At 37.0% G+C, this 144,179-nt stretch overlaps 2 long non-coding RNA genes across 4 annotated transcripts; one reads left to right on the top strand and one right to left on the bottom strand.

The window, feature by feature from the left end:
- Positions 1-44,028: 44,028 nt before the first annotated feature.
- Positions 44,029-110,331, top strand: LOC140511692 (uncharacterized). The gene is made up of 3 exons (XR_011969637.1): positions 44,029-44,118; positions 106,150-106,270; positions 110,151-110,331. It is a non-coding gene; the product is annotated as an uncharacterized lncRNA (long non-coding RNA).
- LOC140511693 (uncharacterized) lies at positions 84,380-135,964 on the bottom strand. Of its 3 annotated transcripts, none has more exons than XR_011969638.1 (3): positions 135,899-135,964; positions 125,638-125,727; positions 84,380-84,810 (listed from the first exon to the last, which is right to left on the bottom strand). It is a non-coding gene; the product is annotated as an uncharacterized lncRNA (long non-coding RNA). The 3 variants fall into 3 exon arrangements; XR_011969639.1 differs by lacking the exon at positions 135,899-135,964 and adding an exon at positions 129,028-129,114; XR_011969640.1 differs by lacking the exon at positions 135,899-135,964 and adding an exon at positions 126,846-127,011.
- Between the last annotated feature and the right edge of the window lie 8,215 nt (positions 135,965-144,179).

Raw genomic sequence — 144,179 nt, 5'->3', positions numbered from 1 at the left:
AAATAGCTATTTTCCTACATTCTTTGGTTATGTTTAGACAATGCAGGTGAACTACTACGCCAATAAAGTTTTTCTCAAAAGGTGCCATTGTGCGTTTCATTTTACATTCTCAATTGTTTGTCTTTTCTATAGCTAAACAAATCTATTGCTTGTATTTGCAGATCCCCTCCCCACTTTTTTACTTTGTACAGTACCAGTCATATGCTTTTAGCTGCCTCATGAAAATTAGAATGCACATCCCTGAAAGTAGTACCTTTTATCCTTTAAACTCTGATAATAAAAGCAAAATATCAACCAAATCAAGCCAATCACATTACATGTTAGACAAAAGGCAATACAGTTATCCTTATGCACTGTGAAGATTTCATATAAAGCCAGGAAATGAATGGAGGACAGCAGATTACAAAAATAAGGAAATAGGAAAAACAGAAAGTTTCAAGCATTTTTCTATATCCCTCTATAAATTACATAGTTACTGATCTCATGAGGATTTGTTCAAATCGCATCCAATCTTTTTTCCCTTAACACATTATGTACAATACAGAGATAAAGGAACAGAAATATATAAAGATAATTCTAAGATTGAAAAACAAGAATTCCAAATATATGAAAAAAATACTGCTACAAAATAGCAATTATGTAGTTAATCCAATGTATCTTTCAGGAAATAAACTCAGCTACATATCTTAATGAATTTAAAGCAACAGAATTCATTTATGAATCCATGGAGCATACATAGCATACCAGGCCTTTCTGTCTTCCGCTATTTCCTGAAGTCTGTCCAAGCTCATGTCTGTTGCTTCCATGACACTGTCTATCCATGTCATCCTCTGACACGATCCATTCTCCTTCTAACTTCAGGCTTTCCCATCATCAGAGTCTTTGCCAACGAGTCCCATCTTCTCAATACATGGCCAAACTATTCAAGTTTCAGCTTCAGTAATTGTCCTTCCAGTGAATAATATGAATTAATTACTTTAAATGTTGACTGATTTGATCTCTGCTGTCCAATGGACTGTCAAAAGTCTTCTCCAGCACCGCAATTCAAAATCATCAATTCTGCAGTACTCAACTTTCCTTATAGTTTAGCCCTCACAGCCATGACAAATATAGACCATCCTAAAAGTCATCTTGCAGTTTTAAGACACTAAGGCTTAAAACTGCAGGATGGCTTTGGTGTATTCTTTATTGGACTTTTCAGAACACGCGCACACACACACACACACACGCACTGTATTCCAGATTTCAGTTACTCATCGTGATGTCTATGGTATTCCTTGTATCCCTCCGTATTTACATTATTTGGAGATCAAGAAGATGAAAACCATGAGAGAAGGCTTGCTAGGAAAGAGACAATGATTTCTCATTCACTCTGACTGTGACTACATCTACATAGTATGTATTTGAACTGTGTATGTATGTGTTGTGTGTGTGTGCGCATGTGTGTTTACACTGAACATCTGAATGTGAAAGGGAGAAGGGGTGAGAAATAGGGCCAAGTGATAGGGGAAGGTTGCTATACAATGCTGTATGAGCAGTTAGCACCTTTCAGCCAGTAGCTCAGTTAGTTTGGCATTACATTACCTGGCCTTCATTGTGAATAATATCCCATTGATGTTATGTGGTTATAGCCAATTATGTTATTTATTTGTTTAATTAAAGAGTCTCAGTGGCTGAGTGGCTATACAGCCCAAATCTGAAAAAAAAGTGTTACATACGTGACAATTCAAACTTTGTTCAAGGACTTCAAGGGAGGAAAGATGCATCATCTTCTAAGGCGGACAACTTAAAGCCATCAGTTAACTAATTAATCCAACATTTCATAAGTGTTTACTATGTGTCAGACTGTATAATCCTTGGGGCAGCTAGGTGGCACAGTAGACAGAGTTCTGGACCTGAAGGTAGGGAGACCTGATTTTAAATCCAATCTTGGACATTTACTTGCGGTAGGACCCTGGTCAAGTTCCTATCTATGTGACCCTGGGCAATTCACTTAGTCTCTATTTGTCTCCATTTTCTTATCTGTAAAATGGGGATAGAAATGGCCCCTACCTCTCAGGAGAGTTGCAAAAATAAAGAGTTGATATTTGTAAAGTGCTTTACCAATTTTGAAGTATTACATAAATGCCATTATTATTTTCAATAATAATACTTTATTATTTTTATACTACATTTTTACAATAATTTATACTACACTGTTGACTTATATTTTTATAAAATAAGCTAAAAACAACAAAACTCCTGGTAAGTTTTTGTTGCTCTTACCTAACCACACATCCCTCTAGTATTAGTGAAACTAAATTTTTTGAGCCAAAGAAAAGGAAATCTGATTGAACTGAAAATTAATTGATAGATCAAGTAAACAGCTTGACATATTCTGAAGGAAATAGGAATGCAGTGACACCCCATTTTAGCATAGTATCCCTTTCCTTGGAATAGAGCCTAGATCTGTGATTTTTTTTTTTTTTGATATAGGGATCTCCTAGATGAGACAACTCCCAGATGCCACTTTGTACCTTCTCTACAACTCGGAGTTTTAGAGTGAATTACAAAAATTAAAGGCCATATAGCCACTATATAGCAGAAACAGGTTTTGAACTCAGGTCTTTCTTATTTTGAGGTCCAGCACTACAAAACTATGTTACCCTTTCTTCGACTACAACAGCCTATGTGAACACAATGCCAAGTGCCCAGTGCCTTAGTCACTGTTATGTACAAGGCTTCTCTATTCACCTTCCCTGTACAGAAATTTTCTAGCCTCACTGCATACTCCTCACCCTGGAAAGTTCAAGGGTATGAGAAGAATGGATTGCATATCAGGTTCATTTTAGTGGTGCTTTAAGGAGAATTATCTGGGGATTTGAAAATGTAAGCACTTGAACAAATCTTCAAATGACCATGAACCTTTCTTCTTAAAATATTTTAGAACTAAACATCAACAATGTGCCAGTAGTTCACTTATAGAAAAAAATGCGTGAAATTCTCTTTTAGGTGCCTTTAGGTGTATAGGGAAATGTGTTGAGGGACATTCCTACATAGAAAAGTAGTCACATGCTCTTTCACAAAGGAAAGTCTAGAGAATGAAAAAGAGATGAGACAGACACATTGCTCAAGATTTTGGTATATTGTGGCCATGTTGTGACTGTGCAGTAACTTCCCCAGATAAAAATGTGTTTTGAATGGCATCAGAGTGGAGCAGAATAAAAAATGAGGGTGAATATTTTGGAAGGAAAAAGAATTGGGGGGGGGGGGTATGGAGAACTATGTAGGGTCTGATTGTGCAGAATTAACAAAATGAAGTTTAAAAACTGCTCTTGGTAATCATCACTTATAGCTCTTAGGGATAATTCAAGTAAATCAAAATTCTTTAAAAGGAAAGAAACAAATATTCATTTGGTGTAGAGATTTTGGTTGTTATTTGGAAGAATATAATTCAACTTTTTTAAAAAAGAGAGAAACTATTTTTCACATAAAAAAAAAAAGATTCTATTCAAATAATGTCCATAATATCCAATGAATTTCTGCCCTGGAAACAGGCAGTGTGTGGGTCTTAACCAATTTATTTTAAATTTTGGGATGATATGCTTCTTAGAGAAATTCACACTTAACAGAGAGCAAAAGATATTCAACACTTGAGGGAATAAAAGGGAGCTTCCTGCATCAGTGTCTAAGTGTGCAAAATAGATTGACTGCAGCAGAGAGTTGCATAGGCAGCATAAATAGGCAGGCATTGAGAACAGGGACTTATTTATACTTCATAGGGCAGGACTGGTTGTCTATAAGCCCTCAGATAAACAGAGAGATGAAGGCAATCACAGTAAATACATTTGCACACAGCCAATTATGCAAGGTCTAATGGCCTTAATATTTTCATTGACCTCAGATATCTACAAAATTAACTTCTTTCCATGAGGTCAGCAATTCAGCTGCACTCAGCTGTCAGCCCCCTGCCTTAACACCATACTCTTTCTATACTGGAACCAAAGATGAGCATTTATAACTTTAAGAATTTGTTCCCCAAAGGCTTAGGATCATATAACCTCTGGCTTTTTTAGCTGGAAAGAAACTCAGTGGGGAAGAAGCCCTGGTCTCAGACTCTAGAAATCATGTAGTCCAACCACATCATTTTATACTTGCAGAAATTGAAGCCCCAGGAAGTTAAATGTGATTAATCCATGGCTCTATGGCTATTCAGTCAGATAGAGATAGGGAGACAATCTGTGATTTCAGAAGTAGATGGAACCTGTGAATGAGAGAACTCCTTTCTGTCAGGCAGTCAACAAGCATTTATTACATACCTACTATGTGCCAGGCATTCCAAGTAGGTGCTGGAATGTACCAATGTGAGTGGTAACTTTCTCTTAGAGAAATGCCTGGAGCTCTGAAAAGTTAAGTGAGTTGTCCAAGGTCATACAGCTAATGTGTGTTAGAGGCAAAATTTGGACACACAGGTCTTGGTTTCTAGTTCACCATCTATTACTCTACCCTGCCTCTCTAAACAGAATTATTCCCTTTTTTTTAATTTATGTCTCTCCTTATAAGTTGGTCAATATCTTTACCAGAAATAAAATAACATTTTCTCCAGCTCCCTATGAAGGAAGTCATGTAGTTTTCCAGGTTTATTTAATGCGTTTATCCCAAATATCTTGTGTACTGCTCTTCAAGCTATTTCACAGATACAAAAATATTTACATTTCTTTTGAATGATAAACACTGCAGCTCAATTCAATTTCAGAAACATATATTAAGGGTCTAATCTGTGTACTAGGTGGTGGGGCTACAAAGATGACAGAATGTTGCTTCAGGGTCAAGACTGTCGCTATGATGGTTGTGTAAAGAAATTAAAACTGTCTGGTACTTAGCAAAAGAGCTGCACTGAGTCTTCACACCTGCTAAAAGGAATTCATTGGAACAAGCCGAATTGAAGGGATTGGCCCTTTTATTAAAAGGAACTTAATGCTACTTGTCACCACCTGTTGCCATACTGTCTAATCCATCTTTGGGCACTGAATTTATACCAGATGTTTAGTCCCATTCAGTCTCCTATGGATTCCAAGTTCTCTGAGAGGTCACCATACATGAGAATGCAGCTTTTTGCCTACTTTGGCAATTATGCAGAAACAATTATTTTAGACAATGCTGGTCACTTTATATTCTGGCACAGACATAGATTAGAAAATTCTCAAGTCTGTGTTTTTAGAGTTGATAGGCATCTCTCACAGTGGTCCTGAGGGCAGCCAGTGACAAATAGAATTTCTGACTGCAGCAATCAAAACAATGGGAACTCATTGATGTAAACAGACTGTATTAAACTGAACTTAGGGGTTCCCCATGGGCCCTTTTGAAGTATCTTATTATGATCATCCCTTTTGGTGAATTGCTTACCATCTGTATGCAAGGGTAGCTTGGTGCAATTTTAAGTTAATTGCTCCATTATCCATAAGCCTAAGATAAATAATACTGCTGATTTTGTCTATTACTTGACAGTGAATACACAATTCAGCACATAAACTCTTTTCCACAAAGTAATCTATTGCATGACTAGGCACAGGATTAGAGAGCCAGTGTATTTTCTGGAGGATTTAGACTAGATAAGCAACAAGTTGAGACTAATTAATCTTGAATTAGATTCTTTCTTTTGTATGCATGCATATATGATAGGTATAGGGAGACCTTCTGGTCACATTAGAAAGTCAAGATTCCTTATGTTATCAGTGTTTCCATGGCCACAGTTTAAAAAAAAAATAGTCCTCTCTCTGAAAAAGAAAATTACTAACAGTTATGAGGCTGACATTCAAAGTTGATATCATAAATGCACACAATTTATTTCCCATTTCCTAGAGAATCAATTCTGCTGTTTCTGAACATCAAGGTAGACCACAAGCCTTGACTATGACCTTTCTGATGCCTATATAGAGCATCCCATTTTTCTAGATGTGCATGGGAGGACAGGAGAGTGATATGCTTTCCTTAAGTATTCAAATAAACCTTAAAGAGAGCCAATATTTCATAAAGCACTAGATCTAGGCTCATAGACAGGTCATTTACCATCTAATTATAGAATTTCAGAGTTAGAAGGGACCTAAATCGTCACCTTGTCTAAACCACACCAGAACAAGAATCTGCTGTTACTATAAAATTTATGAATGGCTAAATCAATTCTTTGCTTGAAGACTGCCAATGAGAGAGTACTCTGAGGGAGTTGATTTGATTTTTATATAGCTGCAATTTCTAGAGAGACTAGAGTCAACTTTTACATGGTTTCAATTACTAGAAAAAACTAGGAAGTTTTACTTGGCATTATCAAAACTTGTCTTTTTTCTTTCTAACAACTTCAACTCTTTGTTCATATTTTTTACCTTACCGTATAGCCTGACACTGCACCTTAAGAGACCTGGGCTTTTCTAGCCTCCTTGAAGCTGAAACCTTCTACGTACATTACCAGCTCCTAAAAAAATGTGAGTTTCTTGAGAGCAGGTCTGTTTTCAATTTGTAGCCCTCAGCATTTAGCACAGGGTTTGATCATGGTAACCACTTCAGAAATATCCTTCCTTCTTCCCTTCCTCCCTATCTCTAACTATATGATTTTAGAAATAGAGATGTTTGGTTACTTTTTTCATGATAAGGTTAGGAATTCCTTTAATTATTCCAGTAAAAATCCACCCTGTACTGTTTTTGTAGTAGCAATGTTTGGTTGTGAAAGTTGGACTATAAGGAAACCTGAGTATCAGAGGGTTGACACTCTTGAATTGCAATGCTGGAGAATACTTTTGAGAGTCTCTTGGATAGAAAGATTAAATCGGTCAATACTTAAAGAAATCAATTCAGACTACTCATTGGAAGGACTGTATACTGACTACAGAAACTGAAGTTCAAAGACTTTGGCCACATAATAAGAAAACAGGACTCATTGCAGACAAAAACAACACCTTGGTATTAGGAAAAATAGAAGGCAAGAAGAGAACGGAATATGGCAGAAGATGAGAAATGAATAAAATGCATCTATTATGATTTATATGCAAAATTCTGTGCTAAGTACTGGGGATACAAATAAAAAAGAAAGATAGTTCATGCTCTTGAGGAATTGATGCTTTACCATGGGATGACATTGCATAATGGAAGTTTTAACTCCAAGTCAAAGGGAAAGGTCCCTTGTTCCCTAACATGCACCAGTAAGGTAGATAGTAATGTATCTTTTTAATTGAAATCTCTACTGATAAAATCATCAGTTTTTAATATTGAACCATTTCACTATGCTAAAGATTTTGGGGGCAAGAACTTTCTTTTCTAGGTCTTCAGAAGAGGGGTAAAAATTATTGGAGGTAGGGAACTGGAAAAAAAATGCATTCTACTCTCTTTTGCCATCCAAGTGAAAAAGATTTTCTTTTGATTTAATATACTCAATTGAATGCAGAATTTCATTCATTCCCTTCCTCCTTTGTTAGTTGAATGGAAGGGTAAGGACAGAGAACAACTTATTAAGGGGAAAAAATTAATATGGGCTGATTTTAATCAAGCTTATTTTAATAGAAAACTATACCTAAAACAAAAATTTCATGAGTATTCCTCCCTTTGTTGGGATTTCTGTTATAGTCAACTCTTAATTATCTATGGTGATGCCTGGGAGTCTAAGTCAGCAACACAGTGATAGACACGAAGGCCTGCCATTAATTCTAAAATAGGAATGCCATTTTCAGATAATACAGGGTTGACATGGCAGTTGATTTAAGCTAAGAATTTCACAATTGCTGATGATATACAAGTCAGTACTAACCAATGCCAGATGATAAACAAAATGAGTTATATGGTCAAAAGCAGGAGCCCCAATTCAGAAACTCTGAATTGTAGGCAAAACTACTATTTTAAGATAGAATATGAAGATTAAAAACATGAGATTGTTTTATAATTTGTATGTTTTTCTAACAGAAAGAGGAGCTATTTTTCAGTGATCAATTTTAAGATTAGGGAAAATTATATTATTGTGACTTCTCACTCACCCCAGAAGTGTTCCCCCAATTTTGGAAGAATATTTTGAGATTTTTTTTTTTTTTTGCTGTATCTATATTTCCTGACCCATCCCTGAAGTCTCATAACCTGCTCCAGCTTCTCTCTCTCTGTCTCATGCCTTTATTTTCCCCCTTTTACTTCCCTTCCCTCTTCCTTCTTTCTTATATTCTACCCAGCCTCATTAACTTCAAAGAGTAAGGTCCAATAGCTAGTCAGTCACAAAGAAAAAGAAAAGAAAATGTCAACCCATTAGTATATCTTTCTCATTATACAGTAGATTAGATATTACTGTTTTGACTTCTTGGTCTCATGAGAAAGACTCCGCAAAGAAAGAGTACAACAAAACATTCATTAGTATGACATATGGCAAAAATAATGGGAGTGGGACCCAACAAACCCATTCAGGTTAAAATCTTGAAACTGTAATTGTAACGTAATTGCGTAGTCTTATTGTCAAGCAGTTACAGCATGAGACTAATAGGATGCCAAGGGAAATGCTGAGCAGTACTTGAGAGCCTTCATTTTCCCCCAAATTTTATTCACCAACTTATTCAGTGAACAGGGCTCTGTTCTAAAGTTGCTATTCATGCACAAGTTACTGAGTAACGCGGGTCTGAAAGACAGTCATCAAACAGAGCTTGCTGAGAGGACTTGGAGTGGGTACTCAGAAGAGAAAAACCAAAAGTGCCAAGTTTCTTTGATGTTTCTCTCAAAACAGAGTGAGTTCCACTCCTTATCTCTATGCTCCACTCCAGGTTTTGCCACTGAAGTTACCCATTATTTGGACACAAAAATATATCACTTAATCAACCAGAATTTGAGTATGATACCTTTACAGAGTATTCTTTGGAGTTCACATGAATCCTTCAGGATTGTTCAAGTTAATGGTGAAGATATTTTCTTTAAGATTTACTCTATTAGCATGCATTTTATTATTCTATTGCGACTTCATTTATATGGGAAGTTTCTGGTGTGAAAATTGCATTCACTGACAAAGATTCACAGTTTATCCATCACTTATACTGTTAAGGAGTTGTCTTGTGCAACAAAAGAGTTATGTGGTATCTCCTTAGTCACACATACACAAAGATACATATTGCAAAAGTAAGACAAACTCAGGTCTTGTTATGGACCATGTTGCCTCTCAAACGTATATCATTAAATATATATTTTCCATATACTATTATATATTAGTAATATATCAGCATACTATGTATTAGTAACATATCAATATATCAGAAAATTTATATCAGAATCAGTATCAGAATACGATAATTAGCATGCTTGAATAAAAAATAACACAAGTAAATAAAATGATTGTAATTTTAAGTGATATGATTATACTTGAGTAGGGTTCCTTCTTTCTACTACTCATGACCTTATGAAGTTTTGAGGTTATCTTTTCATATTGGCACAGATATAAAATAAAACAGAATAAAAGAGACATAGAATTGGGGTTAAGAAAATATATTCATTAAAAGCACTCAGTCATTCAATCATCCAGTATTTATTAAGCACCTACTATTAGTGAAGCATTATGCAAATCATTAGGGAGTATGGCAAATGACAAAAACACAGCCTTTTCTTCAGGAGCTCCCAGTCTAATGGGGAAGACAATATGTAAACAACTACACACAAACAAGAAATATACAGGATAGATGGGGGACTTCTTCGGAAGGAAGGCACTAAGATAAAGGAGGGCTAGAGAAGAAGAAGATCGTGTAGTATATTTCACAACAGTCCACTGGACTTGGAATCAGATGAAATTTAGGTTCAGATCTTGGCTCAGCATTTTGTAGTTATACGACCAAGGACAATTCATTCACTTAATCTCTCTAATTATTAATTCCCTCAATCACAAAAATAAAGATAGTAATACCTATAGTAATTACTTCAGAGATTATTTTGATAAAATAAGAATGCATGGAAAATATTTAGAAAACTTTAAAGACATATACATTTTAATTGCTATTTTAGAAAAGCATTATCACCATGGAAACTCGAAAACTGGGGTTCAAATCCTATTTCTGATACTTCCTGACTGTGAGCCAGGGCAATTCTCAAAGATTATAAATTATGGAAAGATGTTAATCTGCATTGGTAGGGGAAATTCTTCCCTATGAACTGTCTACACAGATGAAATCACAGGTCTAGTTTTATTTTAATTACACAATATTTAATAAGGACAATTATTCTTGCTTGAGATAGAGTAAGGCAGATTAAATTTCTCTTCATTTTAGTAAAAAAAAATTCTAGAACATGTTTCATTTCCTACATGTAGTTTATTTTATATATAAACTTACTATTAATAAAAGCTGCCAAATACAGCTTGATAACAATTGCCTTTTTCCTCACACCTACCTAGTCTAGCAAGGTCGACAAGTCTCTCAGTAAAGGAAAATAGTGGAATTCTTCCTGGATCAGTTCTTTGTTCTAGAAATCCTTTGGCAGGGTGATTGACTTCTTAATCTCCTCACTCTAAAAGTGCATAATAAAAATTATTTTTTTCAATATTAGGTTAGGTGCTCATTACTTAATATTTTAGTTATGATATATGATCTCCACTAATTGTTATATGATTTCCTGTACTTTCATTCCTCCAAGTATTTGTTCATGTCATTACCTATATGTCCTTGTTGATTTCATTCTCATCCTACTAGATCCAACTCAAATGACTTTTTCTTAATGGTCTTCCTTGATCCCTGAGTCCCTTGCCCAGATGAGAAGAGTAAATTACCCTCTCTTCCTTATATACTTCCTTTATGCACTTATATTGTGAAGTAAGAGCATCACACTACTTTAAAATACATTTATTTGCACACGTCATAGCTTTCTTTTCTAGACTGTAACTTTCTCAAGAATAGGGACTAGATCTTGTATCCTCAACTAGGTGTTCAAGTGACTGGAGCACTGGACATGGAATCAGGAACACCTGAGTTTGAATCCTGCCTCACACACTTAAAAGCCATGTGACTCTGGGCAAGTCACTTCAATTCCAATTCCTCATCTGCAAAACAAGGAAAATACTAGTACAGAGTTATTGTGAGGATCAAATGAGAGGATATATATAAATCACAATATGTCAAGGTTAATTATTGTTGCTATTACTGTTAGTAATTATTGTTTTTCTTTGTGACTCCCCTAGTACATAACACAATCCTCTCTACATAGCTAATAATTAATAAATATTTTTGAATGAATAAATAAAAGAGAAAAATAACAATGCCTTACATTTCATACAGAATTTTATTCTACAAAGCATCTTTTCATTTAATCTTCACACTCAAAAAATCCAATTTTGTTTTCGATAAGAAAGACCTTATCATAACCATTTTATAAAGTACAATATTGAGGACCAGAGAGTTTCTAAGAGTTGTCTAAAGTTATATGGTTAATCAGTGGCAATGTTGGGAGTAGAGTTGAGGGTTTCTGAATTGAAGGGCAGGGACATTGAATCATGATGCTTTGGTCTTACCACGTACATTGGAAAAAAATGCTAGAGAATACTGTCTCAGAATCAAAGCCTCCTGTTTCTTTCATAATCAGAGAAAAGAAAAAAATCATTGAAGCTGTGATATGGGAAATAGAGCTCACATAGGGCTTTATAGGCCAAGTTTGAATTGCACCCTTAAGTGAATTACTAGATTGAGTAGAACCATTTAGAACTTTTATAATATGCTTCCTACCCCCAATTTTGCTCCATTAGTTAGTCACTCTAGTCTACTGAAGGCATTGAAGCTTCTAAGTAGTCTCCAAGGGTCATTCCCTTTAGAGAGCTGTATAATCATTTCATTAGCATCAGCATGAACTGCTAAACTTTTGCCAGAGAGAGATCATGAGCCACTAAGAGAGCAGAAGCCTAAAATTAGGATGAAAATTGTTAAATAAAGGATTTTTTTTAATCATAAAATGATGGAATACTTTCAGAGACATTGCTTTATAAAAGTCTCAGTAACCCTTCCATAGAAAGCAAAAGCCTAGAAGAGTCATGAACTCAATTATAAATCTAAAAAGAATGATTGAGAAAATATTTTTTCATCATTTCGGTCATTGAGAACCTAATGGCTGAGGAAGTACTTTCTTTGGGTCTAGTGGGACTCTAGCTCTTGTTCCTTCAGTCAATGGCTTTTATTAGTCCTGAGGAATACAATTCTATCTTCTATAGACCAGCTGGAATTAAATATCTTTTCAAAGAAAACAAGATACTTAGGGTGCCTCATTTTTTTTTCCTTTCCATGAAGGCAAACAGTCTAATCCAAATTTTAGCCATTCATATTGTATAAAATATTGTCAAAAAGAAAAAAACACAGATGTAGGCAAGATAGATTGGAGTCCAAATCTACATTGTTTAAAAGTCTGAAATCTGATCATACATGGAGATACTGTCCTTACTTCTCAAGCTATCATTTAGCTCTTATTAAAAATAGTATTTTGAAACAACAGTATATCCATTTCAAAGAAAGAGAAATTTCTTCTGCCTCCGCTAAGAAATTGTACTCTTAAAGAAAGCCAATGAAGTATGGGATCTTTGTAATTCATGTCTCTGAAAATTCTCATTACCCAAGGTTCAGTTACAGATGTTTAGAGTAAACCTAGTTCCACAAAAATGACTTAAGTCCTTATCCTAGGCATTCTCTTCCAACAGGTACAGTGATAGGTACATTATAATAATAGTATTATTTTTAATTAAGAAAGAATAGTAAAGATTATAATATTGGCAACCAATTATTAGAATCCTTCTTTTTCCTCCTCCCCTGACAGAGAAAGGGGCATAGTATTCCACAGAATCTGATGTTAGTGTATTTCTGTATTGAGGTATATGAATATACAATTGACTAAGAGATCAATTGAAAAGAAATTGATTTGCTAATCAAATTTGCCCCATTAAAGAAATTAAGCAAGATTATGGTATACCCTCCACCCTCCTGGGAGGGAAGGTTGAATCTGGTTCCTAAATGTACATTGACTACTGAGACATTTTGAGAAAAGTTGTTTTTCTGCTTTTGCAGTCTCTTACAAGAAGCATAATCACTCTGACACTTTGGAAGGTGGGTATGAAATTGTATGGCTTTGGAATAGTTCATCAATAGGTTCCTTTTTCTCGTTTTCTAGGAGGACACAGGACCTCACTCCATCATTTTTCATTGTCTCATACTATAGGGTTGTGTCATGGCTAAGATAACTATTGTTTTCTACATCTCTGTTAATCTGGACCTGTCATCTACTAGAGTTGAGATTTGTTTCTGGGACTTTTTCATCAAAAGAAGTGCTGGCACGCATTTGAGAGACTACCCCTGCCAACATGCCTGGGGGCTAATCAACACAGTTTCAGGTGTTTATTAGTAAGATCTATAGACTTTCCCAGTTGTACACAAAAGACAATTCAGGCAGCTGTCAGGACATTTTTTTTTCTACTTCACTATGTCCAGCCCCAAAGGGAAAGTTGCCCTCCATAGCCACATAGTTTATTTAGGGGAAACGAATATCTTTTGATTCTTGCCATGCCTTCTCATTTCTAAGACAATGTGGATTACCTGGAAGTCTGAATAAGCTTTGAGGAGGCTCATAGAAACCTTGGAGGATATGGGCAAAGCATAACTCCTGACTTTTGTTCCACATTGCTTATTGCTGTAGCAAAGCCTCTTTGGTTTTTTTTGTTTTTTTTTAATTAACTTTCCCGAGTGGGAGGAGAGGTAGAATATCCTTTCCAAATGCCCTCTGGGCATCTAGGATCAATCTGAGAAGCACAGGGAATTTAAGTTTAAATCTTGACTGATACTAGCTCTGTGGCTCTCAGTAACTCGATTGATACCTTTTCTATTGTATGTAAAGTAGTAGTAATACTGTGTGTGCTACGCCTGGGCCAAATTCATGGACTGACATGTGGAGTGGTCAGGGAAGTTTAATAGAGAAAGTCACAGTTAGCTGGGTCTTGGAGGAAGAAAAGGATCTCAAGGGACAGAGATGTGGAGAGTGCATGCTCCAGGCAAAAGGATGACCGATGAGAATGTAAGGAGGTCTGAAGTCAGTTTGTGCGAAGCAATGTTGCTAGCACTATGGAGAATTTAAAGAAATGCACTCTGATCTCTTAGAATTTATAAGCCAAAAAGAATTTACAAGCTAGTTGACAACATCACCTGTATATGTATAACAATGCCATATGCCTCAGTTGTGAATTTAGCCCAAGGTTCTGACCAAGGCCCACTTCTCTCTATGTACTATTTCATTTGATAACCTCATCAGCTTCTATGAGTTTAATTAATATCTCTATGAAGGTGGCATGAACAAAGACTTGGAACGAGAAAAGTTCAGGGTATATTTAGTAAAGAGTAAGTATTCCAGTATACTGGAATATATACTAGACTATACTAGACATTGTGCTAGGCACTGGGGACAAAAAGGCAAAATGAAACCATAATACCTCTAGGAATTTTTTTTTTCTATTGGGGAAATAATAGGTAAAGACATAAACAAATACAAATTATATCGATGACAAATTCAAATTAATTTTTGAAGGATGTAACACTAACTTTTTGAAAAGGTCTTTGAGCAGTTGAGCTGAGCCATGAAGGAAGATAGGAATTTTCAGATGGGGAGCAGGAAATTCATTGCAAACCTAGGAGCCAAACTTTTCAAAGGCGGAGATGGAAGTGGAATGTCATGTGCTAATTTGCACTGAGTATGTAAATGGCTACTTCAGCTGAAACTTAGGGATCCTGAAGGAGAATTAACGTGCCTATAAATCATATGTGGTAAGATGTAGCAAAGAGGCCATGTATCAGAGTGGCCAGGGAATTGGCCTCAAAATTGGAAAGAGCTGTGTTCAAGTCTCTCTACTGTATACTGGCTGTGTGACCCTGAGCAAGCCATTTAACTTTTCAGTGCTCTAGCCAACATTCTGAGATTATAAATTGCAGAGATGGTGACAATGGGCCTTGATGACGGAAGTTTCCTCACTAGAAATTGCCCATAGCCATGAATTTAAGCATCTAGCCTTTATTCTTCTCTCTCCAATATATAGAAGTCTCCTTATACCCAGAATGCACCTCTTTTCATCACCCTTATCCTTTAAGGATACAGTATTTCATACTTTGCAACCCAGACACATAACATTATTCTAAGAAATTTAATAATAGTTAACATTTCTTACACTATGTTTCAGATACTATGCTTTATAACTATTACCTCATTTAATCTTCCCAACAACCTTGGGAGGTGGGTGCTATTCTTATCCTCATTTTACAGATGAGGAAACAGGCAAAAAGAGATTAAGTGACTTCCCTAAGGTTACATGGCTACTAAGTGTGTGAGGCTCAATTAGAACTCTGGTCTTCTTGACTTCCAGGTCCATAGCTATATCCATTGCACCACTTTGCTGTACTTCCAAACTTTAATTAGTCTCTGATGTCATTGTTGGGGAAGTTTACAAATCACAACATGCTCATTCTTTCTCTTCATGTGGTATTGAAATGTCCATGATCACCAATAGACGAATTAGCCCAGAAGCTGAGCTTGTATCATTGAGAATTGAAAATTCAAATACCTCATTCATCATGCATTTATTAACCAAAAGACTCCAGGATTCAACCATCTCCTGCTCTGACAGTCAGACAGGAGGAGGGACTTACCATGTTTTCCTGTGCTGACCACTTCCCATGCTTCTTCTTTCTTCCCGTTCAATAGAATACATACTCTTTGAAGGCAGAGACTTTTTAAGTTTGTGTGTTTGGGTGCCCAACACAGAGCCTGGCATATAATAGGTGTTTAATAATAATTACCACATGGGGGATAATCACCATACTTGCTCTATGTCTTTTGCACTTCTTGGATTCGAGCACGACAGTTTTATTTGAACATCCATCATCTCTTACTGTCTCTTAATGGGTCCACCTCTCTTCGTGATTATACATTTCCACTGTAATACACCTTACGCCACTTCTTGCAAGTAGGTTAGAATTGATAATATGCTGCAGTTTCCTTGCAACTGTCATAATCTCTAATATTTCTACTGCTATTGATGCTTTGGTAGCTGTGGTGTTCCAAGATTTGCAGCCATATCACATTACTGTAAATGTATGCATTTAAAATGTGCATTTTATGAAAAGTACTACCTGATTCTAGATTGAATCCATTGTCCCCCTATAGTGCTGCAGACTAACTTATGGAAGTGGCATGAACTAGTCTGAATCATTGGATCCAGCACTGGAATTAACCAGAGCACAGGTGTCAAACACATGATCCACTATTCTCTCAAGGATAGCCCTAATTAGGTTAAAAGGGAAATATTTAACCAAATAAATAAAAATATAGTAGACCATAGATAATGTTAAAATGTGATTTTGATATCTAGTCCAAACCTCTTATCTTAAAAATGAAAAGGCAGCAAGTTGAAAAACTAACCAAATTACCCAAAGTCATATAGATAGTCAGTGGCAGAGCAAAAATTTCACCCCAGGCTCTCTGACTCCAAACTCTGTTTTCTTTCACTGTAATCTATAAAAATGCATTTTCCCACACAGGCTATTATATAATTCTCTCACAGATGTCTGTATCCTCAGCATCTTGAACAGGGCCTAGAATGTAGTAAATGCTCAACAAATACTTTTTGAGTGAATAACCAGGTGCATTAGGTGATGCAATTATTAGAATTCTCATTTTTATTCTTTAGTAGACAGTAAGGGGTAAGGTCAGGCACTATGGGTTTAGCCTTATATCACCAGCATCTGTGTGTGTGTTCATCCTTCATTGCCGAAGAAGACCGTGCCATCAGAGAAATATTGACATGACTTGTGCTTGACTTTGTTTTTTTTTTTTTTTTTTTGAATGAGGGAGAGCTGTGTAGGTAACCAGCCTCACTTCTCCTCCAGAGCCATCTGAATCCAGTGACCAGATATTCATCAGGATGACTGGAGATGACCCAGGATGAGGCAATTGGGGTTAGCCCAAGATCTAGCTAGTGAGTGTCAAGTATCTGAGGTGAGATTTGAACTCAGGTCCTCCTGACTCCTGCACTGGTACTCTATCCACTGCACCACCAAACTGCCTCTCACCAGCATCTAGATACTAATAGATATTTCTCGCATTGGTAACTCTTCACAAGTGACATCCTGCCAAAGAGATTTCGCACAATCATTCCTCTATTGCAGAAATGCTCTCCCTTCTCATCTCTGCCTCTTGGAATCCCCAGCTTCCTTGAAATTTCACTTCAAATTCTACTTTCAATTATTTCCTTCCTCCCCCCAAAAAATTACCACACACTTAATTTGTCCATATTTTGTTATGCCTAAATGTGCATATGTTGTTTCCCCAATAAAATATAAACATCTTGAGGGCAGGGAAAATTTTATTTCTGTCCTTTAGTCTCAGTGCCTGGCACTATGCCTGGCATATACTAACTTCTTAACAAATGCTTGTGGTTGATTGATCTGCTGATGAATTTAATTTTACAACTGAGGGCTGACATTTTCCAGAGCACAGATTTATGGATTTTAGTTAGTTTTTAAATCATAAAATTATTTCCCCTAAATGTATGACTTGCAAAGATTTTCAACCATTATCAAATAATATTTTTCATTTATTCAAGGACAAAGTTGCTTCCTGTGGGAATACATTGCTAATTTAATCATGCAAATCAATAGGATAATATAATTTAATTAACAGAAATATGTTTAACAGATGATGTTTCAGGAATACATTCCGTGAAGTCAAGTGTATCTGTAGTTAAAAGGAATGGAGAGGTTGACTTGAGGTTCTGCTGGTGCTTTTAGTTCTAACATTTTGTGATTTGCGTAAGGTAATTTACACGCTATTTAAGAAGGGCATTTTTCTCATTAAAAATGTATAGAGAGCTTATAACCCCTGGTAGAACAGTGTGTCTGGAAAGAGTAGGTGTATTAAATTATATATGGTCACTTAGGGAATTGTTCAAGAAAATACTAATCGTGATGCTTTAAGCCCATAGGTATTCTGGTAAGTCCATCCATCATGTTAGAACAGTTGTTGCTAATAAAGTCTTATTCCCAACTACAAAGAGCTTTGAAAGCACTTTCCACTTGGATTACTGTATTATCTTACAGATTTTAAAGATTCCGTTGTTGGTTTAGGGAATTGGAAATGAATGTTAAAGTTAGAGCCATGAAACGCTGCATCGAATCTCTCATTTTGAGTGAGTAGCACTGCAAGAAGAAAAACAATTGTATTACATGCATGTACATGAGCTGGTCTACTGAAGCTCTGTTAGAGTCACTTAAGAAAAAGATGTGTAGAGGGAAAACAGAGGCTGGAATAGGGATTGCCTTGTAGTGCCGGGGATGTTTTCGTGTTGAATGGTTGTGATGTGCATGGTTAAATTTTACATTCCCTTCATCTTGTCTCTTACCAAGATTTTAAGCTCTTTTGTTTTTGGAGGGTGGGGGTACACTGGATACTTCTTGTATACATCCTACAGCTGTCTAGCAAGGTGCCTTTGTATACAATGGGCACTCAACAAATTCTCTGCAAGAATATCTGGAAAGCATTAGCTGCTACTTAGTGTTGAAGTGACTGCTTTGCTCTTGTCATGTTTATATGGATGCTTGCTAACCAAATCTTGAAAAACCAATAGATGCCAGTATTTTCAGCTAGTTAAAACTAAGTGGCAGCAACAACTGCAGTCACATGAGCTCAGGGCCACCTGTTACGGGCAGATGGCTGCAGGTTATTTGGCTACTCTTGGAGGGAAAACCTTCCTTTGCAGAAAAGTGCGCCTCAGCTCCCTTTCTCCTACGAGCAGCTGCAGCAACAGAGTACCGCACTTTCTCTGTGATTCCTCTCAGGAAGAAGCAGAGGTCATTTCCAGAGAAAGCTGGAGGGGGACAAAAAATAGCAATCTTATAGAGGGGTAGAAAAAGTCAAATCAATCGTTTTAATTCAGAGTATTTCAATAGAGTCTCAGTTTCTGGTGAAAGCCTTCCCTAGACTCATTATATCTGAGCTTTTATACACACACATACACACAATGCATATGTGTATATATACACATACAATATACATTCATATGCACATAATACACATATGTGCATATACCTATACACATATGCATATACATATATACATACATATATACACAATATACATATAACTATACATATGTATGCATATACATATATATGCAATGCATATATATACACAATATACATATATATATACATGCCCATGTATATATGTACATATGTCTACCTGTCTCCATCCCTATCAGGGACCCTGTGCCAGGACAATTCGGATGGAGCTTCATTTGTCCTGTTTTGTTCCCATGGTGTAGAATGCCTAGAGAAAAAATAGACTGAGGGTGGTGATATTGGATGCAAAACTTACATGAGCTTTGGGAGGTGGAGAGAAGGAAAGAAGGGGGTAGTCACAATGGTTTTACTATGCCCAGCGCCTCCCCAGGCTCTGGTCGATGTTAGTCTTAAAAACATTAAAGTATGAATTATTGTAAATTTCTCCCTGAAGATGTACTTTCAAAGGCAGGTAGATGTTCGAGTTGCAGAACCTTTGTGGACTGAAATGAACACATTGAAAAGACAAAGTGAATTCACTTTGATCTCAGGAAAGGGAACAGCTAAGAGACCTCAGCAACAGCAAACAGTATCTTTTGGACTTCGAGTTGTCACTTCTCTTCAGAGTTTAAACTATGCTCCCCCCTATCCTACAGCACAGCTAGGGACCAGGACATTTATGAGCAGATATCTATTCCTTCAGTTCCATAATCCAGACTTCAGTCATAGAGGTTTCTGATGGGAGAAACTGATACGATTGATGTTTTCCTTGAGAATTGATAGGAATTAGGTTAGGATGATGGGGAGATGGACTTGAAATTGAATGGGATTTCCTGTGTTTGTTTTATTTCGTTATTATTTTCTCTTTTGTTTTACACTTTACTAAATAAAGAGAATGTTTTAGAATGATGACTTTGAGTGAAGGTGATAGATGAAGCAATTCATTGAGAAAGAAAAGAAGGGGCATTTAAGTAGGGGCATGGACATAGGATAGGGGTCAATTCAGAGAGATTTATTATATTGTATGAGATAGAATTCCAGGAATTTACCAGTGATGTTGGAGCACTTGAGTGACAGCTACATTCTTCCCTGACTGCTGATAGAAGAATATTACTCAAAGCCACTATTCACTATTATAAATAGGTGATGGGAAATAATATTGAATGACAACAATTGCCTTAAAAGTAAACTTTTTGGAATAAAGTTGCTAAGGGGAAATAGGTGGCAAGTTTTCGTGATACAGTAATGTCAACAAAATTAATGAATAAGTCACATACAGAAGGTCTAATGATTGGTAGTTTTAGCTCCTACCTAAAGAGTCAGTCCTTGTTTTATGTCTCAAAAACAATTATATCATCCCTGATTCATATTTTAAATAAGGATTTCCTGCTTCCTTTCATCCTCAAAGAGTTCATAGTTATGAGTCATTATATAAATTCAAATAAGGAGCCATTCTACAAATATCTCAGAGTTCCCTACCTAACTCAAGAGCCCAACTGATTTTTGTTGCTGGAATGGATACATGGAGAAATCTTGTTCCATGGTCCGATGCTCCAAAGTAAGCTTTGAATAGCTATGCTGCTATTCTATAATGATTATTAGAGGTCACAGAAAATTTAATTAAGAGAGTTTAGATCACCTAGTGTAACCCGTCAGCATTTCCACAGAAACCATGAAAGTTCAGGTTGCACTTGGAAAGCATGAGAATAGATCTCCCCTCAGGGAGCAGCCATCCTCACCTTGTCCACTAGTTATATTTCAAAAGAATCATTTTTAAATTATTTGCTTGAAACTCTGAACTCTTTCTTTATAGAAACCATTTCATATATAGTACTTTGATTTCTAAGCCACTTCACAAAAGCATGTTTAACCTAAAATCTAGTGAAATTATGTATCAATAATTAGATAAGTTAGAATTTTGAGTTCTGGGACCACGAATTGTAGGAGGGAGGAAATACAAGAGAAAAGACCACTGTATAGTATAGATAATGATCTAAACCAAATTTTGGTCAAACTTTTTTTCTGGTTTTTCCCAACATTTCTGATAGAATAAGGAGTCCTTCCCAAATAAATTGATGTTTTTGTGTTAATTAATTCTTGGGCTATGGGGTTTAATGATTTTTAAATCTTGGTAAACTAGCCTGTTTCACTGATCTACTTCAAAAAAAAAAAAGGATCAAACATTTTTGATAAATTTAGTTTCAATTTGCTGCCTGGAAGTTCTACTCTCATCTTCATTGTTCTTCACTCCACCCCCCCCCCTTATTTCCCTTGAGATTCCAGACATTTTGTTCCCCAGAATGAAATTTGTTATGATTCTGCTTGACTCTATTAATTTATTCCCTTGATAGTTTTTTGGTTTGGCATTAAATATATCACTAATGAATATAACTGTACTCAGGCAACATTCTGGTGTAGTCATGCTGCCTTTGACATTCTGAAGCCTCCTATTGGCTTTTTCTTGAAATGCTTTGTCACACAGTGTCAATGCAGCCGCCAGTCCAGACCTGTTAAATACTTCATCCTGCCTAATGCTCCATAATGTCCTAGCTTCCCTCATCCTCCATAAAAGGTCCCATTTTCCTATGATGACTGGCTTAGTGAGTCATTAGGGAAGTACAATGATATCTCTCTCCCTTCTGTGAACACACCATGAGTTGCCCTCTTTCCTATGTATGCCTTTCTAATCATGCCACTTTTCAGAATCATTATCAATCTTCAAAGCTCAGATCAGAGACATTTCTTCCCCAGAACTTGGATGCTCCTGATTCTTAGACCTCTCACTGTCTCTCTGTCTCAACCTTTCACTTGCATTATACTTACCTATGTTCAAGTTGTAATATCCAAGTAGAAAGGCAGAACAATTCCATTTCTTGGTAACTTTACCACCTAGTACAGTATCTTGCACACACTAGATACTTCCTACAATGTTTGCATTGTATTGAATTCTGAGAAATGTGGATGCTATATTCTGGAGTAGAATGGCAACAAAATATCAGTTATTTATGTAGACCCAAGATGGCATTGAAGAAATTTTTATAGATTAAAAATGTATTACACATGTATAAATTTAATATATAAAATATATTAAATGTAAATAAAATATAAATATAATATATGAAAATGTGATGCATATTTAATCCTTAAAATGTTTTTTTAATTAACAGATTACATATGTGTATACATACATACATACACATGTGTGTATGGGACAAGTATAATATACCAAAGAGAATGAGGTTGAACATGACAAGAAAAAAAAAGAGGCTTCCCCTCAAATATATAATTAAAAAAAAAACATTCTAAGACCACAGAGTTATCATATCAGAGTTGCCGTATCAACTCCATAGGAAGAATCAGTTTTAAAATTACCTTTTATGAAATTAAAAAAATCATCCTTTATTTCTTCCCTCTCCTATCCTATCCCCCAAGAAAAGAAATACAATTTTTTTCTTCTCGTTTCTTATTGAAATCTGGCTCTTATTTCAGGATCCTTTTCACTGAAGGACTGTTTTGATTTAGTTATTTCAACATCTAAGTTAATAAGCTTAATTGGTCACAACAGGTGTAGCTTCATTGAATGATCTCATCTTTCCTTCTGGAATTATTTAAGTGAAATCCTCATATTTTCCTTAATTCCCTAGACACATTCTAGTGTATCAGGGATTTGAGAACTGACTTGCATTGTGGGATTTGTAGTTCAGAAGAACACGTGTTCATTCTCAGTATCGAGAAGAAATATGGACTATTGTGGCCTTTGAGACAGTAAGCAGATTTGATTCACTTTTGGAAGTTTTGTAAAAGACATACATGGTCTTCAGGAAGGCAAGATGTGGGAAGACAGAACTGGGACAGCAGGAATGGAACAGAAGGAACAATGATGAGGTGATATCTTCAGTCCCTGTCTCCCTATCCTTAGAACATAAGAACTGAATTATAATGCCAACTATGGGGAAAACTATGGGAGAGAGTCAGAGAGAGATGAGACAGAGACAGAGATGAGAGCGAAACAGAGAGACAGAGATGACGGAGAGAGAGAGAGACAGAGAGAGACAGAGAGAGACAGAGAGAGGGAGAGACAGAGATGACAGAGAGAGACAGAGATAGAGACAGAGAGAGACAGAGACAGAGAGACAGAGAGAGACAGAGAGACAGAGAGACTGAGATGACAGAGAGAGAGAGACAGAGAGAGAGAGAGAGACAGAGAGAGAGAGAGAGACAGAGAGAGAGACAGAGAGACAGAGAGACTGAGATGACAGAGAGACAGAGAGAGAGAGAGAGAGAGAGAGAGAGAGAGAGAGAGAGAGAGAGAGAGAGAGAGAGAGAGAGATTGAGATTAACCTGCAACAGAGAAGAGAGTGATCACCATGTATGGTCCTATTGCTTCAGGCATCTAGAAATGAAAATCTTCAGCTGAAACTGCTCATGGCAATTGTTCCCTCCATAATTGAGGTCTACTCTTTCCCTAGCTTCCCACTTCCATGCATGTTTAGTTATAAGTACTGTTATATACTACTTTCATTTCTTTATCTAAGCTGTTCCCTATGTCCTGTCTTTGTTTCACATGTAAAAATACCCAGAATCAATCATGAAACCTTGCAACGTATGCATTGTCCTTGCCAAAGAAAGGGAAGTGGAGGAAATACTACGGGTTAGCGGGAAATACACAAAATTTAAACTAGTGCAGGGAATTAAACCTGTGTCAAAATGTTAGTATTTTTTAAACTATTAATAATTTTTCAAATGACAAAAACTCCATACCTAAGGAACATTATTTTGACCAGTCTTAGTGAGCTAAGTGTTATAGCAGGATGTTGCTAACTGTATCTCCAGTCTCCAATGTGACAGAAGAGGGAATAAGAAAAGGAGAGAGTGATATCAAAGAAGTCATAACCTTAAACACCCCCTTCCTCAAATGAGAGGGTCTAAAAGGATTGAGCTCTGCACCTTCACAAAAAGTAGGAGAGTTATATAAAGGACCAAGCATCAGTTGACCAACTCTACCCTCCTACAGGGATTCCTAGAAGTGTTATAGCAGCTTTTCATGCCCAAAGGCAAATTTAAAACAAAAAAAAAATATTTATCTTTCTGAGAATTTCTAGAGTCCTATGAAGTCTGCTTATATTTCTTTGCATTTTTTCTTGACTATATTAGTAAGAAGTACCAGTTTCAAGGTAGTTTTCCCACTGATAATTCAAAACTTCAACTCCTCCTCCTAAAGGGAACCTAGCATTTATCATTCCTATCTATAGGGAAGATCCCAATGGATTATGAAAGGGAACTGGAATGGACCAATGGAGCACGGAGATTGGAATACAAGGTACAATGTATATGGACCTAATAATTCTATTGTCAAACTCACACAGGGAAACACCAGTCTTGCATAAAATTACTTTATAACTCTTTATATTGTATTCAATTCTGATGTAAGACAGTTTCATAAAATATACTTTTTCCTCTATGGAATGGAAGTTTCTTGGAGGCAGAAAATATTTCATTTTTGTCTTCATATCTTTAGAATTTAGCACCATGCTTAGTACATAAAAAAGTACTTAATAAATGTTCAGTAAATTTATCTGAATTTAAGAAAGCTTAAAATCAGTGATAGTGGGAGATTTTCACATACCCTCCTATTATTATGGAAATGATTAATATGAAAAAGTTAAAATAAGGAATAAATTATGTCTCTCAATGGAATTTTTTAAAGGTAGATTTGGAAGCTGGATAGAAGTAAATGAAATAAGGGGAAAACAGATCTTGTTTTCAGACATGCATACACAAAATTAATAATGTCTGTACTTTCTAAGAAATTCTAGTTAAAGAAAGTAAAGATTTTGCACACTACATTTTGACTCATATTTCAATAACATTGGAAGTAAAATTATCTAATAATTAAAAGATGGCACACAAACCTTCTTCCAAAAAACAAGCCCCAAAGTAAAAACTCACCTGAGAGTATTTATGCATTTTTTTATAGCCAGAGAGCATCACAGCCCTTGAGAACCTGTGCCTCATTAACAAAAGGTGTGGGCCTTCCTACAAATCTTCCCAGGCCCATTAATGGGTGGGGAAGACTTTCTTTAATCACATTATTTAATCAGAGGCACTTGACTATACTAAAACAAAAAACAGTGAAAGATCTTGCCATTACAACAAGTTAGTTCCAATCTCTTTCTGACCACAGTATACATTATTCCCTCTTCTATACTCTTTGTTTCTCTCTCCCCTTTGCCCCCTTCCCCTTCTTTAGCCTCTGTGTCTTTACACTGGTTGTCCTACATGCTTTGAATTGACTCTTTGTTACCTCCATATCATTGAATCCCTTTTGGTTCATTATTCAACTCAACAAGAACTAATTTTAAACTCTTTCCTGATCCTTCTATTCTAGTTACCTCTCTACCTTGTATTTAACTAAAATATACATTTTTCAATATATACACATAATTTATGCAAATCCAGTCCATTCTGATAAACATTTATTAAGCATCTGCTCTGTGTCAGACAATGTGCTAAGTGATGAGGATACTATATATATATAATATTTTCATGCATTTTATATACATCATTCATACACATGCATCTGTACTGACATTTCTTGCTTTACATAAAATTCATGGAACTCCAACTTCACTTAAAGAATTCCTAAAGAAATACACATTCCAAAAAAGAAAATACTTATGTTAAGGTTACTGTACAGTACTGCTATCTGTTGTCTCTTACCCCTTGACTTGGCACTCTTTGGCTTCTCAATCCCCCACCAAAGGGAAAAAAAAAGCTGTAAAAGCTCAGGCCTGTGTGTCTGTCTTCCATTGGTCAGGGCTGTTTTTGGCCCATACATATGCTTGAACTGTGTGCTTTCTGGTCCCTCCATAGGTGCTTCCCCCCTTCCCCTTCCTGCTCCTCTCCCTCTTTTCCTCATCCAAATAAAAATTGGTTTACATAGATGTCTGTGGAATGGTCCACTTATGCAGTTATATCTATGTCTGTGACTATGTCTCTATGTCTCTATCCTTTCACCCATTATTCTGTAAGCTCTATGTTTTGTATCTGTATCCCCAGGGCTTAGAAGAGTGCTAGGCAGACAGCGAGTACTTACTAGATGCTTTTGTTAATTGAGTGATACATAATTATGTATGGGTTGATTGATTAATTGAAGCTCCTATAGTACTTACTGTCTAAGATCCTTATTGGAAATGTAAAATATCTTGCCTTTAATGAAGGAGAAGGAATTGAATGTGCCCAAGGTGTCTCCAGTAAACATAAGTGTGGTCCCAAAAAGGAGTGGTATATCACCAAAATTCTATTTCCTCCTGAATACTTCACTCTTCCCCACACAGTCTCCCTGAAAATCAGTTAGTGGATTCATGTTATATTTTTTTATTTGCAATCTAGCACACATTTACTAAGTGTGTATTATGTGCCAGCCCTACTACGTGTTCTGTGCTGGGGATACAAAAACAAAATAACCTGTCCTTAGTCTTTAAGGACACTCTATTAGATAGACACAACTAGGACACAGGTAAATACAGAATAATACCAAACAATTTTGAATAGAGAGAGCTTCAATGTGTTGGGGTGGGGGAAAATCAGGAAAGAAACCATGCACGATGTAGCATCTGTATTGTTTTGCAGAATGCTAGGGATTGAGAAGATGTACTCTCCTGAAAGGAAGAAAGTTACCTGTGCAAAAGAACAGAGGTGGAAGTATTATTCTTATGATTAATATTAGAATATAAATATATTAATCAAAGTGAGCGATGTCGACTCACTCAAGGCAACTTACATCTCACCTAGCCATCAAATGCAGATTTCATCTGTACTTAATGTTGGAATAGTTAAAAGCTTTCTTCTTAACTTTACATCAAAGTGAAAATTCTACTAATTCTATAATACCCCATTTGTAAATGGATTCTATGGCTCAGTATGTATAAACCCCCTAGATTGGTGCATAATGCTCAGGTTTTGCCAGGACCTCAAATCAATGTTAAGGATGACCTTTATATTATATTCACAGCCACACCAGTGATGCCATACAACCTATCTACTGGGCTACCCAAATAATGCCTGGAGAAAGAATAGTTATACCTAGCTATGTCCTCCTACTGTGCATCAGAATGAAGAACATTAAAGTATAATCTACAAACAGATCCTCCATGAATGGAAAAGAGACTGATTGGCTGGGCAAATATAAATTTCCTCCCATTAAAATATATTTTATATTGGGTGAATAGAAAAGGAATAAAATGTCTGTGATGTGTGCTTCTGACATTCTTACAAAGCATTTCAATTTGCAAAAATTTGACATTTCTGTTCAAGAAAAAAAGTGCTTATATTTAATTACTTCTGATTAAGTGTATATTCTTAGTAAATTTGTTTAACTTGATTCTCCCACTGTGAACCAAACTTTAAAAAAAAGCCATTTTTTCAGGCTAAAAGGCTTGTTTTAATGTGATTTATGGTTACTATTATCATCATCACAATTATTACTCATGCAAATATTTGTATTAAAGGAGAAGAATATGTGCATGTGTTTAAATGTTCCCTAACATTCACATTCTGATAGGTTGGTGGCCTGATGCTGAGCAATTAGTCTTTTCAGTTTGCTTGACCATGGGTGGAGACTGTTACTGCCAGGTCATTGGGCTCCAACCAGCCATGTATTGTACTGGTTGCACTGGGCAGGAAGACTAAAATGGGCAGGCGTGGCAAAAAATCAGATGTTAAGAGCCTGTGTAGTAGCTTATCGGTAGTAGTCAGCCAAACGCTTTCAGAAAGAATTGGATTTTTTTTAATCTTCACTTTGTAGTAGAAATTAGATTTCCAATGTTTCTATTTTCCTGAACTTGGCTTATTTTTTTTATTTACAACCAACAATTTCCCCAGGATGTACACAAGAAAACATTTCTGATGATTGGCAGGATTAACAGGAATATGCAAGGCTCCATCCATGAATAAAAATAATGCGTTGGAGTCATTAGATTGCCCCCTGTAAGTTTGATTAGGCTTCAATGTATAGCAATGATAAATTAGAATGTGCGTTTTCCTCTATGTCACATTTTAATCTCCCTCCTGAACTTTACTAAAATGATAAAGGGATGCTTTTCTCCTCCCTCACCCCGATGAATTGTTTGGGGGTGTAAATAGCTCTACTTTGTTTCCTTGTTGACCAAGATCATTCGGCACCCAGCTTAATTATGGTTTGTTTGGCTAAGCTTCTGGGTAAATGTCAAGTTTTTCTACATGGGTCTAGAAGGCCAAAAGGGGATCTGCTCTTAGTCCTTTCCATAATAACCAAGTCTTGTTCAGAATTTTAACTGCAGTCAAGGGAAAACATTGCCTGTCATAAAAGCACCATATTAATGATTACCATACCTCAACTGGCTGATATTTAGGAAATATGCTCAAGGATTTGCTAGTGCTTTTGCTGCTACTCTAGGGTCATTCATAAGAATGTATTTTTCCTAGAATAGGCATGCCAAAGCAAAAATTAGAGTGAGAACAAAGAAATAAGGGTTTGTTTATTTTATAATTTTTTTTTATAATCTGAATATGATGTTAGTTCTTTTGAGTGATTGGGGAGGGATGCTGCCAATTAAGAGTCTCTGGTCTGCAGAATATTTCTGTCCTTACTTTCCCAAGAGAGCAATGCTACCTATTTTCTTGTCTATGGTGGTAATAAAACCTACTCTAAAAAGAGGATGAAAGGGAGAAAGTACATTACTATTGATTGTTGACTCTGAGATAAAATGTCTAATAAAGGAAAGAGTGCTGATATACTGTCCAAAGAAGAACCTTTTAGTTGCAGCAAATTTAACAGAATGAAGAAAATATTCAGGAATCACTACAAACACCTCTCCCTGCTCTGGTTGTTGTGAAGGATGAAGAAATAGGCTGGTCCAATCTTTGTGGGGAAAATAAGTTGTATCCCTGAGCCCTGAGCAAGGATGGAGCATGGTAAGCACTCCAGATAGCAGGGAATCTTAGGTACCAAGGAAGTTCAGAAGAGGGTCTAGATGATGCTTGTGCAGAGACTCATTGGACTGGTTTGGAGATTTTGTACTAGAGCATAAAGGGGAAGAAGATGGACAAGTGGAAGGGGATCATAAGCTTGGATCATATATAGATAAAGAGCTAGAAGGGACCTTAGATGTCATGTAGTAAATCCTCCCCCCAATTTTACAGATAAGGAAAATGAAGATGAGTGGTTAAGTGATTTACCCAAAGGGAATAATTGGCAGCGAGGATTCAGACTTAAGTCCTATAACTTGTCCAAGTGTAGCAACATAGGCACCAAATTCAGCACTGCATCTCATTGGCTTGCAATTAGTGGTAGGTCTCGAAACACAGCAAAGACGAACCACATGGGACAGCGGGAAGAAAGCTGAAAGTTGGAGTCACATCCAGTTGTGTCTGACTCTTTGTGACCCTGTGAACTATAGCGTGCCAGTGATATCCATAGAGTTTTCCTGGCAGGATATTGGAGTGGTTTGTCATTTCCTTCTCCAGCAGTTTAAGGAAAACAGAGGTTAAGTGACTTGACCAAGATATTACATCTCATCAGTGCCTGAGGCAGAATCTGATCACAGGTCTTCCTGATTCCAGGCCCCACAGTTTATTCATGGAGCTACCTAGCTGCCCGTGAAATGATAAGGACACTTGAGTGCAAATCTTGGCTCTGTTGTTACCTAACTGCTTCATCTCTTTGAGCCTCAGTTTTCTTATCTGTAAAGAGAGATCTTTCTTCCTTTCATCCACTTTTTAAAGGGCAGATTTTATTACCATGACAGAGTATGAAAGAGGTAGCTTTGCTTTCGTGGGAAAATATGGACAGAACAATTCTGCAGACCAGAAACTCTTTTAATTGGCAATATCCCTCCCCAAACACTGAAAAGAACTAAACATCATCATCAGATTATATAAAAATTCTAAAATAAGAAAACTCTCATTTCTTTGTTCTCTAGTTTCTGCTTTGGCATGCTTATTCTAGGGGAAAAAAAAATCATTCCTGTGAAAGACCCCAGAACAGCAGCAAAAGCACTAGAAAATTCTTAAGAATATTTTCTAAATATCAGCCAGTTGAACTATGGCAATCATTTATATGGCACTTTTATGACAGACAGTGTTTTCCCTCAACTGCAGTTGAGACTCTGTACAAGGTCGGATATTATGGAAAAGACTAAGAGCAGATTCCCTTTTGATCTTCTAGACCATTTGGGAAAGTTTAACATTTACAAGTCTAGATATACGATCTTATGGAATCAAGTAATTTCTCAATATCTGTCCTCTTTAAAAAAAAAAATCAATGTAATTACTTTTAAAAGCAATTTTTAAATATTTTAAAGTATTTTCAAAGGCCCCGGTGGTTTCTCTCCTGCTTGGTTGGTCCCTTCTAGAACCTCTACTTCATGGAAAGCTCCCAGGCTAGCTATGTCTTCATTCCTCTCAAGGGTGTGCTCATGACTGCACTTTGTCCATCATACTGGGAGGAGAGGATGCTTTCTCCCTCCCCACCTCTCTCCATCCCTTTATGTATATTTTGTAAACTCCTTGAGGTCAATGACTTCCTTTCTGCTTATATTTGTATTTCTTATATTGTATACTTGTATTTGTATTTCTTGTTTATTTCTATTTGTATTTCCAGAGATTAGCAGAGATTACCATAGATTAGTGCCTGACACATAGAAAGGGTTTATTAAATGCTAGTTGCTGACTTAAAAACAGATGTCTACACCATTGGTCCTCACATTAGTAACCTTTCCCATTCCTAGAACTATTTCTGGAGAAATTGGAGAACTCACTGCCTCATGCCAACCCAGGCAGAGATAAGAGAGATAACTTTGAACACACATGCACATTCAGGTGATGGCTGCATAGGCCTTACAATGTGAATAGCTTTTGTTACACGTGGAGATGGCAAAAAAGTCATGAGAAATTGATTATGGCTGATCAGGCAGGGAGGCTGAGCAAGCTACTAAGGAGGCACTCAAATCTTGCTCACAGTATGCATTCATTAGCATTTGTCCTCATCCCCCCTCATGCACAAAGAGGGAAATTAGGATAATACCCAATCACCCTGGCAAGGAATATTTTATTTTAGTTTAGTTTTGGAGATGTTCTCAACAGCTAATGAACAGCACCATTAATTTGCATTGGACCAGATTTCCATTCTGTCCCCTGGAAAGCTATCGTCAAGTGTCTTTTGCAAAGTCCCTTTCGTGTTGTTTGTGAGAGAAGTGAAAAACAAGACAGAGGTCTCATTGCACACAACACCTGAAAATTCTACCCAGATTTTTCCCATTCACAGTTTGCTTGTCTCACTGTAACTAGGTTCATTCTGTGTGTGTGTGTGTGTGTGTGTGTGTGTGTGTGTGTGTGTGTGTGTACAGGAGATGGGAAGCAGATGATTTTATAACTCCTCAACGACTATATCAGTTATAATTTTTATTAGAGTTAAAGGCAGAATTGATCTTCTGAAAGACCAGATCTTAAAAGGGGAAATTTTATTTATGTTCATATCATGGAATTTGAACTGGAAGGTATTTCAAAAATCATCTAGTCCAAGCTTCCTGGAAGGAAATAGAAGTCTATAACTTATGGTTATAGAGATATTAAGTAGCAGTCAGAATTTGAACTCAAGCCCACTGACTCCAAATTCAGGGTTTTTTTTAACTGAGCCTCTTCAATGCAAGGGACAAATACAAAGGACCCATGAAAGAAAATGCTGTTCCCATCCAGATAAAGAACTATGGGCTCAGGATGTAGACTGAAGCATATTTTTTCACTTTATTCTTTCTCATGATTCCATTTCCTTTTGATCTGTTTCTTTTTCCATAAGTGTGACAAATATGAAAATGTGTTTTACATGACAGCACATGTATAAACTACAAAAGAAATAAAATAATAGAATATTAGCTTCTTGGTAGAAAGGGCAGTATTAACCACCCCCAAAACATACCCAATATATTTTCTTGCCCTAGCTAATAGTAAAACTCCTTTAAAAGCGCTAAAAGAAGAGAGCATTGTATTTGTGTCCCCAGTGCTTTTTTTATCCATTTATCCTTCCATCTATCCATCCATCCATCCATCCATCCATCCATCTATTCATTCATCCATCCTTCCATCCTTCCATCCATTCATTCATCCATCCATCCATCCACTTATTCATTCATCCATCCATCCATCCATCTATCCATTCATTCATTCATTCACTCATTCATTCATTGTTGGATATCTCCAGTAGAATCTAAGTTCCTTGAGGACAGTGATTATTTATCACTCTGGCTTTATATCCTTTATAATGGGCATTTTAATGCCCAGCTCATTGTCTTGGATATATAGAATTTCCCAAAAACCTTAGCATAGTTTTAAGTTATTAAAGTTCAAAATTGTATTAAGATTTTTGGGAAACCATGCATATACATGTAGATATCTAGTATATGCTTATAAGATGCATTTTAGATTGTTTTGGATTGCCAGAAAAATCACATCAAGCCAAAGGAATTAGAAAGGAATAGAGAAAGAGATTCCAGGATAGACCAGGTAAATGACATCTTTTGGAAAAGGTATGAGACAGATATGATAGGAGGGAGTCCCTAGGGGGAAACCAAAGACAATTCTTCACTCACCCAAATGTCTTGTGATAAAGATAAGCTTGCTTTTGGATCACTGCAGCAGGGGTGAGGCCCTGTAGGAAAAGGGGTATATATAAAGGCCAAGAGATTCTTTTTTTATTATTATATTTTTCAGTTAATAAGCAATTATTTTCTCTCCCTTCCCATTACTGGAAATAAAAATGAAAAACATAAACCTCATAATATATATGTGTAATCAATCAAAACCCAATGAAGACCAAAATATTCACATTATAGGATCAAAGATCTAGAGAAGAAAGGGACCTTAGAATAATGACACATTGGTAGGCAGAGCCAAGATGGTGGAGTAGAAAGATGCACCTACTCTAGCTCTTCCCCCAAAACCCATAAAATACCTATAAAGAATGACTCTCAACAAATTCTAGAGCAGCAGAAGCCAAAGAACGATGGAGTGGAGAAGACTTCCAACCCAGGGTGACCTGGAAGGCCAACGGGAAACGTCTGTTGCACTGGATGCAGAGTAGATCACAGCCCAGCTTTGGCCGAGCAGCCAAGCAGAAGTGGCAAGATAAAATACAAGATGACTGATGATGGTCTTGGATGCTGTGGATGTATTTGGTGTCTTTAATGTCTGACCAGACTCTCAGTGATCGCCAGCATTTACTTTAGCCGCCTTCATGGTGCTTGGAACAAATTTTTCTCATCTTCCCATTCTACCATGGGAAATCTTCACATGCTTGAGGCAGACATAGCTTTAACTCACCAAAGGGTTTGAGACCTGTTAATTATCCTCAACCTGGTTGAGTGCCTCTGCCAAGACGGTTTGCCATGTTGTGGCCACTGCATATGCTAGTTTCTTGGAGCCACATATGAGAGTTGCATGCCAGGTAGATACACAAGCTGAATGAGCAGTCCCGAAAAGGGCTCACTCAGCAAGCCCTCACACTGGAAAAGCTAGTTCTCCCTGAACACCTCCTATACACTTCTGAGGACCTACCTGTAAGCAAGAACTGGATGTCAGAAAATAATTACAAGCTGTTTTAGTATTGTTGATTTATCTGCACACTAAATTCTGTATTGTATTGCATTATTATATCTGTGGTTTACATCAATTGCTTAAAATGACCCAAGCTCACCATCTCTGTTGTGATCATTTTTAAAGTTTCAATTAATTATCTTGTCATCACAAATTCAGAGGAAGGAGCTTGTCCTAGTGGTAACCTAAAATCAGACTAATAACTAAAGTCTGTAGTACATTTCTTATTATGGGTGCTCCTGATTTGTTTACTATATAATTTGATTGGTAATTCATTAAACAAGCTAATGATAAAGTTGTTTAGGACTTTTACCCCATTAATAGTCTGTTATATCAGAGGGCCCACATGTGCATCAGTTAAGGACTGAGTTTATTTACTAAATCATATAACACAAATGCTTATCTAATTGTCAGAAAGAATCATAAGCAAAGAACTTTCTCAAAACAATTTAATCACAAAATGAAGCTTAAAACAGAATGGGGTCAATTACGCAAACAACAAAACGAATTCCTATCTATGTTATTTAAAGCAATAAAACTTACCTCCCTACATGGTCCCCCTCCTAATTCTCTTATTTTGTAGAAAAGGAAATTGAAGGGTGAGAGCTGAGATAGCCTTCCATATAATAACAATCGCAATGAAATAAAACTTAGACCACACTTCTTGATGCATGCAACCAAAAATCAACATGTGCAAACAAAACAGACATTAGCTTCTCTAAGAACAAACCACAGCCTTGTTTTGTAGACAGTGCCTGGAACATTGTATAGAGATGCTCATGATAAAATCTCCTCTCTGCACAGCTGGAAGCCGTGTGTCTCCATGCAAAGTGATCATCCAGCAAGTGTCCATCGATCGGCAGTATCCTCAAGTGAACATAGGCTAGTTACTTTCCTTTATAGCTGATTTTGTCTGGATTGAAGGAGACTCATCCTAACATACTCTCTTCTGGTCCACTAAAACATGCTCTCCAAGATCATCAATGATTTTCAAGTAGCCAAGAGTAAAAGAAATCCTTAGAACAGCAGAAGCAGAAAGGAACCTTAGTGATTACAGAGTGCACCTCTTCATTTTGCTAAGGAGAAAACTAGAGACTTGGCCAATGCTTTGCAGGAAATGCAGGAGATAAAACTCAAACCCAGATCCGTGATGTCCCAAAGCAGCCTTCTTTCTACTGTCATCCTGACGCGCTGTTATTTACAAGTAGTAGATTAAACCTATCTGCTTACACTCAGCCTTCGGACTTCATATTTAGCACTGTATCTTTTCTCTCAGACTATTCCTACAAAGACATTCCTAGGTGAGATGTTCTTACATAGACCCCTTTGATGGTCTGGCAAAACACCTATAGACTACTTTTTAAATAATGTTTTGTTGCCTACACTCATAATAAAAGGAAATGATAAATTTTAGTTAGAGGTTAGTGAAAATATATATGTATGTATGTATGTATGTATGTATGTATGTATATATATATATATATGTACATACACATCCTCAATTAAATTGATAGTACCTTGAAATGTATCCAGAGATCCCTTGGAAGTCCATGAACCCTAGATTAAGAAATTGTATTCTAAAATCTCTTAGAGGCAAGGGTGTACTGGTAAATAGTGAATGACCTGCTCTCAGAGGGGAAAAATGTACTCACAATATATTTTTTATATTTAATCTTCATTATTTATTGTTTTCCTTCATTTTCTTAAATCTGGGCAATAAACAACCAATAAATCAAGCCCAGATTTGCCAATTTCCAAGGTGTAAAAACTCACACTGAAAATTTAACACCTAGTTTTGGCTATTTAATCTGGCCCCAGGAAATTCCTGCTTACAGTCCTCACCATTTGCTGGCCTGTTCTCACTATATATCAGGACAATGGGCAATGACCTTCTTACATGGCAGTTAATTAGTGGAATTGTTCTGTGAAAAGTGAACTAAATTAGATGTTATAAGAGCTGAATTTCTTTTCCTTTATATGACACTAACTGGCTGTGTGACCTTGGTTCTATTGCTTAACCACTCTGGGCTTCAGTTTTCATGCCCATAAAATGAGAAACGTTAGAGTGAATGATTTTGAAGGTCCAGGCTTAACTTTCTATAATTCTAGATGCAGACTGCACTGTGTCTCTGAGCCTTGCCCTTGGGCTAATTACATTAATACGCTGTTTTGTTTTGTGTTTTCCCCTGAGGTAGTGATGGCTTTGTTACTCTTGCTATGCACAGTGATAATTTGTATCATTAGCTGTTTACCAGCCTCATACACATGTTACCTATTTAAATGTATACATATGTGTATGTAGGTAGGGTCACTGGTTCTTAGGCTTTAAGAGATTCTGTGACAGTCTCATCCCTTTATAGTAGAGGGAACTAAAACCCCCGATACATTGCTATGAAGGTACAGATGTAGGATTCAAACCCAGACCCTCTGATTTGGAGTCAAGGGCTCTTTACATTAAAATAGATACCTACACATATACTTGGTACTACATTAAGCACAGGGTAGGGAAGGGAATAATTATTTATATGGCACTTTCTATGTACCAGGTACCACATGTGCTGAGTGCTTTTTGCAAATATTAGTGCATCTGATCTTCACAACAACCCTGCGAGGTAGGTGCTATTATTATCCCCATTTTACATTTGGGAAAACTGAACTAAACAGAGGTCAAATGACTTGCCTAGGGTCACACAGCTCGGAAGCATCTGACAGTAGATTTAAATTCAGCCCTGTATCCATTGCACCATTTAATACTTTAGATATTTTAAATTTATGGTGAATAACAGCAAACTCTCAATCCATTTTTCCTACCGTCAGAATAGCTTGATATTAATTTTGCTTACTTTTTTTATCAATAGCACAATTGACATCAACTTAGTGATATTAAAGTGATAACCACGGAGCATTAGCGTTGGTGCCGTGCAACAGCAGTGCTGAACATTCCATTTCCCAGTCCCAGAAAAGGTAGCACATAAGGCCCATGTATAGATCAAACAGTACACTATAAGTTGTTTTTTTTTTTTTTTTTTTTAAAGAGCAGTGGCATTCAGTTTACTCCTGATGCATTGGTAGGAATTTCATCCAAACTGGAAAAGCAAATTTATTTTCCCCCCATTTTTCTCTATCTAAAAAATACCTTCTGCTTAGAGGGAATAAAAAAAAAGTGGTGACTCAGAAAATCCGTCATGAAAAAATAAATGCATCTTTCTCCCAAGCAGGATCTCCCGTATGCATGTGCAGTAATAGACCTTAAAGAGTAAGAGAGAAGAGAATGAATCAAAAGGATGCAGGAGGAATGAAATTCACAACACCTGTTCCTTCCTGGGATGACAGCATCATCTGAAAAATCTGAGCAGTCATCTTGAGTTGGAAGTGACGGGCTAGGTTGTTAAGACCTTGACATGGAATCCTGCTACTTCTTAATCTCACTTGCCTCCATTTTCTCATTTGCAACAACCATAAGAGGAATCTTAGATGGTAGAGGTAATGAATTTGATCCCAGTATTATCGTTGAGTCATTCACTAAATAATAGAAATAATAGATATTTTGATAAAGTAATTGCTAAGACTCTAAGCTTAAACTTTTATAAATGTTTTCTCCTTTTTCCATGAAAATTTATGTACTCATTTTCCCTTTGATAAAATAATCAAGAAAATTCCGTTCTTTTATTTAAGGACAAAATAATTTTTTAAAGCCAAATGTAATTAATTATATAGTTGTTTGATCTGCATGTGTGTACACACACACATACACGTTTATGTGTGAATATATGTACATGCATACACACGCACACATACACACACACACACACACACACACACACACACAGACACTCATTTTTCCCCTAATACCTGCTCCCTTCCTGGCTTCCCTTTTTCTTTCACTGTCACCATCATCTATTCTTGCAGTTCATCGAGACTCAAAACTACCATGTCATCTCTTACTCTTTTCTCTCCTTTTCATCCACATTTAGTGAGTCCTGCCAAATCTGATTCCTCAGTCTCTCTCTTTAGCTACCTCTAAATTTTCATCACAACTACCACTCCTATTTAGTTCCCTATTACTTCTTACCCGCACTAATTCAGTAACCTCCTATCTGGTTTCCTTTCTTCTCTAGTTTAATTCTTTTCTTATGCATCCTCCAGGTTACTTTCCCAGCAATTTGCATAAAACACAGCTCTGATTTATGGAAAATGGAGAAATTTTTGACCAAACAAGAGATAGCAAGCATTACGAAGTCCAAAACGGATAATTTTGATTACATTGAATTGAAAAACTTTTGCACAAACAAACACAAAGCAACCAAGGTTAGGAGGCAAGGAGAAAACTGAGAAAGAATTTTTACATCTAGTGTATGTGATAAAGGCCTCATTTCTAAAATATATAGAGAATTGAGTCAAATGTACAAGAATACAAATCATTCCCCAAATGGTAAATACTCAAAGGATACAAACAGGCAGTTTTCAGAGGAAGAAATTAAAGCTGTCTATAGTCATATGAAAAAATACTCTAAATCACTATTGATTAGAGAGATACAAATCAAAACCACTCTGAGGTACCACATCACACGTACGAGATTGGCGAACATGACAAAACACGAAGATGATAAATGTCGAAAAAGATGTGGGATAGTTGGAACGCTAATTAATTGTTGGTGGAGCTGTGAGATGATCCAACCATTCTGGAGAGCAATTTGCAACTATGCCCAAAGGGCTACAAAAATGTACGTACCCTTTGACCCAGCTGTATCGCTTCTGGGACCATATCTGAAAGAGATCATAGAAAGGGGAAAGGGTCCCGCATGTAAAAAACTATTTATAGCAGCTCTTTTTGTGGTGACCAAAAACTGGAAAAAAGGAGGATATCCATCAATTGGGGAATGGCTGAACAAATTGTGATATATGAGTGTAATGGAATACTATTGTGCTATAAAAATGATGAATAGGAAACTTTCAGAGAGGCTTGCAAACACTTATATGAAGTGATGCTGAGTGAAAGGGTCAGAACCAGGAGAACTTTGTACACAGTAACAACCACAGTGTGCAAGGAATTTTTCTGGTAGACTTAGTACTTCACAGCAATGCAAGGACTTAAAAAATTACCAGTGGATCTTGAGGCAAAATGCCTTCCACATCCAGAGAAAGAACTATGGAATTGGATAGCAGAATGAAGCAGACCATTTTTTTTTTTTTGTATTTTGTTTTGTTTTGTTTCATGGTTTCTCCCGTTCATTTTAGTTTTTCTGTGCAACATGACTAATGTGAAAATGTATTTAATTAGAATATATGTGTAGAGACTAAAAAATGTAAAATACAGATCTGACCATTTCATGATCCTTATCAAAAACATCTCTCAGCTTTCTTCCCTGTTCATACTTAATAAAGTTCAAACTCCTTAGAATGGAGTCCAAGGCCCCTTCCTTAAATCCAATGGTTTTGCACCTTCCTACCCTTCCAATATTATTTCCTACAAACTTCTTTCACAAAGTGACAACCGTGTGTTTGGGAAACTATTCCTTCAAATGTTCTCTACATTTTCCATTTCTTTGACTTTGTTCTTTCTATTTTCTCCACCTGGAATGTCCTTTCTCTTGCTTTCTTCTGCCAAACCTGGCACCTCTATTTCTTCATGTTAAAAAAAAGTAATGATTTTTAAAAGTTTCAGTCACAATGCTATCTCTTCCATTAATCCTCTCCTGATCTCTTCTTTCAGAAGGGATCTACATCTTGTGTTTGAACTTGCAGATCATTGTATATCTCTGATTTTCCTTTCATATCCTGCCTTGTCCTTATCTTTCAAGTGTCGTTGGCTGTCACTTTAGAGGGTAGAATTGACTGGCAAATATTCAATCCTTTCTGCTTCCTCCTCCTTGCTGCTTGGGGGTGGTTCTGAATCCTTGAAGGCCTTTGTCTTTGGGGGATAGTTTAGGATTTGACCTTTTCTTGCCTTACATCCCAGTTCTCTCTACCTATTTTTTCTCTGGAGATTTAATCTTCCATATCCTGATGCAATAATTAACTCTCTATTCTAAGACAGTATGAAGACCCTTATTCACATGAATTCCTCTTCTCTTGTTATATGGCTTTTATATCCAATGAAAAGTTATTAGTACTATACCAGTAGCTCAAAATCACCAGTTGAGAAAATTCGTAAATTTCAAGCAGAGTTTTATACTTTTTTTCTAATTTAAATTTTGGGATAATATCTCCTGCTGATATTTTGCTTCTATGCAAGATCATGGTACCTGAAATATTTGTGCAAAAAGCAAACAGATCATGACATTTATTAAGTGTTTAATACATGATGGTGAACCATGGAAATTCAAAGAACAGCAAATGCTCCCTGGACTCAATAAGCTCCCACTTTAAAGAGATAGGTACATGAAATATATACAGAGGAGATAAAAGATGATCTCAGAGGAGAAAGTATTATCAGCTGGGAGAGCCTGACAAAGGACTCCTGAAAAAAGAAGGATTTGAGCAGCTTAGAAAGGAGAACATTCCAGGTGTTGGAGATGCCCAGCACAAAGGCAAAGAGACAGGAGATGGAGTGTGAGGAAAGAGAAGTAGGTCAGTTTGTCTGTCTCTTAGCATACATGAGGGAAGTGTTTAAAGTATAAGAAGACTGGGAGGATGGAAAAGTACCAGGTCGTGAAAAGCTTTAAATATAAAACAGAGGACTTTATAGTTGATCCTGCAGATCAATCATTCAATATCTATTAAGTACCTACTATGTGCCATATTGATACATCTCAATTATTGATTTGTGTGTGTATATATGTACATAATTTTATGTATACAGTCACATACTAAAAAATATCATGATTCTATTTAGTTATAAAATTCTGATATTTATAAATTATACGCATTTTCCTTACAAACATAGTTGTACTTATCAACTATATTTATCAGACAACTAGGGCACAGTAGAAGTACATGTGTATGTACTTTTTACTCATAAACTTCATGTATGGATCCAATCCAATAAACATTTATTCAGGGCCTAATAAGTGCCAGGCACTAAGAATACAATTAATAAAAGTAATAAAATCCTTGCTCACAAGGAGTTTTTATTCTAAAGGGATAGACAACACAGAGAAGAAGGCAGGAAAGTATTTTTTTGGGGTGGGGAGAAACAGGAAGCATCTTGTTCCATGGAGATCACCTCATAATGCTTTAATTCATGTAACTTTCCCCACGTTTTCTTCATAGCTGTCATTTCTTACCTTACGGTAATGTGCCATTACATTCATGTACTATGGCTACTTCTTTGTTAGGAGAGGAGGACAATATCTGTCAGGTGGTTGAAACCAGGCAGAGTAGCAGATACAAAGTGGAGCAAGTTGCAAAATCCAGTTTCTTTCCTCTATAAAGGAAGGCATTGGGAGGAGCTGCCTCCCAGCCATTCATTTAGAGGAGAGAGGAGGCTGAGGCAGGTGGTGTTAATCAAGACGAGTTAGTGGCATGGTAGTCAGGTTAGAAGTGGTGAGCTTACCTTGGGAGGGCCATCTTCTTCCATGGAGTGGAAAACAAGCAGGGCAGAAGGTATAAAAGAGAGTGTGTGTGTGTGTGTGTGTGTGTGTGTGTGTGTGTGTGTATGCATACACATATCCATATACATCCATATAGATATGCGCACACACGTGCATATACATATGTACACACACATAAACAGACATGCTAATATAGACATACACAAATATGTATGCACATATGCATGTATACAGCAGAAATAGGTTGTCTTTCAAGATTACTTCCATTTCTAGTATAAAATTTTATTCCATTATTGTACATCGTGAAAGAAGATAAGATTCTGATAGTATGTCTTTTGCAAACAATTCCTGAAATGACTAATGATGACATTAGATTGTAGTGCTAACAGTTCTTTGGAAAATTAAGTTTTTTTTTCTCCCCTTTGGATTTTTGCGTGCTACCATTATCTTTTCTAATCTCTGTCACTATAGCATGATCACTGGGAAGCACTTTAAAAGGAGAGTAAAATGAATGACAGGGTAAAAAACAACTCAGAGGTTTAATAATATTTTGTTAAAGGCAACACTTACTATTTAAAAGGAGGTAAAACTATGGAATTTCTATTTTTAAATGAATTTAAATAAATTAATAAATGGCTAAGTGCTCATTAATCACGTTATTTACACCTAGTGTCCTACTGTTACAAGTGACACAGTGTCAGTTTCTTCTTTCCCCCTCCCATTTGCAGTAAGAACAAGACGTGGTTTGGCCTTTGGCAAGGGAATGGGATGGGCTCCATTGGCCTTCTGAGTAGAAGGGACAACATTAAAGAAAAGGAACACAAAAGATGTTTGAGAACTCTGATATCCATGAACTGTGGCAGGCCTCACTGTGCCTCTTCCCAGGCTGTCCCCATTTGAACCAACTTCCTGAGAGCTGCTGGGAGCACTCACTGAAGGACACATATAATGCTGAGAATTCTAGAACTGAAATTCGAAGTCCTCAAAACCAAAGTGAAAAACATCATTCTTGAAGTTTTCCATAGTGGCTTCAGAATCAGAAGAGCAAAGAGGGCAAAACTAAGGGTTATCAGTTGGAAGAGTGGGGGGTGGGAGAGGATCCTCTATAGAGAAAGGTCTAGGGGAGAGCATAGAACAAAAGAGACCGCTAGAAGGAAAATCTGTAAAAGATCTCTCTGAGAAAGGTCATTCCAATTGATGTCAGTTTTTCTGTTCTGAATTCCTTTTTATGTGCTTAGCTGTTAAATGTTAAATCTTTCCATTTTAAAATGGACTTCAGTTTCACCATGGAATCAGGCCACTAACCCCTGTAAATGATGGTGAGGCTCTACATATGTATTTCATTTTGTGTTATGTGCTCTTGGCTCAAGCTCTCTATTTTCCTTATTTGCTACCCTGATATAAGGGCAGTTATCTGACTGAAATGTCATTGTGTGAGCGTGTATTGATATCCCCTTGTCTGTGTGCCTCAGGGACATTCTCTCCTGATGGATATACCAGATGTCAGAGTTTACACCTGTTCTTAACTGTAAAATGTATATGTTAACCAACAAAAATAAAGCTTTAAAAGAATATGATTTTATACTGAAAATCATATGTAAATGGTTATAAGGCAACAGAGAAACATAAGAATCTTCTCATTTCTTTGAAAAAGTATGTGATTTTTTTAAAAAAGAATGGGAATTTGAAATCGAAGGGTAGGATCTAGAGTTGGTATTTGGTTTTTTGTAACTAAATAAGGATTAAATTAAATTAAGAGTAGCTTGTGAATTGTTTCCTGATTCCCACACACAAGTCATTTTTCACTCTGCCTTGTTGAGCAAGGCAAGGTTTTAAGAAAGAGAGTAAGATAAAATACTGAGAATGTTAATGAGAGCTGTCAATCCATGACTGGAAAAGAAATCACGTCACTTTATAAGGTTATTTAATAGATTATTTTTAGTGTTATTTTTGTTTTATGGTTATGTGTCTATATCACCTATCTCTGCTAGATTATAAATTACTTAAAAAGAGGCTTATTATGTCTTATTTAAACCTCTTATTTCCCTTAGTACATAACACTGTTCACGGTAAGAGCTAATTAGATGATTTTTAAAGAATATATGAATATATTTATTAAGTAGGATTAGTAACTGGGTATGTTGAAAGAAGACAAAATTAGAATCATATGATCTGAGATTTGTGAGAGACTTTGGAGGTCATGTTGTCTAGCTCATTCCCAAGTTCTTGAATTCCCTTTCAAAAATCCTCAATTAAACAAGATCCTTTGTTTGAATGCCTCCATTGATAGAAAGATCATCATTTCTTTTACAGTTTCTTCCATTAATGAATAACTCTAATTGTGAAAATGGTCTTACCTGTACAGAGCTAAAATTTACCTCGGTTAACCTTCTCCAGTTATCACGCTCCAAATAATTATCCGTGTGCTCGGACCTTGCGCTCCCTCTCCTCCCATCCCACTTAATAGCTGGTTTAGAGTGATTATCAGTAGCAACAGGATCTATTGATATAGTTATTTTTGTTTGTTTGTTTGTTGTTGTTGTTCGTTAAAAGGGCCATTCCCTGACTACTTCTTAAAGAGGCCAATTCACTCAATGGGTATTACCTCTGAGTCAGTATGTGAAAAGGCCAGCCTAAAAAAGGCCAAGATTCCCCCACTGCATCCTGGGCCATCTTCACTCATCCTGATGAGTATCTGGTCGCTGCACCCAGATGACTCAGGAGGAGAAAGTTTGGCTGGTGACCTTGCACAGCCCTCATTCATTCAAAACAAAGTCAAGTGTTAGTCGTGTCATCATTTCTCTGATGTCATGATGGTCTTTGAAAACAAAGGACAAACACAGACCTATTAGTAGACCAAGCTGCTTGAAATGGGGCCCCTGCTAGCTGGTAACTCAGCTCATCTGCTCCCTTCAGTCCCCCACCCCCATCTTCCTTCTCCTCTCCAAAAGAAGGTAAATTTGGATGGCCATAGAGTGCCCAGTTAGCTTGGGTTTTAAATTCCTTTCTGTCTCCTTTTTCCTTATTTATTTATTTCCTTTTATTACCTTCCTTCCTTCCTTCTTCGTGCTCTCCCTTCCTCTCCCTCTCTCTTTCTTGTCTTTCACAAAACCTTAAACCCAGTGTACTCTGAAGTCCATAGATTGCACACCAATAGGTCCCTGCCCAAACTCCATTTAATGGCTGTTTTCTAGACCCTCCTGGCTTCAGAGTGATTATCAATACTAACTGTCACTCTTTCCTTCCAAGCTTGATTTGCTTTTTTTTTATTTTGCTCATAAAAGGGGCCATTCCCTGATTACTTCTTAGAGAGACTGATTCACTAAATGGCCTTACCTCACTCTAAGTGAGTACCTGAATAGGCCAAGGTCTCCCATTGCATCCTGGGCCTTCTCCAGTCATCCTGATGAATATCTAGTCACTAGATTCAGATGGCTCTGGAGGAGAAGTGAGGCTGGTGACTTTGCACTGCCCTTCCTCACTCAAAACAAAGTCAAGTACAAGTCATGTCATCATTTCTCTGATGTCATGATCTACTTCAAAAATGAAGCGCAAACACAGACATAGAGCACATCTGTAACAGTATCCCTAAGAATTCTCTTCCTCCAACTAAATGTCCTCAGTTTTTTAATTATTCTATAGGTGGCACAGTGGGCAGCACATTGGATGGCTTGGCTGGAAGACTTGAGCTTAAATCCAGATCAAGACATTGAGGAGCTTTATGATCTTGGGCACCTTCACCTCTGTCTGCCTCTGTTTCTTGATCTGTAAAAAAGGGGATAAGAGCACATGCCTCTCAGGCTTGTTAGGTAGATAAGATGAGATGATATTTGTGAAGCATCTTGCAAACCTTGAAGTGCTATATGAATGCTAACTATTATTATGTGAAGCAGATCTGAGTCTCCGTTTCATCTTGGTTTTCTCTTCTATGGAAACTTGTCAGCTGTTTAACCTTCCTCTTAAGCTGAGGTTCCCCAAATGGAATATGATACTCCAGACACACTCTAACTAGTACGAATTGCAGCATAATTATTATTTTCTTAGATCCTTACTAATGCAGCCTATGATCTACTTAATTTGTTTTTATTTATGCATTTATATGGGTAAACATTTATTTATTTATTACAGCCATATGATAGCACAGAGACAGTGTGAAATAGCATCTGTTGGGCTCTACTGGGAGTCTATTCAAGTCTCTTCTCAAATCCTGGCTAGCTCTATTATTCCGGGCTAATCACAATTTTTTTTGAGCCTCAGTTTTCTTATCTGTAACAGGATGATAACACTGCCTTCTAGCTCAGGAGATTTTCCATGAGATCAGAGGAAATAATGTGTATATAAATTATTTTGCAAAACTGAAGATGCTATATGAATGCCAGCTATTATGATTTCATACAATGATTTCAGTCAAAAATCCTGTACTATGAGTGTATGTTTTAATCTGAGTGATCATCTAGTTATTTCTCTTTCATTATGTGGTTGCGTAATTTTTTTTTTTAACTAAAAGGTAGGTCATTGCATTTGTCAGTATTATATTTTATACTGTTTCATTTAGTTCATTGCATTAATCAGTTAAGTTCATTTTGGATTTTGATTTAGACATTCTGCCCAGTAATTTAGATCTCCTAACTAGTTTCCCTTTCATGTTAAAAATATGATTAGTATATCACCAATGTTTTCATTCTCTTCATTTGATTTGTCAATATGCACCCAATTAAGTGATTACTATGTACCAGGCACTATGCTAAACATTGGGGATACAAAGAATGACAAATTCTTTGATAAAAAATGTTGAAAAGAATGGGATGGAAGACAGAGTGCTGCTGCATATTACCAGAGACCTCCATCCAACTTGAGATAACCCTGTCACCTATCACTCTTTCAGTTTGGCTGCGTAATCCACCTAACTGTACTGTTATCTAGTCAACAACATGGTCTCTTCATGGTTGACAACAGGGGAAAACCCTGAGGTACCAGGTAGAAAAGGGCAGAGAGGAAGAAAATAAGTTCATGAGTCCTTAGAAAATCTGTGTCCGTATTGTGAGCATACCTTATGAACAGAACTGACAATAAGGAGAGGCTAAAATAACAGGAGTGTAAAGTATAGATGGTCCGTCAATCTGTCTCTCTCCCTCCAGCCTTCTTCCTCTCTCTCTCTCTCTCTGTCTCTCCCTTTCTCTATCCATCTCTGTCTCTCTCTCTTTGTCTCTTACTCTATCTCCTCCTTTCTCTGTCTGTCTTTCTTTGTCTCTCTCTCTCTTTGTCTCTCTGTCTCTCCCTTTCTCTGTCTCTCTTTGTCTTTCTCCCTTTTCTCTATCCCCCCTCTCTGTCTCTTTCTGTCCTTTCTTTTCCCCAGACCTCTGTCATCAATTACTGATCATAAGCTATGATACCTTACTTATTGCAATGTCTAAAGCATCAGGATATATCTAAAAATAAATACTAAAATTGCCAGGATATAATATAATCTGTCTAAATACAAAACCTCATAGATTACCTTTCTAGTTATTCCCCTATATTTATCATTAATGGAAAACAATAGAGGTAGCCATGGGGGAAAAGACCACACAAAGCACATCTCATGCCAATTTTGTTATTCCACGCACTGTTCTCAAAGCATTAGTTCTGGAAGTAATCCAAATAGAAAGACAATTGAATCTTATTCTGCAATTCAAAGAATTTGGGATTGAAATGGTCAGAATTAATGAAATACCATAGGTAAAATAAATGGAACTCAAGGACAAGGTATTCTAAAAAAAATCCTACAATTTCAGTCTCAAATAAAAGACAGAGTGACTCTAACTCACTGGGGCAATATTTTATTTCATCCAAGGAAATAGATAATTATGAAATCAAGGAACTTGATAACTGCACATAATGATATGATCAATGTAAGACTTCCTTAAGTCATCTTAATTCTTATTACCTGATTTGACTTTAGTTCAGATCTTTTATTTTTTTATCTGCCAATTTTTCTCCCCAACTGTAAGCACAGTGTGACATTATATCTTCCCTTTCTTGTTCAATTTTTTCCCCTTACTGTTTCCATCTGTTGTAAATTGAGTTAAGCAGCATTTTGGCAGATAGGAAACATTTCAGAAGTTATCTATTGTACCCATGATATTCAAGTTTCTTGCACAAGGGACAATTTTACTTGGGGGCAACAAAATCTGTCATTGGTTTTAACTACCCAATCCTCACTATGTCATTTCACATTCCATTTTAAATGACTGGGCGAATAAACAAAGTTCCCCATTTGCAATGCTTTTCTGGCAGGTACATGACCAGTATTCTATTGTGCCGAGGGTCCTCAATGTGGGGGTGTTTCCTCTAGTATAGGGCATGCAGGGGAATTCTTCCATGGTTACAGTACTGCCAGACAGATGTTGCTTTGGTGATATTACTCCACATGCTGGGTACAGCACACCATCCATCTTCATCACCACTGCTGTGAGGATTAAGCACTTTGGTTCTAAAGACAGAAAGTAGGCCCAAGGATAAAGAATGAAAATAAAACTTATAGCAAAAGAATCTGATCCATTATCTCCTTCCCTCTCCCAAACTGTTTAAAAATGTGCTAGTGAAAAGTAGAAAACATTAAGGTATTATCAGTATGATTTGTTTGTAACTTTTGTTATTAGTTCTTAAGAAATGTTGGCATGGCCTAAGATATGTGCGATTTCAGGTGACCTGTCCATAGGGCTGTCATGCGATGTCAATTTTGAGGGAAGAAAAGATCAAGGTAGGATCTTGGGCACAAAATGTGGCCATAAAATCTTTATTTTTGGTCTTCTAGTCTCTCTGCTTTTTGATACATATGCTTTACCAACACCATATTTCTTTTCCCCTAAAAGACTTCTTTTATCATATTGTACCCCTAAAAACCTGCAGTGGTTCCCAACACCAACACAACAAAGTCCAGGTTCCCCAGTCTGATAGTTGCAGCCCACTACTCTATGACCCAGACAACCTTTCCAATCTTTTCTCCTTCTAACCCATTTTAATAGGCTCATGTATTTAATGTCTGCTAAATTTCTGTTTCTGGACCTTTCTGTTCTATCTACCTAGTTGTTATCTATTTTTCAGTACCCAGTTTAAGCCTTACTCACCTAATCTTTTATAATTTTTTTTATTTCAGTCATCCATTACATAATGCCTTGAGTTGTACATTATATTTTTCATGTGTACATCTCTTATCTCCTTAGCTAGACTGTAAGTGCCTTGGGAGAAGAGAGTGCATCTTGTACTTCTTCTTAGACCCCAGGGAATCTAGGAAAATGCTTTGCCACACAGCAGGCATTTGGTAAGCACCTGTTCATCAATTAGAGAGGCAGCATGTTGCAAAGGAAAGGATACTGAAGTTGGATTCTTGGGATTTGAGTTCAGATCCCAAGCCTGACATTTAGTACCTTTGCAACAGGAACAAGTCATTTAATTTCTCTCAATATCAATTTCCTCACCTGTAAAATGGACTCAATAACTTCTAAGATCCCTTAGGGATCTAAATCTAGGATCTTATAACAGCATCCCAAGGATTTCTATAAGGAGTCATAGTCCATGAAAGGAAAAACTCAGAGGAACAGAGACAGAGAGAGACACACACACACAGAGACAGTGTCAAAGAGACACAGAGAAAGAGATAAAGAGAGACAGAGAGACAGAGACAGAGAGAGACGGAGTCAGAGAGACAGAGAGAGAGAGACAGAGTCAGAGAGACAGAGAGAGAGAGACAGAGAGAGAGACAGAGAAAGAGGGAGAGAGAGAGTGAGAGAGAGAGAGACGGAGTCAGAGAGACAGAGAGAGAGAGAGAGAGAGAGAGAGAGAGAGAGAGAGAGAGAGAGAGAGAGTAAGTGAGAAAGAGAGAGAAAGAAAGGAGGGAAGAAAGAAAGAAAGAAAGAAGGAAAGAAAGAAATTGTGAGTGAAGTTGTAAAGGGAATGGGTTCAATGACTTAAACTGAAATTTGGACCCTGTCGCATCTTTACCTATGCCTCCACGCATCCTCCCTCTCCTAACTGGGTACATGAATTCAGCAGGTAAAATAAGAATCACCACAAATGGGGTGATTTTGCTTCCTGCTTCATACCTATTGTGCTTTCTTAGCCAGTTGGTTCAGCTGTTTAGGACATCATTCTAATACAACTTTGAAGTCCAGAATGAAGCAATCGCTGAAGATTAAATAGTATAGGTTATCAAAAGGGTGATTAAGTTATGTGTGGTGGATGTAAACTGGTTGAAGCACATCATCAATCATTAATTGTGGGCAAGAAATCATATTAAAAGTATCATTAAAGAAATACTTGATTGGAAAAGGATACAGTTCAGTCATGGGCAGTGGTGAGAATGAGTGATCTGTTGGGAAACTGTAATAGCAAGGACCCTGGTACACATAGGAGGGCCTGCTGTACAGCTTCTTAGATCTGCTTTTCTAAAAGGAAAGCAACTTTTAAGGGGTCAAAAACCTACCTTAATCAAGTACACATATCATTCACTTAGTTCAGGGGAAAAAGTCAGCATACTTACCTTCAGAGAAAATACAGAGAAATAAAGACCAACAGAGAGGGTTTCCAACTGTCTGACCATAAACAGTACATACATATACCAAAAAGAGAAGCACCAGATTTGGGTTTTCAAAGCCAGGGGCTGCTTAGTGGCTACCCGGAGTCTCTTCTGGCCAAAGAACACTTCCAATGAGCAGACCCTCACTTCAAAGTAAAACCTCACTTCAGAGTATTTATACACTTTTCAGAGCCAGAGGGCATCACAGCCCTGGATAATCAATGCCTCATTAGAAATTAACAAAAGGTGTGGGTCTTCCTACAAAACAAATCTCTCCTAATCAAAATTCCCTTAATGGACAGGCCCATTAATGGGTGGGGAAGATCTTTAACTCTCATAATTACCATTACAGAAACCAATGGGCTGTACTGGTGCTCATGCAAGCTAAGAGATGCAAAGGAAGGTCTCTTAGTGGATCTCAGTAGGAGAAATTGGGGCAGAGTATACAGGATGATTCAGGATGTTTGCGAGAGTATGTGTGGGAAGTGGGGAGCAAGAATACCTTTGTTTTACAAATAAGGAAACTGAGGCTTAGAAAAGTGAAATGACTTACCTGCAGTCAAACATTTAGTAAGTAGAAGATCTAGGATTTAAGGTGTCCCAAATCAAATACTTTTATCTACTAATCAGTGTCTATCAGTGATAAAGAGAAAAATGACTTCTTGCATGGGTCCTCATAATGGTAAGTTAGTGTCATCATTTTCATGAAGGAACAACAGTTTTTAGGCTAGATCCTGAGTTAAGGCATATTTGATGGGAGAAGAATGTGACTCCCTCCTTTGTTCCCAGAAATAGTCCTGAAAAACTGGCCTGTATATAACGTTCCGGCTCCCAGTTTGATGACTTTGGATAGCCCATCTTTTGTGACTGGCGTTGTTTTTCTTCGCCTCAGCCTTTTGTAATCTCCAGGTCCCTTCAAGATCAAGACACAGACTCAGTCATCTCCTGGCCGTCTCACCTCACCCAGTTCTCATTAACTACCCGCAACCCCCCCCCCCCCCCACCCATCCCCAGCCATAATATCTTCTAATATATTTTGTTTTTACTCGTCTGTACATGTTTCTCTTCGGTAGAATATATTCTGCATGAGAACAAGAAATTCTTGCTTTTGGTAACTGTATTTCCAGTTCCCAAATGCTTATTAAAGTAAATTGGATTGAATTAGATTTTAGAAAATCTGGTCCTGTTATCACTCTGCAGACGATTCTTGTGGGGTATTTCTTCCAATTATAATGTATTCTGGAAAATGGCATTTATATCCACTAAACCTTGCCAGAATTGGACTGGTCAAACTGTACTGTCTATACCCGTCATCACCAAGTACTGACCCTTATTTGGCACATAAGATTCCCATCATCTGTGCAGCTACGACTTCCCTGGAGAAAGAGACTAAAACAATTGAGCTATGCCACTGAAATTCCTAAGCTCTCCAGTGTATGTCAAGTATTTAGACATGAATTACCCTCTCAAATATCCTTCAAGTCACTACAGAAGAAACTAGCAAACTAGAAAATAACAGGAAACAAAAAGGTGATCAAAATATCCCCAGACTAGGAGAATAACAAACAAAGACAGAAAAGGTTATATTGGGGACACAAAGACATAATTGGATTCCTCTGCCAACCCTAGTAATTAAAATGGAGACACTCAGTACCTTAGTTGCTCTGCAATCCCATAATATGTTCGAGATTAACAACCCTTGAATCTGGGTTTTACTACTATATTATCTGGAAATACAGTATGCATCTCTTGCCAATTTAAGCATCCACAAATAGAGGGCTTTGCCAGGCTGTCAGGATTTAGAAGCAGTCAGTGAAACACACAAAGAGGGTGCAATCATACTTCTTTTGCCCTTCATAAATATTTTGGTCAAAATCAAGGAGGGGGGGAGGGGAAGGAACAGGAATCTTCACTGATTTAAAGCTGTACTATCTTATCCGAAAGAACTGATGGCTCATCTGCCCAGTGACACTGCTTTGCTTAGCTTTTAAAGGTCTTGCCAGCATTTTTTTGATTTCATTCCAAGGCCTGGTGAAAATGAGAGCCATGTAAAATGCATTGTTAGCCTGAGCTTCTGAGAGAGAGCTCAGGTATCTGAGAGGGGACCCATGGGTTCATTAATGTATTTTTATATGTGTCCCTGGGCTATAGACCTCAGCCTCTTCAACACCAGGAAGGGTGGCATTTGGGCATTTCACTAGTCATTAGTGGCTGTGCTCCTGGGATTCCCTGTGGGCAGTCAACAACCACAGTAGCCCCAGATAGACAGAAACAGGACTGCCAGTCAGCCTGCTTACATGTGAATGGAATGGCTGATGGCTGGAAGGCTTTTCTTTTAAAGTAATTGAAAGTCATCTAAAGATGATCTTTTCAATCTACTTCCCATTTTGGAAGGGATGACAGTTCCTTCAACCTATAGTCAAAGTGTTTGACACACATATTTATGTGTATTATTGAGGGAACAGGAAACATCATTAATATAGTCAATTTCTCCCACCTACATGTTTTTGCATAGGCAGAACCTCATGCTTGGAATGTACCACTTCTTCACATTTTGATCTTGTGGAGACCTTACCTCCCTGTAGGGCATGACTCATGTGCCATTTTCTATGTGAAGACTTTTCAAATCTCCAGGGTTATTATTGTACTCTCCCTTTGGAAAGGACTTTGTACTTTATATTTATTTAGATCTATACATATTATAACCTTCAGTAGAATATAAGGTATTTTCACATGCACACAGCTACATACCTAGATATATGTACAGAATATATATTTTCATGAATATAATACATATACATGTACACAAGCATATATACATCTCTCTGTCTCTCCGTCTGTTTCTTTCTCTCTCTACTCCCTCCCTGTTTGCTTGTTTATACATACTTTTTTACATGCTGCTACTTGAATTAGAGTGTGAGCTTCCTGAGGGAAGAAACTGTTTAGTTTCTGTCTTTCAGTTTCCAGAACCTTTCACATAGTAAGTGCTTAATGACTTTGTTTAATCAAATTGAAGAGTCTCCCTGCAAAGAGAGACTTTAAATGTGTTTCTAGATTGGCCCTACTAAGTCTTCAGAAAGGTACTGTCAAGTTAAGAACATTAAACTCTATTTATATTTATATATTTATATACCATGTAATCCTCTTTTTTAAAAAATGGATTTTAATTTTTATAAAGACTTGAACATATCTGTGGAAGAAGAACACTTTGGACTTCAAATAAAGGAGCAGAATTAGAATGAAGGTTCACTTTCAGTCCTGCCCCGTCATAAACAAGTTCTCGATCTAGCTTTCTTGAGATGCAAACATCACTCCTGCTATGGGGAGGAAAATTGAGAATTAATTTGGAGAAAAAGGAAAAATGAGAAAGATACATGGAAAACATTCTTAAGTAGGGGTATATGAAAATCTAGTTCCTTCTAGTTTCCCCTCCATCCCCCGGGCAACTATGATCAGCTCCAAAGCCTCAACCAATCAATGAGCATTTATTAAGTATTTACTATGGTCCTGGCTTTGTGCCAATACTTGATGAAAACAAAAGTAAATATCCAAACCCCATTAAAATGACTGGTGTCCCCTTATAATCTATCATAATTCAGCTGTCTGGAAGGAATATGAAGCTAAGGTGGAACTCAGAACAAATTGTTCTTGGAATAAATTCCTGACAATATAGGTATATGTTCTTATCATTGTAAGATAAGAAGAATTTCAGGAACACTGATTAAATGGCAAAGCATGGTACCAGGCCCAGGAGATTTAAAAAATAAATTAAATAAAAAATTCCTGCCTCCAAAAAGCTTATCTTCTACTGTATAAAAAAAGAAAGAAGAAAATTTGAAATTATTTTAAAATCACTTTAATTATACATTAACTATGTATGATCTCTAAAAATATTATTCATAAGTTCAATTAATCAGGCATATACTGACCAAGTATAGTGTGTAAGTCATAGTACTGAGAATTTAAAGGACAAAGGATGGCCCCTGTCTTCAATAACCTTCCAGTTTAGTAAGTATTCATTCTACTGGTTATCATTATACATCAAAGGATCTCATTATATATAAAAATAATATGTTGAAGTAGGAGGCTGAAAGCTTATATTTGAATTTGGTCAGGACAGCACAAGAACAAATGTCCAGAAAGAAGAGAGAATTTCCACACTCCCCTTTGGACATGTCTTTGATCCTGCAATTTGACTTATGTTTCAAAGTAGGATTAACTTAAGCAGTATTTCTTTAAACATATACTGTAGATATACATTGATTTTCTTAAAGGATGGAAAAAATGTGTAAAATATTCTTAAAGAAATTCACTGTCCTAGTCTCATTTCCTTGTTTATAAGATAAAAGCATATGGGTGAGGTCTCAAGATTTATTCTTGCATTTAAGAAATCCTGAGGAGTTTTCAAAGATCTCAGGTTGGTCGCATATTTCTTAAAACTCTCAAAACCAATTTATTTTTGTTTAATTTAAAAATGAATACATGCTACATATCACTTTGAAAAAGGGTAGGGAATGGCTAAAACAACATCAATCACAAAACTATAAGGTGTCACCGTTCTTAAAAGATAATCCTTGATGGAGACAATCTTTTGTGCACAAAGTATTTAGTTTTCAAAAAAACAACCTACCAACTCTTACCAAAGAGAAGTACATTTTCCTGTCAGGAGGACTCACTAACCTCACTTAACTACTTCTGTCAGGCTGAAGAGTACACTTAATGAAGAAAGCAGAATCCACTTTCCTATTGTACCTCCGTATTGATCCAACAGCTGTTGGTGCCTGAGAATTTGAATTCAAACACCAGAATTGGAATTGGGGCTGAGAATTACAGAAAAAGTCCCAAGTTTGGGTCTCCATTGTGCTCAGCAGGGGTTACGCTCCACAGCAGATGTACCAGAGGGAAAAGAAAAACAGATGTAGGCGTGGAGAGAGGCAAGTCTTTGCACAGTGAACTTGTTTCACATTGCTGGGGCTGTCTGGTGTTATATCTGGTGTAAGCACAGCATTATGGTGCGGTGTTGTAGTTCAGTCAGTATTAGTGAGTGTCATTGTGTGCTGATTGTACGCACTCGAGTGTTCAGAAGGGGAATCGAGGATATCAAATGGGGAAAAACAATACACAGGAGTCTAATATCTTTAAGCGGGTAAATTATCTTTTCCTTGAGAAAGCAGAAAATGTTAATGGCTAAGTCTGCTAAGACATTTTATAATAGAGGTAAATAAAGAAACAAAAGATCATTGCAGGACTTTTGTGAGCAATTAAAGCCCATCGGTGGTCCTCTGATTTCTGCACTCCCCTTATCAACAAAGTTCTATGCCTTTGATGGAGAAAAATCTAAGAAAGGTACTCTTAGACCGAGTGGTAAAGATTCCATCTGGCTTTTATCTTAACAAAGGAGGGAAACAAAGGGACCTCAGACTGTAGGATTGGAGATATTTCTCTTGATTCTGTTATATATCATGTAAGATTTCTATAACATAGAATACTCAAAGTGAAGTTAGTTCAATATTTTGGAATACAGTTATCTCTTTTTTAAAATCTTGCGTATGAATTTCAGTTGTTCTATGTATGTCATTTAGTCAGTCATTTATTTCTTTTTGCCTAGGTGCAAAATGAGTAGAGGCAGGCAGACTGTTTTAGTGGAAAGAACTCTGGATTTATAGTCAGAGGTTCGAATACCGGCTGAAACAAACTCATGAATCCATTGTGTGAAGTCTTGGACAAATCATTCCGCGCAGAGCAGAGAGATCGTTGGCTTACCTCACACACTTAGCCTGAGATGCTAGTAGGCAAGTCACTTAAGCTCACGGAACCACTGAAACCTACCTTGGAGTTTGTTGTGAGATAATATACGTAAAACTTTTTGTAAATCCTAAAGTATTACGTAAAGGTCAGATTTCTGAGTTTCCATTTCTTCATCTGTAAAATTAAGCCTTTGCTCTAAATGGTCTCTAAAACCTATGCTCCTGTGAATTAGTAATAATATTCCAGCATGTCTGATCGAAAGGTTTTCAGAAGTAAAGTCACTGAGCTATCTCTATGGGCTCAGTTCCCTTCTTGTAACAACTGCCGTGGTCTTGTTATATATTCAGCTGCTTCAAAGGAGCCCCAGGCAGACAAGTTAGTTTGGTCTGTGTAAGTGGGCTAGTCCAGCCTCCTCCCAACGTGGAATACCTCAAAGGTATCCCAGAAAGAATAACTGGTCTAGCCTGGCTCTGTTCTTCCATGCAGTGGTCCCCTGTGATAAATCAGTTACAACATAGATGGAAAGAAGTCAGCCTCATTAGCGGATTAGGCTACTACCAGGGGGACTCAAGCTGGGGAGGTCCCACTCCCTGAGTAAAATTACAAACTCCAAATCCTCTACACAATCAGATCTGAAAAACCTTAGGGACCTTTGACAGTTGACAATGGAGTGCTTTTCATAGTCTGACCTCCATTAAATCATACACACATAGTTTTCTCTGTTAAAAAGAGTTGACATTTAGGTGGCACTTTGAGGTGCGCTAAATGCTTTACTTATATCAGCTGATCCCATTATCACTACGTGGGGGTGAGACAGTAAACATTATTATTAGCCCATATTACAGATGAGGTGACTAAGATTTAAGGAATTTATGGGATTGCTAGTGACATCACCGTGAAGTCAGGTTTCTTCTAAGTCTAGGTAATAATGCTCTCTCATCTTAATCACAAAAGGGAATATCTAAACGAACAGAGATATAGAAATACAGATGGTCCCTCTGAATCTGTATAACTAAACTCAGAATTAGAGAGAAAGAGAGAGAGAGAGAGAGAGAGAGAGAGAGAGAGAGAGAGAGAGAGAGAGAGAGAGAGAGAGAGAGAACATCTTCCCCCATTAAGCACAAGACTACAAAAACTGTCTTTCTTCTTATATTCCCAGGCCCTAGGCACAGAACTAGGCACAAATTAAGTGCTTATTAAATGCTATTTGATTTTCTGACATAAATGCACATATGAAAGAAGTGTTATATAGAAACGGATCAGAAAAATCAGAATTCTACTACTACCTTTGACAAACAGGGTCTATGTGATCTTGAGCAAGTTACTTAACCTATCAGTGCCCCAGGCAAGCCTCTTACACAATAAGTTATGAGAGCAATTAAAGGTATGCATTTGTAGAGGAAGTTTTCTCACTAGAAGCTTCCAGTGCTAATGAAATTACAGGTCTGGACCAGTGTGTGATATCTCTATCTCTATCATCTCTATCTCTATACCTACATCCATATCTCTACATCTATTTCTATCTCTATATATCTCTAAAATATACATAATCATGCATGTCTATTTACATATATTGTGCATGTATGTGCATATATATGCAAGTATATATACATGCACATGTATATACCCAAATATATATCATTTAATATATGAATATCTATGCAAGCATGGATATGTCATATATGTGTGTAGATCATCTAATTTCTAAAGTCCTTTACTTAGTTCTCTAAGATTATGAGTTGCAAAAAATGTGTCAACCTTCATTTTCATAATGAGTTTCCTCACCTAGGACTTGCCTATTCCAATGAAATAACCACACAAGGCTTTCTGTGTATACACATCAATAACAAGGTTCTGGTGCATGTGTATAACACCTCAGATGGCGCTTCCCCATGTGGAGAGCCTGCTTCTAGGAGAGTCATGATGCAGCATAATGAAAAAGTACTCTGGAGAGCCATCAGAGCTTGTGTAGACATTCTATAAATGGTTTCAGTTGGCTAACCCTATGATGAAGAGTAGGCATTTTGACTGGATGAAAAGACATTAGAAAAACTTGAGTCAGTCTTGATCTAGATTATGGTTAGACTCCTCTACTCATAATGCCCTAAAGGTAGAAGTCTTGTTTTGGTCCTTTCTCCCAAACAAAATCATGTGACCCTGAGAAAAGGGTTTCCTAACTCTGCCTCCTATAGTTTTCCACTTGTGAAGTTGATATTTTGCACCCAAAGGTAAGATTTTAAATTGATCTCTACTGAATTTCATCTTAGCTTTAACTCAGTTCTTTCAAGGTCATTTTGGATCCTTATTCTATTATATTGAGCCATTATGAGCATGCCATTCCTCTACAAAAACAGGCAAACCTCTAGTGATTCCTCATTGGCTACTAAAACCTAAGCACTTAGCTCTAACATGCAAGGATCTTCACAACCAATCCCTGAACTTCTTTTCCAGACACATCTAAAGCTGCTTCTCTTTGTATATTCTATTTTACAGAGAAGCTATAAGGATCTCTATACCCTGTCCACTTATTGTCCTATCTCCCATGCTTATGTCTTTTTTCATATTATTTTCATGTGTACAATTGGCTCCACTGGTTTTTCCCCCTAATTCAGGTCCCTGTAGCACCAATGCAATATTCATAGTGCGTATGGTGGCCATGAATATGCTGGAGCAATTCTGAATCACGAAATACAACAGATTCACTACATGGAATACAGAACCAAAACATTTATTCATACCTCAGAAATCCATATCCCAACACTAGAAAGCCAAATCCATCACAGTACCAAAAAAAATCTATGCACAATAACAATGCAGAGGGCAACACCAGACCCAAGCCTTCCGCTTGTTAAGTTTCAGACAAGCCAGCTCCCTTAAACAAAATCACAAACAAACTCACTCATGCTAGTCAGCTGCCTGCTTTTCTCTCTCTCCCTCAGTTCTAACTATTCTGATCAAATTTTCTCTCAGCTCTGCTCTAGCTCTGCCTTTTCCTGGTCCACCCTTTCCTTTTCCATGGGATTTAGACTCATGTGATTCAGACTTCCATGAGACTTGAGCAGGTCACATGGGCCTATTAATGAATGGGAAAGATCTTCCCATTTACATTACCATGAAAGTCCCCTATTCATTAGCTGAAGTCTCTCCCCTATAGATAAAAATCAGATGTTTTCTTCTCCATGACACCCTTCAGAATACAATCCTCCACTTCCTTGCAGGTAAGAGTCATCTGTTTCTTCCCATATTTTTTTTTTTCCATAGAATTTTGCTTGGTTCTCTGATCTTTGCTTTTCTCACTCACTATTCAATTGAGTTGACCAAGTCTTAGTAAGTGCCTCCTATATACAAGCTCTTTTATAGGTATGCTGAAGATACATGAACTGGCAAATGCATGTACACCTTGTCTGGGGGCTATCGGTGTGTATGCATTTGCTCAAAAAGTTTCCTGTCATGTTTCCAGCATTCTATTTTATCCCTAATTGTGGGAGAGGATGGAGAATAAAAGGTTTAGAATCAGGAAGGATGGAAAGGTTTGATGGTCCTTAATATTCAGGAGCAGAGTGACTGGCAAGGTCAAGAAGTCCTTCGTACATTGTTGGGTTGGAAGACAATGGAGATCCTCATGTTGGGATGGATAAACCCCAACATATTACTAATTTTGGGAGCTCCTATTCTCCCCTGCTTCTTATTTCAAACCTCTTTGCCAATATCCATGACTCTTGCCTCCATTTCCAAGGATTCTGACATCGAAGTATTCTTTCTCTTTGTTATGGCCCACATTTCTACCTATGCCTTTGACTCCATCTTTTTTGTTCTGTTTCACCCTTCATTTTTAATTTCTTTCATTATATTTGAATTTATTTCAAATTTAAATACAAAATAAGAAAAGAAAAAAATTGCCATGTACGCAGCAGACATAAGAGAGAATACAATATAAAGCAATATATTTCATTTCAAGAAAGCCTATACAATAAATCGTACACATTATTTTCAAAGCTGTTCATCTTTGCTTCCTTGTATGATCCATTTGTCTTCTGCTGTGCATTTTTTACTTTATTTTTCCTCTTTCTACCCTCCAACAAGGTTACAATTATATATTTATATATTTTTATGTGTGTATATATATGTGTATGTATGTATACACATGTATACATGTATACATACATATATGTAGAAAACCATAAATACCACAGATAGACACTCAAATGCATATATATGTAAGATCATATTATGTTTATTCCCACTTATCATCTGTTCTCTGTAGGTGGATAGCATCTTCCTTTATAAGTCCAAGTCTTTCCATATTTTCCTACCACTTTATCGTTTCCTATACTAAGGCAGTCTTCTGACCCAATCATATTCTGTCTGGGAAATTGTCTATGAGAGGTTTTTCCCCCAATATTTCTGCATTCCCTCTATCCTTGACTATAGGTTTTATCTATACAGGGAAATTTTAATGTATAAAAATTAATATTATTCCATTTTACACTTTAATACTTGAGTTGGACTTTCACAGATTACTAGACTTGACTCATGTGGAGAAGAGGTGGAAAAGCAAACCCAAAAAGTGTGATAGCATGAGCATACTGATAGAGGTAGAGGATTGTCCAGAAAGTAGAAGCCTGCTAAGGTTCAGGGAAAGTGTGTGTGTGTGTATATATATATATATATATGTATATATTAGAAGAATTTGCAACCATGAATGGGGAGATAGAAACTGAGTAATGGAGAAATGGTGCTAAGACCAGGTATGTTGTTGAAAGGGGGTATTGTAAGCAAACTGACCAGAGAAAAGTGGTCCTCGTGCCAATGAATGCCACCTATAAAAGCATACCAAGCAGATGGAAGAAAACAGATATGTAAATATTGAACCCAAAATGTTGGGTGGGGAAACGTATGAACTGGATCGAGGTAGACCTATGGACTAAAAAAGTATTTTGGAGGAAAAGTGGTCTAGGTCACTTAAATTGCCCAGTAATCTATATATACATCTTGACAGCTCTGGATTGATCCTAAACTAATGTATCTATTTACATCATTTATCTGAGCTCTATAAAATCTTACTGTTTTTGCCCTGGTTACAATTTTCCCTCCCAGTATTCCATTTATCTTCTCCAAGTTGAAAGGCCTCCAATAACCCAGGGACCAGTTTGAGGAGTCATAAAACTGTTCTGCATGTAATGAACCACGTCAGTACACATCACTCAAGTTTTGGCAGAAGTCTCACATTTCATAGGGATTGTGAAAGCTTTGACTCAAGAGTAGTGTTGTGTGAAAGCTTTTCATTGAAATTCCAAATGCCATCCCATTTCACTAGTTGTAGTTCAGTACTGGAGGGACAATTAAGGGTGGCTCAAAACTCCAAGTGACAGAAATTTGTTCTAGCATTAAAAGTACATAATAAGTTGAACAGAATAAAAAAAAAATACCTAGTTGTTTTTAAACACTGGTGAAAATGGCTCCCCTTTCCCACCAAACTGAAAACCTGAACAAAGTCTAAGGAAATTATTGTAATAACTACACAAAACTTGAAGATTTTCCAAGTCAACTATAGTCCCCATCTGGAGAAATGCTGACCAAATTTTGCTGTTTCTACGGTTGTGGCTGTAACTGCTGCTTTTATTTCACTCTGCCTTTAAAAATTTTCTACCTGCAGGAAAACATTCAGTGTTAATATTGACAATTACTAATACTTCTATAAGATTTTAACATGTAGAATTAAATGCTGGAATTTTGACTCATGAAAACCTTTGCCGTGTTATATTTTGCCATATAATATTTTGTTATATCATTTTTACCTTAGGATTAAACTAAAGAACACATAATTCATTTTATGTTATATTGATTATATTATGATGATCCTATTCTATTACATTGTATTATATCATATCATATTGTATTAATTACATTATATGGTATTAATTACATATATCATATATTATCTTATGTTAGTCATGGAGAAAGGGAGTGAGATGTAAGGGAGAGAAATTTCCTCCTTCCTTGATTCCTAAGTGGGTCTGAGAACAGGTGAAGAGAAAAAAATCATTGGATTTGGAGTTGGACAGGCAATCTGAATTTAATTCCAGTACTACTATTTTTTAACTGTGTAACTGTGGGCAGGGTTAGGCACAAATGAGGCTCATCCAGTGGTTCAGGTTCTGGATTACAATCCAATGAGATACTCATAGACCATGAATTGTAATAAAATTATTATGAATATCAAAAGATAAAAAAGCCCTAATTCAAAAAGTTAAAAAAGAAGGAAATTCAGATTTAAACATTTTCTTCTCTCCACTTTTGCATACAGCAAAGCTAAGGTAGATCAGAAAGGAACTTCTTCCTATAAGGTAATTGGAATTTTGCTAAAATGTCCCAATCCAGTTCCCAGATAGTTTTTCTCCCCTCCAAGAATAAGGAAACAAAATGGCTTGACTGCTCTCTTAAAAGATCAGAGCACTCTATTTAAATTAATAAAAGAGCTGTTTTCCTGTCATTAGTGACTTAACCTCGTTGGACCACATTTTCTTCACTAGTAAAATGAGAAAAAAAAATAGACTTTATCCTCTCTAAGGATCTTTTAAGTTCTAAATCCTAGGAAAGTCTATAGGTCAGAGCATATCATACTCAAGATCCCCTCCCTCTGGTATATTTATTTCAAATCATCCAAGAAATAATAGAATGATGGGGCTTTTAAAAATATGGCATTCCTTATAAGCATAATACATACATTTCCAGGCATTGTTCTGAGGGTACCCAAAAAAAAAAAAAAAAAAGTGAAAAACATGGTCCCTGGCCTCAATGAGTTCATATTCTATTGGGAGAGACAACATAAAAAAAAAATTGCTTACAAGATGTACATATTTAATGCAAATGGAAGGTAACGTCAGAAGAAAGGCATTCACCAGGGAGGTCTATGGGAGGGTCAGGAAAAGGGCCTCCCCACAGGAGATGGGGTTACAGTAGGAACCCAGGAAGTAGAGATGAAGAGGCAGGGAATTACAAATATGAAGGACAGCTAGTGGAAAGGTACAGTAGAGTGTCAAGAAGGTCAGTGTGGCAGGACTTCACAGTATGTGAGAGGTGAAGAGGGGAAGGGTGAGTACATGCAAAGAAAACTAGAAACATTGTGAGGGGCTTGCATCTTCAAAATGGTGATAGGGATTTCCTGGAGTTTATTGAATAGGAAGATGACAAGATCTGCCCTGGCCTTTAGGAAAATCACTATGGCAAATGAGGGGGAAATAGACTGGAGTTTGGAAGAAACATGAGTCAGGGAGACCAAGCAGAAGGTTATTGCAATAGCACAGGAATAAGGTAGGGAAGGCCTGTTCCATACTGTCAGTTATGTTAGTGGACAAGGGAGCATATGTGAGAGTTTTTCTGAAGATAGAAATGATAAAACTTGAAAACAGACTAGATATGGGAAGAAATATTAAGGAGTTCAGGATGATTAAAGTTGTTAGCTCAGGTAACTAGAAGACCTTCTATAAAATAGAGAAGTTTGAATGAGTGGAGGATTTAAGAGAAAAAAAAGTTCTGTTTTGGACTTGTTGAATTTGAGATCACTTCAGGACATCCAGGTCAAGACATTAGGTAATTGTTGATATGAAACTGGAGCTCAAGAATGAAGTTAGGGTTGCATAAATAAACTTGAGAATTATTTGTCTAGAAATAATAGTGGAATTATTATAATAATGAAATTCATGATGAAATCACTAAATGAGATAATTTAACATAATGGTGTGGAAGAGAAGACAGCGTAGAAGTGAAATATTGTATCTAATATCTAAAGTTAATTGCTGTGACCTAAAGGCAGATCCAAGAAAAAAAAACAAAGACTGAAAAGAATTGTTTGGGCAGCCAGGAGAAGAACCTAGAGGGAGAAGAATCATAAAAACCTAGAAAGAAAAGGATATGAAGAAGAAGAGGGAGGTCATTAGTGTCAAAGGCTGTAGAGAAGTCAAGAGAGATGAAGACTGAGAAAAGGCTATACGATTTGGCATTCAAGAGATCACTGGTAGCTGGAAAGGGCAGTTTCAGTTGAATGATGAGGTTGGAAGTAGGATTGCAGAGGGTTTATCATCAAATGAATGGAGTGGAAAGGGAAGAACCAGTTGTAGATAGCTTTCTCAAGGAGTTTAGTATAAAGTAAGAGGAGAAATATGACACAATATTAGTTAGGAAAGATGGTTGGGCAATAGTAATAATGATGATGACAAAAAGAGGATTGGATGAGAAACTAATGAATTAAAGATCAGGAAAAAGCCACCTATTCTTTTAACAATAGTGTATAGCCAAATCTGCAGCTAAGTGATATAGTCGATATAATACTGGGCTTAGACTCAGGAAAATCTGACTGAATCTTGCCTCAGACACTTATTAGCTGTGTGTTCCTGGGAAATTCATTTCATGTCTTTAAGCTTCAGTTTCCTCATCTGTAAAAGGGGTATAATACTTTCACCTGCCTAATAGGGTTATTGTGAGGACCAAATGAGGTGATATAGAGTATACTATATAATGTTAGATTTTATAACTATTATTTAGGGATTGCCCTTTGGGGGGAGGATTATGGATTAAATCCCATTTAATAGATGGGATTAAAAACCCATCTCTCTCTCAAGCTGCTATCTTGCTTGACATTTCAAGAGTTACAAGTTTTATTTTTTTTAAGGGGTTAACAATCACTTTAATCAAGCATATGTATCATTCCTTTAACCAAGTACATATTTCATTCACCTAATTCAGGGGAATCAGCACCCTGAACTTCAAAGAAAATACAGAGAAATCAAAAGATCAGCAGGCATGGCTTCCTGTGCCTGAATTCAACAGAGAGTTGGACCCCCAACTGTCTGACCACAGTTACCAGAGAGGGAAGCACTGACATCTGGGTTTTCAATGCTGGGGGTTGCCTTAATGTGGCTTCCCAGAGTCCTCATCTAGCACTCAAACAAAAACTAAGCCCCAAAGTAAAACCTCACCCTCAGAGTATTTATATATTTTTTTAAATTTAAATTTATTTATTTAAGTTTTCAACATTCATTTCCACAAAATTTTGGGTTCCAAATTTTCTCTCCATTTCTCCCCTCCCCCTACCCCAAAACACTGAGCATTCTAATTACCCCTATTACCAATCTGCCCTCCCTTCTAACATCCCTCCCTTCCCTTATCCTCACCTTCTCTTTTGTCCTGTAGGGCAAGATAACTTTCTATACCCCATTACCTGTGTTTCTCATTTCCTAGTTGTATGCAAGAACTATACTCAACTGTTGTTCCTAAAATTTTGAGTTCCAACTTCTCTTCCTCCCTCCTTCCCCACCCATCCCCTTTGGGAAGGCAAGCAATTCAATATAGGCCATTTCTGTGTAGTTTTGCAAATGACTTCCATAATAGTCATGTTGTGTTAAGACTAATTATATTTCCCTCCATCCTATCCTGCCCTCCATTTCTTCTGCTCTTTCTTTTGACCCTGTCCCTCCCCAAGAGTGTTGACTTCTAATTGCTCTGTCCTCCCATTGCCCTCCCTTCCATCATCCCCCCCACCCTGCTTATCCCCTTTTCCCCCACTTTCCTGTATTGTAAGATAGGTTTTCATACCAAAATGAGTGTGCATTTTATTCCTTCCTTTAGTCAAATGTGATGTTTTCTCTCTCACCTACCCTCTTTCTCCCTACACTGAAAAGTCCTTTACTTGCCTCTTTTATGAGAGATAATTTGCCCCGTTCCATTTCTCCCTTTCTTCTCCCAATATATTTCTCTCTCACACCTTAATTTCATTTTTTACAGATATGATCCCATCCTATTCACCTTGCGTTCTCTGTCTCTGTGTGTGTGTGTGTAAGTGTGTGTGTGTGTGTGTGTGTGTGTGTGTAATTCCACCAACTACCCAGATACTGAAAAATGTTTCAAGAGTTACAAATATTGTCTTTCCATGTAGAAATGTAAACAGTTCAACTTTAGTAAGTCCCTTATGATTTCTCTTTTCTGTTTACCTTTTCATGCTTCTCTTGATTCTTGTGTTTGAAAGTCAAATTTTCTTTTCAGCTCTGGTCTTTTCATCAAGAATACTTGAAAGTCCTCTATTTCATTTTTTTCCCCTGAATATTATACTCAGTTTTGCTGAGTAGGTGATTCTTGGTTTTAGTCCTAGTTCCTTTGACTTCTGGAATATCATATTCCATACCCTTTGGTCCCTTAATGTAGAAACTGCTAGATCTTGTGTTATCCTGATTGTATTTCCACAATATTTGAATTGTTTTTTTCTAGCTGTTTCCCATATTTTCTCCTTGACCTGGGAACTCTGGAATTTGGCCACAATGTTCCTAGGAGTTTCTCTTTTTGGATCTTTTTCAGGTGGTGATTGGTGGATTTTTTCAATATTTATTTTGCCCTCTGGTTCTAGAATATAAGGGCAGTTTTCCTTGATAATTCATGAAAGATGATGTCTAGGCTCTTTTCTTGATCATGGCTTTCAGGTAGTCCTATAATTTTTAAATTGTCTCTCCTGGATCTATTTTCCATATCAATTGTTTTTCCAATGAGATATTTCACATTATTTTCCATTTTTTCATTATTTTGGTTTTGTTTTGTGATTTCTTGGTTTCTCATAAAGTCATTAGCCTCCATCTGTTCCATTCTAATTTTGAAAGAATTATTTTCTTCAGTGAGCTTTTGAATCTCCTTTTCCAGTTGGCTAATTCTGCTTTTTTAAAACATTCTTCTCCTCATTGGCTTTTTGGACCTCTTTTGCCAGTTGAGTTAGCCTATTTTTAAGGTGTATTTTCTTCAGCATTTTTTTGGGTCTCCTTCAGCAAGGTGTTAACCGACTTTTCTTGCTTTACTTGCATCTCTCTCATTTCTCTTCCCAATTTTTCCCCCACTTCTCTTACCTGATTTTAAAAATCTTTTTTTGAGCTCTTCCATGGCCTGAGACCATTGAATATTTATTTTGTATGTTTGGGATACAGAAACCTTGACTTTTATGTCTTTCCCTGATGGTAAACATTGCTCTTCCTCAACTGAAAGGATGGGAGAAGATATCTGTTCACCAAGAAAGTAACCTTCTATGGTCTTATTTTTTTTCCCCTTTTTTGGGCATTTTCCCAACCAGTTCCTTGACGTTTGGTTCCTTTGTCAAGAGTAGTGTATAATCTGGGAATCTATAAGATCTCAGTTCTTCCTAGGTGGCAAAATGAAGTGACACTGGTCTGAGAGCAAGAAGAGATTTTTGTGCCCAGAATCTTAGCAGTTTCCTCTCCACAGGCACCTGGCCTCCAGTTCTGCCAAGCCAGCTCTGGGGTCTGAGATTCAGTTAAGCTGTGGGGACAGGGCCGCCATTCAGTGTGAGATAAAGATCAGCTCTCTCAGGGTCTCTACACAGGGCTGAGGTAAGAATGGGCTGCTCAGTGCCCCCAGGGGTTTAAGGATCCAATAATGGATGCAGGCTGCTGTGGGAACTGTTGCCTGCTCAATGTGGCCTCCGTGGCTGCTGCCTAAGGCCAGAGCTATGGGAAGGCCCTTCTCCCTACCTGGCTAGCTGAAAAAACCCTGTCACTCACTTTTGACACCTGTGGGCTGAGGGATCTGCTAACCTGCTGCTGCTGCAACTGGGGATTCTGCCTCTGAGGTGTCCTCCTCCCAGAGCCAGGCCATGATGTGCTGCCACCTTGCTGGGCTCTGCTCAGCATCTGGTGCAACCGATGTTTCCTGTGGGCCTTTCAGGTCACCCTGGGCTGGAAATCGCCTCCACTCTGTTGTTCTCTACTTCTGCTGCTCCAGAATTTGGCGAGAGTCCCTCTTTACAGGTATTTTATGGGCTGTGTGGGGAAAACCTGCATATGTGTGTCTTTCTATTCTGCCATCTTGGCTCTGCTCCCACAAGCTTTTCTTAAGTTTTCTTGAGGGGATGAGCATTTTAATTTAGTTGAGACATATTCCAATAGGAAGGATAATAAATTACCAGGTTTAAAATCTACTAATCTTTGACTCTGATTAAATTTTGTTAATTCTATTGTCAAATCCTGTTATCAGCATCCTAAACTACAATAGAAATTTATCACCTAATAGAGGTCAGTTATGTTTTATTTTGTTGTTGTGGGAGAAAAAGAAAAAGACAACTTCTGGGACTTAGGTAAAACATGTAGCTTTGAGGGAAAAGAACTTCAATTTTCCTCATCTATAAAGTGGGGTTCCTACTTAATTTAGGAAATTGAGACTCAGAAGAGAAAATCACAGAAAATCACAAAACATCAGTGAGATAGATAGTTTTTACTGCTATTGCTGTCTACCTCCCATTCTTTACCCTACTATGGGGTGGCAAATAAGCATGGCAGACCACGACTTGTTTTCCCATTTTAGTCTCTAATTTCAGCAAGTCTCTTGACTTCTACAATCATGACAATAACTAATGAAAAGACTCTTGGAGTAAGAGAATTAAAAAAATAAAAATCAAATGTGAATTTCACTCAGCAATTTTCCCCTCAACCACCCCTCTCCACTTGACAAATTTGAATCATCCTGCAGATGTATTTTTTGGCAATAATGCCAGTTTTCCCCCCAGACAAAAAACGGTATGTGCACTGCTTTCCAGATGTACAACTCCCTCTGGTTAATTCTTACAAAAATGTTTTTTTTTCATTGAAGAAGGGAAGAAAAAAATACCAATTTGAACAAGTTTTTAGCTTCTTTTATCGTTCTTTTTGATAAAGAGCAGTTTATCTATCTAGAACGTGTATCCAGTACTCACATTACCTTGTGGCAACATGGTTTTATTTTTACTGCATTTGCTAAAATTAGTATAAACGGTAAGATAATCCTTGCTAGCAAAGTGGATTATAAAGATAAAAGAAAGAAGCATTAAGTTCTTTCCCCAACCAGCTCCAAATGTGCCACCATGCCTCTAACATCATATAAACTTGAGGGCAATAGCACCAGCTGCTCATTACTCTCACAGGGCATGGTATTTCCTCTGTTTTGGCATCCGACAGCACCCCACCCCCTCGAAAGGCAAGAAGCCATCACAAGCCAGAGGAAGACAGACAGCCTTGTGAACAGTTCCCTAGTGCAAACTATGGGATTCAGTAGCTCTCCCTTGACAGACAATCGCTATAAAAATGAAAACAAATAAAAAACTGCTCTCAGCCAAGCACTAAAAACCTTTTGGAATACTTTGCATCATACATCTCTCAGGTTCTGTGAAAGCCTGATGTCTGCTCTTCCTAGGTTAAATGGAACACCAGGGGCTAGGAGCATTGGACTGTCCAATATGCTAATTAGTTTTTCTAAGGACACTGCTCATATGAACAACTTCTTCTGGATTATTGTACATTTCTTGAACTCTAAACAATATGCTGATTCATGTTCCATTTGTGCCAAGCATTTCTGGTACTTGAAGTGTTTTGCAAAGCAAGGCACACACTTCAAATACCTTAAGTATATGGACTGCACAGCAGGTTTAGTTTTAGAATGCTATTTTAATACTTTAGTGGAGATAGTTAGCCAGTAGGGACACAGAACCTTTCTGCTACCCTAGAGTTTCCTTCCCTTTTCTGAAATATGAAGAACTTAGATTAGAGATTCATTCCACCTCAAACTGCAGCGTTCCAACCACTCTGAGTTAGACCAGGCACTATTAATCAATCCACATGCACTCATTAGCCTATCAAGAGCCAGGTACTGGGCTAGGATCTGGGGCAACAAAGACAAAGGTGAAAACAGCCCCTGCCACTGAGGGAATTAGTCTAACCCAGAAAAAGGACACATACCCGGATAGATAAATACAAAATAGAGCCAAGATGATTTGTATGGGAAGGCCTGAGCAACTGGAAGTATGAAAATCTTCATTTAGAAAGTAATACTCAAGCTGAGCCTTGAAAAGACATAGGGATTCTGAGAGACAAAAATGGGCAAAGAATTCTTTATACCAGGACTGGGGCAGAGTAAATGGCAAAGACAAGGAGGAGGCAGAAAATGGAGCACTTTATACGAGAACCAGTACAAAGGATAGTTTGACCAAATATGGAGAGGGGTAGTATGCAATGAGGGTTGTAAGGGAGGTCGCAGTCAGATTATGAAAAACTTTAAATGACAGGTCAATAAGTTTAATACTTGAGGTAGGAGGGAATCATGAGAATTTATTGAGTAGAGGTGTGACGTGATCATATTTGCTCTTTGGGAAAATCAGTTTGACAGCTATGTGAAGGATAAATTTCAGTGGAGAGAGCCACAAGATTTGAGGTGAGGAGGTCAGGATCAGAGTAGCTGTGGAAGTGGACAGACCCTTGAAGATGTGTTACAACGAGCACAATCTTATTTTTCACACCTATTATGTCAATGGAGATAAAGAGTGGAAACTTTAGACAAAACTTGGGCTTTAACTGAGATTCGTTGATAGTCCCTAATTTCCAGTGCTTTTAGCAGGCAATCAGTCCAGCTTGAATTATCTTTTCAGTGATTAAGCCTCTTCTCTACTTTGATACTTTTTCTCCTTATCTTAATAAGGATCCAAAGAATGGAGTCTATACAGTAGATCCTTAGTGGAGTAAGTCAATCTAGGAACAGAGGGTTTAGAGATGGAAGAAATTAAACACTGGAAATTATAAGATCACAGATCTGGAGCTAGAAAGGACTTTAGAGGTCATCTAATCCAGCCTCCTCATTGTATAGGTGAGAATAATGCAGCCAAAAGATACTCAGTGCCTTCACTAAGGTACTACTGGTTGTATGTGGTCAGAATTTGATCAAAATCTAAGTTATGACCCAGACATATGACTTTAAGATTTTCATATTTTAAGATTCATCTCAAGGGAGCACATACTTGTAGCATGATAGAAGCTCCTCTCTTAGTTACTTAAGAAATACTATTCAGAAAACTATTTATAAAAAAAAAAATTACCCAAACACTCTCTATAGTCTAATCAAACTCTCAAGTCAACAAATCAAATCAATAAACATATTTTAATAATGTATTATATGTCAAGCTAAGTGGTGAAGTATATAGAATGCTGGGTCTGAATTCAGGAAGACTCATCTTCCAGAGTTCAAATCTAGCCCCAGACACTTCCTAGTTGTATGACCCTGGGGAAATCATTTAACTCTGCTTCAGTTTCCTCATCTGTAAAATGAGTTAGAGAGGGCAATGGGAAACCACTGTGGTATCTTTGCCAAGAAAACTCCAAATGGGTCATGTAGAGGTGGACATGACTGAAAAACTGAACAACCACAAATATGCCAAGCACTATGCTAAACAATTGAAGATACAAAGAGAGACAAAAATTGTTCCTTTCTCAAAGTTCACAGTGTAATATGGGAGACACATGCTAAAATCTATGTACGGACAAGATATGTAAACAAGAACCGTACAGTCTAGATTGTAGATAAACTGTTAGGGAAGAAACTAGCATTAAGGGGCATTGGAGAAAGCTTCTTGAAGATTGGGGGATTTTAGACTATACTTGAAGGAAGCCAGAAAGAAGAGATACAGAGAGAACAATTTCCAGAATTAGGGGATGGTTAGTGAGAATGTGCAGTTAAAAGATGGAATATATCATGGTCTTGAAGACCATGTCATATGTGGAGGGGAGGAAGATATAAGAAAATTGGAAAGATAAGAAGGGTCAGTTTTGAAAGGGCCGTAAAAACCAAATAGAGGATTTTGTATTTGATTCTGGAGGTAACGAACAGCTACTAGAGTTTGTTGAATAGGGGAATGAATGAGTCAAACTTACACTTGCACAACCAATTTGACAGCCAATTGGAGAATGGATTGGATCAGGGAGAGGCCGGAGGCAAGGTGGCCAACCTGAAGGCTATAGCAATAGTCCAAGAGTGAAATGATAGGACCCTAACACATAAGGTGATAAGGGGGGTTTCAAGGACAGAGGCAGTGTGAAATTGTTGGGTAAAAAGGTTTCTCCTAAAATCCTCCTTACTCTAATACAATGTTCTTGAAATAAGGACAAGGATACGCACTGTGTCTGTGAATAATCTAATATGGGAAACTTCTAGATGAGGAAATTCCCTCCTCCAATACAGAGTAGTACCTTCTTTTCCATTTATAATTTTAGAAGGTTGCACAGAATACTGAGAAGTCACATGACTTATTTAGAATCACTTCTGGACTCCTGAGATGTCTTCTGCAACTATTTATCCAGGTGTCACTAAGACAAGAGTTTGCTGCAAATTATCCTTGTTATTAATATTTAAATAACAGAATAGTGGTTTTCTAAGTGAAAGTTGGAGCATGATCCCAGAGGCTGTTAGGCTAATTAATCAGAGAGTAGGGAGACAATCTCATCCTGTTTTTCCCCAGAGTACCAACTGTGAGATTTTTCTCCAACACAATCACACCTACCCTTCATCCATTATCCCCAACCCTATTTTTCTCCATCCTCTTCCAGACTATACAATTTCCAATCCTCCCCTCTTATGATCTAAACCTTAGCCTGCCAGGGAAATCATAATATTAATTATGACCTGGACATCCACAGAAGAAGCTGTGTCTCTGTGACTGTGAAAATCCCCTTCCCCTAACCCTAGACCACATATTATTCCATAGCTTTAATAGAGACCTCTTAGAAGGAAAGTTCTGCGCTCTAGGGCTCTGATTAGTGGTTAATAATAATTTTAGTATGACCAAAATTATTTTGTACAATTCAAATTATATATTCATTTTGTCTATATCATTTTAAAATTTCTATTTGTATATGTTTTACAATGAATATAACATATCAATAAAATTTTACAATATCATTTATACATATATTTCCCAGATTTTCTTTTTACTTGTAGGAATGCAAGTTAAAAAAAAAAGATTAGAGATGATTGATATAGAAATATCACTCTTGGATAAAGCTTCTGAAGAAGCAGGTGATAACTATAGAAGATTACTATCTTATGAAATATTCTAATTTCTTAGAACCATAGAAGCCACATGAGTAGAAGAGAGATTCTCGGTCACCTTGCCCTCAGGTAAGAACCCTTTCCACAACAGCCTTGCCATGTGGTAATTCAGTGTCTGTTTGGACAAAGCCAGCAATGATGTGCTCCATCACCACCTCAGGAGGCAACCTACTCCACTTTTACATAGTGCAAACTGTTAGGAAGCTCTTCATTATACTGAATGAACCAATCACCTGTCTCTGCCTTCAGTTAAAATCTATGCTAAATCATCTCCCATATTAGAAAGATGTATGCTGAGGAGGGAAAAGGAAGCACAATGAATCCTTATTTTGTTTAATGCTCAGGAAATCATCGAGGCAGCAGCATATTTCTAAGCTGCTCATTATCAAGTTGGAAGCAAACTAGGAGAGACAGAAAGTAGGACCTGTGGTTCTTAATTTAAGATCTACTTTCTCTACCACATTCAAACTATCCATGGCTTGGAAATGGGTAACTTGCTATGTGCAGGAGAATAATCCAAATTTACAACATGCTCTGAAATAATCCTTGGAACCTGGTTTTATCTTTCACAACAGTCCTTTATGAGAAAGTTCCTCAATATTTCCCACAATCCTGAAAATTGCTGCTGACGATCAATATTATGTTTATGGAAAGGTGGGGATCTATCATACCCCCAATCAAACACAGAAAGGCCGATCTTCTGGCTGAATCCGATAATCAATCAAAGGTGTATCCTAGATAAGAATAAGTACTTAATCAGTTTCAGAGGAGTGAAATGTTTGGACCATTGCATCAATCAGGAAATATTTTATAATTGGAAGAAAGAATCATATATACCTCTAGATCAATGTATACATGCAGCCAACCAGTTCAGATGATGGCATTCTTGCATCGCAGCAATTCTTTGGGAGTTTCTGGGTTTGGAGTGACTAGAGAAGTCAGGCTCATATACCTACGCAAGGATGGTGGGAGAATAAGCTTAGATGGAATGTTGTGTTTATCTCTCCATTGACCAGGATTTCTGATGTTTGAAAGAACTCGAGTTTCCATCAGCAGTTTCACCATCTGACATCAGCATGTGCACCGGGACCTTAGAGACCCACTAAAGATAACCAAAAATGCAATGCACGTTAGGACTTTATGAGATCCCCATAAGGTCTCTTCAGCCCTAAATCTATGATTCTACATGCTAATTATGATCCTCAGAGTAGAGAACTATGCTGAGGGGAGTTTCACGAGGACTCCTGTGAAAAATAACAAGTATATTCTACCCGGGATGCTTGTGCAGCTGAGAGTGCATCGTTGGTTTGAAAGGGTGTTTCAGTAGCAACTATGTTTGATATACCTTTCTGAAAGCTAATTATCTCCCCCTGGTTAATTAATAGTCATCGAAGAGCACACTAGATGGGGGCTTACCAGTAGTATTAGGAAAATCACAATCTCTCAGGATTACTCCTTAATACCCTGAGAGTAGTTGCCACTGTCTGGGAATCCAATCCGCTAGTCAGGGTGAATTAAAAGAATGAACAAGAGGGCTTGCTTTACTCATAGAATAGGAGCTCAGTCTGTGACCTCATTATTACAAGGAAATCTCAGATGAAGAACTCCTTCTACTCGTTCTAATTGGCACATTTACTGTTACTTACAGTCTAAGAAAGTTTCCTAAGATCATAACTAGTTCATATCAGAGTCAAAAGTTGAACCCAGATTTCCCTCTCTGAGGCCAGTCTTGAATAGGCACTTTATATATCTTTGTTGGGTCCTTTAGAAAAGGAAATTTACATTTTTAATGAAATTAAGATTACTGTTATTGTCTATAGTAGCCCAGAATCAAAGGCAGCTCAGATTTAATTTCGGTGTGATTCTTACCTAAATTGGAATTGTCTTTAAAACATCTCCAAGAAGTGATCTTCTAGACCAGTGCTTCTTAAACTGTGGGGCAACGGACCCCATGTGAGATCTCGAAAACAATTGGCAACGCTAAAAGGTTTCTGCATGTGCAACAACAAAATATTAATTAAGAGTAAAAAGTGTAATGAATCCAAGATGCTTCTAGCAGCACTTGTCCATGTTACACAGTTTGCACGGTGTATTCTCTCAGGTCATGCCAACGAAACGTGAAAATGAGTCCTGAGTGGAAAAAAAAACTTTAAGAAATCCTGTTCTAGATGTGTATCCAAAGAGTGTAAGTTTGTCAGAATAGTTCTATGCATATCTACACGTCAAGCCTTTGCTTCAAGACCTAAAGGAGAATAAGGGAGAATCCCTCTTTCTCCTTGGACAGTTCAGTCTTTTTATAGATAGCATTGTCAGTAAGTTTTCCCTCATATGAAGCTTCAATTTGCCTTTTAATAAAAAATAACTTCAATCGATTACTCTTAGTTCTGCCTTTTGGTACTAAACAGAATAAATTTAATCTTGTGTTCATATGACAGACTGTTAATTATTGAAGGTGTTGACTTGTGGTTCCCCCTCCCTCCTCCTTAGTCTTCTCGTCTCAAGCTTAAACATATCCAGTTCTTTCAAGCAATCATCATATGGCATGACAGTGATAGCCTTTAGCATCCTGCTTGTCCACATCGTTCTGAACTGAACATACTACTTAAAACAGCTTTATTGGTCCTGAATATTAGGTCACTTTTAATGCAGCTTAAGATCACATAAACTGTTTTGGATGTTTCTGTAATTCAAAGTTGCAGCCCACTGCCATCTCCCCCCAAATACACAAATCTTTTTTTTAATATCTCTTGTTATATAGCCTTGTCATCTGTCTTGTATTTCTGAAGCTACCTTTTGAACTCAAGTGTAGAAGGTTAACATTGTTCCTTATTACTCATAATGTTCTCAGATCTACCCCATTGCTTTATCTTGGTGAAATATTTTTGGATCCTGACTCATTTGTCCATTTTGCTAATTTATTTTCTTAGCTTCCTTTCATCTGATATTTTGATAAGCATAAATCTATGCTTTTATCACGTCATTTATAAAACTACTAAAATGAACAAGAACAAATTCAGATTCCTGAAATATTTTACTATATATATATATGTATGTGTGTGTACATATATTGCTATCAATGTATATACATATATATGCATGTTTGTGTGTGTGTGAAAGAGTGTGTCTTTGCAAAGCAGCTACATGGCACAGTGGATACAGTGCCTGACCTGGAATCAGAAGGACTCATCTTTCTGATTTCAAATCTGGCCTAATATGCCTACTAACTGTGAACCTAAGTAAATCACTTAACCCTATTTACCTCAATTCCCTCATCTGTAAAATGAGCTGGAGAAGGAAATGGTAAACCACTACAGTAACTTTGCCAAGAAAACGCCAAATGGGGGTCACAGAGTCAAATATAACTAAAAAACAACTGAAAAAGTATGTGTATATGTATACACATGTATACATTTATATGCAAAGAAATACAGTAAAGGGTGGGGTGAGGATGGACCGGAGAAACTGTGAGACAAGTGTAGACATATGAAAATCAGAGTATTATTCATCTCAGAATAACCCAACTAAAATGTTATTAGAAACATGACACATGCAAGAGCAAAACTAATTTCAAAAGATAATAAAAGGCATACAGCAACCACATGGCCCAGATATTCTTGGACAGCCCCAATTTTCCATATTATTCATATTTGTTTCCATGAAACTGACTCCTGAAAGTCCTTGATCACATTCTCCCACCCCTTAGTTTTTGGTTGGAAAATATGGTCATAGTTGTTATGGGAAAGAAAGATCTGAAATGCCACCAATCCCATTTTGCAATAAAAACTGGGGAAACCCAAATACTCCCTTGATCTCTGGATCACAGGGATGATGTTCTGATGAGTGGTGGCACAGAGCTTAAAGCAACCAGGAATACATCAAGAAGTCAACTAAAATGGAGAGGAAATCAGACTGGAAGGTCCACAGCCAAGTTCTAAGTGAGAAGGGAAATTTTCTTATTTATCAGTCAACACTGCCTTACTAAAATCTCAGTAATTTTGTCTTTCCAGAAAAGTATATCCTTCTTCCGCCTTCAAAATACATGTACTATTCAAGAGTGACTGAGCTTTCTGGTCCTTCTATTAAAAATTAAAATATGCATCAGTAGTAATATTAGACAGTAAGGTTTTTTTACTCATAAGAAAGTGGAGAAGTGGGGAAACTTGGACCTTCTTTACAGCTTAACTGCTAACTCACACAACCTTGGGGCAAACAATTAAAAAATTCTTTGGAAGTTGCTTTTTCCCTCCTCCCCCTTCATTAAAGTAGTTCACTTGGATAAAGTTCCCTGAGTCTTCACTTGCCTACCAGAAAGTGTTGCAGGAATGAATGACTTTATGCTTATAGGGCAAATTTAGATGAGACTTCTCCCCGGACCTGATGGTATTTTTTGCTTTGCTTTACCGTTCACACTTCTGGGGTTGGAAACACTGTAGGGGGCCAAACAGTTGAAGAAAAGGAGAGAAGTAGGGCTTTACATCAGAGTCGTTTTTCCCACTTCAAATGATCTGATACTGTGCTTTCCCACTGTCTCAGGCCTTCTGAGGTGGAATGCTTAGCATCCAAACAACTTTCAAATCCACACTGTGAAGCGGTAAGCTACCCCCTTACCCAACACACCACTGGGAAGAAAGAACAGGATATTTTTCCGCACTGGCAAATGACTTTACTACAAAAGATGTGTGAAAGCAAAGCAAATTTTCTGTTTTCTGGCCTTCATCTTGGCAAATATTTGTTTTCAAATAGACCAGCCCCAGGGCCTATGGATGTAAGGCCCTTAGAGGAGAACGGCTATTTGATAATAAAGACAAAAGACAGGGCTTTAATGACTATATCTAAGGCTGATTTAAAGGTACAATGGTGCTCTACTGTACAAAATGACTCTTCTGTGTCATTTTTATTGCTACTGCTTCTTTCCTTCTTAATCAAGTGCATCTAAACATCAATGGCTGGAAAGCAGATGTGATGTCGTCCTTTATGGGCCTTCTCTCTAAATATTCTTCCCTCAGTTAATCAGCACCAGATTTGAGATTTTCCTCTCCTCGTTTCAACTCAGTCTCACCTGGATGGGTCCTAACTTCCATTCTGCTTTGATCTTCTTGCCCAGTGACTGACTCCAATGCTACCTGGTATCCTCTGTTTTCCATCTAGAATTTAATACTTGATACTTGTCCTTCAATTCATCTTGCTCCTCTGATTGACAAATAGTTTTATGTTCTTTATCACCTTCCTTTAATCTGCTCCTTCTTCTTCATTCTCTGAACACAACTTTTCTATGGTTAACTCACAACTGGACAAAGGCATCATCCTTTCCGTTAGCTTCTGACCTACAACTTCACTCAAATTCACTGGATTCCCAATATCATATCTAAGGTTATAATTAATTGCACAAGTTTAACCATAAAAATTCCCCTCTTCAGTCTCTTTAGTCCACCAGGACACCTGTCTCCCCTCCCCCAGACCCGGTTCCCTAGCTAATAGAATGAGGACTGCTGAATTGTACTTCAAAGTATAAAATATTATTAAAGATAATAATGACCTTAGCAGGGATAGTGGCTGTTATTCTCACCATAAGGGGATCCCAAGTAGTTGGCTCTTTCCACCATGTTTTTAGCATGTGAAACAGGAAAACCAGGGGTCTTTGTGTTCAGGGGCCAGAAGAACAGTTATGCAAGATCATCCTAGGTAATCTAAATGCTAAAAGGTCATCCATTAAGTAACTCTAGCAGACAAAATGCTGTTAATAAACTCTCCTTTACTGAAACTGATGGGCTAGCAATCAAGGAAAATAGACCCCAACATATTAACCTCTAGCTAGCATAAAACTGAGAATGGAAGGAAGATTTGACTGCACTGTAAGATTTAGAATGAGTTACAAAGAAATATTATAATCAAAGCTGTGATGTAAGAGTGGAATGGAAAAAGCTAACAAAGGGCAAATGAAAGATACGTGAGAAAGGCACCAAACTGTACCTACCTGATTATTTTTTTAAAAAAAATACTATATAAAAATTATCTCTCTCTCTCTCTCTCTCTCTCTCTCTCTCTCTCTCTCTCTCTGTTACTTTGAGCATAAACAGAAAAGCACAGTAATCTCAACTTCAGTGAAGCATAATTAGAGTTAAAGCTTTACTATAGAGATAATATGTTGTTAATATTTGTCCTTTCCTCTTGAAGAGGACCAAGGGCCTCTAGAAGGTGATTTCATGACTTGCAAATGAATTGGATTTAAGTGAGACAAGACTGTGCAAAGTCACCAGCCTCATTCTGTCCTCCACAGTCATCTGGGTCCAGTGGCAAGATATAGATCAGGATGACTGGAGATGGCCCAGGATGCAGAGGGAGATCTTGGCCTTTTTAAGTTAAGGTTTTTCCAGGTCTCACTTGGTCTGAGGAAATACCCCTTCTCACTGAAGAGATAATATGACTGAGTAGCTATAGAAAGGCTCCCCTTGGTGGCAAGACCAAGTTTAAAGAGTAAAACAAGCAAGTATCATTGAACACCCGTCAAAACACTCTGCTAAGCACTATAGAAAATACAAATAAATGCAAGGCCTCTTCTCCTCTCTGAGAAAACAAAAATGGAGTTGAGAAAATAGCTACAATTTACTTCTAAACATTTTATTTAAATAAAAAGATGGCTAATAGTAGAAGATAGTATAGGCTAAGTACAAAATGAGGATGTGCTATCGAATATCAGAGAAAAAAGAAAATGCTGCAGGCTGGGGTGAAAAAAGCTGACCTGCTAAGTAGCAAGAGCACAGTGCCTGACTCATAGTTGGTCCTTCAGAACTATTGGTTGAAAGGTCAATTAACCTACCCTGTGCAAGACATGGCTAAGGACAGAGCATTAGGATATGGATACACACACTCACATAGGCACAAGCATATATATATCTATATATACATATATCTATATCTATATCTATATCTATATCTATATCTATATATATATATAAGCACACACACATATATCACCTAAACATATATTTCTGGAAATATATGCAGATATGTACATATATATAAATATTATATCCAATTTGGTAAATCTCAATACACATGTGCGCACACACACACACACACACACACACACACACACACCCCAACTTTACATATGCAAATTTACTTGCTAAAAGAAATTAGGAGAGGCAGTATAATGCACTGGAATGAGAATTGGAGTAATACTCATGGGAACTGTTTTTAATGATTGTTTTTCCAGTAATTGACTTGTGACTTTCAATATCACTTAACTTCTATGTGCCTCTGTTTCCTCATCTTTCAACTGATATCAACAACTATAATAATAACGAACAACTATAATTCATGCTCTAAGTATTCATTAGAATAGTATCAATGCATGGAAAAAGAAAATTTTGTTATGTAAGTGTGTGTGTGTGTGTGTGTGTGTGTGTATTGTGTGTATGTATATATCTATGTAACATATCATGTAAAATAAATCATAATAAAGTAAATTAAATGGAGATAGTAACACTTTCCCCAAAAGTGTATGGTTAAGACTAATACAGACTATTTTTGCTATTTAGAATTCCTTATAAATTCCTGAGTAAAAGGACAGTGTCAATGGACATTGAATTCTACTGGTTGTTATCGAACTGGGCAATTGTATGAAATTATTACGTCAACCTTTTATGGAACTGGATAACTAGACCTGACCCCTCCCTCTGAATTAAAATGAGTTGCTTTGAATCCTTCTTTCCACTACAGGTCACCCTAATGCCACCCTTTCCTAGTTTAAGTGGTTTGTAAGTGATATGATTTCATATTCTATTGTGGTTGCAGTGGGCTGTTTCGCTTCATTCCCCATCCACCTCACTAGCAAAGTCACAGTGGAAGCCTGCACTTTTGTCCCCATGGTAGAAATGTTGTGGACTATAGAATCATGGAGGCTGAATTTTCCTTTTTGGAAGAGAGTTCCAGCCTTCTGAGTGAAACTGGTAATGGGTATTGACATGGAAAGCTGGAGTGAGAAGCTTTCGCTGTGGCTAATGGCAGTGTACCTATCTGTCCGATAATTGTGGGCATTCAGCCTTTGGTGTTTCACCGTTCATGAGATTAATGTTTATTCAGAACAATAAATATAAGGTCTATGATGCCTTTAAAGTGACCGCCGCTGAGTGACAGGAGCTGTTTCATGCCTTGGTGAGCAGATTGGTTTCTCCACTAGCACTAGATAGTTAGGGGGTGGGGTGAGAGCATCTTTGGGAGAAGCTAGGAAACATCCCTATTTTGCAATCTTTGTTGAACAGAGGTGGGCGTCACTTAACACTCAAACAGGAAATCCATGCCTTTAAGTTGTTTCTAGGCTTCGCAGGTCAATGTCATGTGATGCTTAGAAACTCAGTAAAATAAAACAAAACATGGATAGAAGATTTTTAAGGGTACTTCCTCCCACCTTAGGTTGTATGTAGTTTAAGGGTAGGGGGTGGGGTGGTGTGAAGCATGCTTTGAGGTGGGTTTTTAAAAGATACATAACTTAAAACAAAGGATTTTAAAACTCATTGCCAATGAAAGAGTTCATGGAATACTGGAGATTAATTCATGCAATGCATTGCTGATCATAGCCGAATGAAGAATATTTACAAAAAAAGTATGTAACATGCCACAGATTTCCAGAGGATGGATGGTTTTCTCCCCCTAATTTGAAACCATGGCTACCTACCCAACACACAGTACAAAGTGAGGAAAAAACAGAGCCTTTGGGAAACAGGTAGCTGACCACGATGTATGTGAAATTGGTCTTTATAGAGGGAAAAATGTATTTAATCAATTTAATGAAATGTAACCATTGCTAAATTGGCCTGTGCTTGGATAAGTCATGTGCACACCTGCTGCAAAAGGAAGGGAATCTTCGGTCTCCAGGAAACTACTGCCCACTAATCGCCTACAACAATATTTTATTTTCCCGTTTAATTTCTTTTTTTCTATCCAAATCCCAAGTACGGTCTAACAAGAGCAAGAATACCTGTGGTGTCCTTTTAAATATCAATGTCCATGGTTAGTCATTACCTCAACTACTGCTTCTCAGCAGCTATTTAAAGGATGCACTGAATGTTGAAAATCTTTGGAAAGTGGCTTTTCTGTCAACACTTTTGTGAGACCAATCCAAATTAGTTCTTTAGAAAATGGATAGAGGGAGAATTATTTCAACATCTCAAGAAATATAACAAATGAATGGCGTGATACACGATGGGAAAGTGTAGAAAAGGGTCATATTCTACTATCCAGAGTCCCTGAGCACCACCCCCAAGTTATTTTCCTCAAACTTTTCTACGTGATGGACAGAACAAGTACACAAGATGAAAGGGGCTTATTATCTTGTTTGTATAAAGGTCTGTTTGTATTTTTATTCTCAAAATCAAATTTGTAAAACATCCTCAACATAACAGATCCAATTTCCTTCATCTTAGGTTAAGCTATTTTGCTGTTTTGATAGTCTGGGTGTTTCATTAGTGCGGATTTCTTTCATAGTTGCTGATCATGACTCAATCATGATTTCTCATCCTGCCCAATTTCTGTCCATTTCTCCATTTAACTCTTCCATAAAGGTGCAGGTCTTTCTCTGGACCTTTGCATGGTTTTTTTTTGTTGTTGTTTTGTTTTGTTTTTTGCCACCAAAGAGCCATACATGTGAGGATAAATAGTCAAAGGATGTAAATAAATAAGAAAAAAATTAAAGTTATAGACAGTCATTTGGAAGACTACTTCAAATCACTAGTAATAGCAATAGGTCAAAACAGTTCTGAGGTTTCACCTCGCACTCAGCACAATGGGAAGGATTATGAAAGATGGGAAAAGTCACTGGTGAAGGAGTTGTGGGCAGTCAGCCTCACTGTACTTTTAGTAACTCCAATAGTGAACAACTTTTGAGCTTTTTCCTGGACCTTCTCTTCTTTATCCATATTTTTCTTAGTCACTTGATCCCTACCATAATATATTTGTTATCCTTATGCAGAAGATCTATATTTCCACCCCCAGTCTATCTCTGCAGCTCAAGTTCTATACCACTAATAGCTTATTAGATATTTCAAATTGGATGTCTCAGAAACATCTCAAACTTAATGTGTCCAAAACTGAATTTATTATCTTTCCCTTAAAACTTCTCTCCTTCCAGGCTTTCCTTTCCTTTCTTTTTTTTTTTGAGGGTACCACCATCCTTCCAATTTCTCAGGTTCATGCCTTTGGCATTGTCTGTGACTTCACTCACCCCCACTCCATAGCTCAATTATTTGCCAAGTCCTGTAGTTTTTACCCCTATAACTTCTCTCACAACAAGCTGCTTCCTAATACTCACACAGCCTCCATTTCCTTGCTCACTAAACCTCTAGAATCAAATGCTAACTAGTCGCCTTAGATCTTAATGCCCTTTACAAACTGGCACCAGGTTTGTATTTTTCCAGGCTCCCCTTTCCATACTATTAGACTTCTCCAAACAAGACTTCTTGCTGCTCTCATATGCTAAATTGTATCTTCCATCTCAGTGCCCTTTTAATGGCTGGTTATAGTGCTTAGAAAGCACACTCTGTCCTCCATCTCGTAGGATCTACTACTTTTCTTTTTCAAAACTCACATCAAGTGCTATTTTCTGCATACCGCCCTTCCTAATTTTCCACCCCACTAGCTGCCAATGCCTTCCCTTCCCAAACAAGCTTGCATTTTTTTAATATATACTTGTATTTGAACATATTTTTCTTCTTCAAATAGAAGACAAAGACTATTCTGTACCATAATTGTTTTTATATCCCCAGTGCCCTACTCAGTATGTGACATGCAACAGACAATGCAAATATAATAGACAATGCACGATTTTTGACTAACACATTGTTAGTTAAGCTATGAATTGTTTAAACCATGCTAGAAATCAATCTGTAATTATGGTCTTAAAAAAGAGGGCATAAGGGACTAAAATGTCCCCCTCCTTTGAAGACCCAAAGATACCACTGCCAAGCATGTAGTACAAAGCTGGTACCAAACATTAGGGAATAATTTCTGAATGTACTCAAACTCTAAGCTGTAGAGTTGGTGAATGTAAAGAATCCTGACAAACAAGGGAAGCCATGTTTTCATGCAGAATGAAATAGAACCAGGAAAAAAATATACAAGAAATAAGTGGGAAAATGAAGTTCAAGAAAACTGTCCCAACATATTGACTGTGTTGAGATAGTATACATGATTGCTATTGTGGTTCAGTAATGTCCACCTCATGGACCGAAACATGCCAGTGTTGTCCTTGGGGTTTTCTTAGCAAAGATACTGGAGTGGTTTGCCATCTCCTGCTCCAGTAGATTAAGGCAAACAGAGGTTAAGTGACTTGTCCAGGGTCACACAGCTAGTAAGTGCCTGAAGTTGGATTTGAACTCAGGGTTCTATCCACTGAGCCACCTAGTTGCCATTCTCTCTCTTTCTGTGTCTGTCTGTCTGCATAAACATAGATATAGATATAGATAGATAGATATAGATATATATGTATATATACATCAATAGAGACAGAGAGAGCTAAAGATACAGGTATATATATATATTGTGTGTGTGTGTGTGTGTGTGTGTGTGTGTGTGTGTGTGTGTGTGTGTGTGTGTGTGTGTGTGTAGGTATAGGTAGATATCAGGGGTGGGGAACCTGTAGCCTGGAGGCTACATGTGGTTTCCTAGGTCCTCAGGTGCAGCCTTTTGACTGAGTCTGAATTTTACAGAGCAGATCCTTTTTCTAAAGGAATTTGTTCTGTGAAGTTTGGATTCAGTCAAAGGGTCACACTTGAGGGCCTAGAGGGCTACATGTGGCCTTGAGGTGCAGGTTCCCCCCTCCTGGTATAGTGCTCTCTCTCTCTCTCTCTCTCTCTCTCTCTCTCTCTCTCTCTCTTACATACCCATAAATTCCTGCTTATGCAATGAAGAGAGAGAGGTTTTTATTTTCTCAACAATTCTTGGGGGACAGTAATGGTCAGCATAAATACACAGTGTACAGCTCCAATTTGCTGTTTATATTTATTATTTTTGTGGCTTTCCTGACCTCACATTGCTTTAATCAATATAACTCTTTTCATGTTTTTCTTCATATATGTTATTTCTTCCCCTACAGTAATATTCCATTACATTCATGTACTATGGCTAATTCTTATTTAGGAGAGGAGGACAGCGTCTTCCATGGAGTTGGAACCAGGCAGAGCAGCAGATGTGAAGTGGAGCAAGTCACCAAGTCCAGTTTCTGACTTCTATAAAGGAAGGCACTGGGAGGAGTTTGGAACACTGCCTTCCAGGCATCCAGTTAGAGGGGAGAGGAGGCTGAGGCAGGTGGTGTCAATCAGGGCTTGAGTTAGCAGCATGGTAGTGAGTATAGAAGCGTTGAGTTTATCCTAGGAGAGGTATCTTCTTCCATGGAGTTGAAATCAGGCCAAGCAGCAGATTAAAAGTGGAGTGAGAGTGAAAAATATTCCTGTTAAGCAAAAAAATTCAGTATAAAATCAACCTATCTTGGATTCTACACAAGAAAAAAATAGCTATTGAAGTATAAGAAGGACTTCATAGTGTAGTTTCACTCTTAATCCCTGGTAAACATTGAGGACAATATAGGATGTCTTTAGTATCCTTTCTATTCCATTCGTGTGTGTGTGTTGTGTAGTAAAAGTTTTATTGGTACCTTTTTACTTTTATATAATCAGAATATCTGGGCATATTTTTGTCTCCCAACTAGATCCATTTCTCAACAAAGCAAAACAATGGACACATCTGATGATAAAATGCAACATTCTGTCCTTATAGACCCCTATCTTTCGGTTGAGAGATATGCTTCATTATCTATTTTATCATCACTAAAAATGTGACTTCCTCTTAGCAATTTTTTAATATTGTTTTTATTAATTGTAGAAATTATTATTTTTCTTCTGATAATTTTAATCTATATGAATTCATATATTTGTATATAAATCATCCTTATATTCACCCTTTCATACTCCACAATAATGTTCCATTCATATGCCACAGTTTCTTCAGCCATTTGGCAGCAAATGAGACTCATTTTATTTCCAGTTCTTTATGGCTCCAGTGTTTAGCATTTGTTTCTTTTTCAAAATTTTATGGGTCATTATTATGGGGCAGTATGCATAAGAAGATAGAGAACTGGCCTTGAAGTCAGGGAGATCTGGGTTCAAATCCTACTTTGACAAAATGGCTATTGACCCTGGGCAAATTACTTAACTTCCCAGTTCCCTAGGTGCTGGGGTGGCTAGATGGTACAGTGGATAGACCTGGGTCTGAAGTTAAGAAGACTAAGCTTCATGCATTCAAACCTGGCCTCAGATACTTATTAGCTGTGTGACCTTCGGCAAAGCCACTTAATTCCGTTTCCTCATTTTTAAAATGAGCTGGAGAAGAAAATAGTAAACTGCTCCACTCTCTTTACCAAGAAAAACTCAAATGGGGTCACAAAGTGTCAAACACAATTGGAACAACGCAAAAACAAATCTCTAGGCAGCTCTCTAAAACTATTATTTGAAAGGAAGGTATTGATCTGAATGTATAGGAGAAATGTAGAATACATATGAATATATAATGCTTAAATTTCATTCAAAATGTGCAAAATCTAAGGCTATTTGATATTTCTATTTAAAAGTCTGTTTTTGAGGAAAGTGAAAAGCCGAGTTTTAAACAACTGGCTGCCTTATAAGGTCTCCATCCTTCTAAGGTCAAGAACATACTTGAAGCCTAAATTGACTGATCAGAATTGTGCTTTCCTATGCCATTGTTCTTGGATATCAATATGGAATTCTGATCTCAAGTAACTCAAGAGTGTGTTCCCTGGTGCATGTCACACGCCATGTGAATCCTCCAGAGAGGAGGACTTCCTTCTAGCCTTTTATCATTTCTTGGATCTGTCTGTTAGCTCTTAGTCTTATGATATGCTCCGCCAAATTAAAAAAATAGATAATGATATTAGTATTTTATATATCACTTTAAGGTTTATTTGATTTTTAAGCTCCTTTTTGAGATCTCTCATGAGTTCTTTTTGGGCTTGAGACCATTTTCCACATTTCTTTGGTGTTTTGTTCATAGGTGTTTTGTTGTCCTGGTGTTTATGTCTTGGTTTTCCCTGTCACCATAACTTTCTGTAGTAACATTCTTTTTCTTGTTGTTGTTTCTCGCTCATCTGTTTTTGGTGGGGTGAGAGGGGCTTTTTCCTTTCTTTCAAATTTCAATTCTGCTCTTAAGGTAGAATGTGCACTGTCGTGGGCTTCTTGTGCCAGTGGAGGAAGGCCCTGGATGTTTACCTGGATGTCCTAAGGCCCACAGGGGTCCCTCTGTCTGATTTTGTGATAAGGGGGTGGAGTGGGCAGTAGTTGGCATTGCTGGAGGTAGTAGGGGTCTAACTGTTTACCCGGTGCTAAGCTGGGGTCCTAGTGCTGGTGTCTCACATGTGCTGAGACGTAGTGGTGTATTTCTGCATTTCCCAAGGCTAAACTGAAGTGTGTGTGTGTGTGTGTGTGTGTGCGTGTGTGCATGTGTGTGTGTGTGTGTGTGTGTGAGAGAGAGAGAGAGAGAGAGAGAGAGAGAGAGAGAGAGAGAGAGAGAGAGAGAGAGAGAGAGAGAGCATCTATCTATATATCTATTTGGTTTATTTTTGCTTCATGTTGTAAGGCAATGGAGTATCCTCCTAGCTATCCATTTTGAGAGTATTAATTTATGCAGTGTTGACTAAGTTACTTTTTAGATTTTACTGCTTTCCTTGTTGTACCATTTGGTTCACAGCACTTAAACTTAGATGAAATTTTTATCATCTTAGTCTTTTTTCTTTTATCCATTACTCATTTTTTTTTGTCAATAATTTGATTCTATGGCTCAGATCAAGTTGTCGGATTTCATGTCATATCGTTTTTCTTATTTTAATATTTGGTTCTTATTTTGTACTCATTTTGATCATTTCTCTAACAAGTTAGTGCTTTTGATTCAAACAAATGGTTGATTCAAGAATGTCTACCATATTAGTCACAAGATATTTTCTATTTATTAAAATATAATCAGTTGTGATGTTATTAAGTGTTTGCCATATCCGATGTCAATTTTTTTCCTTGAGGAAAATGTTCACAATTTAGAGACCATGAGGATTCTATGCATTTTGGAGGTTTCTGACTTTTTTCATTCCTTGTTTCAACTCCAGTTCCTTATTGACCATTTAAGATGACTGAATTGATGTCCTCTCTAATTCTTTTGATGATCACTTAAAATCAATTGAAGGTTCTGTCTCTAAATTAGTTCATTTAGCTACAAGTAAAACTGATTTTCCAGTTGATACAGTTTTGTTGACTGTTTACTTTTTCATACTGAAAAGTAGAATTTTAATTTTCAAACTATATATTTTAGAGGAATAATGTATAAAGAATTATGAATGACTTCAATAGATGATTTCTAATATTATTTCATGAGACTATCAGCTTCATATTTTTACATTTTACTATAAGATGAACTCTTTTAGATTTCTTTAGCTTTGTGTTGAGGCAAAGTGAAAAACACTTTGCAAAAATCTGCTTTTTATTTGCAATTCCTGATTATTTTAATGAATTTTTTGCAAGACATTCAGGAGATTGATGAGTAAGAATGAACTCTGTTAGGTAGAGAATACAGAATGTTCATTGGCAGGCAGCTAAAATATTGTCATTATTTGGAACAGAAGTGGTATGTCCTTTACTTTTTGGTCAGCCATAAGTTGCTTTGGATTCTCATCTTTCTTTATTTCTACATTGAAGATTTCCTTTTTGTGGTGTCCAGCCTGAAACATCCTATTATTCTTGCAGAAAGCATCAGTAAGATTCTTTGAAAATTTTATACCAGACATGTCAACATTGCTAGATGCTATGAAAAATTGATGGGAAGTTCTGGGAAATTGATCAATGCTTTTAATGACCCCAGGCTTCTCCCTGAAACAAAAGCTCATCTTTCTGAAAACAATATTATTTCAGTGATGCTGAATGACTTTAAGTCATAGAACACTAAAGTCTACAAGAATTAAAGTTTCAGGTCATCAAAAGGGCAATAGAGAAACATATGTTGGGCATGAATGGGATGCATCAAATCACTGGGGAAGCACTGTGCAGGAGATGTAGAGTAACAGCATCATCCAAGAGATATTTACTGGTTAAGTAATGAGAAGGCAGGATGAGTGAAAAGTGGCTCCATGGTTATCCATGTAAGGTCAAGATATAAAGGAAGTTCCTCCAATATACTGGATGGTCCCTACATGGAAGATTTATGGGAGGACATGGTTAAAAGTTCACAGGATGAGAATGTATGAATGACTTGTCATAGGCACTATTGGTGAGGGTGCCCATGTTATTGACATCATTGATACACCATGGTTTCAAAGTAATGGTAGATGATGAAGAGTGCAGTTAGTAGCAAAAAGCCATGAGCAAATAGCTTCCAGAAAGTTACCCACCTGCCTCTGTGGTAGCCAGTGAAGATGATCAGAATTATTATTTTAGAAGTTATGTTTGTGTTCAGCTTCCTTATATGCTCAGAGCTGTATTTTGTTATTGTTGTGATAGGAAAGTAAATTTAGCTCTGGAGGGAAACATAAAAATCTAGAAGTCTGTTTCTATCATTTTACAGATAAGGAACTGAGGTCCAGAAAGGATAATTAGTTAGCTAGGAGGCATAGTAGATAGGCTGTTGAACTTACAATAAGGAAGAATTGAGTTTGAATGTTACCTCAGATACTTCCTAGCTCCGTCACCCTGAATAAGTCACTTAGGCTCTCTTAGATGCTGCTTCCTCATATGCAAAATGTAAAAGTAACTACCTTGCAGGGTTGTTATAAAGATTAAATGAGAGAAACATGTAAAACACTTTGTAAAGGTCAAAGCACTATATAAAAGCTAGCTAATACATCGTCACTATGTGATTTACCCAAGGTTACACAGTTAACAAATAGCAGGGTCTGAATTAGACCTCCAACTTTTGATTCTAAATCAAGCCCTCTTTCTTTTATCTTACACTCTTTTGGGCATGATTCAGTGACTTTTGAGAAACAAGGTAAACACCCTATCGTGATGAAGCACTCAAATAAAATATTAACGAAAATATAAACTTTTAGTGACTTTCTTTGCTTCTCTTTCCCTTTCCTTCCTTCCTTCCTTCCTTCCTTCCTTCCTTCCTTCCTTCCTTCCTTCCTTCCTTCCTTCCTTCCTTCCTTCCTTCCTTTTTCTTTCTTTCTCTTTCTCCTTAACTTTAGTGTCATCTCTCTGAGATTATCCCAAATTTATCCTATATATGTTCTGGTTCTGTATATAATTGTTTGCATGTTGTCGTCTCCATGCAACTGCAACGTCTCTGGGAGCAAGGAGTACATTGTTTTGTTTTGATCTTGGCATTTATTTGCATTCCCTAGCACCACCACAGTGCCTGGAACGTAGTAGACACTAAATAAATGCTTGTTGAATTTTTCTCCTAACTCTAAAACATGAACTTTTATCATCACCTTTGAAGGTGTAATTTAAAGATTTAATTTAATTGGCATCATATAACTTTAAAATCAAGGTCAAGAAACAGAACATTGCATGTGATTTAAAAAAACACACACATAGATATGACACACTGCTGGAGACTATCTATATTGATATTCTTGCCATAAATGAAATTGGACAATAAAGAAATTTAACTCAATGGGTAGATCACAGGATCTCCTCAGAGAGGCAAATAATGGAAATACCCCAAATTGAAAATAAACCTTCCATAGAAGACTTGGTCGTATTGCCTTACAGAGTCTGGGATGAGCATAAGCAAATTGACTTCCATAAAATGTTTGCTGCTTATGTACTAACATCTGTGGTAGAGAGTTAGAAATCAAGAAACTCTAAGACTCCGTGATTTCCAAACAAAATTGGACAATGGGAAGGAAAATGGAAACTATTACATAAGGACCATATTGAGATGCGTTACTTGTGGCATGTGCTAGAGAATGAAAAACTAAAATGGGCTTCACACCACAAATCAGATGAGTTGAAAGGGAGGATTCACAGGAGGTAGAAGAGAAGTTACTGCTACCTTCCAACATGAGGGACAAGAATGAGCCAACGTAAAAGTGCTAAATAGATTAAGGTGCCTCCCCAAAGGGCTTACTAAACATAGCTTCTCCAGTGTCTCACAGACATAGTATTAGTGTGATGGCAAGCAAAGTAGGATCTTTTGCTGTTTTTGTTTTAGTATAATCAAGTGCCTCTGACTGAATTTTGCCTTTATCAACCAAGAGCCTTTAGTGGGAGTAAAGGTATAGAAACAAGTTTCTTTAATTAGAAACAGTATATGTATTTGTATTGTTAATTAATTTAATGTGATTAAAGAAGTTCTTCTCCATCCATTAATGGACCTGGGAAGATTTGTAGGAAGGTCCACATCTTTTGTTAATTTTCTAATGAGGCACTGGTTTTCAAGGGTTGTGATGCTCTCTGTCTCTGAAAAATGTAGGTGAGGGTGAGATTTTACTTTGGGGATTAGTTTTTGGAAGAATGTTTGTGTGCCAGATGAGATGCTGGGAAGCCACTAAGCAATGCCCCCAAACCCCAACACACACATTTCTCCACCCCCCCACCCCCCGCCCGCCCCAACTTAGAAAACTCAGATGTTGATGCTTCCCTCTCTGGTAGCTATGTATGTATGGTCAGGCAATTGCTTCTGTCTGTTGATCTGTGATGCATGCATTGCTTATTATCAGATAGTTTGGAAGCGCTGTCTGTTGACTTAGATTTCTCCGTATTTTCTTGGAAGTTTCAGGTACTTTTTCCCTTGAACTAACTGAATGATACATGTACTTGATTAAAGTGATTGTTGACCCCTCAAAAGTTGCCTTTCCTTTTAGAAAAGCAGATCAAAAAACCTGTGATAGCAGGTCCCCCTGTTTATCTCAGGGTGCTTACTGATATAATTAGGTAGTGCTAAATATATCCAGATAGCTGAAAACATAATGTAGTGGACAGGCAAAATATAGGGAGAGAAGAACCATCAGAGAGTAATATAACATCGTCATAACATGCTGCACTTTGCAGCACAGAAGGAATTAATTACTCACACACATACACACCCACACACATACAAAACATAACAACAAAAACTTACTTTATATTGATGGGAGATGGCTACGTTGTAAAGTAGCATTGCATCCAAATAATTGGTTAGAATACGAGTCAAAATCAACATGGGTTAATATCAACAATAAAATCAACAGAATCAAAATGAGTGGAAGAAATTGTTATTCCCAGAAGTTTTAACAAAACTTATTCAAACAGGTTCTCAACTGTTCTGTTCAGTGTCTCCCCAAAAGATATTTACTCTCTCATAACTTGGAGAAACTTAATCGATACCGAAAAGTGAGCACAATAAAGAGGCTAAAATTAGGCAGAAACCTAAATGACCAGGAAGCACATACACTCCTTACCAAAGAAAATAACAGTTTTACTACAAGGAAAGGAGGAGGATGGAGGATTATAAGCAGTATCACTTTATAATATAGAAAAAAAATTAAGTAAAAATAGCTTTTAAAAAGTAAAAAAAAAAAATGGTAAAAAAAAGTAAAAGTAAAAAATAAAGAAAATGTGCCTGTAGAGAGATTGGTATGAACTGACTCTGATTATGCTGAAAATATTTGCATGTTAAACTGACAATGAATAGATACCACATCTGTTGGTGTTTCTGAGATCATATATTCTTATCAGCAGGATTAAAGGATTAACATTTAGTTTATTGTACTTGCCACTTACTCAGTGAACTTAATACCCTCTCTGAGTCTCAGTTCCATCATATATTAAACAAACAAACAAACAAAAAACTTTAGACAAACAGCTGAACAAGATAGTCTCTAAACTACTCTAAGCTTGTTTAAATCCTATGTTGAAAGGCTGCAGTACCTTGTTTTTTGGGACTGAAAAAGGACACCTTAAGAGAAGTTGAAAACAAGATGCAAAGAAAAAAAGCTGACCTGATAAAATATGCACAAAAGAAAAACAAGCTTTAGACTACATGATTTTAAAAGACATTCAGGATTGATATTCATGGTATCTGAAAGAGGAAAAGATTCTGTAAGAATGGAAATTACCAAAAATAATTCTTCATAACAATAAATAAAAAAGAGATTATGTTAGAGAAAGCATCAGAGATTATTCAACAATAAACATACTTTTTCTATCTCTATTTTTTTTTTTTTTGAGAATTGTGTTCGGGCATATGTTGTGGATAATCTCGAGGAAGAAATATTAAGGAAATTAGAAGGCTTTTGAGGTCATTTTCTGCAGTAAGCCATATCTTCATAATCATGCTCTTACTTTCTCTTATTTTTATTCTTTGTATGGGGATATACAGGTGTTCAGGGCTCTTCAGTCCTTTTACAGGGCTGCTTTCTACCTTTGGTGTCTATCTGCTGCCCAACTCTCACCTGTGGCTCTGAGAAGCTATCGCATGTGCAATGACTACACCCTGGTAAACTGTTTTAGCAGATAGGCTAAACCAGGTTGAGGTAACCAAGGGGACTCAAATATGTCAGTGAGTTAGTGGGGTGAGTGAATTAGTCAATGAGACAGTTCATACCAATCTTTCTATAGATCTACCCCCAAGCATGTGAAGACTTCTGGTAGTATAGATAGATGTGAACAATTTGTTTCAAAGGGCCATGAAGGCTGCAGAAGCAGGCACTGCCAAGCACTTAGAGTTTGGTTAGACATCAAAGATGCCAAAGATGTCATTGCATCCTGAGCTGCGGCCAGTCATCATAAGGTTTGACTCACCACTGGACTCTAGTGACACTGGAAGAGAGAGTGAAACCAACAACTTTGTGCAACTCTGCCTCACTTAAATCCAGATTTATACATGAGTCAAAAGACACCACTCATACCATTTTACCTTTTCTTTATACACACTCCTGTGGCAGTGAGCAAATCACAAAGGTACAGATACACTGGAAGCTATAGTCACAACCCTGGATATAGGCAGCCTAGGGCATAGAGTTGTCTTCTCACTAGACTGAAGCAGCAGTGGAATTGGGCAGCCCCATGGGAATATGAGCAGTCTTTTCAAAGGACTCTACTCCTCACTTCCTGGAGTGAGGAAGAGGCTAGAAAAGGTGCTCTAAAAATTGTTTGCTTCACCTGACTTAACCCTGACTTCCTTACCATGGCAGATAGGGATCCCACTCTGTGGTCTAAACACACACACAAGAATATACAAAAAACTTTTGCAGAGAAGATTCCATTCACCATTGGTACATGGAATGTGCTCATACTTATAAACAAGAATTCCAGTAGACCTAAAAGACTTTTGTTGTAAGAGAATTCAGCAGGTATCTCATATAGTAGCCCTAAATGAAAGGCTGGCAAATAAAGGTCAACTTACTGTAGTTTGAAATACATATACATTTTTCTGAAGTCGTCATCATGAAGAGGAATGCCGTGAAGCTGGGGTAGTTTTAACAATTATTCTGATCTAATCAAAAAGGTTATATGCTTCCCCAAAGGAGTAAATGATAGATTCACGACAATGCAATTGCCACTTGCAGGAAAGTACATGCCACCACCATCATCATCATCATCATCGTCATCATCATCATCAGTGTATATGTTTCCACCACGATGAATTGTGATGAGGCCAAAGAAAAAATGTATGAAGACCTAGAGACTGTCATCACTAATTATGCCAAAAGAGGACAAGTTTGCAATTCTGGATGACATTAATGCTAGAGCAAGCACAGACCATCAGGGAGTCATTGGGAAGAATGAAGTCAGAAACGCAAGAGCATGGTCACTTACTACTGAAGACTTTTGCATCTCATGACCTTCTCATCACCAACATTGTCTTCCATTCACCCAAGCATAATATAACTTTGTGGGTGCATTAGCATTTAATAGACTAGATTAATGTGATTGTAAGGAGAATAGACAGGATGTGGACAAAGGTGATATATGGCACAGAGTGCTGGACTGATCATAGACTTATCCTCTCCAAGCTAAATATTCACATTCAACAAAAGTAGTGACCCTAAGGCAAGACAACTACCAGAAGACTTGCTCAAGAGATTAAATACTTCTCCATGCATGAACAGTTTGTTGCTTGGAGGGAAAACTGAGGCAACAGTGGTTGGCAACAGCGAAGCAGAAAAGGAGTGGACAGCTATCAAAGATTTGGTGTACAACATATTTGATCATCTGAGCCAGAGCACTCAGAAACTTCAAGATAGGTTTGATAAAAAATGATGGGGAGATTCAGAAGTTGCAAAACAAAAAAAATGAAAACTCCACAGGGTTTACCCGCAGGATAATTCATCCATCTTTAAGAAGGTAGTGTTTAACTCCATCAAAAATAAAGTGCAAGTGAAGCTTAAGGAGATGTAGGATCCTTGTACAGTAAGAAGGCAGATTGAATTCCCTTTTACTCTGATAGTAACAATCAAAATTCTTTTATGATTACCTGAAGGTCATTTAGGGGCCAAAGACCTATGTGTATCTCAAGTATTCAGTGCTCATGGAGTCACACTGAGTAGTGATAAGGGTATGATTCTGGAGAGATTGTCTGAATATTTCCATAGTATTCTCAACAGACTGTCATCAATCAATGCTGAAGTCATTCAAGTTGAAATCAATCCCTCCAACTGAAGAAGAGGTTTTGAATGCCATTACATTCCTCTCATGAGGCAAAGTGCCTAGTACTGATTTATTGCAGTGGAGATTTATAAGGCAGGGGGTTCACTGTTCATACAAAAGTTGACTGAAATTTTCCAGTCTATATGGAAAAAGGAGGTTATCTTCCAGGAGTTAAAGGGTGTCTCCATTGTCCACCTCTATAAAGGTAAAGGAAATAGATAGTCCTGTGACAATCACCATAGTGGGGCAGGTGTGGGGGTATTCTCTCTCTTAGTCATTGCTGGCAAGATTCTTGTCAGAGTCCTTCTTCATTGGTTGATCCTTTACCTGGAAGATACCTGACAGCCAGTGTGGCTTCAGAAAGTGTAAAGAAAGTATCATTATGGTGTTTGCTGCCTAGAAACTTCAGGAGAAATGCTAGGAGCAGAACAGAGGTGTATACACAATTCTCATTGATCTGACCAAGGTTTTTGATACTCTTAGCTATGAGAGATTGTGGAAGATGATGGCAAAATTTGGTTGCCCAGAGAAGTTCATCAGTATTATATGCCATTTCCATGACAGCGTGCTTCTACAGGTCACTTTCTCAGTCACCAGTGAAGGGCTGTGTGCTTGCTACCATGTATTTCAGCATGATGTTTTCAACAATATTGTTGGATGCATTCAACAAGGACAAAAATGGCATCTAGAACAGATACCCTACGGAGAGTAAGTTATTTAACTTTCTAAGGTTACAAGCTAAGACTGAAGTGGAAGAAGAGTTGTGCATAATTTTCTGTTTACAGATAATTATGCACTCAATGTGTCTTCTGAGGCTGAAGTGCAACAGAGTATGGATCAGTTCTCTGCTGCTTGTGCCAATTTTGGCTTGACAAATAACATCAAGAAAACAGATGTTTTCTAGTAGCTAGCACTGCATCATCCATATGTGGAACCATTGGTTATAGCAAATGGAGAAATTTTGAATGCTGTAGATGAGTTCACTTACCTTGGCAGTACAATTTCCAGGGATATACAAATAGATGATGGGGTTGACTCATACATTGCCAGAGCTATCTCAGTGTTTGAGAGCCTCCAAAAGAATGTGTGAGAAAGGTATTGGGCCACCTACGAAATTGAAGGTCTTCAGAGCTGTTGTATGCTTATGAAACCTAGATAGTACACCAGTTGACATACTAGAAACTTGAATTGTTTCCATTTTAATTGTTTTGTGTAGATTCTGAAGGTAATTTGGCATGATAAGGTAATGGACACTGAGGTCATTTCTGGAGCTGAACTGTCAAGCATTCAGACCCTACTGCAGAGAATGTAACTTCGATGGGCTGGCCACATAATTCAAATGCCAAACATACTTTTGCCTAAAATACTATTTCACAAAGAACTTACACAAGGCAAATGTTCACATAGTGGTCAAAATAAGTTAGAGAAGGACACTATCAAAGTTTCTCTGAAGAACTTTGGAATCAATTGTAAGACGTAGGAGATACTGGCATAGGACTACCAAGCATGGTATGCTCACATCAAAAAGATACCATCCTCTATGAACAAAGCAGAATTGCAGTACCTCAAAAAAAACCCAGAGATGCCCAAAATTAGAGATATCTGCACTCCAAATGTTCATATTAACTATTTCTGCCTGACCTTGGTAGAGTCTTGTGAGATCATATTGCTCTGATCGGCCACAGTTAAACACAATGTGCCTTTACCCCAGCATAATAATATCATTTTGGCCCATAGAATGTAGGACAATAACCACCACCATGGTTTGTATATTTCTTCCTTTGTAACGCTCAACTTCATTTATTGCAACTTCTCTGAGAGCAAAGTCTATGTTGTATATACATTCACATACATACATGCATACATGTATATATATATACATGAACATATGTGTATATAATATATACCTACATACACATGTACATACATATATATATATATATATCTACCAACACAGTTCTTTAACTATAATAGACATAAAATAAGTATTTGTTGACCAAATGAGAACACTGTAACAAACCTCTCTATTTACATGATAATTTCAAGTGAAGAAATATTTATTATAGGCTTACAGCCTTCTAGGCACTGTGCTAAGCATTGGTTGGTTGATTGGTTGTTGTCCTTCATTCTCAAAGAGGACCAAAATGATATCAACATGATAAAGTGAGGTCTCAGTGTGTCCCACTGTGGCCAATCAGACCAATACAAGCTCGGAATGCTCTATAACAGGTTGGGCACAGATAGTCCATGTGAACATTTGAGTGGATACTCAAAATTTGCACATCCTATGTTTACTTTGTGCTTTCTCAATTCTGCTTTGCTCATAGAGCCCAGCATCCTTTCTGATGTGGGCACGCCATGCTGAGCTGTTCTGTGCCAATGTCTCCCATGTTGCACAGTCAAATCCAAAGTTCTTGAGAGAGACCTTGAGAGTGTCCTTGTATCGATTCTTCTGGCCACCATGTGATCCCCCGCCTCACGCAAGTTCTCCATAAAATAGTCCTTTTGGCAAGTGTACATTGTGCATTTGAACAACGTGGCCAACCCATCAGAGTTGCTCTGTCTGAAGCATAGTTTGAATGTTTGACAGCTGAGCTCATACAAGGAATGGTACCTTATCCTGCCTCAGAATCTTCCTAAGACAGTTCAAATGGAAGCAATTCAGTTTCCTGGCATGGTGCTGGTAGACTGTCCATGTTTCACAGGTATACAGTAATGAGGTCAGCACAATGGTTCTATAGGCCTTCAATTTGGTAGTCAGTCTAATACTTCTCTCCCAGACTTTTAGTCAGAGCCTCCCAAACTCTCAAAGCTAAACATTAGTGATGCAAAAAAGGCCCTTTATACTCAAGAGAGGAAATAACATGTAAACAACTATCTGCAAGACATGTATACATAATATATGTTATATTGTAGTTATATGTACACATATATTAGAATTATAATGAATATATTAATATAACCTAGAGTCCCAAAACCTGTAGGTATGAGCCTATCTCTTCAATGGTGTACATCAGTGCACTGAGTCTACTGAGGGGTGGAGAGCTGTTGGAAAGAGCAGGAGAGAAGACAATGTCAGACTTTCAACTCTCATGAAGTTTTTTTGGGCTCTTCTGGTTTCCAATTCCAAGACAGAAAATGGGTTGTTCTAGAAAGGACTCTGGGAGGAAGCTGACATGAAAAGAACTGGCGGTCTCCAGTTTATCCCTAAACTTAGCTTGCTACACTCGAGATTTGGGGAACTTTCCCTTGGGTGGGATCTCTTTCTTTGTTGCGATGAATTATCTCACTCTCAGTGGGACAGCTTCTTTACTCTGTATGTTTCCAGTATATATTTTCCTATCTATACTTTTTCTGGCTTCTGTTGTGCTATGATTTGCTATTCTCTTATGGGTTCTTTTTGGAACTTGTATTTGGTGGGAAGTCAAGTCTTGGGTATAAAGCTTAGGATCCTCCTTTCCCCATTAAAAAAAAAAGTGAACAGAAGTTAAGCTTGAAAATGAGAAATACATACCCTAGACTTACTGTATTTAAAGGAACTGTGAGGTATAATTCTAGCCTAACACCTCCTCTCTGTGGGTTTTAGTGAACTGCAAACTCAATGTGGGTCAGCAATATCATTCAGCAACCAGAGACTAATGAGATCTTAGTCTACATTAAGATGAATATAATTTCTTAAAGTAGAGAAGAGGTAGTCTCACAGTCATCTACCCACATTAGACATCACTGAAAATATTGTGTTCAGGTCTCAGTGCCACAGTTTAAAAAAATATATCAGCTGGAGCATGTCACGAAGATGGCAACCCATATCATGAAGGGCTTTGAGTTCGCATCATCGAAGGATCAGAAATAGGGGATGTTTAATCAGAAAAAGAGAAGACTGAAGGAGGAAATGAGAACTATCTTCAAGTATTCAAAGCACTGCCATGTGGATTACATGTTCTGTTTGGTCCCAGAGGGCTGAATCATGAGCAGTGGATAAAAGTTGCAAAGAGGTCAAAAACTGATGTCAGGACAAAACATCCAGACAAATAGAGTTGTGCTTTCAAAGGTGAGAGATTTTCCTACTCCTCATATTAGATGTCATATTAGGAGTTGGATGACCACTTTTCAGGTATGTTAGAGTGGAAATTCCTTTCATATGTAGGTTGGATAAGATAGCCACAGAGGTTCCTTGCAATTCCAATTATCTGTTTCTGAGTATTCTTTTAGGACTATGCTCACCTACATTTTTAAAGGGATTATGAGTAAATATGAGAGTTTGCAGCTTGCATTTTTTCTAAATACTCTTTCCTATTTGAAAAGCCAGATGTACTATTGCCTGTTTCACAGTCAGAACCAATCTGAAATGGCTTCTGCTAGCATGGTGAAGGCATAAAGAGATCAAATGACTTCTGGCCCAATAGAAAGCCCACTGTTGAACTGCTCTGAGTGCCAGTTTTGGCCAGTCATTAGGCCTACTTACCTCAAGTCAGTGGGTCCTCCCGGCAAGAACAATTTATAAACTGCCCAGAAATATTGTGCCCAGAATATGAACACTTTCTCAGTCATGCATAGGTGGCACATTTAAGTTCTCAGTATTAGAAGGAAGAAAATGATTTGCACAGCAAATGGAATTAAAATTTGCCATTTATTTCTGGAAGGTAAAGTGGCTAGGCATTAGTCTATTGAGATGTAATCATGCTCTCCTGCTTGTTTTTGCTGCTTATCTCTTATTCTGTCTTGTTGAAAATCAACTATATAAATCTAGGAAGTTTATAGACCATAATTAAAAAGACTACCTTAAAAGTGATAGAATAAGTTCATGGTTTGGTAAGTCTTTGTGATGCAATCAGTGAATGTTGTATGGTTACTACCAAACATCAAACCTTGCTAATGCCACCTGTGTACCTCGTTCTAGGAATGTGACTTCTGTGCTGCTGCCAAATGATCTTTGGGTCTCCCAAATTAACTGAAAAAAGGGCTTATTATATTGGGTTTATGGTGAAACTTTCAAGTGACCTTCTGGTTGTGTTTCTGGAAGTATTTCAATTCTCTTGACTAAAAATTGTAACCCAAGACCACAGACCAAAAAATTATAGCTAGCCATGCATAATGCTAGCTAAGAGCCTTTTGCAAGAGATTTCCTAGCGCATCTCTGGTTCAGCCTTGCTATTAAATACTGTAAGGGTATGTTAGAAAGTGAGTTCCTCAACTGCGATTTTCATTTAGCTCAACAATATTATTCATTTAAAATTTATAAACCACTAATAAACCATTAATAAACACTGAATATTGTATAGAGTGTTGATCTTGGAGTCAGGAAGATGTTGGCTCAAGTCTTACCTCTCATACATACTGAGTGTAAGAATGGTGGATAAACCTTTTTTTAACTTCTCAGTACCCTCAAGTAACATTCCAATGCAGGAAATTACCAGTGCTCACAGACCTGCATCAAAGGGACAGAATTCCCACACAGTTCCAAAGCCAAAGCATGATCGAGGTAGCAAAAAATGATGATAACTGCCTTTCTGCCCCCAGCATTCTTTCAAAGGCTATAGGATGAATGCATTAAAAATAATTCAATGGTTAGATCTTTCAAAGGAAACATTCTAGGCCCTTTCACACAAAATTGAAAACCATAGACTTAGCTTTCCAATATACACTGTATAGCACTTGAATGTCAGACTCACCAAGATGAATTTAGATAATAAGAGGTTTAGGATATGTGAGGATTTTTCTTACTGTGATTCAGGGAATGTATATGTAATTCCTAAAACAGAAGGTCCATAGTAGTAACAGCCCTACTATGCACCTGAGCAAAACTTATGCATTCAGACAAAATATTAATATTTTGTATGTATTCATATGTATGAATATGAAATATGAGTAGAAAATATTAAAAATTCATATTTTGTATATATTCATATCCAATACATGCTAAATAAATTCTCTTGTAATGTAATTATTTAACCACAAATGATAAAAATAATTTTACCAGCAGGAAGCATTAATCATATGTATTCCATGTGATTTTATATGACAGCTTTAATATACTCTTTCTTAGGTGAATGTGAGTGTGTGTGTGTGTGTGTGTGTATGTTGGGGCAATCTCTAGAATCAGCAAGTTTCTTATTCCTCTGTTTGTGATGATCAGAATGGATTTCTTCTCTTTTTTTTTCTTTTTAAATACATACACCCTCCTAGCACTACCACCATGAGCTGAGTATTTCAGATTTATGAAATATCTTTGAGTGTAATGATGGCAAGTTCTTTGTTGAATATTCATTAAATATCCTTTCCTCACAGGGCACATAAATCCTGTGAAATGCAATACATATGCACTTTAAACTTTGACATAAAATACTCATATTTCTAAGATGAAGGAGTTTTTCTTCTTTAAGCACTCTCTCAAATCATATATAATCAGGAACATTGGCAACACTGCTGCTAGGAGCAGGACAGAGAGAACATCAAGAAATCCAAATGAATTCAGTCCCATTAAATGTAATGGTGTGGTAAATCTCAGTTTACCATCTGCTATAGAGCATGGATACACTATTGGAATTCCACATCTTATTTACATAACAGATAAGAATGTGCTCAGAGATTTATATGGGGAATGAATACCCGGAGACACAACTAAGTTTCTACTCTACTCACATCTGGGGGACATCTACAGCTGTATAAAATTAACACCACTCCAAGTTAGCCCTTCTGAGGTAAACCAAAAATTTCATTTGATCCAAATATTATCTTAATGTTGGGAGCACCAGAAATAGTTTCTCACAGACTTGGTGAAAACTGGATTAACCATTTCACCTAAAGAAATCTCCTTTTAAATCAATACTGATTTTGAGGAAAAATTATATGAAATTCCATTTCTGATCTGGGAATGTGCCATGGGTAGAATCTACTCTCTCCTCACCTTCCATCTATAGTTTCCTTCAAAAGAGGGCTCACTTCCCATGTCTTACAGGGACCTTTGTACTTCCCTTTCTCCCATTTAGGAGCATGCACTCCCTTTTCAAATTACCTTCGTGACTTTACACAACATATATTTATACTTATACGTATGCTATATATTCTCTCCAGAGAATGTAAGTTCCTTGTAGTCAAATAATGTTTTTTCCTTCATTTTTATGCCCTAGAACTTAGCATTGTGCCTGATACATAATAATCATTAAAAAAAAAAAAATCCTTATTGACTTGTTAACTTTATTTGTATCCCTAGAACTGAACACCGTACATTGTGCATAGCTGATTCTTATTAAATACTTGCTTTGGAATTGTGACATATAGAAGGATTAGCAAAGAATTTTGTGTAATAATAAAAGGGAACATACAGGAAAAAGTGGGCTGACCATTTAGCAAGAGTTAGGGATAACAGAGAAACAGCCCAATCATTGCATTGACATCTACAAAGTATGATCATTGTAGATTCAGAACTGGAAGGAATTTCAGAGGTTATTTAGTCCAACATCTTTATTATTAAAATAAAGCAAGAAAATAACTTGCTCAAGGGTACATAGACAATGTGTAACAGAGCAGAGATTTGAATCTTTTCTTTTGTCTCGAACTCCATTGTTTTTTGTTTGTCTTTGGTTTTTGCTGAATCATCTAGTTTCTTGTTTAAAAACAAAACAACAAAAAACCTAGAGAAAGATCTCCATCATGTCAGACAAGATATTTTATGAGGGTTTCTATGGAAATATGTACAAAAGAATTATCTGCATCAATGAAGAGAATATCCACATTTATGAACTCACGAGGACATTAAAAATTGCACTTAATAACTCAACCATGTGGGTAGGGTCACACATAATGAAATGACGTTATTATGGGGATTGAATGCTAAACTATTTTGAAAGTCACTCCTCTTTCGGCAAAGTAATCTGAGAGAAAGGGAGGAGAGAGAGACAGAGAGAGACAGAGAGATGGACAGACAGACAGACAGAGAGAGGATAGAGACACAGAGAAAGAGACAGAGAAAGATGGAGAGAGAGGGAGGGAGGGAGAGAGAGAGAAAAAGAGAGAGAGAGAGAGAGAGAGAGAGAGAGAGAGAGAGAGAGAGAGAGAGAGAGAGAGAGAGAGAGAGAGAATCTAAAAAGACAAGTATGTTGGTATGGTCACCTTCCAGGACAGTAGCTTCTTTCAAAGTATATGTTAATGTTATGACTTCATACTTGCTCTAAAGGATGATTCCTCTCTGAAAGCAAATGAAAGGAAACCATTCTTTTTCATCAAATAGAAAGGAACTTACTTGATGATATGGATGGTAAGAATGTTAGTTTTTGTTGCTTGGGAAGTAGCAGTAATGGTGATGATGGTGATAGTTGATACTGACATCACATTTTAAAGCTGGAAAGGTACTCAAATTTATTATTTCATTTGAGTATCACATGTCTGTGAAATATGTGTTCTTAGTATTATTATTTCCACTTTGAGCAACCATGTACACTCTAAAATGTAAACCATAAACATGACATGAATTTTTCTTTGAGATGTGCATATATTTTTAAAAACATTTCATTGATGTATTTGTATTTAAATAATAATTGTTAAAGGAAACACCTACCCCTTTGCACCTGCCTCTATATTGCAACAGTTAAGCGAATACCTAATTGACACCATCTAACAATGGATTTAATCTTTATTGCATTAGTAGTCTCTTGCTTCTCTCACATGAGGAGGAAGTTATGTTTCATTACAATGTGAGGCAAATTTTAGAGGAATAAGTTAAAAGGAAACCTTTTAATACAAAAAAGTATACCACATCTTAATGTCACACTGTTAACAGGAGTTAAAGGGGGCAGTGATTCTATGAAGCCTAGGTTATAGTGTTAATTCTAGCTAAGAAAGATGAGTTCATAGAAAACATTTGGTGGAAATCCTTCACCTTGGAAATGGAGAAGTTAAGGGCCAGTTTGAATGACTTGCCCGCATCATGGAGTTAGTTAGTGGTGTGTTCTTTCTTTAATCCAATTCATATCCATTGTATTTTATAATGAAAAGATCACTCTTTCAAGTTTCAGAAGACATGAGTTCAATCCTTTGCTCTACTGCTAGGCTGATTCTCCGGTGGGAGGCTGGACTAAATCTATTGCCTCCAACATATTTTGTTCTGCAACCACTTTTCAACAATAATGTCAACTAGAGTTATGAATCCTTAGAGTAATTTGATGAATAACTTAAAGTGTTCCTCCGGATTTATTCATTAAGTTCTCACTATAAATACAATAATAACTTTTGCCCAAAAAAATTTCAAATCACTGTTGAAACAAAATTATAATGCTTCAAACATATATGTACTCATTGTCACAAAGGAAAGATGTGTTTGTAATCTAATTGGCAAAATATTTACTGCTAAGATACCACTAAAGAATTTTTAGTATGAACTTCCACGTGAGTTTTATGAACCACTAAATGGAATCTATTGGACTAAATAATCTCAGATCCCATGATAAGATTCTCTGTTTAATATCTTCAGGCTAAAAAACAAAAATCATGTTGCTGTTCTACTCACAAAAGTCATTTAGGTAGTGTCCATACTGATAAAATAATGGACATTTAAAATCTTGATGTATATTTTAGGAAATAAACCCTATAAAACAAGTTCTCCTTGATTTCAATAACTTGTTTGATTTTATAATTACTATTCCTTAAAACCTGCCAACACACACAGACACACAAACACATATATGTGTGTGTATAAATATATATATACACATACATACATACATACATATATGTATTAGAAAAGGTAAAAGGTAAAAATATGAGGCTATACAACAGGTTTACCGAAATTCCAGTTAAACCTTCTTTTACCCCCACTTAGAAAGTTAGAATTAATTCAACACTGTTCATTCTTTTTTCACCTATTCTTAACAAAGTGTCAAGAAATTTGAGAATGTTGTTATTGACAATGGCACTCTACCAGGGAAAAGTTAAAGTTAAGAAAATATATTGGGTTTTTTATTCAAAACTTGAGAAAAAGAAGCCTATAAAGATTGAGATGAAAGTGCAATATCAGCATATACATATTTAACAATATTTCAACAGCATGTCATATGGGCTTTTAATAGAGCAGCCACTAGGTCATGGAAACCCAAGCAAAAAAATTAGTCCTTTATCCTGTATCTGTCCCTTTTACTTCCACAGCGGTGGAGTCCAAGTGGCAGAAAAGGGAGCCAGAGTGGATAAGAAACAATATTTTAAGATTACTTATAAACACTAATTTAACTGATGGTTCTCTAAACGTGAGATCTTTGTCCAAAGTCCAAATAATAAAAGGTATCAAAAAAACCCTATTAATAATGATTATTTTTTTGCAATTCAGAAAAGCAGAATATAAAAGGAAGTCATAGATAAACCTAAGGAAAGCCTCAAAGACAATAAGAACAATAATTTCTTGAGTCATCACACCTGTCGAGTATATAGGAGAATAAAGACAAAGATTACTGTGAAGAAAATCATAACTTATGTACTTATGTCAGAGGATGAAATAGTAGATAAATCAGTGGAGAACTGATATATACATTAATTTTTGGTAACTTCAAAAGGGATGTGGGCACAGGGGATGATAATGACAAGTACAATGGAAAATATGGTCCAGGCTGAAGAAGAGGATGAGGTCAGAGTCTTGAGGATATCCAGAAGCCTCACATCGACATCCTATGAATGATCTGTTTAAGAGGCACCTCAGGGCTGTAGTGGAGAAGGCACTGCACTTGGAACCAGGAAGACCTGTGTTAGAATCCTACCTATGATTTTTACTGGCTGTGGAAGCCTGGGCAAGTCATTTAAATACTCGCAACTTTAGCTTCCTCATCTTTAAAATGGGGCAGTAATAACACCCATAACACCAGGTTGTTATGAGAGTCAAATGATATAGATAAATGTCTGTGTATATGTATGTATACATGCATCTATACATGTATACACACAATATGTATACAGCCATGTATATGTATTTCATGTATGTATGCATATGCACATGCATGTATGAATATATACACTATGTCTTCACAGATAGGAAAAATTGGTTCTTAATATGGAAATAATTTCAGAATGAATAGTTTGTGTGCAAACAGGGCCAGAAACTTATCTGCTGTCTTCCACTTTCACACTGTCCTCTAGTCTAGGACCAGAGATTTTCCTTGTTTACCTGTCTCATTCCCTAGGATCTAACAATGGACTGAACCATGGAGTGGAGTTGAAATTTGGAGGGTGCCTCAGATGTATCTTATCCCTCTGTAGCCAGACAGACTCCAAGACTCCATTGACTACTGCCTTAACTATCAGGTAGGACCAGTGATTTGTCACCTTCTCTGCTGACATGAACATAATGCCCTTTTTACCCCACCTTACCCTTTTCCACCTCTTGTTGAGGAATTAATAAATAATTAAATTAGCATTTCTCTGTTGTCATGAAGACCCTGAGAATTCCTGTAATTCTAAGTAATAGACTTCCTAGACTGAAGCTCCCTTTAGTATTACCTGATCCCTTGTAAGTATCAATGTGAACTTTATCATTCACATGTCCCTATTCCATTCTATTCAGGTAAGAGGAAAGATTAGGACTGGATAAATAGATCTAAGAATTATCTACCCAGAGATGATAATTGAACCCATGGAGCTGATAAGGTTACCAAGGGAGATAATATTGAGGAAGATGAGAAGACCCAGTATAGACACATGGGGGAAGTTTGCATTTATTGATCTTGTCCTGCAGGAAACTTTAGTAAAAGATTGAGAAGCAGTAGTCAGACAGGAAGAAGGAGAAGCAAGAAAGAACAGGGTCATACAAATCTAGAGAGGGCAAAGCATCCAGGAGAAGAGGGTCTCAAGGACTACAGAAAGGTCAAGAAGGATGAAGATTGAGTAAAAGCTTTTGGATTTGGCAATTGAGAAATTAATGGTAAATTTAGAGAGAGCAGTTTTACTTGAATAATAACATCAGAAACCAAGTTCCAGAAAATTTAGAAGAGTGAGTGGAGAACAAGTATAGATGGAAATCTTAGATCTATTGCCCAAGTGTTTACCCATGAATGGGAGGAAAGAAATAGTATTATAGGTATTGGGGAAGGGTTGATTTAATAAAGTCTGACTTTTTTATATTTTAAAGAAGAGGAAGACATGAGTATGTTTTATAGGCATCAGGGAAGCAGTTAGTAAAATATGGAGAGACTGAAGATTGTTGAGAATGGGGATGATAGATGGGGTAATTGTTGGAGAAAATGGAGCAAGAGTTCACAGATTAGCCTTGTTGAGGTAAAAAGCTACATTTGTCTGACACAATGATAGGGAAAGACAGCTGTGTGATGTGAGATGAGAAAGATGGGGGAAAAGGGAATTCAATTTTTGATGATATATTAGATAAGTCTCAACTGAGAGAACTAGAGTTAGGGATGTCATGGAAGTCTAGAGGAGGGATGAGATTTGGAATAGTTGCTATGGTAAGAAGGATATTGAATCATTTAGGGAGGCAGAAAAACATTGCTCTGTTGCATTGAGGTCCCAGAGGAGATAATGTAACAAAATTTTAGTGGACTCAGTCAACACAATTTCATAATTTTCCCCAACTGTTCAATAGCACTTAATAGGAGTAAAGATAGAGGATGGTAAGAGTAATCCATACTGGAGCTTGACAAAGAACAACTGAAGATAGAATAAAAGGGCAAGAAACTCAAAAGTAGAGGACAGTGTAGATTTGAACTGTCCAGCTGTGAAAAGGAAAAGTGTATACTCGGTGCAGGATCTCAATGCTTATAAATTACTTTGAATGAAAAAACAGACAATGGAAAGTCATTTTTCTCAACTGTAAAGTCCTAAACCAAATCTGCTGCTCAATCAGTTACCTTCTTTCAGTCATGTTGGACCATTGATCAAACATGTAATAGGTATGAGCTATGAGGTGTTCGGAGAACATATCAACATATTAGTAGCCATAGTCTCTGCTCTCAAAGATCCTATGCTTTATGGGGTCACAAGTGATCACTGCAGGAAAGATAGACATAAACACATACAACAAAAACATAAATTAAATAAATAGGGACATTTATAATGGTGGTGAGACATATGTGTATATGTAAGGGTCCTGAAAGGTAGATGAAATGATTAGGATGATCATAAATAGAAGGTATGAAGCTAAGCAATTGACCAGCAGGCAGTGAATAAGCTCTGAGCAGAGTGTAGAAGAAAGTGAGAGAAAGGGACATGTCTAAGAAGAAGTAGGCATGGAATTATAGGTAAGGGAAGTGGCATATACAAAGATAATGGAATTAAGGAAGCAGCACATGGCATGAAGAGCTATTGCTTGTGAATCAGGAAATGTGGGTCCTAGATATATTACCAATATCAGGCCTCTGGACCCAGATGGCTCAGGAGAAGAAAGTGATGTTGGTGACCTTGCACAGTCTTCCCTCACTCAAATCAAAGTCAACTGCAAGTCATGTCATCATCCTGATGTCATGGTCCTCTTCCAGAATGAAGGACAAATATAACAACAACAATTAATCGATGACACATTTTTCAATAAACCTTAACACAAGCCCATTCAGACACTTTTTACCCCTTCCTTTGCATGATACTAATTTGGAGGGTTGAGGTGAAGGTGAGTGGACATGAAAATAAGTTACCCTGTTTCAAAACCTAAGAGATACCTTTTCACTCAGTAGACAAGGTTAGACAAAACCGAATAATACTATCTAGAGAGAAATACTGTCAAGCTATATTCTCAGAAAGCTTTCAAAATTGCATGTCCTAGAGGCTTGTAAATCTTACCCCCAAATTCTACTTGTTTAAAAATGGGTGTTTTCCCCTCTGATGAGCTGTTGGTTACACACCTCATCAGTGAACTATCCCAGAGGGAGGAAACCAGAATCAGTTTCAATCAAAACCCAATAATCCATTTGAAGCTAAACTTGGTCCCTGCACATTTCTCATAAGTCAAGAGGGAAAATACTCTCAGTCTGGGCACTGGAGCTAGGAGAAAACATTTTCCATGCAATCATCCAAATCAAATATTTGGCTCTGTTTCTTTGGACGATACATCCTCCGACTGTCAAATGTCGGTCTAGATGAGCTTAGAGAAAAGAAGAGGAACAGCAGAATGGGAAGGAAGGATTTCCTTCTGCTCCTTGTATAGTCATAGTTGGGCACTGTCTCCTGTGATATTGTCATTAAGTATTAGTGTCATTAGCCCAAGAGCCAATCCAACCATCTGGGCACATAAACTTTGGTTTTGCAAATTAAATACAACTTAGATAACTTACAATTTTTTTTACTGAGCAAAGATAAAAACATTCAAATCGATTTCAATCATAACCATTACTGTTATTTTATCTGTATTTTCAAATTCTCATTAGAAGATTATAGACATTGTTTTACCTTAACATATATAGGAAAAGTAGCTATCAAATTTAAGTCAAAACATTCACTAAAATAAAGCACCATCTACTAGGGAACGGTTAAGGAAATTATGATATATGAATGTGTGGAATATTTTATTTGGTAAGAAAAAGTGAATGTAAAGAATTCAAAGAAATATGAAGATACATAAAATGATGGAGAGTGAAGGAAGCAGAGTGCTCCCCCAACCCCTCATCTTAATACTGAGAACAACCATAGAGCTAAGGATAAAAATAACAACTTCATGATATACATATATAATATATATTATATATATATATATATATAATATATATACACACATGAAAGAAGGTCCTTCCCAACAAGAGAAACCAAAAAGTTTAACCACTTATTGGTGGTGGGAAATTTCAGTAACTGGGAAGTCCCACACTTATGCTATCCACCACATTGATAGGAAACATGTGGAGTAGAAGTACTTTGCTCTCTCTGGTTTTCAGAGAATGGAAAGACTTCCACCTTCATGCTCTGCCACCCAAAGGTGGTTGCATCATTGCTGTCCAAAATAAGGACCTGCTCAAGGATGATATTAGAATAAGCTCCAAATTTTGTCTGCTGAGAGAATCTACTGAAAGAACTCTTCCTCTAACTTACTATATTTCATTGGGCCTCAGGCATATGACTTTGGTACAGTACAGTAGAATTGCTCCCCAGAAGAACATATCCAATGGCAATAGAATGTCTTACTTTTGACATAAAAACAAAACAAATAATAAGTGATATATGATAATATATGTCTTATGCATCCCTACAGTGACTTAAACTGCCTGCTACGGCAAGTAGTAACCTGCACCGGTAGAGGGGTCACCTAAGCCAATGAAGTCATCATCACCATCACATCATCATTTTTATAGCATGCATGTAACACCTACTATTGCCAGAGACCATGTGGAGTGCTTTTTAAATTTTAGATCATCTGATCCTGACAAAAAATTTGGGAGGTATGTGCTATTATTCTAATTTTACAGTTAGTGAAACTAAGACAAACTGAGGTTAAGTGATGTGTCCAAGGTTTATAAAAAGAGTCACTTCATCCCAGAAAATATTTATCAAGTGCCTACTATGTGTAGGCTCTGAGGACCAAATAAAAACTGTATAGTCTACTAATGGAATGACATGTGTAGAAGACGATGGTACATGTAAGACTCGTGTCTTGTAAGCACTTTTGTGAGGTATAAAACCCATGGTGATCTTTTGAAAGATTAAAAAGTTTTCCTGATGGTATATTTTCTCATGAGCAAACCATGAAGCCAACTAAACAAGCACAGCTGAGAAGACAGCATAAATCTCTCAAGGGAAAAAAACGAAACAAAACAAAAACCTTAAGAACAATAATTGGTGGTCCAATCATTCTGGAGAGCACTTTGGAACTGTGCCCAAAGGGCTATAGAACTGCGTATTCTTTGAATACAGCAATGTTGCTACTAGATTTCTATCCCAAAGAGATCAAAGAAAAGAGGAAAGGACCTGTTTGTAGGGACATATTTAGAGCAGCTTTTTTTGTAGTGGCAAAGAAGTGGACATTGAGGCGATGTCCGTGAATTGGAAATGGCTGATCAAGCTGTGGTATATGGTTGTGATGGAATGCTATTGCACTATAAGAAAAGATGAGAAGGATGGTGTGAGAAAAACCTAGGAAATCTTATATGAATTAATGCAGAATGAAGTGAGCAGAACCAGATCATTGTACACAGTAAGGTCAATATTATAATGATGAATTGTGAAAGACTTAGCTACTCTGATAAAGACACAATCCAAGACAATTCCAACGAACACATGACAGAACTCCACAGACAAAACCGATAAACTGAGTGTAAATTCAAGCATATGGTTTTTTTTTTTACTTTCCCTCTATATTCTCTTTTGTAACAAGACTAATATGGAAATATGTTTTGCATGACTTCATATATATATACTCATTATCATATTATGTGCCTTCTCAAAGAGCGGGACAAGAGCAAGAAGGAAGGGGAGAATATGGAATTCAAAATTTAAAAAAATTGTCATAATCTTTTAAAAATGTAATTAGGAAATACTTAACATAAATAAATATTTAAAAACTACATTGGTTACCATTTATATAATGCTATGTTTTGCATCTTTACATCGATGATCTATTTAAATCATCACAACCTCTCACATCAGGTAAATAGAAGCACTACTGTCCCAGTTATAGAGATGAGGAAATTAAAATTCAAAGGAGCAAAAGGAATTGTCCAGGTTCACATACCTCAAATATATAGAGTGAATTTTGATCCCAGATCTCGCCTGACTCTTATATCAACACTCATAGAATCATAGATGTAAATTGGAAGGAACCACAGAGACCATCTGGTCCAGTCCTCTGTCATGCATGTGAACTATGTACCTCTTAACAAAAATTCAGAAGGAAAATTATGCACACACAAAGTTTTTTATATATACTTGCATATAATTATATTCTTTAGTTATCTAGTACTGAAGAGAAGAACATAGAAGTAATGTAGAGGGAAAAAAAAACAGAAGTCAAACTCAATACACCTAGTTGTATTTCCATCTTTACCACTTACAAGAAATGGGATGTTGTCAAGGCCCTTACCTCTCTGGGTCTCAGTCTCTTCACTTGCGAAGTGGGGTTATAGTTTGATTTATCTCTTTCTTAGGGTTGTTATAGGAAAACACTTTGTACAACGTCAAGTACTATATAATGATGTTATTTTCTCCTATTTCTATATATTAATAAATCTGAAAATTAATAGAAAGTAGTGTGGCGTAGTAGATAGAATCCTAGTATTGGAAGCAGTAAAACGTCAGCACAAATCTTCCTAGGTGACCTGAAACAAGGTAGTATATACCTGTGTCTCAAGTAGTAATATAGTTCTGGAATAGATAGTTTGAGATCTCAGTTGGTAAAGACTATTCTCATACCAGGTAATTCCTCATACTGATGAAATTACAAAGCCTATATGGTTTTGTGATGACAATAACTGCCCATTGTCAGAATGTAGCTAACACATAGTAGGCACCTTAGTAAACTGCCTTGTATGTAAAGGGGGCTAAATAGATATTTGTAAATTGCATTAGCTGTTTTAAAAATCATTCTTTTAATTGTTCTCTGGCCTCAAAGCTACAAACCTCAAAGGCATGTGTTGAATCTTTGATCTTGAGATGGTTATAAAAAGATGGTCTTTCTCATGTTTTTCTCTGTGTTTGCAAGCAAATGTTGCTAGCTCAAACCGAGTCTCAATACTGCAGGATTTTGCATAAGTAATTTGCATTTCAAGAGTGTCAAAATCAGTAACAGTTCAGACATTTCACATGCTTGGAATATTGGCAGAAACAGTTTGGAGACAAAAAAAATACACAGTTTAGCAGTAATCCAATAGTCTAACTCTTGGGAAAGAATTATTTTAGAAATAAGATCATAGAATCACATGCCTGAAAGGGTTTTTTGCAAGATTACCTGAATTATTTCTCTCTAGTCTTACAAAGGTCATAATCATACCATAATAGATGTTCTAAAACCTTATTCTTTGAAAGCTGATCAGATAAACCAATTAATTCCTAAGCATTTATTCAATGCCTGCCATTGTTATACCAATATGCTAGGTGATGAGAATAGAAAGAGAAAAGGAAAACAGTGTATTCTTTCAAGGAATTAATGTTCCATTGAGTGAGACAAAATGATCCTATGATCCCATATACTTAATTATAAATAAAATAAGTGCAAGATAAATCTGGGCAGTTTGGGGGGGTGGTAGGTCAAGGCAGACTTTATACAAAAAGTGTTACCTGAGGTAAAAAGCTCTACAAGTTATAGGTGAAGAAGGAGGGGTGTGTTGAAGGCAAGGAAGATAGCTGGAGATAGAATACCGTTTGGGAGGAACAGGGAGAAAGAAGGCCCACTTAACTAAACCTTAGAAGGGAGGAAGAAAAAGAATGTATACTAAGGTTGGAAATGTATGCTGGGGACAGATCATGAAGGAGCATTTATCAATAGATCAGTCAATAAACATTTATTAAGTACCTACCTATATGTCAGGCACTGTGTTAAGTGGTAGGGATATAAAAGAGGCAAAAGACAACCTTTTGTTCCCAAGAACCTTAATGTAATAATATAGGAGACAACATGCAAACTAACACATATGTGTATATATGTGTATGCATATGTATATATTACATTCATATACACATACATGTATAGATATAGCTATAGATATACACACATTCATATATGTTCGCATAAATAAAGGAAGTCATCTACAAGATAAATAGGAAACGAGTGACAGAAGAAAGGCTCTGGAATTAAGAGGTGTTGGAGAAAGCTTCTTTGAGGAGGAAGGACTTTAGTTGGGACTTAAAGGAAGTCGGGAGGTCAGTATTTAGAGTATTTCAAGAATGAGGGAGATACCCATTAATTTTAATTCTCCCATACAGCATGACTATGGTGAAAATGTATTTAATAGGAATGTGTGTGTAGAACCTATATAAAATTGTAGGCTGTCTTGGGGAGGGAGGGGAAAAATCTAAGTTATATGGTAGTGATTGTAGAACACTCAAAATTAATGAATTAATAAAAAAAAAATGAATGAGAGAGATAGAGAAAATTCCTGAAGCTGAGAGATGGAATGTCTTGTGTATGGCATAGCCAGGAGGTCAGAGTTGCTGGATCTAAGAGAATGTGTATGAGAGAAAGGTAGAAGGGAGGTCGCTTATTAAAACCTGTGAATACCAAGCAGAACATTTTGTATTTACTCATTTATATTTTATCGTAGAGGCAATAAGAGCCACTGCAATTGGTTTTAAGGGCATTAAAGGAGAGATGAATCTGTTGGGTTAAAAAGAGCAAGGAACAGTAAGTTTGTAGAAATTGATAGGTTGAGAGTACTTAGAGGAAGAGACCTGTTAAACTCCCTGGTCCTTGGCCTCCCCACCTACCAAGTAGATTGTGTCAAACTTTGTCCTTTTTACCACTATGACTTCTCTTGTTTCACAGTGTCTGTCCTTCAATTATCAATATCTCCACAGGTATTTCTCCTTTTCATTCTGTTCCTGGTCAGTCAACAATTGAATTCATTATGCATGAATATCATAAGTATCTTCATAATGACATCGAACTTAGTCTACTAGAATGTTAGCAAAATATTTCACTGTAGGGTGAAGGTGACCCTGGGTCCTTGAAGACATCAACAGCGGGCAAGCTCTGGCAGGTTCTGCCAAGCTGGAACAGTTTTGAAAATGGGCCTAGCGACAGATTGTCATCTCGAGATCAGGCTAAATTTGGAGAGTTCGCTCACCAGAAGGTCGGCCACCAGGTGATGAATCATCTTGGCTACAGTCACTCATGGCCCTGGCTCCTATGTCCTGAGATAGCTACAACTGGCAGAGTTGGAAGAATAACCCACACTGAAGAACTCACAAATCATCTACAATCTCTGGGAATAAATAAAATTTAGTTGTTAAGGGAACCGACAAAGCATCAGGTGTCCAAAGATACAGATTATACGTATATACAAGAAAAGCTTTTTCTTCAGATATTCATTTATTCAGTGCCTACTGTGTATGAGTCATTGACTGAGGCTTTGTGGAAGCAGAAGGAAAATGATAATAGCCATTGGCATTTATGTAGTATTTTAAGATTTATAAAGTGCTATATATAATCTATCGCAATTCAAAAAAAGACTATAGGGAACAACAAAAAATGAATGAGAAATGCAAAAAGAAATGCAAAAGAAACATCCTTTGAACTTAGAAGTTGATATGTTTCAATGAGGAGAATGTTAGACTTGGAATAAGTGGAATCTGAGGACCTGAATTCAAGTACTGGCTCTGCCTGTATGAACATAGCAAGTCATTTAACTGCTTTGGGCCTCAGTTTCCAAATATGTACAATGAGAGGGCTGGGTTAGATGATATCTAATGTACTTTCCAGGTAGGTAGCACAATAGACAACGTGCTGGACCTGGAGAAAGGAAGAAATGAGTTCGAATCTAGCCTCACACTCACTAGTTGCGTGACACTAGGCATGTCACTTAACCTCTGTCCACCTCAGTTTTCTAATCTGTGAAATGGATTCCTAGGTTGTTATAAGAATAAAATGAAATAATTATTTCTACAGCAATTTCCAAACATTAAACAACTATTTAAATGTTATATCTCTTGATGGAACGTAAGCTCCTTTGAGAGCACGGACAATTTCAATATTTTCTTTGTATTCTCTGTGCCCAGCATAGAACCTCATACATAGTAGGCACTTAATAAATGCTTGTTGATTGTTAGGTGAGAACCAACTGTATAGGTAAGTAGGTTTTGAAGTCTGAGGGGTGTGTGTGTGTGTGTGATATCATTTTTGCATATATAAATACATATACATATAAGTATATATGTGTGTGTGTATGTATGTATACATATATACATGTAGACACAGAGAAGCAGAGAGAGATAGGTGGACAGAGACAGAGAGGCAGAGACAAAGAAAGGATCAGGAAGAGGAACCTCAACTGGTATTTCTCCCTCCATTCTTTCCTCTGTCCAGTCCATCCTATATGTATCTAACCTTTCAAATATACTGTCATGATTCCCTTGATTCTCTGTCCACATCTCCCACCTCCCCCAAAGTAAGAGGTATGAAGGCTCTCAATGCCTACTGAATTTATATATATTTAATTTATACATATTACTTATTATTTATGTATTATATAAAATGTTTTATCTATGATAATTTTATATTACATTTGTGCTTCTTTATATTTATACGCTTATTAGTTATATTTTTATTTTAAATTTGTATTTATAAATTCAGTAGGCATTGAGAGCCTTCATACCTCTTACTTTGGGGGAGGTGGGAGATGCGGACAGAGAATCAAGGAAAATGCAACAATAAGTTTGAAAGGTTAGATACATATAGGATGGACTGGACAGAGGAAAGAATGGAGGGAGAAATACCAGTTGAGGTTCCTCTTCCTGATCCTTTCTTTGTTTCTGTCTCTCTGTCTCTCTCTGTGTCTCTCTCTGCTTCTCTGTCTCTGTCTCTCTCTCTCTCCCTATACATAGAAATAAATACATGGAGAGAAATAGATATCATAAAGATATAGATATAGACATACATAAATAGTTACATTCATATGTACCTGTATATGTATGTTTACATATACACACAGAGAAAGACACACAATAGTTAACATTTCTCTAGTATGTAAACGTTGCAGAAGGCTTTACATGTGTATTGGGACTAAGCTATTGCAATAGCCTAAATAATGGCAGATAGCCTGAACTAGGGAAGATTCAGTTTGAATGAAGAGGAGTGGCCAGGTAATAGATGTTATGAAGACAGAAACAATAGAACATGGCACGTGAGGTGAGGGAAAATAAAAGACCGAAGATTCCTCTGAACTTCTGAGCCTGTGTTCCTGGGAGAATGTTGGAACCAATTACAGAAAGAAAAAAGCTAAAGCAAGTGTGAGCTTTATGAAATAGGATATTGAGTTCAGTTGCAGGATGCTGAGTGTGAGATGCAATTGGGAATCTAAAAGGCAGATGGCGGTACCACGGTGGAGTTCTGGATGAAGGTCGTAGGTGGGAACGTCAGTTTGGGAAACTTCTGCCTGAAGGTGATTAATTAAAGCCACAGGAAGAGAGGACATCCCTAAGTTTTTATACCCCCACTTTTCCAATCCACCCACCATTGTGTAGTTAGTAGAGAAATTCCCTCATGACCAAGACAACTTGGTTTTGTAGACCTGGGCAAGGCACTTACCCTTTAAGGGTTCTAGGTAGTTTTCATGATTAAGTTTCAGACAAAATGTGACCAGCCTTGGGAGGGGAAATTTCTTCCTCAAGGAGTTCCCTAAACCAATAAGATTATAAATCTGAAGCACATCTCCGATCATGTCATTTCTCTACTAAATAAACTTCAGGGGCCTTCCTATTGCATCTAGAATTAAACAGAAACTTCTTTCTTTGGCATATTAAACGTTTAACAATCTAGGTCTGGCCTTTTTTCTAGATCTAGTTTACATTATCCCCCTAACACATTTTATATTCAAATCATACTACTATACTTGTTCCTCATACACAGCATTCTTCCCCTTTTTCTAGACCTTTGCAAAACAATTTTTTATGTCTCCCTCCTCATCTTCACATCTTGAAGCCTCAGCTTAAGGGCCGCTTCCGACAGGAAATCTTTCCTGATTCTCATAGGCATTAGTTTTTCCCTCTGAAATGAAATGTATTTACTTATTCATTTTTTTCCTTTCAGAATGGACGGAGCTTTTTTTTCTGTCTGTGTTTGTTTTTGCACCTCACGAAATGCTAGATATCAGCGTGCAGTAGACACTTAAATGCTTGTTCAGTTGAATTGAAAGCATAGTGTATAGAGAGAGAAAATAATTGGACCAAGGGCAGTGCTTTAGGAAAGTTTCATCTTTAAGAGAAAGAGCAGGACAAGGAGACAGGAAAGAGTCAGAGAGAAAGCAATGAGGTAAGAGAGTTATAAGAATGAAATGTCACAGGCAAGGGAGTACAGAATATCAGTAAGAGAGAGTGGTTCAGCCTGTCAGATACTGTAGAAGGGTGAAAGAATATGAGGCCAGAAAAAAGACTGCTGGATCAAGTGATAAGTAATTATTATTATTATTTCAGTAAAGTAACAGGGATTAAGTGACTTGCCCAGGGTCACACAGATAGTAAGTGTCCAGTGTCTGTATTTGATCACAGGTCCTCCTGACTCCAGGCATGGGGCTCTTATCCATTGTGCCACCTAACGGGCCCCAAGTAATTTCTCAGTGATCATGGTGAAAGCTCTTTTTGCACTGATGAGGATGAAAACCAGGCTACAAAGAACTGAGTAGAGAGTAGGTCGTTTGGAAGCAGAGGTAATGAATGGAAAATACGTTCAAAGAAAAAATAAAAAAATTATTTTGTATCAAGAGATGTGTAATAATTTTTCATGTGCCAGAAGTAACTGTGTAAGGTGCTGGAAACACACAGACACAGACACACAAACACAACCAAAAGTGAGACTATTTTTGCTTTGAAGGAGTTTAGGAACAGATAAAATGATGATCCCGGAAAGGGATTATCTTCTAGAATGTCAAAGGGACGGTGAATAAAATCACATGCTGTGCCTTTCCAGAAACAATTGATTTGAGTGCTGTGTCCAGAACAAGAGGCACATCAGGGAAGAGGAGTAACCATGATGACATGACACATGGTGATCAGAAAGGAAGTGAAAAATGGTCAGATTTGGGGAGTCTGCAGTTACTCAGCAATCAAGACAGCTCTGAAAATGATATAAGCTAAATTTCCCAGGCATGGTCTCTGGAGGTCCATAAAAGACTTTTCTGAACAAGTTTGTAATCTGAGGGGAAGATGTCAATAGATAGCCAATGACTGAAGCTATATAGTAAAGAAAGACTAGAACAAGTTTCTAGGGAGAGATGAGAGGGGACCGAGTAGGATCGCTTCACTTTCCAGAGGAGTACATCTCATCATCTGAGACGAGAGCAGATGACCAAAGAAAGGGTAATTGCGCGAACAACATTGTGGGAGCAGAGGACAGCAGCTTGAGGGAGACAGTATGAAAGGTCTTGGGTCCTCAGCAGAGAATATTGAGATCATCCTTGTCTTGCACTTTGATTTTTTTATAAGAATACCCTTTATATGTACTTTGTACTTCAGTAACCACTTTCCCATGCATCATGCTATTTAATTCTCTGAGCCACCCTACAGGTGAGAAAATGAAAGTATTATTACCTCTGTTTTGTAGATAAGGAAATTGAGGTTCATAGGAGCAGAGAATAAGACCTACCTCCCAGGACTGACTTGGGGATAAAATGAGATGACATTTGTAAAGAGTCTGCCAGCATTAAAATGCTTTCTAAATGCTAATTAGAATGAAAGGACTTGCCTACAGTTACATTACCATTGGATGGCAAAACTAGGGTTGAAACCCAAATCTTGATACCTAGTTTACTGCTCCTCTCAATACATCACACCACTTATGATTAATGTAAATTATTAATATCAATGAATATAGTAAATTATGCATAATTTATTATATATAATTATGTGATATATAAGCATAATATATAATAATGTCGTATAATCCATAAATAATAGACATTAATATATTAATAATCAATTATTGATATTAATATATTAATGTAAATATCAGCTGATCAAATTGGTTCCAGAAGATAATCAATCCAAATATTTACCTATAGCTAAATTTTTTTTTTCTGGATGAGTGATTTCTTTGGTGTAGTGCAGATTTGATTAGGAAACTTACTTTCTCAATTCAAATGAGCACCTGTTTTGCAAATTATTATTTTACATAATTGCCTCGGGCATCGTTAGTTGAAGTGACTTGGCTTGGGTCACATAGAAAGCATGAGTCAGGAGGCAAATTTTGAACTCAGGTCTGAGACCAGCTTGTCATAGACTATACCATAATGGCTCTGATTTGAATTAGATAGATAGATAGATAGATAGATAGATAGATAGATAGATAGATAGATAGATAGAAAGAAAGAGAGAGAGGGAGAGAGATAAAGTATGTATGGTATATTTGAGACATAGGTACAGATAATATTTATATAGCTACATAGAGATAATAGAGATAGATAAATCTACATAAATATAGATAGATATTGATAGAGATAGATATGTGAATATAGAACATATAGATATGTAGAAGTATTTATAGTTGTATAGATATATAAATAGATGATAGAGAGATGTAGATGGCATATAGAGATATGGGATAATATATATCTATATTATCTATATGTAGGTATAGATAATATAGATATAGTTATATGGCTATAGATGATATATAGACATAGACATATGGTTATAGAGACATATAGCTACATAAAGATAGTTAGATAGATGTTGTTGTTCAGTCATGTTCAACTCTTCATGACCCCATTTGGGGTTTTCTTGGTAAAGATACTGGAGTAGTTTGCCATTTCCTTTTCCAGTTTGTTTTACAGATGAAGAAACTAAGGCAAACAGGGTTAAGTGACTTGCCCAGGAGCACACAACTAGTAAATCTCTGAGACCGGCCTTGAATCCATGAAGACAAGTCTTCCTAATTCCAAGTCCAGTGTTCTTTCCACTGTGCCATCTAGCTGCCCATATAGGGAGACAGATACATAGTTCTTAGATGAAGTTGTTGAAATACTTCTGTTGTGTTTCATGAGTTAGGTGCAGGGGTAACCTGCAAAGTTAACCCCTACACCTTTCAACAATTGTATGCCTCATTTATTTCCTCAAGAACACAAGAAGAAGGGGTACACCCCTGCTTGAGCCTTTGCATATCACAAACATACAACCACAGAAACATTCAAATCTCTGTCCCAGGAGTTCTAGGTGAAGGAAGGAACAATTGGGAAGTGGTGGTGGTGGGGGGTCTCCTCCTCTATGTATTTGCTTATACTTTTCTGCTCTAATGGAATTTTTTGGTAGCTCTATCATTGTCTTTCTAAAAACTTGTTGACTTTTGATTTAAAGTGATATAATGTAAGTCATTTGAGGACAAGTATTGTTTAATTTTTGTCCCTGTATTCTCATTGTCGATAGGCACATGAGTGTGGTATGCCATTTAAATGCTTGCTGATTGGAACTGATGTACACTGGAAAACAACTTTTCTTGTAGTACATTGCAAAGGTTAACTGAACTCAAGACTAAGTTCACCCCATAATTTGGCCATCAGGTATTATGACTACATTTGCATTTAGAAGATTAACTCATCTCAATAATTACCAAACTATTCTAAAGGGAAAAAAACGTTTTCTGTTAAATACAAGTTCTTTCAGATTAAGGACTAGTTATGTCTTTTGTGGGCTACTTACCAGAGCTAGCCTTTTATCTAGCACTTGACAAACAGACTGTTGTTAGGGAGTATAAAGAAAATGACTTGTTCTTTAGAAAAAAAACATTCTCTATTTTAATGAGTAATAAATATGCTGTTGGAAACATTGAGAATACATCCCGAAAATAATTTTAAGCACAATATAACTCTTGTGTGCTTTTCTTTTTAAATCTCAGAATGATTCATTGGTAATACCTTTATCTAAACATGATTTCTGGGAATACTCAAATAGGAACTATAATATTCTGTTTTTCTTCCTGTCACATACAGCTTTCTGATCTCATAGGAAGGACTCTGTTTAGATAAAATTTACATCCTACCCTGTGACCCATAATCTCTTTTAACATTTAGAAATTTCAAGAACCCATTGCAGCGACTCCTTCCTCTTACACAGATCAGAAGATCACTCCATTTTCCAATGAGATATTTCACATTATCTTCCATTTTTCCATTCTTCTCGCTTTGTTCTGTGATTTCTTGCTTTCTCATAAAGTCCTTAGCCTCCATCTGTGCCATTCTAATTTTGAAAGAACTATTTTCTTCAGTGAGCTTTTGAATCTCCTTTTCCATTTGGCTAATTCTGCTTTTGAAAGCATTCTTCTCCTCATTGGCTTTTTGAACCTCTTTTGCCAAATGAGTTAGCCTATTTTTCAAGGTGTTATTTTCTTCAGCATTTTTTTGGGTTTCGTTTAGCAGGGTGTTTACTTGTTTTTCATGCTTTGCTTGCATGTCACTCATTTCTCTTCCCAGTTTTTCCTTCACCTCTCTAACTTGATTTTCACAATCCTTTTTGAGCTCTTCCATGGCCTGAGCCCATTGGGTGGGCTGGGACACAGAAGCCTTGATTTCTGTGTCTTTGCTTGATGGTAAGCATTGTTCTTCCTCATCAGAAAGGAAGGGAGGAAATGCCTGTTCACCAAGAAAGTAACCTTCTATAGTCTTATTTCTTTTCCCTTTTCTGGGCATTTTCCCAGCCAGCGACTTGACCTCTGAATATTCTCCTCACACCCACCTCGCCTCCTGATCCTCCCAGCCAGCGTTTGGGGTCTGAGATTCAAATGCTGCTTCCAGCCTTAGGGCTTTTGGCGGGGGCAGGGCTGCTATTCAGTGTGAGATTAAGTTCAGGTGCTGAGGTCGGGGCAGGGCCGCCTCTCAGGCTCAGTTCCCTCAGGGGGTTTATGCACAGACCTTCCACAATGGATCCAGGCTCCTGTCCCCTTGGGGTGCCCCAGTCTGCAGCCACTTCTCAGCTTCTTCCTCCCAGGGGGGCCTGAGTTATGGGGGCACCCCACTCCCCTCTCGACCCGCCAAAGAGACTCTCTCACCAACCCCGTCACCTGTGGGTGGAGGGACTTGTGCGGCCGCTGGAGATCCCATCCCTGAAGCCTGCTCGGATCTGTTTCTCTTGGTGCCACTGCCACGGCAGGTCTGGGCTGGGCTCCACGTCTGCAGCGCGACGGACCTTTTGTGAGAGGTTTGCAGGTCCCTCTGTGGGTGGAGGGACCCGCGTGGCCGCTGGAGATCCCGTCCCTGAAGCCCACTCGGATCTTTTCCTCTCGGTGCCGCGACTGCGGCAGGGCTGCACTCACCTCCCAGTCCCAGCGCCCAGTCCGCAGCGCGAAGGACCCCCCGCGAGAGGTTTGCAGGTCTCTCCGGAACAGAAATCTCCCTCGCTCCAATGTTCCCTGGCCTCTGGGTGCAGAATTCGCCGTGAGTTACTTCCCTGTAGCTATTCTATGGATTGCGGGTTCGGAGCTATGTGTATGTGCGTCTTTCTACTCTGCCATCTTGGCTCCACCCCAGATCACTCCATTTTCAAAGTGGTCTTTTGACTCTTTGGTCACAGTCATTGGTACCTGACCTTCCCACTCATCACTCGATTTCATCTCTCCAAATGTCCTATTATTTTTTCATCATAATTATGGATCAAGAATTTTTTGTTAAAAAAATCTAACCCATCTACCTGCTCCCTCAGAGCCATCCCCTCTTTATTTTGAAGACCGGGACTTTACAAATCTGGTCTGACTTTCCTTTTTTGCCATTACTCTCCATGTTTGCTTGTGTTAAGCTTCCATTCCAGTTAAAATTGGTCTAATTTTTTTTTTTTTTTTTATCCAGTAGACACACCTTGTTCTCTTCTTTTTGTCTCCACATCTTCGAACATGACATTATTTCTGATTAGGAGCTAACCTTCCCCACCTTCTTGCCTTCCATCTGCACCTATCAAAATCCTATTTACTGGGCAAATCATCTCATCTTTCTGAGATTCATTTTCCTCATCTGTAAAATGGGAATATGACAATATTATCTCACAAGGCTATTGGTCAGAAAACATTTTGAAAAACTTAAGGAGTTATAAAAATGTGAGTTGTTGCTGTGAAATAATATTACTCATTATTTAAAAACCACTATTTGTTAAGATTTTAAAATTTAATTTAATGACTTTAATGATTATCAAATTTCTTTAAATCCCTTTTTTACATTTTATTAGGATTCTATCAAAATTACAGTTTTTCACAATCTGTTATTATTTTATAATTTAAGCTCTTTTTATGTTCTCAAGATATCTTATTTATCTCTGATGTGGTTCTTCACTCCACTAGTAAAGATCAACAACTCATTTATACTTATAGTCTTAGAGAATTTTTAGGTCCCTATCAGATAAGTAATTAGTGCATGATCACATAATGAGTACATTTTGGGACGAGAATGAGGCTAGATCATCCTGAAACAAAGGCTAGCTTTCTCTCTGTTTTGCTGCACTACCTTTTATGTTTTAATTTAAAATTAAAAAAGCAGTATGAAGGAATATATTATATTTTATTATTAAGGGAAATTAAAATGCAAAGCAATTTGGAAATGGAGTAGAATGATGAGCTATTTCTGTTTAAATTATCATGCTGTATCATTTGAATACATATTTCAGTTTTTGACTTGTTATCTTTGGTTTTTGTTTTGTTTTGTTGACTTCTAAATGGTGATTTCCAAGTCTTTGTGCACAGGGGTTGAAAAATATAGAATCTGCCACTGATCTTTTCTACTTGAATCCACAAATGCCATCCGTTTCTCCTTGAAAGCCCATCTTAAATTTTCCCCCACTGTGAAAGATTTCTTAACCAGAGGAAGTAAAAGAGATCCTGGCCATCTCTAGGTGCCAGTTCCACCCACCCTGAGAACTCATTATACTCAGTTATTCTCATGATAAATATGTTTTGACACTAAAGTTTTGTTTATTAAAAATTACATTTGTATGGTGTTTTAGAGTAAAATAATGTTATTTTCACTATAACATTTCATTGAATCCTAACAATATTCTAAGGTAAATACAAAGTATAAGGCTGATAGAATAATTTTTAATACATTTACGTATTTTAAAATCACTTGCTATCTCTCCCTCACTCTAAATCTTTTTTTTTTTTTTGTGCAATGAAAAAAGTAAAACTCTCCTAGCAAATATGAATGGTCCAGTCAAATAAATTACCACATTGGCCACACCTCAAAATATGTGTCTTATTCTGTATTTTAAGTCCATCTTCTCTGGGAGGAAATGAGTGATATGCATCATCTTTACATCTTAGTAGTTTTATTTCTACATAAATAAAATACATAATAACTCATGTTCTACAGTCTTAAAACTTTTTTCTGTAATGTTGCCATTATATAAATGGTTCTCCTAATTCTGTTCTTTACTCTGTTCAAAGAAGACTGAAACTGTCCAGTTCATCATTTCCTATGACATAAGAACGTTCTATTACATGCCTATACTACAATTTGTTTATTCTTCAAAAGAAAGGAACTCCTTAGTTTACAATTAGGAACTCCCGTGAAAGGACATTTTATAAATCTTTTTTTTTTTTTTTTTTTTTTTTTAGCATCCATGTCTCTTTCTTCTTTCTAAAAAATGTTTCTAAGGTATATATCTAATAGTGGTATTGTTGGATCAGACTTTCCAGATTGTCTAAACCATTCATGGCTCAACTAACAATGCACTAGTTTGCCTCTTTTCTGACAGGTCCACTAGCATTTGGCCTTTTTCTCTTTTGACATTTTGCTCATCCAATAGTATAAGTGGAACTTCAGAGATGTTTTAATTTACATTTTTTACAGTTTTTAATGGGAGAAAGAAATGGCAGCTCACTCCAGTATGTTGGTCAAGAAAACCCCAAATGGGATTATGCAGAGTAGGATGTAACTGAAATGACTGAACAACAGAAATAAGTATTCATCATTTGGGACTTTGTTTCATGTGCTTTTGATAGTTTTGATTTCTTCCTTTGAATTCATGTAGATATAATTGTGTCTTTTCTTTCCATTTCTCCTTTTTACAAATGAGGAGAGACTTAGGAGACTGAATTTAATAACACAAGATAAGCAGTATAATAATACCTGATATTCATATGCTTTCTTAAGACTCGCCAAGCTCTTTTATTCCTTATTTCATTTAATCCTCTCAACAATTACCATGCTTCATGGCTTCTGAAAAAGTGAGAAAAAAAGGAGTTGAACTCAGGTCTTCTGACTCTAAGACAGTGTCCTTTCTATTACAACTTGCTTCTAAACCTAAACCCAACAGCCATAATCAACGGGAACCACATTTGGAGAAATAGGGTCTACCATCCCCACCATCCTGAACACCATGAATAGCTATCAACAATATATTGGAAAACTCAAAAGTTCTGGAAAAAGCAATGTCCTCTATTCAATCCACCTCCGATCGCCTCATCAACCCCTGCTACCAGTCTGGTTCAGCCCACATAGACGTTAGCCAATCTATAAAGAACTTCTGCTGCCAATATATATATATGTGTGTGTGTACATATATACATATATATATGTACACACACACATATATACACATGTATGTATATATACATGTATATATGCACACATATATGTGTACACATACATACCCATACTACATATACTTATGTATATATACACACGTATATATGTGCTTGTGTGTGTATGTATGTGTGCATATATAATATATATTTATATATACTTTTACCCAGGGAAACGACATTAAATAAAATGCATGGTCTTGCTTCAGCGCCCTAAGAATCACTAGACCTTTCTGTCTGATTTGCAGCTAAACTCTCCTTTAGGTACTGCCTTCCTTAAGAGGCCACTTGAGAGAAGATGCTATTTTGTTTTCTATTTATATCTCCAGTCCTTACTTAGCATTTAACACATACTAACACCCTACCCCAACCCAATCCCCACTTCCATTCATTCATGCTGCATTCTAGACAGAGGAAAAATTACTTAGACCTAATTCGTGACACATAGACTTACTACTTAACTACGTAAGCTTTTAAGTGATAACTTTAACTAAATCTCCTCAACCTGGGCTTTGGCCCCATTTGCCTCTATCCACTTTCCAAAAAGTCAACACAAAAATGATCCATTTATCTTCCTTTACCTCACAGTTTCCCAATTATCAAAGGTAAACTATCTATTAATAATGACTACGTATTGTTTTGGCTTAACTCTCTCATTATATGTTGTGTATTTTGAGAATAAAGATCTAGTAAAATATTTGATCTGTATTTTCAAATGCCTAGATCAGTGTAAGTGACCTTAGGAGTGCTCACCATACACACATGCCATTTCATGAATATATCCTGTTCCAGTTTGAAATGGTGACATAATAAATACAGGCCTGACGAGATTCACGTTTCTTTCTTCACTTTGATGCTGAGCTGAATTTCCATGGATTGTAGTGAGTTAAGAATAGATGATTTTTATTGTTGGTAATACATGTTTACTGATATTTAGGAAAAAAATACTTTTCAATTCTTGTGAAAAGGGATAGGAGTAAATGTTAATTCCCAGAACCAACTTTTTTAATGCTATCAAATAGGATACATTTCTATATCTCTAAGACTAAGCCTAGCACTAAAATTTACCCTGTAAAATAGGCATCTTCTATGCTCCTATCCGTCAATATAACTATTACTACAACCAACTAATTAGCTAATATCGTATCAAATAGGAGTATACTATGTCTACATACTACTACTTATTAAGTATGTATTGCTCGAATATACTTAATTTTGAATACATTTATAGGTTAAAAGTAGCTTCTTTCTCATTATTTTGAAAACATTATTTATTACTTTGTTATTATTATTTTGAAATAGTAAAATACAGAAAAATGTTTTTATGCATACGTAACATACCCATGAGAATGTGTGGGGGTGAATATCAGATGGAGGTTTATGACAAGATACACAAAGACAAAACATAATGGATATTTTCATATATGATTCAGATTACATGTTTTATACATATGCATAGATAAAAATATACACACCTATGTGTGTATATTGCACACATAGGTATGTATGTGTGTGTGTATATATATATATACATATATATATACACATATATATATAAATATATGTAAAAAACAAAAAAACTTCACTAAATATCTACATATCAGAAAATATCCAGATGCTTGTAGTTTGAAATTTGCATATAAAAATAAGGTGTCTTTGAAGTATGTCAGTCAGCACATAAATGAACTTGTTTTTTAAAAAAGCAACATATATTTAGGTGAATTTTTTTTTTACCTGAGAAGTCAAATTTTAAGCAGGTGTCAAATAAAATATCTAAATGCAGAAAAAACCCACAAAGCATAGAAATATAGGCCCCATGAAAAATACAAATCTCAAAAAAAAAAAATCACACGTTAAATATGTTCTCCTCTATATTGAGGTATTTCTCTCCTCCCACCTTGCTAAATCCCTGTGCATTGATGTCATAATACTCCACATCCCTCGGTTTATTTCACTTCCTCCTCTCCTCACAAGCATTGTCGTAAAAATAAATGAATATTGTTCCACTGTGCACGCTTTTTACACTCCTCATGATGAGAATGGATTCATGAAAACCCATTTGTTTTCTTTTCTTCTCACAATCTTTGTTACAAGAATGAGATGCCTGAATTTTAATGCCTAATATGATCTTTGAAAGACTATAAACTTTTAATAGACTTTAAACATAAAGTGAGTGAGAGAATAAATGACTGGGCGTCTGTGGTTTGATCCCAGGAAATCCTGATTAATAGCCCTCAGATTGTGTCAGACCACCCTGAATATTTTCTGGAAACAATTGGTTCATTTTATGACCAAATAAATCGTAATTGAACTTACCAACTTCATAGTCAAATAAAACTCTAAATGAAGGGGGAGGGATGTGAGCTTGTACATGTCTTTACATCACTGCTTATATAGCACATCTATCATTTAATTTGCTCTAAGAACAATCGCTATTGTCTTTAAATTCCATGCAGAAAACATAACACATGTTTAGGGATACAAAGGTCTCCCCTGCCCCTAGGATTATGAGCATGTGTGCCTTTTGTAAGATTCCCCAAATTAACCCCAACCTAAGATTGTCCTAAAATTTCCAGTACCCAAATGTTGATCCAGTTTCCTCATTTTGCACCCTCCACTTTTGAAACCTCCTTAGAAACTCTTACCCCACCCAACATCTCATTTCAATGGTGTTTCCTATATATTTTGAAATTGCTATTCTTGGGAAATGAAAAAAAATGTCCTTTCTATTTAAAACATCGCAATGTTTATATTGTGCTCTGAAACAAGCTGTTAGGAATAGAAGCTTCTATAGGTTTAAATGTAATCACAAAGTAAAAGAAGATTAAATTCTGGTTAAATGTAACTGGTAAGCAATCATCAGCAACATCCAGGTACTTTAAATCATGTATATTTATAAAATAATTTTACTATTGACTGTCAAAAAGAATCATACCTTTTTTCATTATTTCCCTTTTAAAAAGAGGGAAAAATTTTCCTTCTGATGAGATAAAAGACCTCAACTATTTCAAAAAATCCATGTCCCTTTAAACTGGAAAGAAAAACAAAACAGTTAAAAAAAAAAAAAACTAGTTGGTGTTGCTACAATAGCCATAACCCCCCGAGCTTTGCCTTTTAAATCAGCATTCTGCTGTTAAATAATAAAAGAAAAGTCCCATTATTTTCCTAGCTTCACTTTGCTTAAAGTGATTGATGTAGAATTTTACTGCCCTCCAACGGCAGTGACCTAATACAGCCTAAGTAAATGTCTAATGCTTTTTGATCAAATTGCAGTCTGGGGAATTTAACTTATGTCGTACACTCAGAACTTACATCAATACATCTCTGTTTGTTACACAGTGAGAAAGAAATATGACTACAGTTTCCATTTATTGTGCGTTCTCCAAATTCAATTTAACTGTGAATTACTAATATTGCTGAACATAATTACCTAAATGAATAAATCAACCTGGGTTACTCACTGGAGAGAACATTAGAGCATAATATTAATTTTTACATGCACCTCATCATATTAGTTTAAAAGGTTCCTTTTTACAACTAACAATCTTTTCCCTACCAGGCAAAATATCCTTTTATTAAAAGACTGTTCTCCCTTTTGCTTCTGGTATGAGAAAGCCATTGGAATCTTTTTTGCTGTTACTGTACATCATATAATTTCTGATTAACATTAAATTACACACTATTTTAATTATAATCTCCTTTCCTAAATGATTGAGTATTTAGATCATTTCACAAAAAGGCAAAATAAAAATTATGTCTGATTGATATGAATGAGCTTGAGTTTTAAAATATTCAAATTTAGTTATCTAAATTTCCTGATTTCTTGAGATTAATGGATACTACATCTATATATTTTTGTCATGAATCAGATTGGTTAATATTTTAGAGGGTAATGTTTATTCCAAAATGAATTTAATTGAGTAATACAAGGGGTAAAGATATCTTTCACAATTAATTTTTATTTGAAGGATAGGTTTGGGGCAACATGAGAAAAGTTAAATTCCATCGAACCAATTTTTTTGAACACTAGTTGAATTGAGCTTAATAACTCAGCTGTTCTTTTTAAAACAAAAGGTTATTGCAATGAATCAAAACAGGTCTGTGGGTGGAGATGCTACCTCATACTTCCAACGTATATACTAAACTAGAAATTAATAGCAGTAGATCAAGAAACTCCTAAGACCATCTGGGTGCAAAAGGTCCAGTATAATTGCAATACCACAAACCTATATGAAGCATAAGTTTTATTTGTTTAGATTCAGTTACCATTAGAAAAATTATCTCTGTGTTCCTTTAAGGAAAAACCTCACAATGATGTTGTTTTTCTTAATGATTTCCAAATTAAGACCAAAATGTTTTAGAAAATCCAGTCCAGACTTCACGCTGAGAGAGATGTTAAAAGAGCTTTGCAGAGAATTATTTGCACTCTGGACAAAGGTATTTAAATTAATGTACATTTCCTGATATTAGAGAGCTCAGAGGAGGGCCAATCATGTATAGAGGTGAAGGAGGACATGATTATCTGTGACCGGGTGCCATTATTTATGTGCTAAGATACATGACGTTATGGAACCTGATTTGCCAAGGTTGTAGAGTCACAAATCAAAATAAAACAGTATTGTCTTTGACAAACACCAGCAAAGAAATATGGTTTTTATGACCAAAAGTGCTCTAGTTTCACTCTAAACTATGTGATTTTGATTCGAATTATTTTTTTTCTTATGAGCTCAGAAAAATAGCTTTCTTTCTAAAATGTATTAGTCCATCTTAGAAAAGCAATAGTTACTGGGACTTTATCTGCCGTTGTTACCCTGACATCATTTCAATGTGATATTTGACGTTCTCCATTCTACAAACTCGGTTAAACAAAGGTCTCCCCATGACAAAAAAAAATGCTACTTTGATTTACTTTCTTTCCTCCAATTACTTGTATTATAAATCTAACTTTCAAAAACACATTTAGCAATGCAACACTTATGCTGTTGTTAGTGTATTGTCACATTTTATAAAATCAGCTTAATAAAACAAATTGAACCTAATTTTCATCAAAACTCCATTGTTAACTTAATTTTTGATCAAACAACACGGCACATTTTCTAAGTCTGACACTTCAGCTCCTGTTATTTGCTTTTAAAAAAATCAGTTTTAATTCAGGGTGAAGCTTTAAAGCAATTAATTCATATTTCTTTCCTGGGATAAAAAAAAAGACTACCCTCTTTCTCTTGGTAAGAGAGGGGAAATTGTACATGGCAGCTCACCAAAATCCACTCTCCTTATTGCATACCAATTTATGAAATAGCACATTTTCAACACCTGCACGTATGTTGAAGCAATTAAATGTGAGTATAAAGTGTCTTCTGTTCTAGTAGTTAAATCCCATTTGTGAATAAAACCATTTTCAGTAAACCATTATTGATGTTCGTCCCAATGTTTCCTTCATCCAGTGGCAATAAGTACAGGGGGCAACTTGAATGCTTCCCTGTTTTATGGAATCTGCAAAGCTTTGATGGGTTCCAATGACCTGCCACGACATATTCTATTATTTTAATTGTCTTTATATTAGCAAGAATACTAATGGGTGATTATAAATTCAATTTACAGTGTACATATGAACATCTAGAGTATGAATGATCCATTTCATCCTTACTAGCAGATATGAAGCAGCTTAAGACTTCCAGTCCATGTCTATAAATTTTGTTATGGTATTTAAAAGCAGCACACCTATTGTGACAACTATTTTGAAGTTTTTTAAAATTAAAACTATTAATATGTTTAATTTCTACATATAGTCATCAATGCAGCCGTAATGGTAAATGTGCATGGTGTAAACGTGTGTATGTGTGTGTGTGTGTATGTGTGTATGTTTAAGACTGTGTCTAAAATCTTGCTAAAGGCACTATATGTTTTAATACCTGAATTCATGCTAAATATTTCTTTCTGTCTCTTTTTTTAGACCTATCAAGGATTATCACTTATGTTTTCTGAGTGGGCTGAACTAAAAAAAAGAGAGAGAGAAATATAGTCAAGAAATAGGGGAAACACGGAGGATTCTATCACTGCCTCTTCATTTATAAGGAATTATACAACATAACAGGCATAATCTAATTATTATGTATAATAAATACTATAAGAATAATATCTACTTTATCATAATAATATAAGAAATTATAAGGAAATACTTCCTCACCAAGCTAGGTTATCACCCCCCACTCAATCCAATAGGAATCTTGCAGCCAAAAGAATGCTTTTAAATGGGGAGGATATTAATAAGTAGTATTTTGATTATAGTCTTCAAAAATAGACTAGTCTTAAAACTGACTGTGAATAGCCTGATCTTCATTTTTATTCCCCAAAAACTGAATTAAAGTATCTGCATGTAACATCACTGTTGGACTATAGGCAACAGTGCTCTTATGGCTTTTAATTTGATAAGAAGCAGAGAAATCTACCGTATTTTGCAAGCCAGACCTACAGATCCCTTCTGTCAGCCATTGAAAACAATGATAGCTATTTTGAGTATTGTAAGTTAGGCATGCTAACATCAAACTATCAGTGCCTAAAAAAAAATCCAATGCATTTCAGAAACCCAGAGCATGGTTTCCCTTCCCCCAAAGACAGCATCAAAATCTGATCTTGTAGATAAAAGAAGAAACTTCTGATGGATGTACACCACATGATTAAAACTCTAGGTCCCCATGGTTTAAACCTTGAAGACATTTTAATTATCTATTTAACATCTTGCTATTTCTGGAATTCTGACTGAGAATGCTTCTGACATAGTATTTCATGGAATGTCCTTTGCTCATACCGAGCCTCTTTTATACTCCAGATGTAAACACAAAAGCTTATCCTTTCATCTTTTTAAACCCTATCACATAAAAGGAAAGGTAGAAACCTTAACAACTATATTTTAATGGATTTCTTGTGTATAATGTTAACGATCTTTATACTCATTCTCATATAATTTTAAAAGAGTTTCCATAGTTATACACTATAAAATACTAATCATAGACTAAGACCATACCTAATTACTCTTTCATTGTTATCATCTTATCTGATTGATTTGTATTTTTTTAAAAGAAAACATAGAAGTCATGTCCTGTTCTCTGCAATTAAATTATCATTAATGGCCTTCACCAATTTCAGGTCTGTGAAAAATACGATTTAAAAAGTGTCTCTAAGTAGTTGCTAAGTCAATCTACTTATAATTTTGCCTCCAAGTTGTTTGTAAAATGAAACAAAACATTTTGCTTTTATGAACTGATTATTTGAAGTTTGATTAAGTCAAAAACTATTTATGTCACTGACAAATGTTTCGAGTGCTGCTTATCAAGGAAAAAGCATGGCATTTAAAAAGACATTCAGATGGAAGAAACCAGTGATACCAAAATAGCACATTCAGAAACTAAGACACGGAATAAGATTTTTTTTTTTTTTTATTATTTATCTTAGCTACGGCAACTGTCAATTTCTGACAATCATCAGACATTCCCCTTACCCTTAACGAGTTAAAAAAAAAATTGATGTATCCAATTATACCCATTTTCCATACAGGAAAGGCAGGCAACATGCCTCCATATCCATTTTCTGGGACTAGAAACATGCTTTAATCCACGGATGCATGCACCTGTAAGCTGGTATTTGCAATCTCAGTTCTAGAAACAGCACTAAATTTCTCAAACTTGCCTCATTTTGAAGGGGCTAGACAACAGGAAGTCTCATTCTCTTGGAAGTGTGCTGACCTGCTGGCCCAGCGGAAGGACTGTGAGGCTGACAGATTTCAGTGTAGCTAGGGGCTGTTGCTAACTAGGATTGGAAGTCTCGTGGAAAAGGTGGCATTCTCCCATATTACCACTTGAGACTGCTGGAGCTGCTTTGATTGTGATTTCATAAAGGCCCTGATTGTTCCTGCCGTCCTGCCAAGAAGGTCTACTAGCTTTTGTTTGCTGCAAGGAGGAACAGGGGAGGGGGAGGAGAGGCCTGGTTTTCTCCTTCCCCTTTAAAACCTTAATGTTTAATTTTAGTTCTCGAGACAGAAGAGTCATTCTAAATAGAACTTTTCTTCATCTCTTTACATGAAAGTGGAAGGCAAAAAATATGGTTTTGGTAAACTTCTAGCGCCTGCTTTGTGATTGTTCCAGTTTTCCTCTCATCCATGTACTGGGATCTTAACCTTTCACTCCCACACTCCCGCTTTGCTGTATTCCTATGTGGGTCTCTATTTTGGTCTCACAGGGAATTCTAGGTTAGGCCTAGCTCTATCACTCTGGGAATAAGGGAAGAACTGAACCTCATCTAAAAGGCCAATCTACCATCAGAATTAACTCTGGATCCCAACTGCTTATCAAAATCAATGCAAGCTCCTGTACTCTGTTAGTCTTCTTTCAACTGGTCTCAATTCATATTTAACAGACTTCATTTGTCACTAGCTATGAAAATTCTTTGGGTTATACCATTTTCTTTCTCTCAAGTTCCATCCCCATCCTCTTTACCTAGGAAATGCCTATTTTTCCTTCAGGGATAGACTCCAATGTCATCTTCTCTCATAAGCTTTGACTACCGCCCCAGACCATGTTTTCTCTCTCTGCTCTGAACCCGAGTCATACCGATTTTTAATACCGCCCTTCTGGTCCTAGCATGGTTCTACCTTGTCTATTTTCTTATATTGTTATGCCTTTGTTCTATCTCCCCAACTTACCTGATATTACAGAACTATGAGTTATCACGTCTTAAACTTCCTTAGGTCAAGAACTATGTTTCAGGGCTTTTTTGTTTCTGCTGAACATTAGTACAGTAATTTAATTGGAATAGGTTTTCAATATATATTTGTAGATTACAGATGATGCAAACAACTTTTTTTCAATCCAGCCAAGAGGATCTGTAGTGAGGAAAAACCAGGCTCAGAACACACCTCAGACTGACTAGTTGTGTGTCCCAGGAAATTCATTTGACCTCTTTGTGCCTCAGTTTTCTCAGTGACTTCCTAGGTCCTTTCAAGCTCAAACTCTTGTTGTCTTCTGATCCTTAACATTCCCCTTTCACTGATATTGTAATTGGTCACATTATCAACACCAACATCATCATTATCAACACTGCTACCATCATCAGACAGCAACATTCACTTTTATATCACACATATAAAGTTTTCAAAACAAGAATAAAAATTATAAAATTATTTTATTTGATCTGTCTCTAGCAACCCAATCCTCTATTTTAATTCAATTCCTTTTGATTTCATTCTTTCCAAAACCTTCCCTTTCAAGTTTCCATACTATTCATAGATTCAGTCTATACCATGCCATCAGGCTTTCAACAGATATTTATGTTCCCCACTTCTCTCCACCTCAGTTTCCTCATTTGAATAGTGAAAGGTTTTCACTAGCTCTTCAATCAATCAACAGGAACAAATATTTGTTAATCAACAATTGTGTTTCAGGAACTGTGTTAGATCTTGGGGACACAGATACAAAGCATGACACAATACTGATTTTCAAGCAACTTACATTTTGTTCCATCTCCCATCTTTATACTTTTATATAGGCTATAAAATGATATTATTATTATAGCAAAGGCTCTGAGATGACTATTACAACTCTCAATGGCATTGAAGAATTGGGTTCCTGGAATATGGCTACAATATCTCCCTTCAGGATTCTAGGATTAGACTTAAGAAATTGAGGAGAGAAGACTTTTCTAACCAGGATTTGTACTTACCCACATGTGTGCTTCTTTACCCTTTTTAATCATTATCAGACAGTATCAATTAGGAAACCAGATTTAATTCAACTTTTGGAAAGGATATTTACCGTGATAGCATAGTAAGAATAATTGCTGTAGCATGTGCAGTGGCCCCTGTTTTGGCAGATGTACTAAACCAGGAAGAGGGTATTTTCTCTATTATTCCCACCTCTTACGTAAGCCTCTCCCCATCATCAATTTTCAGTTTCCTTTTATGTGCTGTCTTCCCCTATTATGATGTAAACTCCTTGAGGGCAAAGATTGTCTTTCTTTCTGCTTGTATTATATTTTCAATGTTTAGCTCAATGTCTGGTACACAGTAATGTTTTATAAATGTTTATTGACTCTACTTGACTTCAGATCCATCACTCTATCTACAATGCCATCTCTCTCTCTCTCTCTCTCTCTCTCTTTCTCTCTCTCTTTTTATAGATATCTATACGTACACAACACACACACACAAACACATATAGTATCTCTCTATATATATATATACCTACATATATATATATATTACACACATATAAATGCATATATATGTATCTATATCTATCTGTCTATAGATATATTAGATAGCATTTATGTAATAAAATAAGACTTGTACCCTACCCCCACCCAAGATCACTGCCTTGTCCTGGTCAAAGGATTTGCAAAGTTCAATGAAACTATGAGCTATGCCATGGAGAATTACCCAAAATGGACAGGTCATAGTGAAGAATTCTGACAAAAGGTGGTTCACTAGAAAAGGAAATGACAAACCACTTCAGTATCTTTGCTAGGAAAATTCCGTGGACCATACAAAAATGATAAAAGAGATGGCATCAAAAGATGAACCCCTCGGATCAGAAAATACCCAGTATGCAACTGGGGAAGAGTGAAAGTCAACTATCAGTAACTTCAAAAAGAATGAAGAAGCTGAGACAAAACTGAAAGAAAGCTCACCTGCAAATGCATCTGATGACAAAAGAAAAGAATGATGCTGCAAAGACCAATATTGAATGGAAACCTGTAATGTACCAATGAAACATGATCAACTGGATGGGATCAAACAGGTAATGAAAGATCTTAATATCACCAATAGCCATGATGGTGTGGTTACTGATCTAGAATCAGATATCCTAGACAGTGAAGTCAAGTAGATCTTAGAAAGCATTACTAAAAAATAAGGCTAGTGGAGGTGATAAAATTCCAGCTGAACTATTAAAATGGTAAAAGGTGATACTTTTAGCATGCTACATTCAATATGACAACAAAGTTGGAAAACACAACAATGCCCACTGGAATGGAAAAGATCTGTTTATGCCCTAATCCTAAAGAAGGGCAATGGCAAATGGCAAAGTTCAAATTACCAAACAATTGTGCTTATTTCACATGCCAGCAAGGTTATGCTTAAGATTTTGTAAGCTAGGCTTTAGCATTATGTGAACCAAAAATTACCAGAAGAGCAGGCTGGTTTTTGAAGTGGTAGAGAAACGAGAAATCAAATTGCCAATTTTCACTGTATGGAAAAAGCAAGGGAGTTTCAGGAAAAAAAGAAATCTATGGCTGCTTCATTAACTACACTAAAGCGTTTGACTGGGTGGATCACAACAAAAGTGCCAAGTCCTCAAAGAGATGGGAGTACCAGATTGTCTCACTCGTTTCTTGGGAAATCTATGTGTAGGTCAAGAAGCACCGGTTAAAGCTGAACATAGAACAAGTGATTGGTTTAAGACTGGAAAAGAAGCATAGCAAAGTTATGTATTGCTATTTTATTTATTTAACTTGTACACATGGTACATCATGTGAAATGCCAGGCTGGATGTATCAAAAGCTGAAATTACGGTTTCTGGGAGAAATATCAACAATTTAAGTTACACAGATGATACCACTCTGATGGAAGAAAGAGAAAAAGAATTAAGAAACCTTCTGATGAAGATGAAAGAGAAGTGTAAAAGCTGGCTTGAAACTTGTCATTAAAAAAATAAGATTTTGGCAACTGGTTCCAGCACTTCCTGGCAAACAGAGGGAAATGAAGGGAAAACAATATCAAATTTTATAATCTTGGGCTCAAAGATCACGACAGGAGGTAACTGCAGACATGAAATGAAAAGGACCCCAAATCTAGACTGAAAAAGCAGAGAGGTTACCTTGCCAACAGAAGTCCATGAAGTTAAAGTTATGGTCTTTCTAATAGCAATGTAAGGCTGTGAAAGTTAGACTATTAACACACACACACACACACACACACACACACACACACACACACACACACACACGACCATCACCACCACCACACTACCAACAACAACACACCCTGAATGATATAGAATTAATACTTCAGAATGGCAGTGCTAGGGAAGACTTTTGAGACATGAATAACAAGACCAAATGAATCAATACATAAATAATTCAGGCTATTAACTGGAAGGTCAAATATTGAAAGCTTAAATATTCAGGCTACATAATGAGAAGATGGGACTCATTGGAAAAGACCCTGATGGTTGGAAAGATTGAAGGAAAGAGAGAAAGGGACAGCAAAGGATGAGATGAATAGACAGTCTCATAGAACTAATGAACATGAATTTGGACAGACTTTGAGAGATAGTGGAGGATAAAAGGGCTTTGTGTGCTTTGATCCGTGAGGTCATAAAGAGTTAGACATGACTTAATAACTGCACAACAACATAAAGCATGCAAAACATTTATATTACGTCATTTTATCTTTACAATAACCGTGGATGCTAGGTCCTATTATGATTTCACTTCAAAATAAGGAAAATGAAACAGATAGAGGTTAAGTAGCAATAATATTTTCTTTGTTTCACCTTGTTAAGAATTTTAACCAAGTCAACTATCAGTAACTTCAAAAAGAATGAAGAAGCTGAGACAAAGCTGAAAGGAAGCTCGCCTACAAATGCATCTGGTGACAAAAGAAAAGAATGATGGTGCAAAGACCAGTATTGAATGGAAACCTGTAATGTAATCTGGTGGATTATCCAAGCACAGTAGCCCTTCTATTATTCTGATTCAGCTACATTGTCTTCTCCATTGAACTAACTGTTAATGTTTATAATAACTAATTATAATAACCACAGCTAGCACTTACATATTGACTTAACTTTTCCAAAGTACCTTACAAATTTCATCTATCTATCTATGTCTGTTTATCTCTCTCTCTCTCTCTCTCTCTCTCTCTCTCTCTCTCTCTCTCTCTCTATCTATCTATCTATCTATCTATCTAATTGCCCTCAGAACAGCCCATCTTACAACTTTGAAAACTGAGGTAGAGAACGATTTGGTGACAACCTAAATCACACAAGTGGTGAGGGTCTGAGGCCATGTAAAGTATTCTATCCATTATGTCACCTAGAATATATTTGCATATTATTAGCTAAACAAGAAAGGACTCCAAGAGATTACTTGGTTAGATGCAGTATGATGTTTTGATGCAATGTGTTTTTCTTCCTTGGGCACTAGTTTGTGTACAGTGTCCACTTTCTGAATTGTTTTATGCATTTGATTTATTAGAATCAAATATATGTTTAAAGAATTTCCTTGAGCAAGATGTCTTTCCTGTATATATGGTGGTAGTCAAATAAAGCATTGGACTGGAAGTCAGGAAGACCTGGATTCAAGTCTTGACTCAGAGACATTATAAAACAAAGGAGTTGAATTCCATGACCTCTATGGTCCCTCCCAGTTCTAAATCTGTGAATCTATGATCCTAAAGATGGAGGCAAAAGGGATAACTTTATCCACCAATTATCTGTTTATCAATATCAAATAATCCATTAAGCAGGAAGATGTGATTGCCAAAGACATTTTCACTGCTACTGAGAATGTCTGGTACAGATTCCAAATGAAGAAGGCATGCTTATGTTTGTGGACAACTTTTTTTTTTTTTATTTAACTTTTAACATTTATTTTCACACAATTTTGGGTTAGAAATTTTCTCCCCTTTTATCCCCTCCCCCCCCCAGACCCAAGCTTTCTAATTGCCCCTGTGACCTATCTGCTCTCTCCTCTATCCTCCCTCCCTGTCCTTGTCTCCGTCTTCTCTTTTGTCCTGTAGGGCCAGATAGCTTTCTTGACCCCTTAACCTGTATTTCTTGTTACCCAGTGGTAAGAACATTACATTTGGTCCTAACACTTTGAGTTCCAACTTCTTTAGCTCCCTCCCTCTCCACCCCTTCCCCTTGGAAGACAGGCAATTCAATATAGGCCATATCTGTTTAGTTTTGCAAATGATTTCCATACTAGTTGTGTTGTATAGGACTAACTATATTTCCCTCCATCCTATCCTGTCCCCCATTACTTCTATTTTCTTATGGTCCTTTCCCTCCCCATGAGTGTCGACCTCGTATTGCATTCTCCTCCCCATGCCCTCCCCTCTATCTTCCCCCCCACCCTACTTGTGCCCCTATCTCCCACTCTCCTGTATTATGAGATAGGTTTTCCTATCAAAATGAGTGTGCATTATATTCTTTCCTTTAGTGGATTGTGATGAGAGTAGACCTCATGTTTTTCTCTTGCCTCCCCTCTTTATCCAACCACTAATAAGTCTTTTGCTTGCCTCTTTTATGAGAGATAATTTGCCCCATATAACTTCTGCCTTTCTCCTCCCAATATTTCTCTCTCACTGCTTGATTTCATTTTTTTTTAAGATATGATCCCATCCTCTTTAATTCACTCTGTGCACTCTGTCTCTATGTATGTGTGCGTGTGTGCATGTGTGTGTGTGTGTGCTCCCACCCAGTACCCAGATACTGAAATGTTTCAAGAGTTACAAATATTGTCTTTCCATGTAGGAATGTAAACAGTTCAACTTTAGTAAGTCCCTTATGACTTCTCTTTGCTGTTCACCTTTTCATGGTTCTCTTCATTCTTGTGTTAGAATGTCAAATTTTCTTTCCAGCTCTGGTCTTTTCATCAGGAAAATTTGAAAGTCCTCTATTTCATTGAAAGACTATTTTTTCTCCTGAAGTATTATACTCAGTTCTGCTGGGTAGGTGATTCTTGGCTTCAGTCCTAGTTCCTTTGACTTCTGGAATATCCTATTCCATTCCCTTCTATCTCTCAATGTAGAGGGTGCCAGATCTTGTGCTATCCTGATTGTATTTCCACAATACTTGAATTGTTTCTTTCTAGCTGCTTGCAATATTTTCTCTTTCACCTGGGAATTCTGTAATTTGGCCACAATGCTCCTGGGAGTTTCTCTTTTTGGATCTCTTTCATGCGGTGTTCTGCGGATTCCTTGAATATTTATTTTGCCTTCTGGTTCTAGAATCTCAGGGCAGTTTTCCTTGATAATTTCATGGAAGATGATGTCTAGGCTCTTCTTTTGATCATGGTTTTCAGGTAGTCCCAGAATTTTTACATTGTCTCTCCTGATTCTATTTTCCAGGTCAGTTGTTTTTCCAATAAGATATTTCACATTATCTTCCATTTTTCGAATCTGCGCGGTATGTTCTGAGATATCTGTCTTTCTCATAAAGTCCTTAGCGTCCATCTGTACCATTCCAGTTTTGAAAGATCTATTTTCTTCAGTGAGCTTTTGAATCTCCTTTTCCATTTGGTTAATTCTGCTTTTGAAAGCATTCTTCTCCTTATTGGCCCCTTGCACCTCCCTTGCCAACCGAGTTAGGCTAGTTCTCAGGGTGCCAATTTCTTCAAGATTTTTTTGGTTCTCCTTTAGCAGGGAGCTGATCTGCTTTTCATGCTTCTCCCTCATCCCTCTCATTTCCCTTCCCAGTCTTTCCTCCACCTCTCTAACTTGATTTTCAAAATTCCTCTTCAGCTCTTCCATGGCCCGAGCCCATTGGGTGGGCTGGGACACAGAATCCTCGATTTCTGTGTCTTTGCCTGATGGCAAGCATTGTTCCTCCCCATCAGAAAGGAAGGGAGGAAGTGTTTTTTCTCCGAGAAAATACCCTTCAATGGTTTTATTTCTTTTCCCTTTTCTTGGCATTCTCCCCAACCAGTGACCTGACCTCTGAATGTTCTCCTCACACCCACCTCGCCTCCTGGTCCTCCCAGCCAGCGTTTGGGGACTGAGATTCAAATGCTGCTCCCCGCCTTAGGGTTTTCGGCTGGGGCAGGGCTGCTATTCAGTGCGAGAATTAAGTCCAGGTGGTCAGGGGCAGGGCCGCCTCTCTGGCTCAGTTCCCTCAGGGGGTTTATGCACAGACCATCCACAATGGATCCAGGCTCCCGCCCGTTTGGGAAGCCCCTGTATGTAGCCGCCTCTCAGCTTCTATCTCCTGGGGGGCCCTGAGCCATGGGGGCACCCCACTCCTCTCTCGACCCGCCAAAGACACTCTCTCACCTATCCCTGTCAGTCACCTGTTGGTGGGGGGGCCAGTGCTGCCGCTGGAGATCCCGTCTCTGGAGCCCTCTTGGATCTGTACCTCTCAGAGCCGCGGCCGCCGCAGCTGCCGCAGGTCCGGGCTGGGCTCCGCGTCTGCAGGGCGACGGACCTTTTGCGAGAGGGTTGCAGGTCCCTCTGTGGGTGGGGGGACCCGCGCGGCCGCTGGAGATCCCGTCCCCGTAGCCCTCTCGGATCTTTTCCCCACGGTGTCGTGGCCGCGGCAGGGCTGCCCTCTGCTCTCCGTCCCGGCGCCCAGTCCACGGCGCGAAGGACCCCCCGCGAGAGGTTTGCAGGTCTCTCTGGAACAGAAATCTCCCTCGCTCCAATATTCCGTGGTCTCTGGGTGCAGAATTCACCCTGGGTTAGTCCCCTCTAGCCGTTCTGTGGTTTGTGGGTTCGGAGCTATGTGTATGTGCATCTTTCTACTTCGCCATCTTGGCTCCGCCCCGTAAAGTCTTGTGGACAACTTTTGCTGGTAAAAAAGAACCCCAGAATACCATAGAATATTATTGTTGATTCCTGAACGGGATTTGTTAGAGCCATTCACCCCGAGCCGATAGGTTTATCTGACCAGCAGGGCCTGTCGACACTGAAGGAGCTCGCTGTGAGTAACGGATGAGGTGGGAGGCAAAGATGTAAGGCAACTCCGTTTATTCAAACTGGCTCAGGCACCTTATATAGTATCATGTACTCCTTAGTTACGTAAGCAGCACAAGCAAGATTAAACTAGTTTAAGCAGGTTTTGCTACTGCTTTCCACCCACGTTTCAGGAAGTATCTGATGGTGAACAGGGGCGGACCTTCCTCCCAGCACCATCTTGTTCATGCCTTACCAATCTCCCCTCAGATTACCTGAGCCATGATTGGTGTATGCTGTCCAAGAGAGCTGAGGGTTGGCAATTCCCTTACAGATTCCTTCAGTTGTATCCTACTCTCTGTGACCCCATGGACCACAATATGCCAATGCAATTCACAGGGATTTCTTGGCAAAGACACTGGAGTGGTTTGCCATTTCTTTCTCTAGTGGATTGAGGCAAACAGAGGTTGAGTGATTTACCCAGGTGTCTGAGGTCAGATTTTTACTCAGGTCTTTCTGATTCCACATTCAACACTGTATCCACTGAGCCATTTATCTGATTTCTGTAGAATATTATAGAGCTAATTTCATTTACTAAACATAGAAAAGTTAGGCTGCTTAACCTATATAGGAAAGCAAGAAGTGACTAAAAAATGTGTATTGTCCAGATTGTGACTTACAATGAGTAGAGTAGACATCTAGTTTGTTGATATGTGAGTATTAGTATGTATGTGTTCTCTCTATATACACACATATATGCACATACATACACATACACACATATATATATGCGTACATATATACATACATATGACAACATGAATTGACACTGGAATTGAGTTGGAGAACAAGAATGGTCTATACTGCTTATAGCAAAGCAAACTTTTAAAAAATCCCAAGGTTCCATGAAAAAAAAAACAACAACTTATTTTTTAAATTAAAACATTCTTTTGGTTATGACATATTGATACAACTAAGGAAATATTATGATCATCCAGGAATCAAAACTGTGAGCTGCACAAAGGGAAATAGAAGAATATTTAGTAGGTGGAAGTTGGCTATACTAGGTTACAATGATGGATGATGTGCACTAGAAGCAGTATAAAGGATATCATCCTAGCAATGGAAAAATCAGAAAAAGAGGCGGGTGGGTCTTGTACTGAGAGTGATGAATAACAGATGGACAGCCTTAGTGCTATGCTGGCACTTTCATGGTGTTAAAAGACACATAGAAGAATACCTTTAGAACATTGGCTAGATTCTGTATATAGTATTTCTGGGAGAACATAAACAAGAGGGGCACAGGACATGAAGGCAAAAATCAGTTGTTATCTCTGTCATTGGAAGACTCAAGTCAATTAATATGTTGAAGTATACTATTGTAGTACTGACAATGAAGGGCATTCTGATTTTATGAAAAATAC

The sequence above is a fragment of the Notamacropus eugenii genome, chromosome 6 (assembly GCF_028372415.1).
Source record: "Notamacropus eugenii isolate mMacEug1 chromosome 6, mMacEug1.pri_v2, whole genome shotgun sequence".
In the NCBI taxonomy this organism is placed as follows: Eukaryota; Metazoa; Chordata; class Mammalia; order Diprotodontia; family Macropodidae; genus Notamacropus; species Notamacropus eugenii.
The sequence above is the reverse complement of the archived record's forward strand: the minus strand, read 5'-3'. Positions and strand labels throughout refer to the sequence as shown.